Consider the following 144,179-nt stretch of genomic DNA (forward strand, 5'->3'; position numbering starts at 1 on the left):
CGTCGACCTGGGACCGGACCGCAGCGACGCACGGATGCACGCCAAGACCGTAGGATCCTACGCAGTGCCGTAGGGGACCGCACCGCCACTTCCCAGCAAATTAGGGACACTGTTGCTCCTGGGGTATCGGCGAGGACCATTCGCAACCGTCTCCATGAAGCTGGGCTACAGTCCCGCACACCGTTAGGCCGTCTTCCGCTCACGCCCCAACATCGTGCAGCCCGTCTCCAGTGGTGTCGCGACAGGCGTGAATGGAGGGACGAATGGAGACGTGTCGTCTTCAGCGATGAGTGTCGCTTCTGCCTTGGTGCCAATGATGGTCGTATGCGTGTTTGGCGCCGTGCAGGTGAGCGCCACAATCAGGACTGCATACGACCGAGGCACACAGGGCCAACACCCGGCATCATGCTGTGGGGAGCGATCTCCTACACTGGCCGTACACCACTGGTGATCGTCGAGGGGACACTGAATAGTGCACGGTACATCCAAACCGTCATCGAACCCATCGTTCTACCATTCCTAGACCGGCAAGGGAACTTGCTGTTCCAACAGGACAATGCACGTCCGCATGTATCCCGTGCCACCCAACGTGCTCTAGAAGGTGTAAGTCAACTAACCTGGCCGGAAAGATCTCCGGATCTGTCCCCCATTGAGCATGTTTGGGACTGGATGAAGCGTCGTCTCACGCGGTCTGCACGTCCAGCACGAACGCTGGTCCAACCGAGGCGCCAGGTGGAAATGGCATGGCAAGCCGTTCCACAGGACTACATCCAGCATCTCTACGATCGTCTCCATGGGAGAATAGCAGCCTGCATTGCTGCGAAAGGTGGATATACACTGTACTAGTGCCGACATTGTGCATGCTCTGTTGCCTGTGTCTATGTGCCTGTGGTTCTGTCAGTGTGATCATGTGATGTATCTGACCCCAGGAATGTGTCAATAAAGTTTCCCCTTCCTGGGACAATGAATTCACGGTGTTCTTATTTCAATTTCCAGGAGTGTATAAAACCGCAGCCGGTCGCGGTGGTCTAGCGCTACTAGGCGCGCTGTCCGGAACAGCGCAACTGCTACGGTCGCAGGTTAGAATCCTGCCTCGAGCATGGATGTGTGTGATGTCCTTAGGTTAGTTACGTTTAAGTAGTTCTAAGTTATAGGGGACTGATGACCTCAGAAGTTAGGTCCCATAGTGCTCAGAGCCATTTGAACCATAAAACCACACGTAACAAGGCTTGAAGCCCCACTTCTTTCTCATTTCTGGTTGAACTAAGTTTTCCGATCATTACTCGATGAATATCAATGTGATTGTTCATATGCGATATTTTAAAAAAATAATAAAAAGTATCGTCTTACGTGGGTGCTCTTAATGAATAGTAATAATCATTCCTCAGCCCTAACGAGCGAGGTGGCGCAGTGGTTAGACACTGGACTCGCATTCGGGAAGACGACGGTTCAATCCCGCGTCCGGCCATCCTGATTTAGGTTCTCCGTGATTTCCCTAAATCGCTCCAGGCAAATGCCGGAATTGTACCTTTCAAAGGGCACGGCCGACTTCCTTCCTCGTCCTTCCCTAACCCGATGAGACCGATGACCTCGCTGTCTGGTCTTCTTCCCCAAATAACCCAACCAACCCAACCCTGAACCCTGATTTCGACGACTGAATTGCAGTATCACCTGAAATAGGTGAAATCAAATTTATGGCCGTTAGCTGTTCAGATATAATTAAAATAATGAGTCTTAAAATGTACATACATTTTCATGTACATAGTGTACTTCGCTTCTTACTTTTATCTGGTGTACCATGGACCTTGCCGTTGGTGGGGAGGCTTGCGTGCCTCAGAGATACAGATGGCCGTACCGAAGGTGCAACCACAACGGAGGGGTATCTGTTGAGAGGCCAGACAAACATGTGGTTCCTGAAAAGGGGCAGCAGCCTTTTCAGTCTGGATGATTTACTGATCTGGCCTTGCAACATTATCCAAAACGGCCTTGCTGTGCTGGTACTGCGAACGGCTGAAAGCAAGGGGAAACTACAGCCGTAATTTTTCCCGAGGACATGCAGCTTTACTGTATGATTAAATGAAGATGGCGTCCTCTTGGGTAAAATATTCCGAAGGTAAAATAGTCCCCCATTCGGGTCGCCGGGCGGGGACTACTCAAGAGGACGTCGTTATCAGGAGAAAGAAAACTAGCGTTCTACGAATCGGAGCGTGGAATGTCAGATCCCTTAATCGGGCAGATAGGTTAGACAATTTAAAAAGGGAAATGGATAGGTTAAAGTTATATATAGTGGGAATTAGTAAAGTTCGGTGGCAGGAGGACTTTTGGTCAGGTGATTAGAGGGTTGTAAATACAAAATCAAATAACGGTAATGCAGGAGTAGGTTTAATAATGAATAAAAAAATAGGAGTGCGGATTAGCTACTGCAAACAGCATAGTGAACTCATTATTGTGGCCAAGATAGACACAAAGCCCATGCCTACTACAGTAGTACCAGTTTATATGCCAACTAGCTCTGCAGATGATGAAAAAATTGATGAAATGTATAACGAGATAAAAGAAATTATTCAGGTAGTGAAGGGAGACGAAAATTTAATAGTCATGGGTGACTGGAATTCGTCAGTAGGAAAAGGGAGAGAAGGAAACATAGTAGGTGAATATGGATTGGGGGGAAGAAACGAAAGAGGAAGCCGCCTTGTAGAATTTTGCACAGAGCATAACTTAATCATAGCCAACACTTGGTTCAAGAATCATAAAAGAAGGTTGTATACCTGGAAGAATCCTGGAGATACTAAAAGGCATCAGATAGATTATATAATGGTAAGACAGAGATTTAGGAACCAGGTTTCAAATTGTAAGACATTTCCAGGGGCAGAAGTGGATTCTGACCACAATCTATTGGTTATGAACTGCAGATTGAAACTGAAGAAACTGCTAAAAGGTGGGAATTTAAGGATATGGGACCTGGATAAACTGAAAGAACCAGAGGTTGTAGAGAGTTTCAGAGGGAGCATAAGGGAACAATTGACAGAAATGCGGGAAAGAAATACAGTAGAAGAAGAATGGGTAGCTCTGAGGGATGAAGTAGTGAAGGCAGCAGACGATCAAGTAGGTAAAGAGACGAGGGCTAACAGAAATCCTTGGGTAACAGAAGAAATATTGAATTTAATTGATGAAAGGAGAAAATATAAAAATGCAGTAAATGAAGCAGGCAAAAAGGAATACAAACGTCTCAAAAATGAGATCGACAGGAAGTGCAAAATGACTAAGCAGGGATGGCTAGAGGACAAATGTAAGGATGTAGAGGCTTGTCTCACTAGGGGTAACATAGATACTGCCTACAGGAAAATTAAAGAGACCTTTGGAGAGAAGAGAACCACTTGTATGAATATCAAGAGCTCAGATGGCAACCCAGTTCTAAGCAAAGAAGGGAAGGCAGAAAGGTGGAAGGAGTATATAGAGGGTTTATACAAGGGCGATGTACTTAAGGACAATATTTTGGAAACGGAAGAGGATGTAGATGAAGACGAAATGGGAGATAAGATACTGCGTGAAGAGTTTGACAGAGCACTGAAAGACCTGAGTCGAAACAAGGCCCCGGGAGTAGACAACATTCCATTAGAACTACTGATGGCCTTGGGAGAGCCAGTCATGACAAAACTCTACCATCTGGTGAGCAAGATGTATGAGACAGGCGAAATACCCACAGACTTCAAGAAGAATATAATAATTCCAATCCCAAAGAAAGCAGGCGTTGCAGATGTGAGAATTACCGAACTATCAGTTTAATAAGTCACAGCTGCAAAATACTAACGCGAATTCTTTACAGACGAATGGAAAAACTGGTAGAAGCGGACCTCGGGGAAGATCAGTTTGGATTCCGTAGAAATGTTGGGACACGTGACGCAATACTAACCTTACGACTTATCTTAGAAGAAAGATAAAGAAAAGGCAAACCTACGTTTCTAGCATTTGTAGACTTAGACAAAGCTTTTGACAATGTTAACTGGAATTCTCTCAATAACAACGTGGTTAGCAGCCAAATCCAACTAACTGCCTCGTTTTCATGACACAATTTAGAACCTGCATCTTTTGCTCCGAAGTCCGATCGTCAAAGTTTAATTAATAACAGTTAGTGGCATTAATTTATTAGCGACAGATACGAAGACCATATAGGAACGATCCTATTGGTCCCTCTCAGTTTTCTGTAGGTGACTGTATCTTAAGATCAGTTCAATGCTGCATTTATCTCCGAACTGTGTCAGAATGAACTGATGGGAAGTCCTCAGACGTGTGTCATTTTTATTGAGCACCTTGAACACAGCTCCATGATGACTTCTGTTTAACACTGATTGAACAGATGGCACTTCACGCCTCGATGCATCACTCCCGTCATGTGCGTGAAGGACGTCTTATACGCTAGTTGGTAGAAGCCTCTATGTCAATTTTTAGTGAGTGTAAATGGCCATGTGATGCCAGTTACTGTAAGCAAAGAAGTAAGATATTGTTGCATAGTCCTAATCAAGTGTAAATTCCCTGTAGACGCTAACAGCTGTGTTTGCCTGAAATTAGTAACCACTGACCGAGAGTAAGCTCTGTTAACGCCTCTGCATTGATATCAAGTGTCTTCAACACGCATATTGTCATAGTTGATGCAGCGCAGTAAATGGAAAGGTACATTTGTCATACTCAGCCTGGTTGTACTGCACAATATTAACTGCGTTGTGTGCGTTTCTCTGTTGGGCAGTCTCATGTCTTTAATAAAATAAAATAAAAAATACATTGTGATAATTTAAATAGAACTGGAAGAGCAATAAAAAGATTAATATTTGAGCGATAAGCTTTTCGAGTTCGAGTCTCGGTCGGGCACGCAATCTGCCAGGAAGTTTCATCTCCGTAACGCTATCACGGTTACCAAATAACCCTGTGACGAAACGCGCCGCTCTTCTTTGGATCTTCTCTATCTCCTCCGTCAACCCGATGAACCAGAGCTATTAGATGTTTTGAGTCCTATGAAGAGCTTATGCCTAAAGAAGATTGGTGTCGCGCGAACTTTCAAAAATTGCAATGTAGGAATGACATCGTGTTAGTAAAAATGCTTTGGGCAAAGTGCACTGATCAGATACGAAACTACTTGAAAACGAATATCATTTTAACCTTGCAGCACAGTTTGTCACTGCCAGATTATTAACTTTTATTTATTTCCTGATATATCAACGTCTCGGCTATAGTGTTTTTCTCGTGTTTATGACATACCATGTACACACGTCTCGCGTTAATTTGTTGTGATTCATTTCTGATTGCTTACATTGTTACGACTCTCTTTGTAAATCCGTGCTTCATAGCGTACCAATCAGTAATACCAGCCTTCGACGTTTAAGTGCGACAATTTTTCACAGAGATCTGATAAACGACGCAGCTATTATTGGCAGCTAAGTACGGTCCTGCGATACACACTTGCGGTGATTAATGGCGGTACTGCCCTACCAAAGCCCCGCTTTTCACACGCAGTAACAGGCGCGCTGCATCGCAGGTATCGGCCCATGTTGATGACAGGGAAGAATGGCACGTGTATATCAGTCCGGTGTTTATAGATCACGGGCAAGTGACGTCTGATGCGAGGCCAAAGCTGACATCTGAATGGCAGGCTGCAGCTTTAGGTGTCTGCAGTCTCCATAAGGAAGAAAGCTCTAGAAACCTTCTGGTTAAATTTATCTGTAAATGGCTTTCTGCGTGGTGCAAATGTCTTTTATTTCTTTTCCATTCACTTTTTTGGACGTTGAATACAGTATCTTAATCTCCAACTTTTGCTATCCAACTAATTTTCACTGAGCGAGGTGGCGCAGTGGTTAGACACTGGACTCGCATTCGGGAGGACGACGGTTCAATCCCGCGTCCGGCCATCCTGATTTAGGTTTTCCGTGATTTCCCTAAATCGCTCCAGGCAAATGCCGGGATGGTTCCTTTCAAAGGGCACGGCCGACTTCCTTCCCCATCCTTCCCTAATCCGATGAGACCGATGACCTCGCTGTCTGGTCTCCTTCCCCAAACCAACCAACCAACTAATTTTCAGACATCTCCTACCTGATAAAATATTGGATTGTCTAACATTTAATCTCAGCGGTTTTATAGTTCCCTCTTGCGAAAGTCTATCACTTAGCGGGGTTGCAGTACTTTCACATGGTACGGAAAAGCGTCATTTACTTAAGTGGATTAGTTCTAGTTCCACAAATGATTTGTACAATTACTTGGAACTATGTTGAACGAGTCATTTCGCATTCATATTAATATTCATTTGTAAGTTTGCTAAATGCTATTTCCTAGTTCTTTCTCTCTCTTTCTCTTTCTGTCTCCGTCTCTCACTCTCTCTTTTTCTCCTACCCACCACCTTTTACAGATTACAAAAGCAGAATTTCTTCTACGGAGTAAATGGAACTGTCAAGAGGAAGCCGTTTCAGTATATTTTCAAATTTAACTTAGCAGTGTGTCAGACATTTTCTATTAGTGGGTAAGTGATCAAAACTTTTAGTTTCAGCAATGTGCTCTTCTCTTTGTGCTAAAGAGAATCTTAATATGGAGCCATGAATGTCATTTTTCATTTTAGTAATGTGATTATGTACATCATAGTTCTTTTTGAGCTGCAATGGATTATTTATAACAAAGTTCGCGAGGGAGTAAATATAGTGTGAAGCAGCAGTCAAATTACTACCACCTTAACCTAAGTTTTCAGTGATGAATAGTTTCTTCTGAAAAATGGCTTACCTCAGTAAATTATTTCATACGACTCTAATAAGTAAAAGTATGCAAAAAAAAAATCATTCTGACAAGCTTCTCTCGAAGATTTTCAATGATTCGAAGTGCAAATGTGGTTGAACTACGTTGTTTTAAAAGGCTCAAAATGTTTATCCAGTTTAAATTGTCATCAACACGATAACTTAAAATTTTTGAAGTTTGCGACCTAGTTATTATTTCCTTACCAAGTGTTACACTTATCACTGGTGTAGTACCTCTATATGTGCACAACTGTACTGAGACTAATACCATCCGCAGAAAGCAACTCAGTAATTTCGCCTGTAGCTGTATGCCCGTTCTGACTGATTACAAAATTAGTGACATCCGCAAAAAGAACTAATGTTGCTTGTTGTATATTAGACGAAATGTCATTTACATATATGAAAAACAGTAATGGTCCTGAGACAGGGCCTTCTAGAAACCCCTAACTGCTTTGCCCCAGTCCGAAGAATCTGTTGCGTATTGTATTCATCTCTAGATCTCCCTCTACTTTTACCTCCCATGCTTCCCGCCAAAACTAAATTGGTGATTCCCTGATGTCTCAGAGTGCGTCCTATCAACCGGTCCCTTCTTCTTGTCAGGTTGTGCCACAAATTTTTTGTCTTCACAGTCATGTTCAGTACTTTGTCATTAGTTACGTGATCTACCCATATAATCTTCAGCACTCTTCTGCAGAAGCACATTTCTGAAGCTTTTATTCTTTTATATCTGGCTTGTTTGTATATCATGTTTCACTTCCATACATGGCTGTACTCCAGGCCTTCGGAAAAGAATTTTTAATACTTAAATCTATATCTGATGTTAACAAATTGCTCTTCTTCAGAAATGCTTTTGTTGCCATTGCCAGTTTACATTTTACACTAAAGCGCCAGGGAAACTGGCATAGGCTCGCGTATTCAAATATAAAGATATGTGAACAGACAGAACACGGCGCTGCGGTCGGCAACGCCTACATACTCGTGAGACATCAAGTGTCTGGCGCAGTTGTTAGATCGTCTACTGCTGCTACAATGGCAGGCTGTCGAGATATGAGTTTGAGCGTGCTGCTATAGTCGGTCCACGAGTGATGCGAAACAGCATCTCCGAGGTAGCGATAAAGTGGGGATTTTCCCTTACGACCATTTCACGAGTGTACCGTGAAAACTCAGGATCCGGTAAAACATCGAATCTCCGACATCGCTGCGGCCGGAAAAAACTTCTGCAAGAACGCGACGAACGACAACTGAATAGAATCGTTCAACGTGACGGAAGTGCAACCCTTGCACAAATTGCTGCAGATTTCGATGCTGGGCCATCAACAGGTGTAAGCGTGCGAACCATTCAGCGAATCATGATCGACTGGGATACCGAAGCTGAAGGTCCACTGGTGTACCCTTGATGACTGCATGACACCAAGCTTTACGCCTCACCTGGGCGCGTCAACGCCGATATAGGACTAATGGTGACTGGAAGCATGTTGCCTGGTTGGACGAGTCTCGTTCCAAATTGTATCGAACGGATGGACGTGTACGGGTATGGAGATAATCTTATTAATTCATGGACCGGGCAATCCAGCAGTGTCTGGTGGAGGCTCTCTAATGGTGTGGAGCGTGTGATTTTGAGTGGTATGGGATCCCTGATACGTCTAGATACGACTCTGACAGGTGACACTTACGTAAACATCCTGTCTGATCACATGCATCCATTCGCGCCCATTGGGATATTCCAGCAGGAGAATGAGATACCCCACACGTCCAGAAGTGCTACAGAGTGGCTTCACGAACATCTTTTGAGTTTAAACACTCTCGCTGGCCAGCAAACTCCGCAGACGTGAACATTATTGAGCATATCTGGGGTGCCTTGCAACGTGTTGTTCAGAAGGGATCGCACTCCCCCATTCGCGCCCATTGGGATATTCCTGGAGGAGAATGAGATACCCCACACGTCCAGAAGTGCTACAGAGTGGCTTCACGAACATCTTTTGAGTTTAAACACTCTCGCTGGCCAGCAAACTCCGCAGACGTGAACATTATTGAGCATATCTGGGGTGCCTTGCAACGTGTTGTTCAGAAGGGATCGCACTCCCCCATTCGCGCCCATTGGGATATTCCTGGAGGAGAATGAGATACCCCACACGTCCAGAAGTGCTACAGAGTGGCTTCACGAACATCTTTTGAGTTTAAACACTCTCGCTGGCCAGCAAAATCCGCAGACGTGAACATTATTGAGCATTTCTGGGGTGCCTTGCAACGTGTTGTTCAGAAGGGATCGCCCTCCCCCATTCGCGCCCATTGGGATATTCCTGGAGGAGAATGAGATACCCCACACGTCCAGAAGTGCTACAGAGTGGCTTCACGAACATCTTTTGAGTTTAAACACTCTCGCTGGACAGCAAAATCCGCAGACGTGAACATTATTGAGCATATCTGGGGTGCCTTGCAACGTGTTGTTCAGAAGGGATCGCCCTCCCCCATTAGCGCCCATTGGGATATTCCTGGAGGAGAATGAGATACCCCACACGTCCAGAAGTGCTACAGAGTGGCTTCACGAACATCTTTTGAGTTTAAACACTCTCGCTGGCCAGCAAAATCCGCAGACGTGAACATTATTGAGCATATCTGGGGTGCCTTGCAACGTGTGGTTCAGAAGGGATCGCCCTCCCCCATTTGCGCCCATTGGGATATTCCAGGAGGAGAATGAGATACCCCACACGTCCATAAGTGCTACAGAGTGGCTTCACGAACATCTTTTGAGTTTAAACACCCTCGCTGTCCAGCAAAATCCGCAGACGTGAACATTATTGAGCATATCTGGGGTGCCTTGCAACGTGTTGTTCAGAAGGCATCGCCCTCCCCCATTAGCGCCCATTGGGATATTCCTGGAGGAGAATGAGATACCCCACACGTCCAGAAGTGCTACAGAGTGGCTTCACGAACATCTTTTGAGTTTAAACACCCTCGCTGGACAGCAAAATCCGCAGACGTGAACATTATTGAGCATATCTGGGGTGCCTTGCAACGTGTTGTTCAGAAGGGATCGCCCTCCCCCATTCGCGCCCATTGGGATATTCCTGGAGGAGAATGAGATACCCCACACGTCCAGAAGTGCTACAGAGTGGCTTCACGAACATCTTTTGAGTTTAAACACTCTCGCTGGGCAGCAAAATCCGCAGACGTGAACATTATTGAGCATATCTGGGGTGCCTTGCAACGTGTTGTTCAGAAGGGATCGCCCTCCCCCATTAGCGCCCATTGGGATATTCCTGGAGGAGAATGAGATACCCCACACGTCCAGAAGTGCTACAGAGTGGCTTCACGAACATCTTTTGAGTTTAAACACTCTCGCTGGGCAGCAAAATCCGCAGACGTGAACATTATTGAGCATATCTGGGGTGCCTTGCAACGTGTTGTTCAGAAGGGATCGCCCTCCCCCATTCGCGCCCATTGGGATATTCCTGGAGGAGAATGAGATACCCCACACGTCCAGAAGTGCTACAGAGTGGCTTCACGAACATCTTTTGAGTTTAAACACTCTCGCTGGGCAGCAAAATCCGCAGACGTGAACATTATTGAGCATATCTGGGGTGCCTTGCAACGTGTTGTTCAGAAGGGATCGCCCTCCCCCATTCGCGCCCATTGGGATATTCCTGGAGGAGAATGAGATACCCCACACGTCCAGAAGTGCTACAGAGTGGCTTCACGAACATCTTTTGAGTTTAAACACTCTCGCTGGGCAGCAAAATCCGCAGACGTGAACATTATTGAGCATATCTGGGGTGCCTTGCAACGTGTTGTTCAGAAGGGATCGCCCTCCCCCATTCGCGCCCATTGGGATATTCCTGGAGGAGAATGAGATACCCCACACGTCCAGAAGTGCTACAGAGTGGCTTCACGAACATCTTTTGAGTTTAAACACCCTCGCTGTCCAGCAAAATCCGCAGACGTGAACATTATTGAGCATATCTGGGGTGCCTTGCAACGTGTTGTTCAGAAGGGATCGCCCTCCCCCATTAGCGCCCATTGGGATATTCCTGGAGGAGAATGAGATACCCCACACGTCCAGAAGTGCTACAGAGTGGCTTCACGAACATCTTTTGAGTTTAAACACCCTCGCTGTCCAGCAAAATCCGCAGACGTGAACATTATTGAGCATATCTGGGGTGCCTTGCAACGTGTTGTTCAGAAGGGATCGCCCTCCCCCATTAGCGCCCATTGGGATATTCCTGGAGGAGAATGAGATACCCCACACGTCCAGAAGTGCTACAGAGTGGCTTCACGAACATCTTTTGAGTTTAAACACTCTCGCTGGCCAGCAAAATCCGCAGACGTGAACATTATTGAACATATCTGGGGTGCCTTGCAACGTGTTGTTCAGAAGGGATCGCCCTCCCCCATTCGCGCCCATTGGGATATTCCTGGAGGAGAATGAGATACCCCACACGTCCAGAAGTGCTACAGAGTGGCTTCATGAACATCTTTTGAGTTTAAACACTCTCGCTGGGCAGCAAAATCCGCAGACGTGAACATTATTGAGCATATCTGGGGTGCCTTGCAACGTGTTGTTCAGAAGGGATCGCCCTCCCCCATTCGCGCCCATTGGGATATTCCTGGAGGAGAATGAGATACCCCACACGTCCAGAAGTGCTACAGAGTGGCTTCACGAACATCTTTTGAGTTTAAACACTCTCGCTGGGCAGCAAAATCCGCAGACGTGAACATTATTGAGCATATCTGGGGTGCCTTGCAACGTGTTGTTCAGAAGGGATCGCCCTCCCCCATTAGCGCCCATTGGGATATTCCTGGAGGAGAATGAGATACCCCACATGTCCAGAAGTGCTACAGAGTGGCTTCACGAACATCTTTTGAGTTTAAACACCCTCGCTGTCCAGCAAAATCCGCAGACGTGAACATTATTGAGCATATCTGGGGTGCCTTGCAACGTGTTGTTCAGAAGGGATCGCCCTCCCCCATTAGCGCCCATTGGGATATTCCTGGAGGAGAATGAGATACCCCACACGTCCAGAAGTGCTACAGAGTGGCTTCACGAACATCTTTTGAGTTTAAACACCCTCGCTGGACAGCAAAATCCGCAGACGTGAACATTATTGAGCATATCTGGGGTGCCTTGCAACGTGTTGTTCAGAAGGGATCGCCCTCCCCCATTCGCGCCCATTGGGATATTCCTGGAGGAGAATGAGATACCCCACACGTCCAGAAGTGCTACAGAGTGGCTTCACGAACATCTTTTGAGTTTAAACACTCTCGCTGGGCAGCAAAATCCGCAGACGTGAACATTATTGAGCATATCTGGGGTGCCTTGCAACGTGTTGTTCAGAAGGGATCGCCCTCCCCCATTAGCGCCCATTGGGATATTCCTGGAGGAGAATGAGATACCCCACACGTCCAGAACTGCTACAGAGTGGCTTCACGAACATCTTTTGAGTTTAAACACTCTCGCTGGGCAGCAAAATCCGCAGACGTGAACATTATTGAGCATATCTGGGGTGCCTTGCAACGTGTTGTTCAGAAGGGATCGCCCTCCCCCATTCGCGCCCATTGGGATATTCCTGGAGGAGAATGAGATACCCCACACGTCCAGAAGTGCTACAGAGTGGCTTCACGAACATCTTTTGAGTTTAAACACCCTCGCTGGACAGCAAAATCCGCAGACGTGAACATTATTGAGCATATCTGGGGTGCCTTGCAACGTGTTGTTCAGAAGGGATCGCCCTCCCCCATTCGCGCCCATTGGGATATTCCTGGAGGAGAATGAGATACCCCACACGTCCAGAAGTGCTACAGAGTGGCTTCACGAACATCTTTTGAGTTTAAACACTCTCGCTGGGCAGCAAAATCCGCAGACGTGAACATTATTGAGCATATCTGGGGTGCCTTGCAACGTGTTGTTCAGAAGGGATCGCCCTCCCCCATTAGCGCCCATTGGGATATTCCTGGAGGAGAATGAGATACCCCACACGTCCAAAACTGCTACAGAGTGGCTTCACGAACATCTTTTGAGTTTAAACACTCTCGCTGGGCAGCAAAATCCGCAGACGTGAACATTATTGAGCATATCTGGGGTGCCTTGCAACGTGTTGTTCAGAAGGGATCGCCCTCCCCCATTCGCGCCCATTGGGATATTCCTGGAGGAGAATGAGATACCCCACACGTCCAGAAGTGCTACAGAGTGGCTTCACGAACATCTTTTGAGTTTAAACACTCTCGCTGGGCAGCAAAATCCGCAGACGTGAACATTATTGAGCATATCTGGGGTGCCTTGCAACGTGTTGTTCAGAAGGGATCGCCCTCCCCCATTCGCGCCCATTGGGATATTCCTGGAGGAGAATGAGATACCCCACACGTCCAGAAGTGCTACAGAGTGGCTTCACGAACATCTTTTGAGTTTAAACACTCTCGCTGGGCAGCAAAATCCGCAGACGTGAACATTATTGAGCATATCTGGGGTGCCTTGCAACGTGTTGTTCTGAAGGGATCGCCCTCCCCCATTCGCGCCCATTGGGATATTCCTGGAGGAGAATGAGATACCCCACACGTCCAGAAGTGCTACAGAGTGGCTTCACGAACATCTTTTGAGTTTAAACACCCTCGCTGTCCAGCAAAATCCGCAGACGTGAACATTATTGAGCATATCTGGGGTGCCTTGCAACGTGTTGTTCAGAAGGGATCGCCCTCCCCCATTAGCGCCCATTGGGATATTCCTGGAGGAGAATGAGATACCCCACACGTCCAGAAGTGCTACAGAGTGGCTTCACGAACATCTTTTGAGTTTAAACACCCTCGCTGTCCAGCAAAATCCGCAGACGTGAACATTATTGAGCATATCTGGGGTGCCTTGCAACGTGTTGTTCAGAAGGGATCGCCCTCCCCCATTAGCGCCCATTGGGATATTCCTGGAGGAGAATGAGATACCCCACACGTCCAGAAGTGCTACAGAGTGGCTTCACGAACATCTTTTGAGTTTAAACACTCTCGCTGGCCAGCAAAATCCGCAGACGTGAACATTATTGAACATATCTGGGGTGCCTTGCAACGTGTTGTTCAGAAGGGATCGCCCTCCCCCATTCGCGCCCATTGGGATATTCCTGGAGGAGAATGAGATACCCCACACGTCCAGAAGTGCTACAGAGTGGCTTCATGAACATCTTTTGAGTTTAAACACTCTCGCTGGGCAGCAAAATCCGCAGACGTGAACATTATTGAGCATATCTGGGGTGCCTTGCAACGTGTTGTTCAGAAGGGATCGCCCTCCCCCATTCGCGCCCATTGGGATATTCCTGGAGGAGAATGAGATACCCCACACGTCCAGAAGTGCTACAGAGTGGCTTCACGAACATCTTTTGAGTTTAAACACTCTCGCTGGGCAGCAAAATCCGCAGACGTGAACATTATTGAGCATATCTGGGGTGCCTTGCAACGTGTTGTTCAGAAGGGATCGCCCTCCCCCATTAGCGCCCATTGGGATATTCCTGGAGGAGAATGAGATACCCCACATGTCCAGAAGTGCTACAGAGTGGCTTCACGAACATCTTTTGAGTTTAAACACCCTCGCTGTCCAGCAAAATCCGCAGACGTGAACATTATTGAGCATATCTGGGGTGCCTTGCAACGTGTTGTTCAGAAGGGATCGCCCTCCCCCATTAGCGCCCATTGGGATATTCCTGGAGGAGAATGAGATACCCCACACGTCCAGAAGTGCTACAGAGTGGCTTCACGAACATCTTTTGAGTTTAAACACTCTCGCTGGGCAGCAAAATCCGCAGACGTGAACATTATTGAGCATATCTGGGGTGCCTTGCAACGTGTTGTTCAGAAGGGATCGCCCTCCCCCATTCGCGCCCATTGGGATATTCCTGGAGGAGAATGAGATACCCCACACGTCCAGAAGTGCTACAGAGTGGCTTCACGAACATCTTTTGAGTTTAAACACTCTCGCTGGCCAGCAAAATCCGCAGACGTGAACATTATTGAGCATATCTGGGGTGCCTTGCAACGTGTTGTTCAGAAGGTATCGCCCTTCACTCCACCCCCCCCCCCCCGTCGTTCTCTTACACATTTATGGTCACCCTGCAGGATTCATGGTGTCAGTTCCCTCCAGAACTACTTCTGATTAATCGAGTTTGTGCCACGTTGTGTTGCGGCACTTCTGCATGCTCGCGTGGGCCCTACACTATATTAGGCAGGCGTACTAGTTTCCTTGGCTCTTCAGTGTATAGCGTATCTACAGTACTTTGGCCATCATCAGCCATTGCGCTGCACAAATCTCATATAGTACATTAAGTGCCTCGTATCCTAATACGAGTCCCTGAGCATCACCTGATTTAATTCTACTACATTTCATTAAAGTAGTTTTGTTTGTTTCTTGATAATATATCCTGCTTTGAAGACACTGTCTACTCCGTTCAACTGCTATTCGTAATCCTTTGCTGTCTCTGATAGCATTGCGACATCATCGGTGAGCATTGAAATTTCTATTATTTCTCCCTGAACTTTAACCCCTATTCCAATTTTTTTGGTTCCATTTCTACTTGTTCATTGTACATACTGAATAACATCGGGGGTAGGCTACAAACCTGCCGCACTTGCCTTTCAACCAATGCCTGCCTTTGATGGACCTCCACTCGTATAATGCCGTCTGGTTTCTGTATGAGTTGAAAATTACCTTTCACTCCCTTTATTTTTACCCTTCTACTTTCAGAGTTTAAAAGAGAGTAAGGTAAGTCGTGGGGTCAGTATTGCTTTGCGTGTTCCTACATTTCATCGAAATCCAAACTTATCTTCCCCGAGGTAGGCTTTTACCAGTATTTTCCTTCTTCTGTAAGGAATTCGTGATACTATTTTTCAATCGTAACTCATTAAACTGATAATTTGGTGATTTTCACACCTGTCAGGAGCTGCTGTATTTGGAATTACTACATTCCTCTCGGAGTCTGAGGGTGTTTCGGCTGATTTATACATCTTGCCCATCATATGCAAGAGTTTTGTCATTGCTGGCTCTTCCAAAGCTATCACTAGTTCTGAATGGTGATGGTCTACACATGGTGCCTTGTTTCGACTTAGATCTTTCAGAGCCTAACCAAATTCATCTTGCAGTATCGTAACTCCCGTCTCATTTTCATCTACATTTACATCCCTTTCTGTAATATTGCTTTCGAATTCATTTCACTTGTAGAGAAACTCTATATACTCCTTCCACCTTTCACATTTACCTTCTTCGCGTAGAACTGGTCCACCATCTCAGCTCTTGGTAGTCATACGGCTGCTTCTCTTTTTCCAAAGAACTCCTTAATTTTCCTGTAGGCCTTACTCATCTCTTGACTTACTTGACATAGTTCTTGTCGTTCTCTCTGGAACACAGGACCGTGACGAAATTCCTCCACGTGGTACGATTTCTAGCAAGTGAAATATGCTTCTAAATACTTACATTTGTCCTATAGCCATTCTTACTTAGCAATTTTGTTCTTCCTGTCAAAATAATTTTCTAAACGTTTGTATTCCATTTCGCCTGCTTCATTTGCTGCGTTTTTCAATTTTCCCTTTTCATCAGCTAAATTCAATGTTTTTTTGTGTTATCCAAGGACTTCTATTAGACCTTTCCTTTTTACCTATTTGATCCTCTGCTGCCTTCACTGTTTTATCTCTTAATGCTACCCATTCGTCTTCTACTATATTCCTTTCCACTGTTTTAATTAATCCCGTTACCTAATTCTCCATCTGAAACTCTCAACAACCTCTGGTTCTTTGAACTTATACAGGTCCCACCTCCTTAATTTCCTACCTTTTTCCAATTTTTTTCAGTTTTAATCTAGAGTTCATAACCATTATATCGTGGTCACAGTCCACCTCTACACCTGGTAATGTCTTACAGTTGAAAGTCTGATATCTAAAGCTCTCTCTAACCATTATCAATCTGAAGTCTTCCGGTGCCTCCGCCTCTCTTTCACGTAAACGTCCTTATTTTATGTCTTCACACAAGTGTTGCAATGATTACTATATGCCCTCGGCAGAAGTCGACTAGGCGCCATCCTTTTTCATTACTTTCCCCGACTCCATATTCACCTAATATTTTTCCTTCTCGTTCTTTTTCTACTATCTAATTGCAGTCCGTCATAACAATTAAATTTTCTCCACCTTTAACTACCTGAATAATTGATTTTATCTCATCATATATTTCGTCAATCTCTTCTTCATCTACGGAGGTGTTTGACATCTAAACTTGTGCTGCTGCTGTAGGCGTGGGCTTTGTGTCTATCTTGGCTACCTTAACGCATTCACTATTCTGTTCATAGTAGCTTCTCTGCACTCCTATTTTCTTATTTATTTTTAAACCCAATCCTGCATACTCCTATCCTACTTTGTATTTATAAATCCATATTCAACTGTTCCTCCAGCCACCGAATTTCTCTAATTCTCACTATATATAACTTCAACCATTTTCCTTTTAAAATTTTTTAACCTATCTGACCCATTAAAAGATCTGACATTCCACGCTCCGATCCATAGAACGCTAGTATTGTTTATCCTGATGACTACAACCTCCTGAGTAGTCAACGCCCGGAAGTCCGAATGGATCACTATTTCACCTCAGGAATATTTTACCCAAGACGACGCCATCGTCATTTAACCATACAGTAGAGCTGCATGTCTTCGGAAAAAAATATGGTTGTAGTTTCCCTTTGCTCTCTGCCGTTCGCAGCACGGGCAGCGCAAAGCCGTTTTGTTTGATGTTCTAACACCAGATCAGTCAATCTTTGAGACTGTTGCCCCTGCAGCTAATGAAAAGGCTGCTGCCCCTCTTCATGAACCATACGTTTGTCTGGCCTCTCAACAGATATCCTTCCGTTGCGGTTGCACCTACGGTACTGTTATCTGTATCACAGAGCCACGCTAGCCAACCCACCGACGACAAGATCCATATTTCATGAGGGGGGGGGGGTACCTGTACCAAAATAAAGAAATACATTACTAACATTACAGGCATAAACAGTCACGAATCTGTTGAATCGTGTAAATTTGAAATGGAATGTCACGCATTCTCTTAAATGTACTCACAACATCAGCTTAAGCGAAATACAAAATGGTCATCGAGAAACGATAAAACCATGAATAATGAACTTAAAATGAAAATATACCACAATACAGTGATGTGATGCAGTGATGTGACACATTACGAAAACCACGTATAATGAAGATGTAAATGGTTCACGTTTGTAAAGGTTTGCCTATTATCATATCTTAATGTAAACTGTCTCGTCAGTCTATATGACCTGGCAAAGGAAGTTCACTTATTCACATTAAAACTTTAATCGACGTTGGTGCTTTGAACAGAGTCATACGACACAGAAGCGGCTCACTAGGTGATCACGTTCTCCTGGTACACCCTAAGATGAGCATAAAGGTCTACATACATCGATAGTGACAAGAATCTTACCATTATTAAGCTGGAAGTGTCTTGTATGGTAACTACATGTGGCAGTCATAACATTTGCTCTACATATTGCATCTAACAGCATTTTGCGAATTTGAAAGTCCCATTAGCAGTGGCCGAAAACATTGACTTAATTTCAGGGGATGTCGGTCAGACACTCATACAACTGAATTTCATGTAAGTTGCTTATTCTGTATAACTCTTTGATTTTTCCCATTAGTTGTTAGCCTCTACATTTTCTATTATATTTAGAAATGATTGTTAAAAACAGCTCCTCTCTGCGAATTACTATCAATAAGCCTTTTATTAACATCAGTAGTGATGTTTTCCTGTTCTGTGACCCCCTGTCCAGTCTCTCGTTTTACTTCATCCCTTACAGACTTACGACTGTTGTCGGGATTAGTCATCTCAGACATAATGTGCATGTTTCTTGTTTTCTCAATAACCGTCACAGCCTCGGTTAAATCTTTAATCATAGCAACCATAAGTGAAAGGTTTTTCAGCAGTCCACCACAAGTTCTTGTAACATGCTCACCTACCCTCACAGTAGCAATTACTTAAAATGTTCTGATTTACTTTTTGTATAAATGCCAACACCTCTATTCTCATTTATGTTTTAGTTCCTGACTTTCTCTGTAGCACCAGGGTATTTAATCTCTGATGTTTTAAGACATGTCCTATGATCATGTTACTTCTTCTGTTTAGTGTTCCCCCGCGTTAATTTCGTCGGAGATGTTGCGGAGAGCATCTACATTTCTTATCTTGTCAATCTATTTAGTATTCAGTATCCTTCTAATCGTTCTATAACATGTCATCTCATATGCTTAAATTCTTTCTGTTCGTTTCTTCCATATCCATACAGTTATTCTGTGATTCAGGCGTAATTTACTACTCAAATTAAGACTTATGATTCATACTAATAGCCCTTCTTTTGGAGAGTAATGCCCTGTTTGTCTGTAACCATCTCTTTCTGTGTCATGCTTGATCCATCCGTCATGGTTTCCTTTGATCCCAAGACAGTTACATTCCTTATTATTGCAAATTCGTTCAGTAGCTTAAAAGAAGCCTAAACATACTGTACCTTTCAGTGACAAAAAATCTTGGGCAAATACCCTACAATTACAGATATATCAATTAGTGACAACAGTGTAATAGTAGCGAGACTGAATAATGTAATATCCTTATATACCTGCAATAAACAAATTATATTTATTACACGCGACAGTATCTATTCGTCCATACTAATTATGTTAGTGTCAACTATATTTGGCTGAAATTGAAGTCAATAGTTTTGAAAGCAATTACGAGCTGTCATAGCAATTAATAAGAGAAGAAAGAGATAATGATGGTACACTAAAAATGTCTGGACACGACTGCAGAAGTTACTACAAAAGCATTTCATATTTAAAAGAAAGTAAAATCTCGAATATTAGTGGCGGTTTACATATGCTCGAAACATAATGCGGACATGAGTTCTAGATACCAATAATAATTTTCAGAACAATACTGTCCGATAGAAAATTGAATTGAGTTTCTGGTTGTGTCTGAAGTTTACCAGTGTCATGACACAGTCGTACATTAACAACTTTTAGGCACTAAATATTCCACGGAACAAAAACAGCTAATTAACAGAGTATGTGTTCCAACATTACGAAACACTTCTAAGAAATCGATCTAAAGACGGAAAATTAGCATGTATCAGAGATTATAGTTTTTTCACTCCTTATCCGCCGACGCTAATGAGTTTTATCGAAATGGACTGCAAGCTGATTCCATATCTGGCCGCGCGGTTGGAGACGCCATGTCACGAATCGGGCGGCCACTCCCGCCGGAGTTTCGAGTCCTCCCTCGGGCACGGGTGTGTGTGTAAGTTAGTTTAAGTTAGATTAAGTAGTGCAGAAGTCTAGGGACCAATGATATCCGCAGTTTGGTCCCATAGGAATTCACACACATTTGAACATTTCTTTTTATTCCATGTCTCTCCATGTCTCTTGACACCGTTCCTCACAAGCGGCGTGTAATGATACGAGAGAGTGTTACAAAGTAATTGGCCCAAATCTTTTATGAGAAAACTCTTAAATCATTTTAAATAAAACAAAAGTTATTAACATTCTACGTATTTAGTCTCCGTGTGTACATATCTGCAGCCCATGTGCCGCTAGAAGGCTCCGAATTGTATATGGTGGAGTGTAACGTAACTATGTCAGTGCGTGAGAAACAGCATCCTATAAACGAATTTCGAATTCGAACAGTTCGTCCATACATGGTACACCCTCAACTTCAGCATGACAATGCGAAACCACAGAGCGCTCCGACATAAGCAACAATCCGACGCCTTTGGTTAACTATCGATCATTCTCCATATAGTCCCGACCTGGCAACATCCAATTTTCATGTGTTTCGAAAACTTAAAGATCTCCTTCGAGGACTTCACTTCGATAGTGGTGAAGCGGTACTACCAGAGGTGTGGTTGTGGCTCCGTCAACAAAATCAAACATATTACAGTGATGGTATCAGCAATTTGGTTTCTCGTTAGGAGAAACGTGTTGGACGCATTGGTGACTATGTTGAGAAATGAATAAATAGACACGAAGAATCTGGATTTATAATCTCAATATCGTTCGTTTTATACAATGAGGATTAAGAATTTTCACATATAAAATTCGGAGTCTTTTTTTCTTCTCCCGCCCTCGTACATGGTTCCACTGGATCTGATGAACTGGATTTGTGATTTCCTGTCGGAAAGGACAAAGTAGTAGTAACTGACGTGAAGTCATCTCCTGATACGGAAAATATATCTGAGGATTCCTAGGGAAGTTTTGTAGTGCCTTTGAAATTGTTAAAGTGCGTAAGTAAATTAGAAGAAGCAGATCAAAATTAATTAAAAATAGTTTGGACCAGTTATCTATATGGAACGACAAAGGTGTTAGGACTGCTACGTGAGTAGTAAAGAAGCTCCGTTAAATATCGGTTACACGATACATTAAAAAGTTTAAACGTTTTCGGTCTGTTAAATATGTAGGGACAGTGATCACAAACTACTTAAATTGGAACCGCCGAGCCAAGTAGACTCACATTCGGGATGTCGACGGTTGCAATACCCTGTTGGTCACCAGATTTAAGTTTTCTGTAATTTCCCTAAATCACTGCAGGCAAATGGCAGGATGGTTCCTCTGAAACGATTTCCTTCCCTAACATTCCTTGAACCGCGCATGTGCTCCCTCTCTAATGACCTCGTTGCCGACGGGACGTTGAACTCTAATAGTCCTCCATCTATTTCCTTTAAACTTGTGTAATAACGAAGAAAATTTTGCGGTAAGGCCAACTAACTGCTGTGTTTAACTGAAATAACACTTAGAGGATGCAAAAAAAATCTACTTAAGGGACTGCCTACAGTCCCCTTCTGGACTGCAGTTGTGCACTACGGGCACTTTACCACATTAGATATTTTGCTGGTGCATGAGTATGGAGCGGTTCTTTTTCTTCTTTTTTCTTTTTTTTTTTTTGCACGTTGGTCTTCCGGTTGCTTTGGATTTATTTATCAAAGTTAGTTTTTTAATTGTACTAAACAGTTGCTATTTGAGTTTAAATATTGTTACTTCAACTTTTGGAGATTGTGAATGTGGCTGTGAACGCTAGAAAATGGAGGGTCAAGTGGAGAAATCTAAACATTTCCGACATGCTCTTCTGTCTGAGTTCAATAAAAGGGTGGCAGCATCGGAGGCAGCCAGAAACATTTGCGTCGTGTTTGGGGGTAATGCAGTTGGACAGAGCACAGCAAACCACGAGATTTCTACAGTGGCGGAATCGAAAAGTTACTCCGGCATTGGAAGACAGTGGCAAATGGAGACGGGGACTTTGTTACTGGTGACTAAAGTCACTGTTATGTGTCTCTGTTGTGTTCATTAAACTTATGGGAAAACGATGCGAACCAACCCAATAGTTTAAAGAAGGCAGCTCGTTCCGTATTATCACGAGGAAGACACTTTCACAGATATTGTAGGCGATTAACAGTGGCAGTAATGAAAACATAGCTGTTATTCGTTGTTTTCACGAAATTAGAGTCCCTTTGCTGTCTGAATGCTATGGTTTTTAATATCATCTGTCAATGATAACCGGAGAGAACTTTATCTTCGGGATTCGTCTAGAAAGCCTGCGACCATGTATCATACGTCCAGACAAAAGTGTCCTGCTTGTAGACAGTGTCTTTTCAAACCCGAATAATTCGTTATTGTGAGTGTTTAGAGTATTTTCCTCTTATAATTATTTTGTCCTTGACCTCTTCATAATCATTTAAGGATACTGGCAGTAAATAGGCCGCTGATTCCTTTTTCTTCAATGTGTGAAATTTATTTTCAACAGCACATTTCTACCAAAGTCTGTTCGGGAAACACCGGTACGAATAGATTCACTAGATTCGTAATTCAGCTTAATAGCATTTCATTATTTTAACATATTTCCATGATATTTACTTGAACATTGTTCTAATCAATTAAAGTATTTTACAGGAAACAAAAAAAAGTCTGCGGGTTGTAAACCTACGATGGTTTAGTACGTCTTTTGGTTTAGGCCTTTGCAGAGATTCAGATATAGGAAGGATGGATAGCATAAAACACAATCATACATGATGTTTTAGTACTAGCTTTTTCATTTTACATTATCATAACTCTTGTAAATGTAATTTTAATTTCACTCTATGTTCATCTGCGTACTTAGTATGCAAATCAGACCATCCGTTTTCCTTTCATTGAGTAAAATTTGTTCACACTCCTCAAGCGTTACACAGAGGGAATGGGCAATTTAGCTCTGGTACAGATAAATTCTTTCTCACTCTCAGCCAGGGTCTGCGGCCCTAAACGAGAAAACTTTATACGTTCTTGTTAATTCTAAACAAGAGGTAAAGTGTAATTAGGACAAAGAATTACTGTTTCCCATTACGAAGCCCAGGTACAGGGAGGGAACAGTCTCATTTCACGGGTGGCGAGTTAGCCGGCAAGATTTGCTTCTTCATCAGCACATTTGTCTCACTCTCTCCTTGAAAGGCAACAGAAGAGCATGCCATGAGGTTTCCTGAGGCGTGTAAGAAACTAGCAGTTTCGATCGTTCACGTTAGCAAACATATATCAGCACTGTTAAGCAGATTCGAAGCACGGATACGAAAAAAAAATCTAGAAAAGATACTCCTAATATTTTAAGAGTAGAAGAGTCATCAGTAAACTTTCTAGCGCTAGCTAGACTGCAGTCAACATTTATTGCATCTACATGTGATACATCGAAAAAGGAGTGATAGAAATAAATTAAAGATTCAAGAGTGGGATTGTAAGTCATTGTAAAAGGATATCAGTGATCAGATTCGCTGATGACATTTCTGTCCCAATTCAAAGTTACGAAGCACAGCAGGAAGTGCTGAATGAAATGAACAGTCTGTTCTGCAAAAACTATCGTTTCAGATAAAAGAAAATAATAATGGAAACAGAGAACAGAGATTATATTAGGGACAACCGTAACAACAACATTCTGGAGCACAAAGCAGAGAAGTGAAGCAAATTATGCTACTCTCAAATCAAATACCGTACAACGAATGAAGCAAGAAAGGCATGAAATCAGACTAGCACATGAAAGGAGATAATACGCGGCCAAAAGAAGTCTCCCACCACCATAAATTGGCATTACATTGAGTTATAAATTTCTGAGAGTAAAATGTCTCGAGCGCATTCTACGGCGTAAACAATGGACTGTGGAAAAATTGGAAAAGAAGAGAATCAAAGCTTTAGATGTGGAGCTATAGAAGTACGTTGAAATTTATATGGCTTGGTAAGACAAGGAATGAAGCTCTCGCAGAATCGTCAGAGAGAGGAATAGATGGAGAACTTCAAGATGAAGAAGGTTCAGGTTGACAGGACATGTGTTAAAACATCAGGGAAATGGTACACGAAAATGATATATGGGATACAAATGTGTGGGAGTAAGGATATAGGAATTTTTCCCATTAGCAATTAAAGACAGTGGGTTAGGTACTGCTGTGAGACGAACAGTTTGACACAGTATAAAGACTCGTGAAGGGCCGAATCAGACCAATCGGAAGATTGAGGACAAGAAAAAAAATGCTTCTAGAGTAATATTCTTTGTCCTTCATTCGTTATTTCGCACCGAAATGCAACAGTCTGCAATGTAAGTGTAGACATTGATGAAAATGAGTGAATACAATAAAGAACAGCCTTGAAAGAGTCGTATAACAACATTAGAAGCTTGTTACGTAAATGAACGACATTTCAAACAGCTATGATACTCCGTTACATCAGTTTTCATGAGAAATCATTATACTACTGAGGAAAACAAACTACTGGGGCGCCACTGGACTCGATTCTAGGTTCAGTACTTTCCTTTCATCACTTAATGAACCTATCGTCACGTGTTGACAATTTAAAATCGAATCTCTTTGCTGACAAGCGGGCATTATAAGCTAGGCCACGAGAAAACCACCAAAATAGTGAAAAGTAACTGGAATTTTCAGCAATCATTTCTTAACCAAGAAGAGCCACTACACAACAGCAGTTACACGTAATGGAATAAATCAGTATCTGAAATGAGTTTTCAGAACATTGATAGCATTTTGAACACCATGTATTATGTAACTATTTACGTAAGCACATTAATTATCAATTAAATGTTATACAGGTAACTTTCCTTGGAAAATTGTGTTCTTGGATGTAAACCATATTGATAATACAAACTGACAGAACAAAGATTGTGTATACTGAGTTTTACATGAATTCCTATTGTACAGACAACTGTTTTGCTACATGGACATAGCACAGACAGATAGAAACTGTTGTTAGTCGCTTCTAAAGTTCACCATTGGTTGCTTCGAAATTTGAAAGTAAGACTCGAAACAAAAATTATCTAGACCGCAGATTCGGGATTCTTCTGTTGCATAAAGTGGTAAGTTACGCAGACAGTAAATTATTCGTGAGTAGCTCTTCTGATTTCCACACTATGAAAACTTGAAGTGCCGTGGCCTATGGGGATCAGTTGTCCTCTTTCCTCGATTGATAGCTTCTGCACCATTTCTCTCGGTACCGGTTGAGAACAGGAAATGCATTACTTGAATTTAACATTGAAACTGTTACGTTCGTTCCGTTGCACACGATCTGCCGTATGACGTTCACAAGCCAGTTATAAGTAAGTGAGTAACATTGGGTCTCACCTTTTTACTGTTATTGGGAGACGGCGAAGGTACGATGAGGGCTATAACGCCTTTAATTGACATCGGCTAATACCTCTTAATCCATTTTTCAAGCTGTAAACCTTCCTGAATAAGTGGGTGGATCGATAATTTTGTTTTAAGAGTTCCTCTGTCCGCGGGGTCCAGAGATTCCAATCCAACCTGCGTGAGCTGGGCCACCCCTGCTGCAGTTTGAAAGCAGGAGGGCTACATGACAACACAGGACGTGTCGGAGACGTCCGGCGTTGCTTTCAGCCACGCAGCTGTCCCTTGGCTCGGCAAGGTAGGTAACGGCTCTAGATACCCACTTCCCCCACCCCCCTTCCAACGAAAACGTGCCCGCGAAATCTGCGGACCCATTGGAACGTTTCTGGTGTTCGCCTTGTATGACATGGCATTGTTGTTCAGATTACTATTGTAGTTTGCAGCTTGGCTCCGAGTCCTTATTTCATCATGTAATGTTTCCAATCAGTTTCCTCCTTAGTGCTACAGCTCAGTAGATATTTTCGTTATTATATTTTTCGCGGGTAGAAGGCAGCTTAGTGAGACAGTCTTCCCCTTTGAGAAAATGCGTCCATGTGAACTTAATCATTAATTAAGTTAGTGTTTCATGTTTACCTTATTTCTAAATTCAAAAGCGTGTTTTACAGGAAATTTTTTATCAAAATTTGATTGATTTTAATGTGTACACTCGTATCTTAGTCTCGATCCTTTGTTGGTGAGTACACTGTGTGGCGCAGTAGTCGACCAAAGCTCATCCTGAACTGCTTAAATGAAAGTGTCATTGATTTCGACGACTGTCTTTAGTCATTTCGCGGCCGCCTTTCTGATTTCTACCGAAGAAAACGAATTTTCGTTCTGTGCTCCTCATAAGCAGTGCTATCCTTCATATTGTGTTACATGAAATTATGAGTCTAACGATTGCTGCCATTCTCCCTCATTTAACATTTATAGAATTTAATGTATTCTTTCATCAGTTCAGTATTTGACGAATGACATGCCTGTACTCGCCCTACTTTCACCCTAATAATTTGATTGTAGTAATTGAACATCTACAGGGTGTTTCAAAAATGATCGGTATATTTGAAACGGCAATAAAAACTAAACGAGCAGCGATAGAAATACACCGTTTGTTGCAATATGCTTGGGACAACAGTACATTTTCAGACAGACAAACTTTCGACATTACAGTAGTTACAATTTTCAAAAACAGATGGCGCTGCGGTCGGGGAAACTCTATAGTACGATATTTTCCACATATCCACCATGCGTAGCAATAATATGCTATAGTCTCTGAATGAAATTACCCGAAACCTTTGACAACGTGTCTGGCGGAATGGCTTCACATGCAGATGAGATGTACTGCTTCAGCTGTTCAATTGTTTCTGGATTCTGGCGGTACACCTGGTCTTTGAAGTGTCCCCACAGGAAGAAGTCACAGGGGTTCATGTCTGGCGAACAGGGAGGGAGACCCACGCCGCCTCCTGTATGTTTCGGATAGCCCAAAGCAATCACACGATCATCGAAATATTCATTCAGGAAATTAAAGACGTCGGCCGTGCGATGTGGCTGGGCACCATCTTGCATAAACCACGAGGTATTCGCAGTGTCGTCTAAGGCAGTTTGTACCGCCACAAATTCACGAAGAATGTCCAGATAGCGTTATGCAGTAATCGTTTCGGATCTGAAAAATGGGCCAATGATTCCTTTGGAAGAAAGGCGGCCCAGACCAGTACTTTTTGAGGATGCAGGGACGATGGGACTGCAACATGGGGCTTTTCGGTTCCCCATATGCGCCAGTGCTGTTTGTTGACGAAGCCGTCCAGGTAAAAATAAGCTTCGTCAGTAAACCAAATGCTGCCCACATGCATATCGCCGTCATCAATCCTGTGCACTATATCGTTAGCGAATGTCTCTCGTGCAGTGTATATCCACCTTTCGCAGCAATGCAGGCTGCTATTCTCCCATGGAGACGATCGTAGAGATGCTGGATGTAGTCCTGTGGAACGGCTTGCCATGCCATTTCCACCTGGCGCCTCAGTTGGACCAGAGTTCGTGCTGGACGTGCAGACTGCGTGAGAAGACGCTTCATCCAGTCCCAAACATGCTCAATGGGGGACAGATCCGGAGATCTTGCTGGCCAGGGTAGTTGACTTACACCTTCTAGAGCACGTTGGGTGGCACGGGATACATGCGGACGTGCATTGTCCTGTTGGAACAGCAAGTTCCATTGCCGGTCTAGGAATGGTAGAACGATGGGTTCGATGACGGTTTGGATGTACCGTGCACTATTCAGTGTCCCGTCGACGATCACCAGTGGTGTACGGCCAGTGTAGGAGATCGGTCCCCACACCATGATGCCGGGTGTTGGCCCTGTGTGCCTCGGTCGTATGCAGTCCCAATTGTGGCGCTCACCTGCACGGTGCCAAACACGCATACGACCATCATTGGCACCAAGGCAGAAGCGACTCTCATCGCTGAAGACAACACGTCTCCATTCGTCCCTCCATTCACGCCTGTCGCGACACCACTGGAGGCGGGCTGCACGATGTTGGGGCGTGAGCGGAAGACGGCCTAACGGTGTGCGGGACCGTAGCCCAGCTTCATGGAGACGGTTGCGAATGGTCCTCGCCGATACCCCAGGAGCAACAGTGTCCCTAATTTGCTGGGAAGTGGCGGTGCGGTCCCCTACGGCACTGCGTAGGATCCTACGGTCTTGGCGTGCATCCGTGCGTCGCTGCGGTCCGGTCCCAGGTCGACGGGCACGTGCACCTTCCGCCGACCACTGGCGACAACATCGATGTACTGTGGAGACCTCACGCCCCTCGTGTTGAGCAATTCGGCGGTACGTCCACCCGGCCTCCCGCATGCCCAATATACGCCCTCGCTCAAAGTCCGTCAACTGCACATACGGTTCACGTCCACGCTGTCGCGGCATGCTACCAGTGTTAAAGACTGCGATGGAGCTCCGTATGCCACGGCAAACTGGCTGACACTGACGGCGGCGGTGCACAAATGCTGCGCAGCTAGCGCCATTCGACGGCCAACACCGCGGTTCTTGGTGTGTCCGCTGTGCCGTGCGTGTGATCATTGCTTGTACAGCCCTCTCGCAGTGTCCGGAGCAAGTATGGTGGGTCTGACACACCGGTGTCAATGTGTTCTTTTTTCTATTTCCAGGAGTGTATATCTTTCAGATCACTTGCAGCGCCATCTGTTGTTGAAAATTGTAACTACTGTAATTTCGAAAGTTTGTCCGCCTGAAAATGTACTGTTGTCCCAAGCATATTGCAACAAACGGTGTATTTCTATCGCTGCTCGTTTAGGTTTTATTGCCGTTTCAAATGTACCGGTCATCTTTGAAACACCCTGTATGTCTCTATAGTGGTTTCTATTTCTGAGTCGTTTACCGCTGTCTCGTATCAGTCTCCCTACCCACTGTGCACATAAGAATAACTGAGTTTGCCATAGCATCCCATTGTTGTCGAAACTGACTGATCAGTTCTGTTCAGGAGACAAGGAAGTTATAACAATTGCCACTTGTCCATATTTATTTGGCTGAAAACGTTCCTTTTGACATTTTATTGTAAAAATCGATGGCCATAGTTTGTGTTCCAATATAATAAATTTCATTTATCGTTATTATTGAGCAACTGCCGTTTGCTAATGGACAACATACATCCAAACTTGATGCCTCCCCAGAAACTACCACGACGTAACCAAATGCAAGGAAGGAACATGAAATAATTATTGAGAAGTATATTAAAAACCTCAATAAACAATTTAGTATTCTTGAGATTGTGTCGAAATGAAAGATTCCGTTGCAACTATGGTAGTAATATCAGTACCAAAATAAAAATAAGTTTTAAGGCTTTTGCATATCCGCTTGACGCATGCAAGCCCACAGAAAGACAGAGGGCTAGATAATTTTTTAAATGAAACTATGACTGGTTTTAACGACTGCGTTTAAACATTTCAAAAGCCGTGTTTTTATCATTACACTGACCTACATAATTTTCCCTGACAAATACGACTCAAACTTATTCTATTCGTTTATGACCCACAATATACAAACGCAACGCAGTCCGAATGCAGATAGTTAACACAAAAGAATGGTCCCACAGAATGACAGTTTCGGTTTCAAAATACCCCAGAAAGATTCCAGGATGCCGTGAAATTTGAACGGTATATTATTGACGCAGGGGGAAACGTCATGGAAAGAAAGTAACAAAAATTTTACCAGTAGATGACACGTAAATGGTATCAGCTGCAAATGAAAGATAAATAGGAATTCGACGACTATCGTTTCAGTTCCACATTCCACCATACGTACTGTTCCATGTACGAGACTGTGCAAGTTCGACAGCAACAGATGTGGCACTATTGGTTACATAAACCCAACCACCATGGCAAGGTCGTACCAAATCGTACGGGAAAGGCCGGTTTAGATTGTCCTGAGGACAAAAACCACATAGAAGGAAAATGCAATAAGTTTTTAATTTTCCTGGGACCAAAAACCCCATAAAAAGCGAAATGACTTTGTTTTTTATTGTCCTGAGGCCAACAACAGCAATAAGAACAAAATGACATCGGTTTATAATTGTAATGAGACAGGCACAAGACAAATTCAGTACGTTGACCACAGTTTTCTCCCGTGAACCTAAATAGAGAAACGGCATGTTCCGCAACAGATTGGAGTGACTCGGGAAGCATGTTCAGAATGCGTCGTACAATCCATGCCCTCTGTTAAGTACGTTTGTAATTGGAGCACTTAACACAACGTGTTTCAGGTAACCCAAGTGCCACAAGTCAACCGGGTTAAGATTAGGTGATCTGGGTGGCAAGGTGTAATAAAACGACAGTTGATAATTCTAGAGTTTCCAAAATTCCACAGCAGTAGCCGCTTCACTCGCTATAAAAATGATCCTAACCACACATCCACGCTGTTGAAGGGTTGGAATGACAGTGGTGAGCAAAACACAGTCATGACGTATACCAGAGACGGTACAGGTACCACGACCCGCAGGACTCAATCCTCACCATTCAGTCACCTTTGCACGGGTACCAGTCGACGTGCGTGCTGATTTTCCGTTGCCCATATTATGCCATTCTGCACAATGTCCTGGGAAATGGAAATGAGTTTCGTCAGACCACAGAATGTTCCGTGACCACTAATTGGCCACCTCCCATGAGAGCAAGAAATTCCAATGGAAACGCTCGTATTGCTTACAGGTCAGCAGGAAGCAGCTTCTGAACATGAGTATTTTGTATGGATAGCAGTGCAGCATGTTTCGTAGGATTTTATGCACGTGCTCGCGTGCAGTTCTCCGTGGATTGCATGTTTACACACCAACACTTGACCATTCCGGCAATGCTGTGGCCACATCTTCGACCGACGTCGGGTCAACTCCTTTCCTCCCTCTGCCATACTGCACTTAAAAAAACCTGTTTTTCCAGTTTTGAAATCTTTTCCCCAAACCTTTACTGGACTTCAGACCAATGCCTTTATTCGTACCCGTGAATGTCCGGAACTTCTGCTGGACTAGTGTTGCACAATCACCGTTCTCGCAAATGACCTTTCCAGCAGCAAGCGATCCTTCATGGAGTCAGCCTTGCTGCGTGACTCTGACGCAAGTTGGGCAACGGCCTTGTGCTGCACTTCTGTTTGTATTTGTATGCATATTCTGAGGTATATACCGCCATCTCTTGGTCAAATTTTCTTAGTTACCTTATTTTATATTTTTCTTCCTTTACACTTGCATCAGTAATTATCTACGCAAATTTACGTTGTTCTAGCAGTGGTTCTTTTTCTGCAGCATTCTGAAGCAACAACTTTAGTTAAGGACACCCTGTACATTTACTATTGATCCCATTGAGATAGTATTGTATCTTTGACCAGTCATGTTGAGCACCCCTATTTACTCCACCTAAACTCTTCTATTTACTGAATTATGTAATTGAATGCAAATGCACGTAATCATGTAGAAATAGAAAATATTGCAAACCAGTTAATTCTGTTCTAAATGGCAACCACGTGTTGCAATAACAATCTGAATGTAGAACTTTAGCTGCATTTTTACTTTCATAACTATCGAGCATTACGACGGCGCGAATCAACAGTGACTGGAACGGTAGTTCATGTTTTACAAGTGCTTTGTTTTTCTAACATATTTGTACCTCTCTTACTGGACAAATAATGAATCCCATTTCGGTATGTTGCTTCCGATGAGGATTTGCAAAATCTTAGCAATACGTATGCCTCACATTTCGTGCAGAAAAGGTCCTTGTTTCATTGGCTTCCCCACTATACCGCCGGCCGATGTGGCCGAGCGGTTCTAGGCGCTTCAGTTTGGAACCCCACGACCACTACGGTCGCAGGTTCGAATCCTGCCTCGGGCATGGATATGTCTGATATCCTTAGGTTAGTTCGGGTTAAGTAGTTCTAAGTTCTAGGGGACTGATGACCTCAGATGTTAAGTCCCATAGTGCTCAGAGCCATTTGAAGCATTTGAACTATTTGTTCTAGCCTATGATAATGCTGTGTCTATAAAGGTTCAAATACTTGCAAATATTTAAAGCGCAACTAACAAAGCGACAAAGCGATGTACCAACTTGTGGATATCGTTAATCTGATTTCGAAATTTTTATTGATTCTTGCAACATATATTCCCTTGAAAGTGTACAGAGCCATGTTCTTTTCTCAAAATTCATTTCGCTTCTCATTGAAGTAGCCTATAACTAACTAATAGCTTTTTGGCGTCTCATCGTTGTGTCTTCGAGTGGGTTGATCATGTACTTTCACGGCTGACTGAGTGTTAACCGTACCGCTACGGCGATTTTAAATTTAGTTATCAGATCGCGACTGGTTTACTTCTATACGAAAATCCCCAAGTAACAAGCAGTTCAACAAGACACGGAGCAGTCTGAAAGCTCTTAAAACATGCACATCGTAGACTATGTATTATGTAAAGGCCGCATCGCATATTCATCGACAGTGTTCGCAAAAAATTGCTTAAAAGGTGGCAGAAATATACCTTTGTCATAATTTAAAATAGTTAATCCGCAGACAAAACGTCAAATGTACATGTTGGAATACAGGTGAAACGTTTCACTTCATTGACTGTGTTAGGTATAAGGGCAGCTGCTGTTTTACATAAGTAATGACGCCCGATAAAGCATTAAAGGTACATTCTGGAACACAAGTACAACGTTTCACTGCGTTGAACGTCGTTTCTATGTGCGCAGCTCCTGTCTTACATTAGCAATGACGAAGTGCTGTTCTCCTTTTTTGTAGTCGCGGTTATTGTATCCTCAGCCACGACCACTTTGTGTAGATAATATTTCCTCTACTGTTAGCGCGTGTATAAACGATGCCAATTTTTGTATGTACTAGATTTTCTAGATTCTCTTACATTCGACACAACTGTTCTAATGTGCTTTTTCTAGATGCAGGTTTTGGAAACTCTGCTATACTTGACTGTCAACTCTAGATCATCGGCTTAAAGGCATCTTTTACGAATTTATGGCAGTGTATTTAGTATTTTTAATTTCTACTTTTAAGATGGGCTTGTGTGTATATGTATTTATTGAGCTAGTTTCTAACAACTGGGACCGACGACAAATCAGCTTGGTCCCTTCCCCCCTTTTAAACCAACCAACAAATCTAACAACCACTACTTTGATGGACTGAGAGTAAATCGAAAACATAGTGAGAAGCAGCAGAGATCATAATAGCTGAAAACTTAACCTCAGAATTTGAGATCACGAAATAAACGAAGTTAAGGAATTATGCTACCTAGGCAGCAAAATAAGCGAGAACGGACGGAGCCGGGACGACATAAAAGGCACACTAGCACAGGCGAAAGCGTCATTGCTGGCCAAGAAGAGTCGCTGGTATCAAACAGAGGCCTCAATTTTACTGAGACACTAGTGCGAAAGTACGTTTAGAGCACGGCAATTTATGGTGGTGATACATGGACTGCGGAAAAAGCGAAAGAGAAGGGAATCGAAGCATTTGAGATGTGGTGCTACATAAGGACGTTTGAAATTAGTGAACAGATTAGTTGTTGAAGAATGAGGAGTTTCTCCGCAATACTGTCGAGGAAAGCATTATAGAAAATGCTGACAAGAAGATGAGAGGGGTTGATGGGCCGACCGTTAAGACATCAGAGAGTAATTTCCGCGGTAGTAAAGGGAGCTTTAGAGGGTAATAACCTTCAGCCGTGCGTGGCTCACGATTTTTACCTGTCCTTCCTGCAATTCTGAAACGGCGAGAATATTTTTTTTTTAAATTTTATGTTAATGTCTTCTGGCGCCACTATCCTTGCTCACCTTCCTTGTCCGTGACTGGCAGCACCAGCGTTACCGATAGTAGGTTCGTGTTACTATCTGTGGAGCGACCGCTAGTATTTTCGGGTTCTGCTCTGACAGGAACGATGCGGTGTGTCGGTGGAGTGAGTCTGTGCAGTGAGTCGGCAGAGTCACTAGGAAGGCAGATAGTCGCATGTTAGTCAGTCGGCTCCGAGTCTCAGTCCCCTTCGGGTTGTGGACTGACTCGGGTTCGTCGTTACATCTACATCTACATCTACATCCATACTCCGCAAGCCACCTGACGGTGTGTGGCGGAGGGTACCTTGAGTACCTCTATCGGTTCTCCCTTCTCTTCGAGTCTCATATTGTTCGTGGAAAGAAGGATTGTCAGTATGCCTCTGTGTGGCCTCTAATCTCTCTGATTTTATCCTCATGGTCTCTTCGCGAGATATACATAGGAGGGAGAAATATATTGCTTCACCCCTCGGTGAAGGTACGTTCTCGAAACATCAACAAAAGCCCCTACTGAGCTACTGAGCATCTGTCGTGCAGAGTCTTCCACTGGAGTTTACCTATCATCTCCGTAACGCTTTCGCGATTACTAAATGATCCTGTAACGAAGCGCGCTGCTATCCGTTGGATCTTCTCTATCTCTTGTATCAACCCTATCTGCTACGGATCCCACACTGCTGAGCAGTATTCAAGCAGTGGGCGAACAAGCGTACTTTAACCTACTTCCTTTATTTTCAGATTGCATTTCCTTAGGATTCTTCCAATGAATCTCAGTCTGGCATCTGCTTTACCAACGATCAACTTTATATGATCATTCCATTTTAAATCACTCCTAGCCGGCCGGGGTGGCCGTGCGGTTCTAGTCGCTACAGTCTGGAACCGAGAGACCACTACGGTATCAGGTTCGAATCCTGCCACGGGCATGGATGTGTGTGATGTCCTTATGTTACTTAGGTTTAATTAGTTCTAAGTTCTAGGGGACTGATGACCTGAGTAGTTAAGTCCCATAGTGCTCAGAGCCATTTGAACCACTTTTGAACAATTTTCCATTGTTACAACCTCTCGGTATAACACAGCATCATCCGCAAAAAGCCTCAGTGAACTTCCGATGTCATCCACAAGGTCATATATGTATATTGTGAATAGCAACGGTACTATGACACTGCCCTGCGGCACACCTGAAATCTTACTTCGGAATACTTCTCTCCATTGAGAATGACATGCTGCGTTCTGTTATCTAGGAAGTCTTCAATCCAATCACACAATTAGTCTGATGGTCCATATACTCTTACTTTGTTCATTAAACGACTGTGGGGAACTGTATCGAACGCCTTGCGGAAGTCAAGAAACACTGCATCTACCTGTGAACCCGTGTCTATGGCCCTCTGAGTCTCGTGGACGAATAGCGCGAGCTGGGTTTCACACGATCGTCTTTTTCGAAACCCATGCTGATTCCTACAGAGTAGATTTCTACACTCCTGGAAATTGAAATAAGAACACCGTGAATTCATTGTCCCAGGAAGGGGAAATTTTATTGACACATTCCTGGGGTCAGATACATCACATGATCACACTGACAGAACCACAGGCACATAGACACAGGCAACAGAGCATGCACAATGTCGGCACTATTTCAGTGTATATCCACCTTTCGCAGCAATGCAGGCTGCTATTCTCCCATGGAGACGATCGTAGAGATGCTGGATGTAGTCCTGTGGAACGGCTTGCCATGCCATTTCCACCTGGCGCCTCAGTTGGACCAGCGTTCGTGCTGGACGTGCAGACCGCGTGAGACGACGCTTCATCCAGTCCCAAACATGCTCAATGGGGGACAGATCCGGAGATCTTGCTGGCCAGGGTAGTTGACTTACACCTTCTAGAGCACGTTGGGTGGCACGGGATACATGAGGACGTGCATTGTCCTGTTGGAACAGCAAATTCCCTTGCCGGTCTAGGAATGGTAGAACGGTGGGTTCGATGACGGTTTGGATGTACCGTGCACTATTCAGTGTCCCCTCGACGATCACCAGTGGTGTACGGCCAGTGTAGGAGATCGCTCCCCACACCATGATGCCGGGTGTTGGCCCTGTGTGCCTCGGTCGTATGCAGTCCTGATTCTAGCGCTCACCTGCACGGCGCCAAACACGCATACGACCATCATTGGCACCAAGGCAGAAGCGACTCTCATCGCTGGAGACGACACGTCTCCATTCGTCCCTCCATTCACGCCTGTCGCGACACCACTGGAGGCGGGCTGCACGATGTTGGGGCGTGAGCGGAAGACGGCCTAACGGTGTGCGGGACCGTAGCCCAGCTTCATGGAGACGGTTGCGAATGGTCCTCGCCGATACCCCAGGAGCAACCTTGTCCCTAATTTGCTGGGAAGTGGCGGTGCGGTCCCCTACGGCACTGCGTAGGGACCTACGGTCTTGGCGTGCATCCGTGCGTCGCTGCGGTCCGGTCCCAGGTCGACGGGCACGTGCACCTTCCGCCGACCACTGGCGACAACATCGATGTACTGTGGAGACCTCACGCCCCACGTGTTGAGCCATTCGGCGGTACGTCCACCCGGCCTCTCGCATGCCCACTATACGCCCTCGCTCAAAGTCCGTCAACTGCACATACGGTTCACGTCCACGCTGTCGCGGCATGCTACCAGTGTTAAAGACTGCGATGGAGCTCCGTATGCCACGGCAAACTGGCTGACACTGACGGCGGCGGTGCACAAATGCTGCGCAGCTAACGCCATTCGACGGCCAACACCGCGGTTCCTGGTGTGTCCGCTGTGCCGTGCGTGTGATCATTGCTTGTACAGCCCTCTCGCAGTGTCCGGAGCAAGTATGGTGGGTCTGACACACCGGTGTCAATGTGTTCTTTTTTCCATTTCCAGGAGTGTAGTTTCTAGAAAAGTCTTTATACTCGAATATAATACGTGTTCCAAAATTCTACAACTGATAGACGTTTGACATATAGATCAAAACTTATACACATCTGTTCGACGTCTCTTCTTGAAAACGGGGATGACCTGTGATGTTTTCCAATCCTTTGGAACGCTACGCTCTTCTAGAGACGTACTCTGCTGTTGGACGAGTTGGCACGCAGTAACAAGAAGGTCCGCGCGTTGCAAGTACGCGCCGGGACCGTGGTCGGCGCAGACGGAAGGCCGTTGGTCGGTCGGTCGGTTGGTCGTCTGCTGAGCACTGTCACCAGCACCAGTCGGGGAACAGTTGGCAGCCAGCGACGGTCGGGTCCGTCTTGTGTTAGTATTCGCCGGGACCGCTGATGGCGAAAGTGGGCTGCCGTTGGTGGTTTGCTCGGCCGGTCGTCTCTCTCGATGACGTCTTGGATCCTCAGGACGAACACCATTTTCCGAGTCGGGATGTGGTTGGACCTTGTTGGTTCGTTGGAACTGAGCAGCGACGTAGTCTCCACAGCGCAAAGCCAGGCCGGGGTGTTTGGGGGTGGGCACGCGCTGTTGCATTTGGAGGCGCTAGATATGTGAGCGACTTTTCGCTTTCATCCGAAGCGCTTTCATCCCCACAGTCGTTTAATGAACAAAGTAAGAGCATGTGGACTATCAGACCAATTGTGTGATTGGATTGAGGAGTTCCTAGATAACAGAACGCAGCATGTCATTCTCAATGGAGAGAAGTCTTCCGAAGTAAAAGTGGTTTCAGGTGTGCCACAGGGGAGTGTCATGGGACCGTTGCTGTTCACAATATACATAAATGACCTGTTGGATGACACTCAAGTTGAGTAATTAGTTGCCTGTTCTTAAAACTCGACTGTTACGATTTCTTCGTTTTCATGGATTGTTCTTTCCTCAGCCGTTGAGGCGTGTGATAACAAGTGGTGTGTGTTGTTGCCTAGAACCTCGCAGCCTTCTTCCGTAGTGATTTGACAGCTGTGACTTGTGTTTTCTGTACGCTTTTAAACTGTTCTTTAGTGGTGTTTGATGCCTTGATCTTGGTGAGGCCGTGTCCGAAGTTATAGGTGTCTTAGTTTACTCGTCATTGGTCGATATTTTCTATTATTTATGCAGTTGGATCTGACGGTTGAAAATCAGTCAGATTGTCGGTCGGTCGTGAATCGTCCCTAGGCTGTGCTGCCTTCTCTTATCTGACCTTAAGCCTTGGTTGCCTGTCCCACTTCACTACACCATTAAGGAACCTTCTCAAGCCCATCCTGGAGTATTTTCTGACCACCACATGTTACAGTTTTAATTTGTTTTTTCCCTTTTTTAATTTTCTAAGTACTGTGCGTGGCCTTCTCTAGTGTATTAATGCTGTTTCAATTGATTGAAATTAGACCTTCAGTCGAGCCGTATTTAAAATTCTTGTTTGCTCTATATTTAGGCCTTCATCCGCATTTGTCTTAAACCTTGTGGCTTTCAGCCGTACTGTGTAAATTCCTTTCTGTACCGTTTCTCTTTAATTACCTTGAATTCTTAAAAAAAAAAAAATGGTTCAAATGGCTCTGGGCACTATGGGACTTAACATCTATGCTCATCAGTCCCCTAGAACTTAGAACTACTTAAACCTAACTAACCTAAGGACAGCACACAACACCCAGCCATCACGAGGCAGAGAAAATCCCTGACCCCGCCGGGAATCGAACCCGGGAACCCGTGCGTGGGAAGCGAGAACGCTACCGCGCGACCACGAGATGCGGGCCTTGAATTCTTAAAATGGAATTCACCCGTACTGTGTAAATTCTTATTTTATGGTTTGTCTTTAATTATTTTGGATAATTGCTTGGGTCTTCAGCTGTGAAGACCCGCGAACAGTACAAACCGTTAATTCGCCGGGAAAGCCTAAGTTCACACACAAGACATTTCAAGTTTACTTAAAATTGTTTTCTGTTGTACTGTGTAAATGCTTGTCTTTAAAGATGACCTTTTATTATGTTGAAATATTATTGGGTTTTCAGCCGAGGAATTAATTTAAATTTTCCTTAATATGGCTTTTAGCCGAAATTTGTAAATGCTTGGCTTTTAAAGAATTTCCTTTGTTCATCTGGAATATTTTTTGGGCCTTCAGCGTAGAAGATATATTAATTTTACTTAAGGCCTTCAGCCGTTTGTGTAAATTCTTTTGCCTTAAAAGGAATTATTGAAGGATATTTTAATTTTACTTAAGTCCTTCAGCCGTTTCTCTAAATCATTGCGTTTTAAAAGTAATTATTTAAACTTTACTATTGAGAAGGTACTTGGGCTATCAGCCGTGAATTGATCGTTGTTGTTTTAAACAGAAACCTGTGCACTGGATTTCGAGGAATAAAGTAGTGTTCTCTTGTGTAACTAACAGTAACTGATCTTGGCCCCTTTCCACAACCTGATCCGGTCTGTCCTGCAAAACAGGATTTCAAACCTGTAAAGGAAGACAGATATTGGAATAAGTCCATCAAATAATTGTGGGTGTAGGTTGCAGTGGCTGCCCTAGAGCACTGTCCGAATCTGAAATATCCGGAGTGACTCTGGATCATACACTCACATATAAGAAAGACTGCCTATACATGGCTTCCCGCGCCCGGGTTCCCGGGTCCGATTCCCGGCGGGGTCAGGGATTTTCTGTGCCTCGTGATGACTGGGTGTTGTGTGATGTCCTTCGGTTAGTTAGGTTTAAGTAGATCTAAGTGCCATGCGACTGATGACCATAGCTGTTAAGTCCCATAGTGCTCAGAGCCATTTGAACCCAAGCTTATACATGAAACGGAAAGTGTCTGTCAGAAACATAGTGCGAAAGTGACAGATACCACGTGGAGAGCTCACCCACACAGTGCGAGAACTAGTGTGCCAGCACTGTGCTAATCCAGTGCTGGATACGCATGCTCAGCATGTCTTTATATGGCGTCAGTCAGCCCATCCTCTGCTCAAATCAAGAAAGAGCATCTTGGCAACTACTGAAGCTCTTACAGGAATACCACAACATGCAAGGACCTGAGAGTGACGGGAGGGATGTCAACATTTGAAGAAATGGGTGATCCCAAAGGAAGAGCGCCCTCCTGGTCGTTCAGAAAAGTGGACAGTATCAGTATGGAAGGACCACGAGGTGCAATACCGACCTGCAGAGTTGAGGCCATCCTGTGAATTTACATTTTTTCAAATGTGGTTGGTTGGTTGATTTGGGAGGACGGTGGTGGAGAGGGACGTGGGGGGGGGGGGGTGGAGACCACACAGCGAGGTCATCAGTCCCATCGGATTAGGGACGGGTGGGAAAGGATGTCAGCCGTGGCCTTTGAAAGGAACCATCCCGGCATTTACCTGAAGCGATTCAAGGAAATAAGGGGAGCCTAAATCATTACGGCCAGACGCGGGTTTGAACCGTCGCCATCAAAACTGGTGCAGTGGAGACTAATGGCCATCTACGACTGTGTTCTTCAACCACACGGATAATGAGAGCCCTGATGGGGGCAACACCGAATGCATTCGATGTGGCCATTTTCTGGTCAACCAACATGAATGAACATCAGAAAGTAACGCAAAATAATTTTACTAGCAAGCAGTTCAATAAAAAACTCCTCCCGAATGGGTCATGAAGGCCCAATGGTACCTACCGACCACCGTGTCATCCTCAGCCAATAGGCGTCATTGGATGCGGATATGGAGGGGCATGTAGTCAGCACACCGCTCTCCTGGCCGTATGTCAGTTTCCGAGACCGGAACCACTACTTCTCAGTCAAGTAGCTCCTCAGATTGCGTCACAAAGGTTGGGTGCATCCCACTTGCCAACAGCCCCCGGCAGACTGGATGGTCACCCGTCCAAGTGCTAGCCCAGCCCGACAGCGCTTAACTTCGGTGATCTGACGGGAACTGGTGTTACCACTGCTACAAGGCCGTTGGCTAGAAGTTCCATAGGGTACAAAACAAAATGAATCAAAAACGAACTTACATCTTTTACCTGATTTCCTAGAAAGTCACCTACATTCACAACATAGTTTTTGTGGGTACTGATGCGTAGTATCTGTAAGTGGTTGTTCTTTGGAGGGCGACAATGCCCAGGGGCGCAAAAGGTCGCAAGCAGGCAGTTGTTGATAGGCTGTGGAAGGTGTAAGCTGCGTGAGCCAAAGGCGGTTGCGTAGCGAAGGATTTACCTCTCTATTTAGTAGTAGTGGCACACAGTTTGAATAATAATGTGTGTGATAAAGGAAATAAATTAAATTTTACCCCTTCCTACTGCGTCTCCATCAGTTAGTACCACACCATTGCATTAAACAATGAACGAAGTCTCGATATACACGGTCAACTACAATAAGAGGATTGTAACATAATAATCATGAATTAACCCAAATAATCTCCAAGACATAAGGGAGCTTATAAGTTCTCTCATTATGGTACCAGTATCATAAAGCCCTGTTTGTATAATTCCGTTTAGCTGAAGTATAGTCATCTGCTGACTGCTGATTTCACTTCCGCATCTGTTGCAAAGCGTAGGCTGGCCAGGAATTTCTTCATAGAACCAAATAAAAGAAACTCCGATGGTGCAAAGTCCTGCCTAGATTGTGGATGCTGGATCACCTCCCACCCAAATTTGACGTTTTTCTCACGAGCAGGAGCAGTCACGATGGGATGTGTATTGTTATGAAGAAGTCTGGCAACGTCAGCATTAATGTGCTGACGTTTGTCACATAGGGCACGAAGCAACTTAACCAAAGTTTTAATTAGGCTCCAGAATTCAAGGTGGCATGTTCAGCAAAGTTCACCAATAACACACCCTGCATATTCCACAACACTGTCGCAAGCACTTTGCTAGCAGACTTAGTCACTATGAGTTATTTTTGTACTGGGGAACCAGCCTGTTTCCACTACATAGAGGCCTGCTCGGTTTCGAGCATGTAGTGGTACGCCCACGACTCATCATAAGTGACGATTTTTTTCAGAAAGTTCTGCACCGTAGCGCGTTAAGTGATCCAAGCTTGTGACCATTCAGTAGCCTTTGTAATTGCCTGTCAGGCTCTTAAATACCCAGTGAATACTAACCTTACGAAATTTCAACGTGTTGTGAACGATATTGTACGCAGCACCATAGGAAATGTTCAAATGGTTCAAATGGCTCTGAGCACTATGGGACTTAACTTCTGAGATCATCAGTCCCCTAGAACTTAGAAGTACTTAAACCTAACTAACCTAAGGACACCACACACATCCATGCCCGTGGCAGGATTCGAACCTGCGACCGTAGCGGTCGCGCGGCTCCAGACTGTAGCGCCTATAACCGCACGGCTACTCCGTCTGGCCCACTTAGAAGAATGCACACTACCTGGTGACCCTTTTACAGTCCATACAGTACTCCATATACCTGCCACGGATGTCCCAGTGAATTTCCGTCCGTGTATGCCCTTTGGCCCACAAATATCGAGCTACACTGCGCTGCCCTTCACACGTAGACAGCAGTGATATGCCGGCCATGTTTGTTTCGTACTTCAGGCTTTTCTCGCTAGAGCTTCACATGAAAACAAAATACAATCTGTAGCGCAAACTGCAAGCTATATCTTCATGAAATTTCATTCCGGCAATGATATCAGAGGAGAAAGAAATTGTTGTGCGTTACTTTTCGATCCTCCCTCACATACGCTGATGTCAACTATACAGGGTGAGTCACCTAACATTACCTCTGGATATATTTCGGAAACCACATCAAATACTGACGAATCGATTCCACAGACCGAACGGGAGGAGAGGGGCTAGAGTAAATGGTTAATACAAACCATAAAAAACTGCACGGAAGTAAGATTTTTAACACAAACCTACGTTTTTTTAAATGGAACCCAGTTAGTTTTGTTAGCACATCTGAACATATAAACAAATACGTAATCAGTGCCGTTTGTTGCATTGTAAAATGTTAATTACATCCGGAGATATTGTAACCTAAAGTTGACGCTTGAGTACCACTCCTCCGCTGTTCGATCGTGTGTATCGGAGAGCACCGCATTACGTCGGGATCCAAAGGGAACGGTGATGGACCTTAGGTACAGAAGAGACTGGAACAGCACATTACGTCCACATGCTAACACCTTTTTATTGGTCTTTTTCACTGACGCACATGTACATTACCATGAGGGGTGAGGTACACGTTCGACGAGCGTTTCATAGGACGTGGCGGACGCATAAATTGGTCAGCCCGTTCTCTTGATCTCACACCTCTGGACTTCTTTCTGTGGGGTACGTTAAAGGAGAATGTGTACCGTGATGTGCCTACAACCTCAAAGGATATGAAACAACGTATTGTGGCAGCCTGCGGCGACATTACACCAGATGTACTGCGGCGTGTACGACATTCATTAGGCCAGAGATTGCAGTTGTGTGCAGCAAATGATGGCCACCACATTGAACATCTATTGGCCTGACATATCGGGACACACTCTATTCCACTCCTTAATTGAAAACGGAAACCACGTGTGTACGTGTACCTCACCCCTCATGGTAATGTGCATGGGCGTCAGTGAAAAAGACCAATAAAAAGGTGTTAGCATGTGGACGTAATGTGCTGTTCCAGTCTCTTCTGTACCTAAGGTCCATCACCGTTCCCTTTGGATCCCCACGTAATGCGGTGCTCTCCGATACACACGATCGAACAGCGGAGGAGTGGTACTCAAGCGTCAACTATAGGTTACAATATCTCCGGATGTAATTAACATTTTACAATGCAACAGACGGCACTGATTACGTATTTGTTTATATGTTCAGATGTGCTAACAAAACTAACTGGGTTCCATTTAAAAAAAACGTAGGTTTGTGTTAAAAAACATACTTCCGTGCATTTTTTTATGGTTTGTATTAACCAATTACACTAGTCCCTCTCCTCCCGTTCGGTCTGTGGAATCGATTCGTCAGTATTTGATGTGGTTTACGAAATATATCCAGCGGTAACGTTAGGTGACTCACCCTGTATATTTCCTTTGTCAATTATATACTTTCTCCTTGTGACGCAACAGTAAATAAATGAACTACTATGGACGTCTCATTTAGTGAATCTACAACCTCGCTCTGTTTGAGAACATCATACATATCTAAAGAGCAATATTCTGCTGGAAACATGCGATCCGCTCACGGCAGCGTTTTCACGTGAGCGCGTCGCCGAGAGTAGATATGCTGACTGCCGACTGCTGACTTCAGACTGCCGCTTTACTGCTGACCCCCTGCAGGTTACGACGTTTGACGCAGCGCCCTCGCGCATATTTACCGCCGTAAGCAATATCTGCAGCCAATGGCCGCCACAGCCCAGGGGACGGTGGCTCGACTCCTGCTAATGACATCGTGCGCGGCGTGCTTGGCACGTAATTCCTGTGCGGCAAAGCGGTTATGTTCACATAAAAGATACGCAAATACTGCCCATCCTTGTGTCTCAGTACCGTCATTCTGCACTTATCTTTGCCTTTACAGCTGAAGAATTCCTTTGCTGCTACACCGACTAAACAGCGCTATCTTGTCGAAAGTAGACATCTGAGAATAGTGCATATCGCATGATTAAAAGGTTCATTATCTTAACAGTGACAAGCGAGAAAAATGGCTTAAAAGTTTGTTTAAATCAAACTATCACATCACAATCGAGTACATAACAAGTCGTATGGCATCAAAAAAAGTTTGTGTAATGCCTGCCATTCTCTACCATTGTAAATAATTATATCAAGTTTAACACACATTGCTTGTAATTATACACTCCTGGAAATGGAAAAAGAACACATTGACACCGGTGTGTCAGACCCACCATACTTGCTCCGGACACTGCGAGAGGGCTGTACAAGCAATGATCACACGCACGGCACAGCGGACACACCAGGACCCGCGGTGTTGGCCGTCGAATGGCGCTAGCTGCGCAGCATTTGTGCACCGCCGCCGTCAGTGTCAGCGAGTTTGCCGTGGCATACGGAGCTCCATCGCAGTCTTTAACACTGGTAGCATGCCGCGACATCGTGGACGTGAACCGTATGTGCAGTTGACGGACTTTGAGCGAGGGCGTATAGTGGGCATGCGGGAGGCCGGGTGGACGTACCGCCGAATTGCTCAACACGTGGGGCGTGAGGACTCCACAGTACATCGATGTTGTCGCCAGTGGTCGGCGGAAGGTGCACGTGCCCGTCGACCTGGGACCGGACCGCAGCGACGCAGGGATGCACGCCAAGACCGTAGGATCCTACGCAGTGCCGTAGGGCACCGCACCGCCACTTCCCAGCAAATTAGGGACACTGTTGCTCCTGGGGTATCGGCGAGGACCATTCGCAACCGTCTCCATGAAGCTGGGCTACGGTCCCGCACACCGTTAGGCCGTCTTCCGCTCACGCCCCAACATCGTGCAGCCCGCCTCCAGTGGTGTCGCGACAGGCGTGAATGGAGGGACGAATGGAGACGTGTCGTCTTCAGCGATGAGAGTCGCTTCTGCCTTGGTGCCAATGATGGTCGTATGCGTGTTTGGCGCCGTGCAGGTGAGCGCCACAATCAGGACTGCATACGACCGAGGCACACAGGGCCAACACCCGGCATCATGGTGTGGGGAGCGATCTCCTACACTGGCCGTACACCACTGGTGATCGTCGAGGGGACACTGAATAGTGCACGGTACATCCAAACCGTCATCGAACCCATCATTCTACCATTCCTAGACCGGCAAGGGAACTTGCTGTTCCAACAGGACAATGCACGTCCGCATGTATCCCGTGCCACCCAACGTGCTCTAGAAGGTGTAAGTCAACTACCCTGGCCAGCAAGATCTCCGGATCTGTCCCCCATTGAGTATGTTTGGGACTGGATGAAGCGTCGTCTCACGCGGTCTGCACGTCCAGCACGAACGCTGGTCCAACTGAGGCGCCAGGTGGAAATGGCATGGCAAGCCGTTCCACAGGACTACATCCAGCATCTCTACGATCGTCTCCATGGGAGAATAGCAGCCTGCATTGCTGCGAAAGGTGGATATACACTGTACTAGTGCCGACATTGTGCATGCTCTGTTGCCTGTGTCTATGTGCCTGTGGTTCTGTCAGTGTGATCATGTGATGTATCTGACCCCAGGAATGTGTCAATAAAGTTTCCCCTTCCTGGGACAATGAATTCACGGTGTTCTTATTTCAATTTCCAGGAGTGTATTAAGAACATACGAAAAAAAACACTAGTTTGCTTGATTTAGCTCTTTCTCACTTTCAAAGACGATAAATCTTTTGTGCCTTTGTGGTGTCACCGCCAGACACCACACTTGCTAGGTGGTAGCCTTTTAAATCGGCCGCGATCCGCTAGTATACGTCGGACCCGCGTGTCGCCACTATCAGTGATTGCAGACCGAGCGCCACCACACGGCAGGTCTAGAGACACTTCCTAGCACTCGCCCCAGTTGTACAGCCGACGTTCATAGGAATGGTTCACTGACAATCACGCTCTCATTTGCCGAGACGATAGTTAGCATAGCCTTCAGCTACGTCATTTGCTACGACCTAACAAGGTGTCGTATTCAATTAATATTGAAATTATAAAACATGTACCGTCAAGAGCGCTGTACACCAAATATGGATTAAAGTTAAGTATTCCAAGAACTACGTTCTTTTCTTTATAGGATAATTACTTTACCTTGTTCTAGACCTCACGCCAATCTGCGTGAGCTTAACGCGTGTATTTCGGCCTCCTCTAGCAACACGGTGTTGGCACTTCTGCCAATACTTCAGCCTTATTGTCGTTTTGTGAGTTCATAATTAACCGTTCGTGGTATATTTTACTGTACTTTGCAACTGTATTTTATAATTATTCTCTTAATGTCTATGACAGTAATACTATCAAAGGACGATGAAGTTTGGTGTGAGCTCTGTCATATGTTTCCTTGTCATTGTACATTGTTGTGGGTTAAGTTTTGTTCTTTTTAATTTGCAATTGCTTCGATCAATTGATTACTCTTTAATATCAGTTTAGTACTTAATATCTTCTCATTGCTTTCAACTATTATGAGTGCACAGTCGACTATCGCAGACAACAGATGCAAAGTACTAAGTTTTCACGTTTACTTCACCGGTGGAGGAGCTCTTTTTGGACATCTGGTGTCTCCTCACCATACTTCCACCAGGCGAACACCAGAATATTATGATCATTGCGTTTGGATTTGATGTTCTTTACATAGGACATATAAACCACTTATGTCTTGACATTAGCACGACTTGGTGAGGATTTGCTGTAAAGCTGTTACCAGTGTGAGTTGCTTATTCTATTCTTTAAGATACTGTACGTTTAGCCTAATTTCCTGTTTTCTGTAACTGAAGGTAATCTGATGATCTTCAACGAACGAAACCGGTTATGACACAATAAGTATGTAATTATACAGGTGAAGTGGTTTTCATTAGTCATTAACAAACCATCGGGTTTATTGCCAACTCATCTTACAAATTTTCTTCCTTCCCTGCTGAGGCCTGGTTTTCTACTCCTTACTAGTTTTCTGCAGAGATGTATATTTCTGTGTGCCGAATACGTCTTCTATTTGTGTTACGCATTTAAAAGCTAACAAAACCCTTCTCGTGCAATGTGTGACTGCTGTTCAATTCTATGAAAATTGCTTAAACGCACTCCATTCTATTTTTATGGCCGCACAGAATTCGCAAAAGGTGGACCACTTTCACATCACTGAATATGTTTTAATAGATATTGAACGGTAGATGTGAATCATTGAACAATTGAAATGGGAGACGATGTAAGTGCTACATTGGTGAAATCTTCACAGTGTGATTCCGTTTCGGGCAGCATGTAATACTAATACCGCCCAACAGATCATGTGTGGCTATAACATAATGAGATGGTTGACCTGTTATTTTCACAAAAATACTCTTGGAGTTATACATTAAAGTGATGGGAAGAGAAAACCCTATGACCGACAGTAGTTATTGAGCTGGCTTTCTTGTACGCTGCCACTATAGGGCGTTGCCACAGGGATAAATCGGTTTACGCAAATTACGGCAAAAGTAAAGCAACAAAAATAAGCTACAATCTACAGTAAATTGTCAAACAAAAATATACATTACGATAGTGGAGTATGAGGATGATAATGGCGCTGTTGTTGAATGATCATATGCACTTTTCTTTTAGCGATCTCTGGTGTTATAATGAACCCAATGAACGACGCCTAACATACCTAGCAGAATTATGAGTTGAGCTCTCCTAGGCGGCGACGGTCCTAACGTTGTCTTTGGGCATTGTGTTTGCTGTGTTATCCGCGTGGATGATGAATGTCCGCTTGGGAACGATCGTCTGACGTTAGTCGGAAACATAATCTAGTCCATGTCCGCCCTCTATGGCGTTTGACTATAACTACGTAGCGCCTTTTTGCTGCCACTCGGTGCTTCCTCTGTGTGTGGTTATGTCAGGCATCTTCTAGCAGACACGTAATCGAATGGTGACCTACTCTAAGTTGCACTGAATGAAATATTGCCTTAGTCAAGTGATTACTTCCACATGTGCGATTCTGATTTGCAACGACGGAAATTAAAGTCATTGTCCAAATCAGTATCACTGAAGTGGTACTCACGCACTAGTCCGACACCTTTACTCAGAAACGTAAAACCAGAACAAAGAAAATTAATAAAACGCCACTCTCTGACATTACATACAGTTCCCACAATTGTATAGCATCAACGTTACTGAAAAATAAATACAAAGGTACAAAGACCTACAGTCAGTGCGACACACGTAAACAAACTAGAGGGTGTTTCAAAAATGACCGGTATATTTCAAACGGTAATAAAAACTAATCGAGCAGCGATAGAAATACACCATTTCTTGCAATATGCTTGGGACAACAGTACATTTTCAGGCGGACAAATTTTCGAAATTACAGTAGTTACAATTTTCAACAACAGATGGCGCTGCGAGTGATGTGAAAGATATAGAAGACAACGCAGTCTGTGGGTGCGCCATTCTGTACGTCGTCTTTCTGCTGTAAGCGTGTGCTGTTCACAACGTGCAAGTGTGCTGTAGACAACATGGTTTATTCCTTAGAACAGAGGATTTTTCTGGTGTTGGAATTCCACCGCCTAGAACACAGTGTTGTTGCAACAAGACGAAGTTTTCAACGGAGGTTTAATGTAACCAAAGGACCGAAAAGCGATACAATAAAGGATCTGTTTGAAAAATTTCAACGGACTGGGAACGTGACGGATGAACGTGCTGGAAAGGTAGGGCGACCGCGTACGGCAACCACAGAGGGCAACGCGCAGCTAGTACAGCAGGTGATCCGACAGCGGCCTCGGGTTTCCGTTCGCCGTGTTGCAGCTGCGGTCCAAATGACGCCAACGTCCACGTATCGTCTCATGCGCCAGAGTTTACACCTCTATCCATACAAAATTCAAACGCGGCAACCCCTCAGCGCCGCTACCATTGCTGCACGAGAGACATTCGCTAACGATTTAGTGCACAGGATTGATGACGGCGATATGCATGTGGGCAGCATTTGGTTTACTGACGAAGCTTATTTTTACCTGGACGGCTTCGTCAATAAACAGAACTGGCGCATATGGGGAACCGAAAAGCCCCATGTTGCAGTCCCATCGTCCCTGCATCCTCAAAAAGTACTGGTGTGGGCCGCCATGTCTTCCAAAGGAATCATTGGCCCATTTTTCAGATCCGAAACGATTACTGCATCACGCTATCTGGACATTCTTCGTGAATTTGTGGCGGTACAAACTGCCTTAGACGACACTGCGAACACCTCGTGGTTTATGCAAGATGGTGCCCGGCCACATCGCACGGCCGACGTCTTTAATTTCCTGAATGAATATTTCGATGATCGTGTGATTGCTTTGGGCTATCCGAAACATACAGGAGGCGGCGTGGATTGGCCTCCCTATTCGCCAGACATGAACCCCTGTGACTTCTTTCTGTGGGGACACTTGAAAGACCAGGTGTACCGCCAGAATCCAGAAACAATATTACAGCTGAAGCAGTACATCTCATCTGCATGTGAAGCCATTCCGCCAGACACGTTGTCAAAGGTTTCGGGTAATTTCATTCAGAGACTACGCCATATTATTGCTACGCATGGTGGATATGTGGAAAATATCGTACTATAGAGTTTCCCAGACCGCAGCGCCATCTGTTGTTGAAAATTGTAACTACTGTAATTTCGAAAGTTTGTCCGCCTGAAAATGTACTGTTGTCCCAAGCATATTGCAACAAACGGTGTATTTCTATCGCTGCTCGTTTAGTTTTTATTACCGTTTCAAATATACTGGTCATTTTTGAAACACCCTGTATCTGCAAACACGTGTACACAAGCCGTCAAGAGATGAATGCACCAAATGCTGCATTCCTCTAGCAAATCAGAACCAGCTGAAAAATTCCCCTATCGGAGCAGGAAGAAGGCGAATACGCTGCTCTTTATTAAACTAGTACGACTGAAAAGTGGGGCACCAGCTGCGTCGTTCTACTTTCCTCAGCACTTTTAAAAATTTTCACTGAAATATTGGCAAGCGAACATATTCGCGCTCTTTTTAACATTCAACTTACCTCTCACTCATACAATCTGCCGTAACTGTAACACGCTCACACGCACTAATCCATCGGTGTAAGTCTCTCTTGCCCACCCATTCCCCATAACTGCTCATTGTCATTTTTTCCGTTTATAAACTACGTTTCCACGTCACACAGCATTTTACGTGCGTATTGTACGTGCACAACTTTGAAACTCTGTATCTGGGAAACGAATGAAGATGTCTAGAAAATTTTCAATTATTTTCGAGATCGGAATGTTAGGAATATACCGTAAAATGACAGCTTTTTGATTTGCATATTCGGCTTCGTATCCGCAACCTGTGTTTGTTCCGCTGCTGACGGCGAAAAATGAGGGAAACCGCTTTTTGTGGAGTGCCACCTGAACCTATCACGTATTTTCAACAAATACATCATTCATTCATTCACGGGTATACCCCTCAGTTTAATTAAATCGAGAGTTTATCACGGATGTACCTCTCATCAACAAATCTATTTGATTCTTACGTGTATATTTCACGTGTACTAATAGGGTGCAGTTAAACGTCTGGATGTGAGAAAGGGATAAACGTACTGAGAAAAATTTCAAAGTTTTCCGAGATTGGGATCTTAGAAATACATAATTAAAATTTCAGTCATTTTCTATGCAAAGCCAATCTGGAATCCTTGCCAGGTTTTGGGTTTGTGGTGATGGCGAAAATATAGTAAACAACAATGTTTTTCTGTGGTTTCCCGAAGAACCAGCCGTTAACTAGTGCAGCAATTCGTTAGAATACCGTCCATCTAGACAACATTAAAAATGGAAAAACATTGTACCTTAAAGAGAACTCACGTAGTACACAGCTTCGTCAACTGAAATCTTGATCCCATTTAAGAGTGGGATATCTCAGCATTGGCGGTAGCTCACCTCCAAGCAGAATTTGTAGATAATGGGGTGGCAGTCGTGCTCTCCGCTGGTATTTGTTGATTCTGCTTTGAACATAACAACAACGTCTAAATGCGCGAAAGTTCGATTCCTCCCTCGGGCATGGGTGTGTGTGTTTGTCCTTAGGATAATTTAGGTTAAGCAGTGTGTAAGCTTAGGGACTGATGACCTTAGCAGTTAAGTCCCATAAGATTTCAGACCCATTTGAACATTTTTCTGAATGCGCTATTTGTCTGTGCCAGCTAATGATAAGAGCCCTGATCTTTCAAAGCTGTTTTTGTGACCTAGATGTCGTGGAACTGCTGTTAGAACGCGCTTAGAGTTTGAAAAACAACGAACTGAAGTATCTGCGGAGTATCTTTGTTTACATGGTGTAACAAAAACCATGTTACAAGGCGTGAACATTGGCAGATGGGTACCATGTGGGCATATTTTCTTAATTAACGCATGTTAGAAAATTATTCGTTTGCACGCTAGTCTCTGAAATGTGGTGGACTTAGGCAATGAGGTACACACAAGCTAAGCACAGAGTAAAGGTACTCAATATGACCGCCACTAACGTCGACAAATTTTGTGGACCTCCTGAAGATCACTGGACCTGTGTGTATAGTGTTGTTGTTGTTGTTGTGATCTTCAGTCCTGAGACTGGTTTGATGCAGCTCTCCATGCTACTCTATCCTGTGCAAGCTTCTTCATCTCCCAGTACCTACTGCAACCTACATCGTTCTGAATCTGCTAAGTGTATTCATCTCTTGGTCTCCCCCTACGATTTTTACCCTCCACGATGCCCTCCAATACTAAATTGGTGATCCCTTGATGCCTCAGAACATGTCCTACCAACCGGTCCCTTCTTCTGGTCAAGTTGTGCCACAAACTCCTCTTCACCCCAATCCTATTCAGTAGCTCCTCATTAGTTATGTGATCTACCCATCTAATCTTCAGCATTCTTCTGTAGCACCACATTTCGAAAGCTTCTATTCTCTTCTTGTCCACACTATTTACCGTCCATGTTTCACTCCCATACATGGCTACACTCCATACAAATACTTTCAGAAATGACTTTCTGACACTTAAATCTATACTCGATTTTAACAAATTTCTCTTCTTCAGAAACGTTTTCCTTGCCATTGCCAGTCTACATTTTATATCCTCTCTACTTCGACCATCATCGGTTATTTTGCTCCCCAAATAGCAAAACTCCTTTATTACTTTAAGTGACTCATTTCCTAATCTAATACCCTCAACATCACCCGACTTAATTCGACTACATTCCATTATCCTCGTTTTGCTTTTGTTGATGTTCATCTTATATCCTCCCTTCAAGACACCATCCATTCAGTTCAACTGCTCTTCCAAGTCCTTTGCTGTCTCTGACAGAATTACAATGTCATCGGCGAACCTCAAAGTTTTTATTTCTTCTCCATGGATTTTAATACCTACTCCGAATTTTTCTTTTGTTTCCTTTACTGCTTGCTCAATATACAGATTGAATAACATCGGGGAGAGGCTACAACCCTGTCTTACTCCCTTCCCAACCGCTGCTTCCCTTTCATGTCCCTTGACTCTTATAACTGCCATCTGGTTTCTGTACAAATTGTAAATAGCTTTTCGCTCCCTGTATTTTACCCCCGCCACCTTTAGAATTTGAAAGAGAGTATTCCAGTCAACATTGTCAAAAGCTTTCTCTAAGTCTACAAATGCTACAAACGTAGGTTTGCCTTTCCTTAATCTTTCTTCTAAGGTAAGTGGTAAGGTCAGTATTGCCTCACGTGTTCCAGTATTTCTACGGAATCCAAACTGATCTTCCCCGAGGCCGGGTCCTACTAGTTTTTCCATTCGTCTGTAAAGAATTCGTGTTAGTATTTTGCAGCTGTGGCTTATTAAACTGATTGTCAGGTAATTTTCACATCTGTCAACACCTGCTTTCTATGGGATTGGAATTATTATATTCTTCTTGAAGTCTGAGGGTATTTCACCTGTTTCATACATCTTCCTCACCAGATGGTAGAGTTTTGTCAGGACTGGCTCTCCCAAGGCCGTCAGTAGTTCCAATGGAATGTTGTCTACTCCGGGGGCCTTGTTTCGACTCAGGTCTTTCAGTGCTCTGTCAAACTCTTCACGCAGTATCGTATCTCCCATTTCATCTTCATCTACATCCTCTTCCATTTCCATAATATTGTCCTCAAGTACATCGCCCTTATATAGACCCTCTATATACTCCTTCCACCTTTCTGCTTTCCCTTCTTTGCTTAGAACTGGGTTTCCATCTGAGCTCTTGATGTTCATACAAGTGGTTCCCTTATCTCCAAAGGTCTCTTCAATTTTCCTGTAGCCACTGTCTATCTTACCCCTAGTGAGAAAAGCCTCTACATCCTTACATTTGTCCTCTAGCCATCCCTGCTTGGCCATTTTGCACTTCCTATCGATCTCATTTTTGAGACGTTTGTATTCCTTTTAGCCTGCCACATTTACTGCATTTTTATATTTTCTCCTTTCATCAATTAAATTCAATATTTCTTCTGTTACCCAAGGATTTCTACTAGCCCTCGTCTTTTTACCTATTTGATCCTCTGCTGCCTTCACTACTTCATCCTTCAAAGCTGCCCATTCCTCTTCTACTGTATTTCTTTCCCCCATTCCTGTCAATTGTTCCCTTATGCTCTCCCTGAAACTCTGTACAACCTCTGGTTCTTTCAGTTTATCCAGTCCCATCTCCTTAAATTCCCACCTTTTGGCAGTTTCTTCAGTTTTAATCTACAGGTCATAACCAATAGATTGTGGTCGGAGTCCACATCTGCCCCTGGAAATGTCTTACAATTTAAAACCTGGTTCCTAAATCTCTGTCTTACCATTATATGATCTATCTGATACCTTTTAGTATCTCCAGGGTTCTTCCATGTATACAACCTTCTATCATGATTCTTAAACCAAGTGTTAGCTATGATTAAGTTGTGCTCTGTGCAAAATTCTACCAGGCGGCTTCCTCTTTCATTTCTTAGCCCCAATCCATATTCACCTACTACGTTTCCTTCTCTCCCTTTTCCTACACTCGAATTCCAGTCACCCATGACTATTAAATTTTCGTCTCCCTTCACTATCTGAATAATTTCTTTTATTTCATCATACATTTCTTCAATTTCTTCGTCATCTGCAGAGCTAGTTGGCATATAAACTTGTACTACTGTAGCAGGTGTGGGCTTCGTATCTATCTTGGCCACAATAATGCGTTCACTGTGCTGTTTGTAGTAGCTTACCCGCATTCCTATTTTCCTATTCATTATTAAACCTACTCCTGCATTACCCCTATTTGACTTTGTGTTGATAACCCTGTAGTCACCTGACCAGAAGTCTTGTTCCTCCTGCCAGCGAACTTCACTAATTCCCACTATATCTAACTTTAAGCTATCCATTTCCCTTTTTAAATTTTCTAACCTACCTGCCCGATTAAGGGATCTGACATTCCACGCTCCAATCCGTAGAACGCCCGGTTTTTTTTTCTCGTGATAACGACATCCTCTTGAGTAGTCCCCGCCCGGAGATCCGAATGGGGGACTATTTTACCTCCGGAATATATTACGCAAGAGGACGCCATCATCATTTAATCATACAGTAAAGCTGCATTCCCTCGGGAAAAATTACGGCCGTAGTTTCCCCTTGCTTTCAGCCGTTCGCAGTACCAGCACAGCAAGGCCGTTTTGGTTATTGTTACAAGGCCAGATCAGTCCATCATCCAGACTGTTGCCCTTGCAACTACTGAAAAGGCTGCTGCCCCTCTTCAGGAACCACACGTTTGTCTGGCCTCTCAACAGATACCCCTCCGTTGTCGTTGTACCTACGGTACGGCTATCTGTATCGCTGAGGCACGCAACCCTCCCCACCAACGGGAAGGTCCATGGTTCATGGGGGGGTGTATAGTGTATTGTGTATAAAATCGGGGACCTACATACGACAAAGAGGCTTCGTCCCGCCGCAGCCCTCGGTGGTTCACAACCCCACAACAGGCTACACAGCAGTCCACCCGCCCCACTGCCGCCCCACACCGAACCCGGGGTTCTTGTGCGTTTTCGGTGGGAAGTGTTTGAACAGCCACCATACAGCCCGGACTTGGCTCCCTCTGTTTTTCATCTGTGCTCATTTGAACCACTGGCTATGAAGACAACATTTTGGCACAGACAACGAGCTACAATCCGGCGTAGAAAATTGTCAGAAAAGGCGGAAGTTTGCCTTCTACGACGAGGGTATTGGAAGCTTGGTACAATGCTACGACAGATACCTAAATCGGCGGAGCGACTATGTAGAGGTGTAGCTGGAAGGTGAAGCTAACTTCTGTAAATAAAACAGTTTTGGTTTTCACTGTGATTTCGCGACAACTCGTTTCCTAATTTTCTAATAGCCCTCGCATTTTTGGAGTTAGCCGCAGCGTGAAGAAGCGTAATATATTTAACCTGTGAAACTTATGCTTGTACACGTGATTCACGGAACAATAAAACTATTACTACTACTACTATTAGAGTTTAGAGATGAGTAAATCAGAGTGCAGACCGGTCTACTAGCATCGTCTGATAATGAGTAATTTTGTAGTTTATGAAATGCAGCTTTCAGATTTTCTGATGAACACCTGCATGTGTGTGTCACGAACAGGAAAAGATGCCATATCGAGAACGTCAAAGCGCTTTTTATAAATAAACACTGAATAAAATGGTTTAATTCCAGGAACTCGGTCTGAGAAAAGACCGTACATCTGTAAGGCCAAGGCGCCTGTCAATTAGCTATGCTTGGTATCAGTTACAAACAACTTCCCCTTAAGAAGAATTCGTCATGTAAGCAAAAGAAAAGAGTATGGTGGATCATCTCAAATGTATACCTACTTGCAGCATTATTTCCTTTTAGGTTTACGAAGTGTTCCGGCAGTGTTTCAAACACTGACAAATAATTAGATGAAACCATGGAAATATCAAAATACTGATATTGTTACACCAAGTGCAGAATATCCAGGAATTCGACCTCGGCTTCGGAATATTTCTTCGCTGGAAACACGAGTTTCTTGAATGGCGACGACATCGATATTGTTGTCCAGCAAAAATTTTGACAGGTAGTCACACTTTGCCCTGCTAATGCTTTCGATATTCAGCTGAAGGAGTCTGATAGTTGGTCCAATGTTTCTTGTTAATGAGCTCTGAAAAGAACTGTTTCTGCTATTTAGTTGATATGTCATTGCCAGGAGATCCTATGGATAGTCTGGCTGCCTGTAATCACTGTTGCTCAATTAGCACCACCCAGGAGGCACGTGTAGGGTATTTTAAGGTTAAACCTACGGACGTAGGTTTTCCCTGAACTACGCAGATGTACTGCCCTTATGAGAGAATTCCAAAAGATCTCCAGGAATTCTAACTTTCCCGTGCATAGCGACCTGCCACTTTTAAATCGCAAGAGACTGATATCACGTCATCCAACTCTGTGCGATGCTGCTGACATGGTTGCTAAGAATTTCAAACCTCTTGAAGAATGGAAAGGTCGGTGGGAAGCAGTGACAGATGTGCACCTGCGTAACATCTTCTCAGGTGCTAAACTTCCAAGTGGATTCGACTTACCACGCAAGACCTGGTCTACACGCAGCAGAATCCGTACCGGCCATGGTCGATGCAGGGATGCTCTCTTTAAGTGGAAGAAGCTGCCTGATCCAGCCTGTGACTGCGGGGCTCCATACCAGACTGTTCACCACATTGTCAATGAATGCAGGATTCGAGCCTATCACGGCGCCAAAGAGGACTTCCTGCTAGCAACTCCAGATGCAGTGCGCTGGATTGAAGGACTGGATATTCAGTTGTAAAGACAAACTTAAGTTTCTTGTGTGTCAATATGTACATATGTATATGTAATCTCATGATATGTCTGTATTAGCCATACGCTAAATAAATAAATAACTGGTATTGTCTGCTGTTTCTTTTTGTGTGTTTCAAATTTCCTTTTCATTTTACGTCTTGACCGTAAGTAACTGTTCTGTTTTTTGAGCAGACAATAAACTGCCACTCAAGCTCATTCCTCTTCCCAAACCTTTTTTTTTGTGGTTAATGATTTTTAATGTTTTAATTTTGGGATAGCTATAGCGTTTCAACATTGCTCCCATTTCCAAGCTACAGCCATGATCTGATTCACTCAAGAAATACATAATTATGAGCTGCACATTTTAATTTTCCTCTTCTGAGAAAGTTGAGTTTTGGACACACAACACCTGTCAGCCAATCAGCCCATTTGAGACGGCTGTTGGCAGTCGGCTGTCGATTGAGTATCCACACTAAATTTCTCGTCTCTGTAAAGTTCGATCTAAAGCTTGACTTACCGAGATGTGAATACACTATGTGATCAAAAGTATCTGGACACCCCCAAAAACATATGTTTTTCCTATTAAGTGCATTTTGCTGCCACCTACTACCAGGTACTCAATATCAGCGATCTCAGTAGTCATTAGACATAGTGAGTGAGAGAGCAGAATAGGGAATTCCGTGGCACTCACGGACTTCGAACGTGGTCAGGTGATTGGGTGTCACTTGTGCCGTACGTCTGTATGCGAGATTTCCACACTCCTAAACATAACTAGGTCCACTGTTTCGCGTGTGATAGTCAAGTGCAAACGTGAAGTGACACGTAGAGCACAAAAGCGTACAGGCTGACCTCGTCTGTTGACTGACACAGACTGCCGACAGTGGAAGAGGGTCGTAATGTGTAATAGGCAGACATCTATCCAGAATATCACACAGGAATTCCCAACTGCATCAGGATCCACTGCACGTACTGTGACAGTTAGGCGGGAGGTGAGAAAACTTGGATTTCGTGATCGAGAGGCTGGTTATAACCGACATATCACGTTGGTAAAAGGTAAACGACGCCTCGCCTGGTGTAAGGAGCGTAAACATTGGACGATTGAACAATGGAAAAACGTTGTGTGGAGTGAGTGAAGAATCACGGCACGCAATACGACGACCCGATGGCGGGGTGTAGGTATGGCGAATGCCCGATGAAGGTCATCTGCCAGCGTGTGTAGTGCCAACAGTAAAATTCGTAGGCGGTGGTGGTATCGTGTGGTCGTGTTTATCATGGAGGGGGCTTGCACCACTTGTTGTTTTGGGTGGCACTATTACAGCACAGGCCTACACTGATGTTTTAAACACCCTCTTGTTTCCCACTGTTGAAGAGCAATTCGGGGATGGCGACTGCATCTTTCAACAAGATAGAGCAACTTTTCATAGTGCACGGCCTGTGGCGGAGTGGTTACACGACAGTAAGATTCATTTAATGTATATATGACAGTAGTATCAGTTCCCGAAAGAACACATACCGTGGATGACCATTCAGCTTTGCTAGAAATGATATGATAATTAAATAGACACACTAGCTGCAAACAGGCATTGATATACTTCACTGGGGACATGTTGAAAATGTGTGCCCCGACCGGGACTCGAACCAGGGATCTCCTGCTTACATGGCAGACGCTCGGTCGGGGCACACATTTTCAACATGTCCCCAGTGAAGTATATCAACTCCTGTGTGCAGCTAGGGTGTCTATTTAATTATCATTTCATTTCTAGCAAAGCTGCATGGTCATCCACGGTATGTGTTCTTTCGGGAACAGATACTACCGTCATATATAGTTAAAATATGGCTTCCCGGCCATTGGCCTTTTGTGTGAACGCACACGCTATGCCCGAACTCGTACGGGACTTGGTAGATTAATCTGCCACGAGTAATGAGTATGATGGGCAAATATCTATTAGGCACACTACGAATGTAGTGGTGTGGACATGTTGGGAATGTGGATCTCACGGGGAGCGTGCAAGGGATAAGTCCCTGCAGACGCACAATCGTCTGTGCCCTCGGTGGCTCAGATGGATAGAGCGTCTGCCATGTAAGCAGGAGATCCCGGGTTCGAGTCCCGGTCGGGGCACACCTTTTCAACATGTCCCGAACGAAGTATATCAATGCCATTTTGCAGCTAGGGTGTCTATTTAATTATCATTTTATTTCTAGCAAAGCTGCATGGTCATCCACGGTATGTGTTCTTTCGGGAACAGATACTACCGTCATATATAGTTAAAATATGGCTTCCCGGCCATTGGCCTTTTGTGTGAACGCACACGCTATGCCCGAACTCGTACGGGACTTGGTAGATTAATCTGCCACGAGTAATGAGTATGATGGGCAAATATCTATTAGGCGCACTACGAATGTAGTGTTGTGGACATGTTGGGAATGTGGATCTCACGGGGAGCGTGCAAGGGATAAGTCTCTGCAGACGCACTATCCTCTGTGCCCTCGGTGGCTCAGATGAATAGAGCATCTGCCATGTAAGCAGGAGATCCCGGGTTCGAGTCCCGGTCGGGGCACACATTTTCAACATGTCCCCAGTGAAGTATATCAACGCATGTTTGCAGCTAGTGTGTCTATTTAATTATCATTTCAATTCATTTAATGTACTGGCCTGCACAGAGCCTGAATCCTATGGAACACCCTTGGGATGCTTTGGAACGCCGACTTCGTGCCATGCCTCACCGACCGTCATCGCTACCTCTTCTCAGTGAGCGCTCCGTCAGGAATGGGCTGCCATTCCCCAAGAAACCTTCCAGCACATGGTTGAATGTATGCCTGCGAGAGTGGAAGCTGTCATCAAGGCTATGCGTGGGCCAACACAAAATTGAATTTGAGCATTACCGATGGAGGGCGTCATGAACTTGTAAGTCATTTTAATGGAGGTGTCAGGATCCTTTTGATCACATAGTGCATACAAGAAAAAAGGAAACATGACATTTGTCTAGCAAGAATGGTAAGAGTGATTCAAGCACTCAGCAAGAGGGATAAACACTAAAATGCCATAGGCTACATATTCTCTTGAGATAGTAAACGCCATAGAAATGGGTGCAGATCCCACAGTGTAATAAATTCATACCACATAGCGCTAACTAGGAGGTAGTTCCCTACAGTCTAAAAAAATTTCAGTTTTACGTGAAAATGGTTACGGGTACACTGAAATACCTATAGCTGCCACCTCATACGTCCTTCATGGTTTGGTTAGTAGCTGGTGAGCATATTTACATTGTTGTGCTTCCGTAAGTTTGCGTTTAGATGAAAGATAAGCGTCATTGCATAGTGTTTTGTTTTAAACTTGGGAAAACCGCTCCAGAAACGCACCACAATTATGAAAGAATGTTTTGGAGACAACGCCTTATTTCAAATAGGGAACGAACTGGCGAACTTCGATCGATGATTATACGAGGGCTGTTCAATAAAGAATGAACATAATTTTTTTTTGACAACGTACCTTCACTCATCTTCATAATTTCGTTGATCCTTCTCAAAGCATCTCCCTGTCTCCCTGTCTCCGTGTCCCAGTGTTTCTGCCAGTCTTTAAATACATGCGGGAAACCATTTTTTAAGAAGTCCTTCCAAATCGCCTCTGCAGCCTTAACCAGTGCTTCTGATGGTTGATGAGGCCTCCCACGAAGACGTTTCTTATGTTAGGGAATAGAATAACGTCACAAGGGGCTAAATCCGTATAGGGATGGGGAGGGAATCACTTCACGGTGATTTCTGCAAGATATTCAGCAACAACATTGGCAATACGTGGACGCTCATTATCGTGCTGCATCATCCAGCCCGCTTCACGGGAATGTTGTCATTTGATCCTGATATGGGCTTGCAAAAATGTGGGAATTTAAGGAGATGGGACCTGGATAAACTGAAAGAACCAGAGGTTGTACAGAGTTTCAGGCAGAGCATAAGGGAACAACTGACAGGAATGGGGGAAAGAAATACAGTAGAAGAAGAATGGGTAGCTTTGAGAGATGAAGTAGTGAAGGCAGGAGAGGACCTAGTAGGTAAAAAGACGAGGGCTAGCAGAAATCCTTGGGTAACAGAAGAAATACTGAATTTAATTGATGAAAGGAGAAAATATAAAAATACAGTAAATGAAGCAGGCAAGAAAGAATACAAACGTCTCAAAAACGAGATCGACAGGAAGTGCAAAATGGCTATGCATGGATGGCTAGAGGACAAATGTAAGGATGTAGAGGCTTGTCTCACTAGGGGTAAGATAGATACTGCCTACAGGAAAATTAAAGAGACCTTTGGAGGAAAGGGAGCCACTTGCATGAATATCACGAGCTCAGATGGAAACCCAGTTCTAACCAAAGAAGGGAAAGCAGAAAGGTGGAAGAAGTACATAGAGGGTCTACACAAGGGCGATGTACTTGAAGACAATATTATGGAAATGGAAGAGGATGTAGATGAAGATGAAATGGGAGATACGATACTACGTGAAGTGTTTGACAGAGCACTGAAACACCTGAGTCGAAACAAGACCCCGGGAGTAGACAACATTCCATTGGAACTACTGACGGCCTTGGGAGAGCCAGTCCTGACAAAACTCTACCATCTGGTGAGCAAGATGTACGAGACACGCGAAATACCCTGAGACTTCAAGAAGGATATAATAATTCCAATCCCAAAGAAAGCAGGTGTTGACAGATGTGAAAATTACAGAACTATCAGTTTCATAAGTCACGGCTGCAAACTACTAACGCGAATTCTTTACAGAAGAATGGAAAAACTAGTAGAAACCGACCTCGGGGAAGATCAGTTTGGATACCGTAGATATGTTGGAACACGTGAGGCAATACTTACCCTACGACTCATCTTAGAAGCTAGATTAAGGAAGGGCAAACCTACGTTTCTAGCATTTGTATACTTAGAGAAAGCTTTTGACAATGTTGACTGGAATACGCTGTTTCAAATTCGGAAGGTGGTAGGGGTAAAATACAGGGAGCGAAAGGCTATTTACAATTTGTACAGAAACCAGATGGCAGTTATAAGAGTCGAGGGGCACGAAAGGGAAGCAGTGGTTGGGAAGGGAGTGAGACACGGTTGTAGCCTATCCCCGATGTTATTCAATCTGTATTTTGAGCAAGCATTGAAGGAAACAAAAGAAAAATTCGGAGTTGGTATTAAAATCCATGGAGAAGAAATAAAAATTTTCAGGTTCGCCGATGACATGGGAATTCTGCAGAGACAACGAAGGACTTGGAAGAGCAGTTGCACGGAATGGACAGTGTCATGAAAGGAGGGTATAAGATGAACATCAACAAAAGCAAAGCAAGGGTAATGGAATTTGGTCGAATTAGGTCTGGTGATGCTGAGGCAATTAGATTAGGAAATGAGACACTTAAAGTAGTAAAGGAGTTTTTTATTTGGGGAGCAAAATAAATGATGATGGTCGAAGTAGAGAGGATATAAAATGTAGACTGGCAATGGCGAGGAAATCGATTCTGAAGAAGAGAAATTTGTTAGCATCGAATATTGATTTAAGTATCAGGAAGTCTTTTCTGAAAGTATTTGTATGGAGCGTAGCCATGTATGGAAGTGAAACATGGACAATAACTAGTTTGGACAAGAGGAGAATAGAAGCTTTCTAAATGTGGTGCTACAGAAGAATGCTGAATATTAGATGGGTAGATCATATAACTAATGAGGAGGTATTGAATAGGATTGGGGAGAGGAGAAGTTTGTGGCACAACTTAACTTAAAGAAGGGATCAGTTGGTAGGACATGTTCAGAGGCATCAAGGGATCACCAATTTAGTATTGGAGGACAGCGTGGAGGGTAAAAATCGTAGAGGGAGACCAAGAGATGAATACACTAAACAGATTCAGAAGGATGTAGGTTGCAGTGGGTACTGGGAGAAGAAGAAGCTTGCACAGGATAGAGTAGCATGGAGAGCTGCATCAAACCAGTCTCAGGACTGAAGACCACAACAACAACAACAACATGGACTTGCAATTTTTTCAGGACATCCCTGCAGTAGTGTCCAGTTGTGTGTGCAGTTACAGCATGCTGATAAACCATTCCATAAATATCAAAGAATGAGATGATCGTAACTTTCCCAGCAGAAGCAACCACTTTTGCTTTTCTAGGGGTTGGTGATGAACGAGATTCCCACACTGAGCTTTGCCGCTTGCTCTCAGGATCAAAACGATGTAGCCAAGTTCCATCAGCAGTGATTACGTTTGAATGAAACTCCGGATCATCCTCTAACATCAACTATAACTGCATGCAGAACTGCACGGGAATGCCCTTTTGTCCGGCAATCAACAGTCTTTGAATCCATCGCGCAAAAACACGTGTCACGTGTAAGTTTTCTGTCACCAACATGTGGGTAGCACCCGATGAAGTGTTCAGTATTCCAGAAAGTGATCTTAAGGTAATTCGTCGAATCTCTCTGATATTGACAGCGCAGTAGCTGGAGAACAGGGTCCACCTTCCTTTGAAATTGATTGTCTCCTCTTTAAACATTTTAAACCACTCTTCGATCTGTTCTGTATGGAAGAGCAGACTCTCCATAGGCTTGTTGTAACATTGTGTAGGCCTCAGCTGAAGATTTGTTGAGATGAAAGCAGAATTTCAAAGCCGCATATTGTTCCTCGCGTGTTACCTTCATTGCAGCTGTAGGCGAGACTGAAGACGTCTCAGCCTGCCTGCCTCTCACAGGCGGCAACCAGGAGTCAGAACAATGAAACTACTACGGCGTGTTTTCTGCACTTTGAGCTAACTGAACATCATATGATTAAATTTTAGCGCGAGAAATTATGACCTTAAAAACTTGATTATTCTTAATTGAACAGCCCTCGTAATTGTAAATGCAACCGTTCTGCACGGTCGTGAACTGACATCACACTAGGAAATCTACAGGAAGTGAAGGATCTCATTTTTTAATATGGTAGACGGACTATCATAGACTCTGATTACCTTACGATTACGTTGTCTCACATTAGAATGAATTCAGCTGGAAGATCCGAGTTTGAGACGAGTTGCGGTGAAGTTTGTGCCACCTCTGTTTCTAGACTGCATAGACTGGAAATTTGTACATAACATACGCAACTGCGTGAAGACGGTAGTAACTTTCCATCAAACGCTTCTTCTGCTGAGTAATGTGGAATTTATTAGCATACTTCCGAAGATACGCGGTAATCGTCTCAGTGTCCTTTCTCACCTCAACACAAAATATCTCTATGTGCCAGGTGTAACATGAAGTCATTGTTTCTCAAGTGTATGATATGTTCACTGATTTTGACGGGATTGTACATAAGGAGTCCATTCCCCCAGACAAATGGTTAATAAAGGGTTCTGTTGCTATGCTCTGAGACGTTTGAGGAAGCACGTGAGGAGTAAACATCCAAACAGGTGAAAACTACCGAGTACTTCAGCATGACACTACAGGACCACATGCAGGTTATGTCATTCAGGACTACATTAGCAGACAAAATGTAGGAAATCTCTTATGCAAAAAACTGACTTCACAGTCAAAGAAACCATTTTGACCAAAAAACCCTATTAATGTAAAAGAATGGCTTTAATTTGAGGAATAAATTTCCAAGATTATGCATTTGTAGCGCCGCGTTTTATGGAGGTGAATTGTGGACTGTGGGAAAGCCAGAGAAGAAGATGATGGATGTTTAAGATAACGTGCGTTGGTAAGGTAAGAATCAATAAAATATTAAATGTGTGGCAGTCAGTGACAAGAAGAAGGGACAATACGGTAAGACATCTGGGAATAGCTCTCGAGGGTAAAATCTGTAGGTGAAGACAGGGATGGAATATCTCCAACATATAACTAAAGACGATGGGTGCAAGTATTACTCGGAAATGGAGCGACTGACCCTGGAGAAGAATTTGTAGCGGGCCACCTCAATTCAATCAGGAAACTTACGAAAGTAAAATATACTGAAAGGAAGTTGTCAGTGATGCCTGTTCACAGTACTCATCAAACATGAGCGAGTCTTCTTCCGAAGTTAATAATTAGACTGCATGGGCGAAGATTTGATACACTGGGCGAGATTCAGGAAGAATCACAGAAGTTCATAAACACATGAAGGGGAAAGACTTCCAGGAGGCATTTCAAAACTGGGAGACACGTTGCTGTATGTGTTGTCACTACCTGTGGGAAAGAACGAGTGTGTTCTAGCAGTATCATAATGATGAACTTTCGGAATTTACAGATAGGAGGAGTGAAACACATGGAAACTTGTAGGCAACAGACTGTAACGTGTGCGTTGTGCTCGTAAATGGATGTAAGAATGTGGAAAAGTAGAAGTCACTACTGGCCATTAAAATTGTTACAGCAGGACGTGCTACATACGCGAAATTTAACCGACAGGAAGAAGATAGTGTGATATGCAAATGATTAGCTTTTCAGAGCATTCACACAAGGTTGGCGCCGGTGGCGACACCTACAATGTGCTGACTTGAGGAAAGTTTCCAACCGATTTCTCATACACAAACAGCAGTTTACCGGCATTGCCTGGTGAAACGTTGTTGTGATGCCTCGTGTAAGGAGGAGAAATGCGTACCATCACGTTTCCTACTTTAATAAAGGTCGGATTGTAGCCTATCGCGATTGCGGTTTATCGTATCGCAACATTGCTGTTCGCGTTGGTCGAGATCCAATGACTGTTAGCAGAATATGGAATCGGTGGGTTCAGGAGGGTAATACGGAACGCCACGCCGTGCTCGATCCGAACGGCCTCGTATCACTAGCAGTCGAGATGACAGGCATCTTTTCCGCATGGCTGTAACGGTTCGTGCAGCCACGTCTCGATCCCTGAGTCAACAGATGGTGACGTTTGCAAGACAACAACTACACTCCTGGAAATTGAAATAAGAACACCGTGAATTCATTGTCCCAGGAAGGGGAAACTTTATTGACACATTCCTAGGGTCAGATACATCACATGATCACACTGACAGAACCACAGGCACATAGACACAGGCAACAGAGCATGCACAATGTCGGCACTAGTACAGTGTATATCCACCTTTCGCAGCAATGCAGGCTGCTATTCTCCCATGGAGACGATCGTAGAGATGCTGGATGTAGTCCTGTTGAACGGCTTGCCATGCCATTTCCACCTGGCGCCTCAGTTGGACCAGCGTTCGTGCTGGACGTGCAGACCGCGTGAGACGACGCTTCATCCAGTCCCAAACATGCTCAATGGGGGACAGATCCGGAGATCTTGCTGGCCAGGGTAGTTGACTTACACCTTCTAGAGCACGTTGGGTGGCACGGGATACATGCGGACGTGCATTGTCCTGTTGGAACAGCAAGTTCCCTTGCCGGTCTAGGAATGGTAGAACGATGGGTTCGATGACGGTTTGAATGTACCGTGCACTATTCAGTGTCCCCTCGACGATCACCAGTGGTGTACGGCCAGTGTAGGAGATCGCTCCCCACACCATGATGCCGGGTGTTGGCCCTGTATGCCTCGGTCGTATGCAGTCCTGATTGTGGCGCTCACCTGCACGGCGCCAAACACGCATACGACCATCATTGGCACCAAGGCAGAAGCGACTCTCATCGCTGAAGACGACACGTCTCCATTCGTCCCTCCATTCACGCCTGTCGCGACACCACTGGAGGCGGGCTGCACGATGTTGGGGCGTGAGCGGAAGACGGCCTAACGGTGTGCGGGACCGTAGCCCAGCTTCATGGAGACGGTTGCGAATGGTCCTCGCCGATACCCCAGGAGCAACAGTGTCCCTAATTTGCTGGGAAATGGCGGTGCGGTCCCCTACGGCACTGCGTAGGATCCTACGGTCTTGGCGTGCATCCGTGCGTCGCTGCGGTCCGGTCCCAGGTCGACGGGCACGTGCACCTTCCGCCGACCACTGGCGACAACATCGATGTACTGTGGAGACCTCACGCCCCACGTGTTGAGCAATTCGGCGGTACGTCCACCCGGCCTCCCGCATGCCCACTATACGCCCTCGCTCAAAGTCCGTCAACTGCACATACGGTTCACGTCCACGCTGTCGCGGCGTGCAACCAGTGTTAAAGACTGCGATGGAGCTCCGTATGCCACGGCAAACTGGCTGACACTGACGGCGGCGGTGCACAAATGCTGCGCAGCTAGCGCCATTCGACGGCGATCACCGCGGTTCCTGGTGTGTCCGCTGTGCCGTGCGTGTGATCATTGCTTGTACAGCCCTCTCACAGTGTCCGGAGCAAGTATGGTGGGTCTGACACACCGGTGTCAATGTGTTCTTTTTTCCATTTCCAGGAGTGGAATTTCCCTTAAAATTTAGAATTGAAAAAAGTTGCAAAAGATTTTAGTACAATAACAAAAGGTTTTTACGAACTTTTTTATTGGAAACTGTTTCAGATATTATCCATTAACTTATAAAAAATTCAAATATTTCAAACAAACGTGTTCCGAAATTGGGTCATACCAACATAGAAAAACCTTTTTGGAAGTATAATGTAAAAAACCATAACGGCCATGTGCACTGTCTGTGGTATTCAAATGTACAATGAAAAATTCCTTCTGACATTTATGCTTCTTGCCAAAGCGGGGATTACAGCCGTAATGTAGTACATGAAATGTATTAGCAGTTGCGAATAAGTACAACCATTAGAAACCCTCGGACATGCATGAGTGTTTGAAGGAACTTTAAACTTTACTTCTGACCGACACAGGCACTGCGATATCACATTTATCTGTCGGCACGAGGTAAGCGACGTTCAATTGAAGGGGACAAACACCGGAATGGGCTGCATTTATAGCATAACCTTCACCCTCGTAGTGCAACTGATCTACAATAAATGAGAGATAGCTGAAAATTCTTACACACATTTATGGTCATTAGTCCAAACATTTCCCAAAATTCATTGAGATATTTATTACATTTTGATACTGACAACAATATTTATAATAATATAAAAACGGGAAACTCTTTCAGAGCGGAACCATTTTCTTTGGAACCAGTGACTGCACAGTTTGGAGAAAGAGTGAGAGTAAAGCCAACATTCACATAAGTTTTTTCTGCCTCCAGTTTCCTTCCCTGATGCTGACATGTGAAAAACACAAGTAATTTATTTCACTACAACAAAAATATTTAAAAATGTAGCTCAAATATTACCGACTTCATCATCATGTTGTAAATTTTTCAGGAAATAATAGGCAAGGGAGGTAGGGGCTGTCATTCTAAATATCTGTATCAATTTTTGTGAGTTTAACGTCAGTCATTTAGAAGAAAACGGTACCTGAATGATGAAGATTCAAGTTTTCGGTACATCGCAAAAGAAGATTTACAGATTTATTAACTTACAACTATGCTTGTTTAGAACATTCCAGCTGCATACTCCAGTTGTCCTCCTGTTTCCTTATCCTGTATACTCTTCCTTTTCATTCTTTTCTTTATCCTTGACTCCTTGGTAGCAGCTTCTGCAGCTTTCTCTGCTGCGGTTACCCACCACTTATCAATAGCAGTTAGAGCTGAAAACGTATTCCTTCCCGTCTGTTAATTTCTTCATAACATTGATCCTTGAAACTGAACCATTATTCAATGTTATTATTGCATCCATTAAACCAAACTTCAGCACTGTCAGCCCAACAAATATAGTTTTGGTTATTCTCCCCCCTATATAGGTGTTGAAGCTTTCATTTGCAGTCTGAGAGAGACCATGCATACATTTCCCAAGTAAATTTTTATTTGCCAGATTCCCATATATAGGCGTAATTGCCTCCATTACAGCGAGTGGTAAGGAATGCTTGTGTGTATATTGTATGCGTCTAGCATTGCTCAACCATTAATTGCACCACGAATATTCCCAAAAGCTCAAATCATGCTGTGGGGTTTCAACTGTTGACATTCTGTGAAACCATGTTGCCCAAACAACTCACCTCATGTTCTCCAAATCTCCTACATTTCTCCGTTTTGCTAGTCCGTAGCATTGAGTCGAAGAATCAATTTCACTTTTTGTAAGACGACCTGGACCACCAAAGTGTTTTCCGTCTTTTTCAACTGACGTCTCTACATAATTTTCTCCGCCGAGCTCCCATTTTTTTTTTTTCGGTACATGCCCAACACTTTCAACCTTTTCTGTCACAGTGTACCCATATGGTCTGTCATTAACAACAGTAACGTGTCCTTTACAGTCTCCATCCACAAGGTAGCCTACATACCTCACACCACCACTGACCGCTGATCTTCTAAAATTGTTTAGAACTCCTTTCGTTTCCACGTTTCCACTTGGGCCATCAAAGTTCTTCACACAAACATAGGTGCCAATAAATTTACATGAAAAACTCGGACAGTGCTTTGTTAGACATTCATAATCTAGTAACTTACCAGTTTCAATAAATGTGGTAGTTACAACCCCATTCATAGAAGTATGACCTCTCTTCTGCCAAGATCCATAAAATGCTGCTACAATGTCTGCATTCTCAGACAAGGCTACTGTTTCTTCTGCTGCTCTTTTCATTGAATGTTCACTAACACCACAAAAGCGTAATGTATTAATTTATTGTATCTGTCAAACCTCAGTGAAGGTGGAGACAAATCCATAACTGCACAAAAAGTTTGAGCAGCTCTCCTCCCCCTTCCAATACATCGCATTGCATAAACAAGCTGAATATTTACACTGTAATATCGACTGTGAGTTACTGCCGATGTCATAGTATCACTGCGCATCTTACACATGTTACAGGCAATCACTAACCGACTTGAAGGTCCCTTCCTTGCTGAAATGTCCTCAGAAACGTCAATACTATCTTCACAATTGTAGTACTTCCATTTCACAGCACTCTTCAAAAGTCTGGACAGCATATTAGGTTCATAATAAGATTTTCGTCGTTATTGCTGCTCACGATACTGCTAGGCTTCTTCTTATTACATTCAGAAAACGGAAGTTTACGTCTAGAAGCACTGCCTGTAGACACAGTTTCCGCGGGCGACTTTTGAAGCAACTGATGTGTATTATTCGGTTGTGTTTGTAACTGGTTGCCGTGACACTTTCGTTTCGCGCTAAATTTCTTCACTCTCGGCAATTGTAGCACAGGAAACACACACACACAGAAACAAAACACCACACAGTAACTACAAAAACCACATGTGTATGAAATTCCAAAATCATATATTATCAGAACTTTGTTTTCATTCGAATCATAGCCTTCTAGACATGTCTGGACTTTGGTTCTGGGAGTCGTGCATTCTAGAATATACCTGTGCTAACGATCAGTAACTAACGACAGAAAAAACGGAAGAACAAAATAATGCATCACGCATTCTGACGCACTTCAGACTGACAGATGGGCTTGGCCACTGTGCAACATTACGTTCAACCTAAGTTTTACAAAGAACAGAAAATGGTAATGCCCACAAATAACACATTTTTGAAATCAGAATGAAATTCTCTTTTCTATAAACCAGAAAATGTTTTTCAAATTTTTATTGATTTTAATCAGCATTTCCTCTGAAATGCCTCCTTTGTACGGGATATACATAAGTAAGTACGAGTTGAGGTTGTAGACACGGTGTTGACTGCATATGGAAGTTTCGGTATGGCGTGAAACGTGCACGGATTGCCTAATGATAAGAAGGCCGCTCGCGATAAGGGTTCGATTCCTGGGCAGCACAAATTTTCATTGTGAGCATCCCATTGCACAGTTGATGGTTGCCCAAATTCGCACCTGCGAATGCATTTCATATAAAACTCAAGGAGATAGGTTGAACCTATACTACACATTATTCAACCCTGATGCAGCCAAGTGTACCAAGTGAGAGTGTGTGACACGTGAAAACTGTTAAGAATTTACAGGCTGTAAGGACCTGTAACCAATGTAATGTAAGTGACTGGCAGGACCAAAGCTCTTACAAACACATCACTGAGCATTAGCGCTAACAGGCCAGGATATTCCGAACTTGGCATAAAATCGATGCACCTATTTTAGACAAATTTAGGGGACTCCTAGTTGTGTGGTAACCAAATACTTACCGAATATAGGAATACATTGAATCCACAGGTACACACGTAAGCTGCGACAAGTCCTCTTGGTCATGCATTCCTGTCTTTATCAAGCCTCTGTATTAGCTGGAATTTCAGGAATTTTCTCGTCGTGGTCATCTCGTGAGATGTATATGGGAGAAAATGGTATGTTGTCCCTCTCTTCCCGAAAATTGCTCACTCGGAATTTCAATAGTAAACCTCTTCGCGGGGCGCAACGAGTTTGTTGTGCATCTCTGTAACGATCTTTCGCCGAATAAACGAACCCACGACGAAACGTCCCTCTCTTCACTAGATCTTCTCTATCTCTCCTACAAGTACTACCTGGTAAGGATATCAGATCGATGAACATACTCAAGAATCTGTCGAACAAGACTTTTGTAAGCCACTTCCTTCGTCGATGAGTTGCATTACCTTGAGATTCTTTCTATGAATCTCAGTCTCACACCTGTGTTTCCGACTGCTTGTTTTATGCGGTCATTCCATTTGAGATCGCTCAAGATATATTACGATATATACTGTTTCCAGCAATTTTTCGTCAGTAGTGTGGTTGTAGTGTACTGGATTTCCTTTCCTCCACATGCGCAATGTGTTACATTGGCTTACATTCTGGGTCAACTGCCAGAGCCTGCACCTTTCATGAATTCTCTGCAGGTGGTTTGCACATCATTCTGTCTTCTGCCGTTGCTATTTTCTTACAGACTTCTGAATTGTCTGCAAACAATCATAAACAGCTTCCATCGCTTTCTAGTAGTTCATTTATATACAGTTTAAATAGAAACGGTCCCACCACGCTTCCTTCTGGTATTCCGTAAAGTACCATTACATCTCTCGATTTTGTTGAAAGCGACATGTTGAGGTCAATCTGCAAGGAATCCAGTCGAAAATCTGATACGATACACTGTAAACTTTATATATATAATATATAAATTGTAGGAACAACGGCCAAAGTGAAATTCATGGGCAAAGTATCAGAACCCTTCGAAATCAAATCTGGAGTCCGACAGGGGGACGGACTATCCCCAATCCTTTTCAATATTGTTCTAGAAAAGATAATCAGGGAATGGGAACCTCACGTAAAGGGTATCCAAATTGGTATCAAGAAAGAGAACCGAATTAAAGTGAAGTGCCTTGCTTTCGCTCACGATATTGCAATTATCACCAATAACAGAACAGAAGCGATTCACGCAGTGGAAGAACTACATGAAATTTTACAAAAAACCGGACTACAGATATCTTATGAAAAAACCCAATATATGGAAAAGCAGTCAGAAAATAAATCCCCTTTAATAACAAAATATGGTAAAATTGCACAAGTCTGCCATTTTAAATACCTCGGTGAAACTATAAAGTCCTCAGGATTAAACCGAATTGCCAGTGAACAAAGAATCACCAAGCTCCAGAAAGCCTACAAGCTAACATGGACGCATTACAACAAGAAGTGCATTTCGACAGACGCAAAATTAAGGCACTATACAACAGTGATTCTTCCAGAAGCAATCTATGCAGCTGAAACAATGGTGATTGATGGTCATTCTAAAATTAAGGAAATAGAAAAGCAGGAAAGAAAAATTCTCAGGAAGATTTACGGTCCAATCAACAAAAATGGCATTTGGATGAAGAGACCACAAACGAGCTCTATAGAAAGATCAACATAGTAACAGATGAAATCAGAAAGCGCCGAGCCTAATTTTATACACACATCTACAGGATGGAAGACTCCAGAACAGCAAAGAAATTATTCAATATTGTAACAAGGAGTAAATGTGGCACGGAATGGCTGAAAGAAGTCCAGAGGGATCTACAGCAGATCAACATAAAAAATCTCGAAGATCGCACCGAGTGCCGGCATAAAATCACAAGTGTGAAGTTTGGGGAAAGAACATGGCGTCAGCCTGGTAAAAAATGGACAGAGGAACGGAAGAAGGAGCATTCTGAGAGGATGAGGAGGTTTTGGGAAGCAAAGAAGAAAAATATCCGAAGATGAAATTATGAATTCAAGTTCAATGGCTCTCCTAAAGGGGAACAATCGTTATAATAATAATAATATAAATTGTAGGGTCTATTTTCGTTTTCCAAGAACGTCGTCATTGTCGGGCTTAAAACATTTTTCGGCCAACGGCCTTACCGCAATCATGACACTGTTCCCGTCAGATCACCAATGTTAAGCGCTGTCGGGCTGGGCTACCACTTGGATGGGTGACCATCCGGTCCGCCGAGCGCTGTTGGTAAGCGGGGTACACTCAGTCCTTGTGTGGAAAATTGCGGAGCTACTTGATAAGTAGCGGCTCCGGTCTCGTAAACTGACATACGGCCCGGAGAACGGTGTTCTGAACAAATACCCCTCCATATCCACATCCAATAACACCCAAGGGCTGAGGATGACACGGCAGCCGGTCGATAGCGCTGGGCCTTCCTGGGCTGTTCGGGTGGAGCTAGTTTAGTTTAAAAATATTTTTCATTATTCTGCAACAGATTTACGTCAACGATATGTGCATCTTTCGTACAACCCTTCTTGAAAACTGGAATGACCAGCGCTTTTTTTCAGTCGCTAGGTACTCTTCGTTGCTCCAGTGATCAACGACAAACAGCTGCTAGATCGAAAGCAATTTCTTTCATCTAATCTCTGTAGAATCTTACAGTTATCTCATCCGGTCCTGATGCCTTCCCACTACTGAGTGTATTTTCTTTTCTACTTCACGATCGGTGAAGTTAGTAACTGCCTTTTCGACGTTCGTACGAGGACTGAAAGGAGGGAAGGAGGTACGGTCTTCAGCGTTGCAATAATTTCGGAAGACCGAATGCAGCATTTCGGCCTACCCTCTGTTATTCTCCGTTTCGGTACATAGTTTTAAAGGAGTAGAGAGTTGCTCGCAGGAAGGTGCCAAGCAAATGTTTATCTGCCTCTTTCCTTTCTTTATTGTGGAAAAATACACACACGTCCATTCGTTATCATTGAAATAGAACAAGCACACAACGCTCCCTACATTTGGGATAAATTCTGTTTGCTGTAATCTGTACAAACGAAACATTATGTGTCGCTTAACTATTACAGTTTAAATGTTTGAACGAAAGAAAATTGTTCTTAAAAAAAGGAAAAACGAAAAAAAAACAGTTGCCAATAAATTAACCATTCATTTCTCACGGAGATGTTAGATTTCGTCCAACGATTTCCCAATGTAAGAGAACTGAAAACCAATTCATGCTCCAGCGCTGTCGCGATTACGTCCAGGAAACGTGCATGGAAATCTGTTGTTTCCATCACTCCATTTTCTTACAAGCGGCCCTCTGTAACACGCTACACACCTATGCGTCATGTCGTACACTGCACAGTAATGAAATACTAAACGGCACTATAGTTCAACGATACTCCTCGATCACTTTGACAATAGTTTAAGCAAAGTGCATACCGTATTAATCGTCATTTCGTCTAAATATAAACCTCTCCAATATAATTCCAATGTTCCATTATATGTAGCGTGCTGAAATAAGATCAACTCGTTTATTCCGCGACCTTTTAAACCTAAGTTTCACTGACAGGATAAAGTTGTATCAGATATTTCCTCTGCGCCTTGAAGTCCAATTGTCGGCCACGAAAGCTGTGAATGTTGGTATTCCTTTCTATTGCTCATAACATCGCAAAAATGTCTGCCTAATAACACATTTGTCCATACCGTCAATGTGAAACATATTGTGTGTACTTTGCTTCTAGGTATAAGAATCATATATCGCTGAGCATCGTTCTGTCCAGGTAAAATTTAGAAATCATGTGACGTACTCAGCTCTCAGTACGGTAATCTATTCGTCTTCAGAGTACCAGCAACTGTATTGACATTTAAGTCAATTTTCATTTATTTTTCAATCTCAGTTACACGCTTTTACATGACACCTTCAGGTGACTCTGGATCATCCGCAGATCTAATTAGTGGCTTCAGCAACACATCCTGAGTACAGTACTCTGATATGAGTTTCTGTTTAGATAAGACGGGTTGCTGATGCGACTACTTAGACCTGAAAATGATCCTGAGTTATCGAAACATGTAATGTAATGAAGAATGTACAACTAAGACCGAAAGAAGAAAGAGATTTTTTCTTAATTTCTCATTCGGATCGTCAAATTCCATTAAATCACTGGGAAGAATTTTCCGCCGTTAGTTTCCACGCTTTGCACTGCTGGGTAACTACAACCACTACTTTGAACTACATTTTGACTGTACCTAGTCCTGTGACAGATGTTACCGAGACGTCGGCGTTGGCACCTGTTGGGTAATGTGAGACGATCGTTCAATAAATATGTACCACAACTTTTTCTCTCGGAACATATTTATTCTTACCTGTGTTTGGAAAGAGCCAAAGCTCCAACTGGTAATAGGAAACAATGAAGCTTAAATTGTTACAGGTAACAAAAGCTGACTAAAGCCAGAAAAAACTACAGCTGAAATTTTCCAAGGAACCAAACGGTGTTCAGGAAGGATATATGAGTTACAGTCAGTTGCTGTGTGTTTGATGCTACTAGAAATAGTTTATCTTGTTCAGAAATTGAAGCAGGTAGTTCCTGTGAGTTAGTATGTGTGTGGTTGTTCTTGACAACCGGGATAATTTATTGATTGGTTCCTTTTAATCTTCCCCCTCCCCGACTCAGTTGCTTTATTCCTCAACATTTCAAGGAGAATTCAATATCATCTCCAATATGTACCCACTCATACAGTGGTCTCTATAGTCTATCCTCGCTTGGAGAAAATATATGTTCAGAGCTGTTGGTAGTTATAAATATCGTCAGCAATTTCACTAAATGCTTTCCCCGAAAATTATTTTCATCATTTAGTTCAAGAGCTCTCTCGAACATACCTGACTTCGTGGCAAAAAATAAACGTGAGCAAACAGTGAGCACCATCACGGATACAGCGATTAGTGACCACAAGGTCGTTGTAGTCAGAGTAATCAGCGCAACATCCAAATCAACCAAACTATATCTTCTTAGGAAAGCAGAAGATGATTCGGTTCACTCCTTACTAAGAGACTGTCTCCACTCCTATCCAACTATGTAGGTGTAGACTATATGTCACTTAAATCCAAAGAGATATTTACACCGTTAAATAAATAAAAGATGGTACTGTTTCCCATGGTATACGAAACAGTTCAGAACACTGCTGCAGGAGGAACGCAGATAGCATGCCACATTAGAAAAAGTCTCGAAATCTGTAAGGCAGGCGACGTTTTGCTATAGATTGGAACTTAGCGCTTCAATGCGAGTTGCTTTTAATAACTTCCAGAACGAAACCCTGTCTCGAATCCGAATAAAATATTCGAAGACACTCTGGTCATATGTAAAGTACATCAGCGGCAAGCCACGATCAATACTTTCACAGCAGAATACTATAGGTGATATTACCGGTGACGGCAACACTAATGCGGAGTTGTTAAACACAGTTTCCCGAAATTTCTTCATCAAAGAAGGCGAAGTAGATATCCCACAATTGGAGCAAGAACTGCTACCAGAATGAGTAACTAGAAGTAGATGTCATCAGTCTAAGAAGGCAGTATTGAGGTCAAGATTGTACACTAATCAGATTCTTTTCTAAGCATGCTTGTAGAGTAGCCCCATACTTATCAGTCATATACAACCATTCGCTAGACCAGAGATCCGTACCTCGAGACTGGGAAGTTGCAGAGTTCACACCAATCCTAAAGAAAGGCAATAGGAGTAAACCAATGAATTACAGACTTACGAGGGCAGTTCAATAAGTAATGCAACACATTTTTTTTTCTGAAACAGGGGTTGTTTTATTCAGCATTGAAATACACCAGGTTATTCCCCAATCTTTTAGCTACACAACACTATTTTTCAACGTAATCTCCATTCAATGCTACGGCCTTACGGCACCTTGAAATGAGGGCCTGTATGCCTGCACGGTACCATTCCACTGGTCGATGTCGGAGCCAACGTCGTACTGCATCAATAACTTCTTCATCATCCGCGTAGTGCCTCCCACGGATTGCGTCCTTCATTGGGCCAAACATATGGAAATCCGACGATGCGAGATCGGGGCTGTAGGTTGCATGAGGAAGAACAGTCCACTGAAGTTTTGTGAGCTCCTCTCGGGTGCGTTGTGTGAGGTCTTGCGTTGCCATGAAGAAGGAGAAGTTCGTTCTGATTTTTGTGCCTACGAACACGCTGAAGTCGTTTCTTCAATTTCTGAATAGTAGCACAATACACTTCAGAGTTGATAGTTTGACCATGGGGAAGGACATCGAACAGAATAACCCCTTCAGCGTCCCAGAAGACTGTAACCATGACTTTACCGGCTGAGGGTATGGCTTTAAACTTTTTCTTGGTAGGGGAGTGGGTGTGGCGCCACTCCATTGATTGCCGTTTTGTTTCAGGTTCGAAGTGATGAACCCATGTTTCATCGCCTGTAACAATCTTTGACAAGAAATTGTCACCCTCAGCCACATGACGAGCAAGCAATTCCGCACAGATGGTGACAGCACTACCAACAGAGATGTCAAGTTGAGCACTGAGTTGTTTGATGGTGATCCGTCGATCATCTCGAACGAGTGTGTTCGCACGCTCCGCCATTGCAGGAGTCACAGCTGTGCACGGCCGGCCCGCACGCGGGAGATCAGACAGTCTTGCTTGACCTTGCGGCGATGATGACACACGCTTTGCCCAACGACTCACCGTGCTTTTGTCCACTGCCAGATCACCGTAGACATTCTGCAAGCGCCTATGAATATCTGAGATGCCCTGGTTTTCCGCGAAAAGAAACTCGATCACTGCCCGTTGTTTGCAACGCACATCCGTTACAGACGCCACTTTAACAGCTCCGTACAGCGCTGCCACCTGTCGGAAGTCAATGAAACTATACGAGACGAAGCGGGAATGTTTGAAAATATTCCACAAGAAATTTCCGGTTTTTTCAACCAAAATTGGCCGAGAAAAGAAAGTGTTGCATTACTTATTGAACTGCCCTCGTATATAACTGACTGAGATTTTGGAACATGTATTGTGTTCGAACATTATGAATTACCTCGAAGGAAATACCGTTCTTGTGCCACACACCTAGCTGCTTACTTCGCGCGAAGTAGTGGATACTATTTATACGAGATAAATCGGATTGATATTTCTAGACTTCCTGAATGCTTTTGACACTGTTCCTAAGCAGAGACTTGTAACCAGACTTCTTGCCTATGGACCACCATCTCATCGACTGGATTCGTGATTTCATGTCAGAAAGGTCACAGTAAGTAGTAATCGACGGAAAATCATCTAGTAAAACAGAAGAGATTACTGTGGCTCCCCAAGGAAGTGTTACAGCCCAGCTGATGTTCTGATTTGCTAGAAAATCTGAGCAGCTCGCTTAGATCGGTTGCAGGAAATGTAATCACTTGCTTTCTACTTAAGGTATCAGAGGATCAAAACAATTTCCAAAATGACGTAGGCGCGATGTTCGTTTGCCGCGAAAATCGGCGATTATCTCTGAGTATGAACGCATCCACACGAGTGCGAAATCACACAAATGTAAAGGTGGTCAGTTAACTAATTACCTAGGAATTAAACTTACGAAAAGCGTCATTTGGAATGATGACATAGATAATTTTGTGGGGATAGCGAAGCAAAGATAATGTTTTATCGGCAGGACACTTACAAGATGGAACAGATTTGCTAAGGACACTTCGTACATTATGCTTGTCCGTCGTATGCTAGAGTGCTGCTGTGCAGTGTGGTGTGGTACCATTACCAGAGAGGACTGACACCTGACATGGAAAAATCCTAAGAAGGGCAGCTCGTTTTGTATTATTGCGAAATAGGAGAGATGCGGTTACGGCTATGACAAGTAAGTTACTTTGGGAATCATTAAAAGAAATGCATGCTTTGTTATGGCTAGATCTTTTTGTGGTATTTTAGTCAGCAGCTGTAACCCCTGAATGTGAAAATATTTTGCTGTCGCCAAGCTATGCAAAGAGAAATGAAATAAGGGAAATCAGAGCTCGTACAGAATAACTGAAGTGTTCATTTTTCCCACGCGCTGTTAGAGAGTGGAACGGCATAGAAATAGTCTGCAGCTGGTTCGACGAACCCTCTGCCAGGCACTAGAATGTGAATTGCAGATAACTGGTGCAGATGTAGATGTGGGTGAGCTACGTTGTTCAGTCAAATACGTTGAAATATTCCCCAGTTCTGAGACTTGTCTGTGGGTGGGCATTGTCATGCAGGAGAAAGGCATCTTTTGAATCTGTGTCAAGCCGATTAACTTGGAAATGGTACTTGAGTTTGTTCAGAATCTTCTTATATGCTCGGAATTTATTGATATCCTATTTGACAACATACCCACGAGAAAAATACATTAACTATCACAAAAGACTTCATCACATCTTCGCATCGAGTTCTTTTTCTTTTTGATGATTGCGGAATGTGTCACTCCAAGCAGTTTTGACTCCGGCTGAAAGTGATGCACGCCTGTTTGCTTCAGCTGTAACGATCCGTGCAGGAAAGATCTCCCCATTAGCCTCAATCTGCTCCAGCAGTTCCGATGCAATGACTTTTCTTCGAACCTTGTGCTCTTTTTGAGCATTCGTGGAACTCATCCTGAGAAAACGTTCGAGTATCCAAGAGTCTCGATCACTGCACACGCGCTACAATGCTCACTGATAGTTGTAGATTCAAATGCAGAGTTGTAATGTGCCGGTCTGCCTAAATAATAGCACCCACGCTGCTCACTATGAGCCGGGGCGCTCGTTACTGGCGCGCCAGTCTCTTGGATGTCCATGATCGATCCTTCGATGTTACTTATCTTTGCTTGCCTTGTTGTTTTCCGCATTCGCGGGGCGAGTGGCAGTTGACGTTTGCTCGGGCTACCTGCGGAGACGCCGCGAGTTACGAGGTGGGAAGCAACCACGTATATGTGGAGTTGGTTGTACGCGGTCTGCCGGTTCAGCACGGAGGATATGTGTTGGCTGCCTGCCCGTCTGCTCTCCTGATTTTGCTCGCCGTGCCTTGCGACCGCCCAGCTTGGGTTGCTGCCTGGTGTATCCTACACGAGCCATACCGGACGTCCAGCAGAAGTTAAGCAGCCTTGCGTTTCTTTTGAAGAAAAGGAGAAGTTGTATAAGACTTCTTGTAACCAATTTTGGTGGCCTCCTAAGTGTGGCCTTAGGGTTTACACTGCCTTTAGGCAGAGCTAATTCTTTTAAATTTAAGTAGTTGGGGTTCCCTGTCCTTTATAATCTTTAATGGAATTTATTTGAATTTTCTCTTTAGGGTTTCTTCTTTATTGGTTAAATGTTTACTTGTTTAGCGGGAAGTGACTCCTGGTTAAAACTCGGAGAAGCTGTTTGATGTTACAGCCACCTCCGGCATTCGTCTTTTCAATTAAGTGTTGTCATCCCTTCGAGCTACCTGGTGTCACTCCTCGTTAATTAATGCTGGTTTATGTGTACTTAATTTTGAATTGGCCGTTTGAATTAATATTTAGGACCGCAGTATAGCACTAATGCAACCTCATTGTATACCAACTTGTGCCCCAGTCTAGTACCTTAACTTTCAGTGACACGAGTTAGTTCCACTACCGGTTTTACTGATGGGCTCCCTTCAAAATCTTGTCTTGTATAATTTTGCCCCATGTGTGTCTGGGAACACAGAGATGAGCTTTTGTGTGACTTCAGTGCTAGTCAGTTAATGGTATCTTCATTTTGGCTTGGCTTCCACTGAAGAGTTTGAGTGGAGCGTAGTGTGTTTGTTTTGTTATTCATTAAATTAATGTAAGTTTGTTTATTTAATGGGGAGCAAGACATTTAAAGACTGTTGGTATTAACAACTCTAGTTGCTGGGTGTTGCTAATTCGTTCCAAATGGCCTACTACTTATTCAATGGCAAGGCTGTTGATTAGTTGGTTACTGTGAGTACAAATTCACGCTATTTATTTGTTGCCTAAATTGTTAAAGTGTCTGTGTCGTCATTCAATCACTAGCTACCTGTTTGAGCTAAATTGATCCTACATTGCCTCCTTAGTTTGTTGCCTGCAGAAACCCTTAAGAGAACTAAGTTTGGTCACTGCTTATGTTAACCTTTACTGGGAGCAATATTTCATGTACTCAAATTTTGTCTCAAAATGTGTATTTCTCTGATGTAATAAACAAGTGATAAATGAAAAAAGCAAAGGGGCCTGGTCCTTCCTATTGTGTCTGGTTTGTAACGCGTTTCACACTACTTTTGGAACAAAGTCTATATTACAGGACACATCGAATGTGGACGATCATGCAGCTCTGTTTCTGTTCTTCCTGGCAGCTGAACTCTCGTCAACCATCGCTGAACAGTACTCCAGTCAAATGCGTCATTACCATGAGCAGAAACGTGTATCAAAATTCACCGCGATTTCTTTTTCGACAACTAAGTATTCTATTACAGCACGTTGATTGTAACGAGAGTCTTGCGCAGAAACCATCTTCATAGACCTGTCATTATTCGTTCGAAACTTCGGACGCGTGCATAAGAAACATGAAAATTAAAACAAATTTTCCTTCATATATCAACGACTGAAAAAAATGATGCGGTATTTATTCAATGAGCCACCTATCTATTAAATAATAAAACTATTTTTGTTTGTGTAAGTGTCTTCATTTTGCGAGGATAAGATATTTTCTTGCCGCCCTTGCTCCAAGGACGGCTTGTTGACGTGGTTCCCTATCACTTAGAGCCTACTGTACGTCACATTACTGCTCTAAATGTGTGTGATCACCACCGGCGGGTTGTTCCGTTTCTTGTGACGAGCGTAAACGACGCTTCTGCAAATGACGTACCGCCGGCGAACATCTGACTGCCGACAGGAAACGGCGTGGAAAATGGCGTCCCGCGCCGCGGAGTAATGGCCGTGTGGGGCGACGAGACGACGCTCCCTGCTCGGCGCTGATGAGAACAAAACACGAGAGCAGGCCGGCGGAAGACGTGACTGCTGGGAACCCTTCCACTTTTCTAATCCCCTCCCCTCCCCCTCTCCCCCCCCCTCCCCCAGCCGCTCCCTTGTCGCTGCAACCGCGGGCCCTCGCAGAGACGGCTAATTACCGTAGGAGGCCGCGGCCCACAAGAAGCGCCCAGATGAAAGCCCCGGCTTATTCCAGTCACTGGAGGAGGACCTGCGCCCTGCTGTCGCCCCTCTGCTGCTGACAAAGTGTCCCACAGAAGGGACCGGTAGGCGGGAGCTGCCACGTCCTTCCCTACCCTTTCTCTACACCTTCGCACAACTTACGTCACTCATATCATACAGAACGCAAACTGTCCTAAGTTATTACCAATTATGTCGTCCGTCTTAGCTTTGAAGTACAGTAGAGCGTCGATTACCCGAACGTCGGTGAACCGAACGACCGCTGAACCGAACTGTGTACTCGCTCGCACCTGTTACTCTCCCACCCTACCGTCCATCATCCCCCTTACTCCCACAGTAGTCGCCGCACTGGGCCACCGCTGGCGGAACATTGCTTCTAATGGGGCCTTCACATGGCGCTGCAGACCGGCTAAGCCGCCAGTAGCCGTGTTTCAACGATCAGCACACTTCTGTCGGCTTGGCACTGGCAGTAGAAGTAGCGGCAGTATCAAAACTGCGCCAGCTTCGAGTTGAGGCTTGCCGCTCCATGCAGTTTGAAGGATTGCGCGCTCCCAAGAAGAGCTTCTGACGTTGCAAACAGTCACCTTCTGTTCTCTGTTACGACCACTTGCGAGCTAGTGATGGGGAGCTCGTGAATGAGTCGTTCAAATGAACGCTTCACTTCAGTGAAGTGTGAACTAACCACTCAATTTCAATGAACTGGTACTTCAAACTCTTCACAGTCAGCACACTCCACACTCTTTTCTAGTTCACTCACTCTCTTCCCCTCTCCCTCTCCCACTACATCGGCGCTACGTCACTCACTTCACTTCAGTCCTCCCTCTGTTGGCTGTCGACGAATCGCGCGGGGTTTGTGGGGAACGATAGGTTTACGAGAGGTTGGGGAGGTGAGGGGAGAGGGGAAGGCAGCGTCAGCTGCTACGTGCAGTGCTGACATTACTCGTGACTATTTGTGCAGTTCAGCTATACTTCGCGTCTACGGGTAGCCTACCGTTGGCAGCGCTTGCAGACAAATGAATATTAAAGATATAAACGAAGGGGCTGGCTGTGTGAGCACGCACAGCCAACATCAAAATAAAAGGTTTGTTAATAACACTGAAAGAGGGATTTTACCTGAAATCGTAACAATGACTACAGGTGACAGTTTACGTTTTAAATCTGGAAGGTTATTATTCTCAACAAAAATAAAATCTACAGGAAAACTTCTGAATAATTACTTAACGTAGGTATATAGACTGTGACAGTGGTAAACATACTCATTCTATTTTGGATTAAATTTTACAAGCAACATAAAATTGGACTGCATTTCGTTGGTAGCCCTATTTTTCAGTTCATGAATACAACGAATAATATTTCATTTGGCAGATTAAGACTTTTTTGGACGCTTCATGAGAAAATTTCGAGCAAGATTAAATGTAATACCTTCCTTATGTGTGACAGGCTTCTCTGTTTATCTTTCCTTTGTCCCCTTCGACCATGCTCTATTTAAGTTAACTCAGACGCTGTAAGAGCGTAAAACGTTGCGTGCACGTTACTGCATAGTTCGGCCATCTGTTGGTAAAATTATGAAGTATTACGAAGCTTCATTGTAGGAGCGAGGCGAAGCGAGCGTAGCAGCGGCTGAGCGGCGAACTGGGCAACTTCGACAGGCTTCCGTACTTCACGAATGAACTACTTCATTTGAACGCTTCACGGCAAAGAGTGAAATGAATGAAGTAGTTCACTGGAATGAACGAGTTCGACCCATCTCAATTGCGAGCTGCTGCGTGAAGAAGTGAACTTGACGATACAAAATCCTTAAACGTAAACGTGTTGTCCTTTCTAACAGGGGCAAGTACGAGATTATTAAAAGGTTAAAAGAAGGTGAACCTGCAACCACTTTATCCAATGAGTACAAGGTGGGGAAGTCGACAATTAGGGATATAAAAAAACCAAAGCGGAGCATAGAAAATTTTATAGCTATACTTGATTCTACTGATGGATCAACAAGCCGTAAAACTATGAAGCTCGCCACTAACACAAATCATCTATGATGCTGTTTACAAGTGGCACAAAAGAGATCGGAAGGAGAATTTAGGTTCCATGCTGTGTGAGAAGGCAATGCAGTTCAACGAAAAATTTGGAGCGCCTTCGAACTTTAAAGGGAGCACGGGTTGGTTAAAACGCTTCAAGTCAAGACACGGCATTCGTGAGCTTACAATACATGGAGAAAAACTGTCGGCTGATTCTTCAGGAGCTGATTCTTTCAAAGTCAAACTTCAAATGGTTCAAATGGCTCTGAGCACTATAAGACTTAACATCTATGGTCATCAGTCCCCTAGAACTTAGAACTACTTAAACCTAACTAACCTAAGGACAGCACACAACACCCAGCCATCACGAGGCAGAGAAAATCCCTGACCCCGCCGGGAATCGAACCCGGGAACCCGGGCGTGGGAAGCGAGAACGCTACCGCACGACCACGAGATGCGGGCTCACAAAGTCAAACTAAGGGACGTATTAAGGGAAGACGATTATGCTCTCGAAAACGTTTACAATGCTGACGAAACTAGACTTAACTGGAAAGCTTTACCGAGAAAAACTCTTGTTTCACGTCATGAATTAGCAGCACCTGGTCCTAAAACAAGCAAGGACCGTATTACAGCTTTGGCTTGTGCTAATGCTACTGGAAGTCACCGACTGCCTGCGTTCGTCATTGGTAAAAGTAAAAAACAGCGTTGTTTCAAGCATATTAATATGCCAGCCTTGCCTGTTGTGTACACCTCACAAAAGAGTGCCTGGATGGATAGTACGGTTTTTATGAAGTGGTTTCTGGACGTTCTCGTGCCCTCTGTAAAAGCTCAGCAGCTAAGGAATGAGAAGAGGAAGAAAACACTACTTCTCCATGACAATACACCAACTCATCCGTCACGTGATATTTTAAACAAAAAAGACGAGTTCAAAAAAGGTAATATTTCTTCCACCTAACGTAACCTCCTTATTACAGCCCATTGATGAAGGCGTTATTGAGACTTTCAAACGATGTTACAGGAAAGGATTGTTGCGTACGTTATTGTTAGAAGGAGAAGAGGATGGAGAAGAAAGTCTCTTAAGAAATCATAAGAATATTGACTTGAAAGGCGCGTCCTACATGTTCAGCGCAGCATGGAATAGTGTAAAGGAAGAGAATTTGAAGAAGGTCTGGAATAAAATTTTGGACACAGAAGAAAATTCACAAGGTATCCAGAATGAGATTTTCACTCTGCAGCGGAGTGTGCGCTGATATGAAACTTCCTGGCAGATTAAAACTGTGTGCCCGACCGAGACTCGAACTCGGGACCTTTGCCTTTCGCGGGCAAGTGCTCTACCAACTGAGCTACCGAAGCACGACTCACGCCCGGTACTCACAGCTTTACTTCTGCCAGTACCTCGTCTCCTACCTTCCAAACTTTACAGAAGCTCTCCTGCGAACCTTGCAGAACTAGCACTCCTGAAAGAAAGGATATTGCGGAGACATGGCTTGGCCACAGCCTGGGGGATGTTTCCAGAATGAGATTTTCACTCTGCAGCGGAGTGTGCGCTGATATGAAACTTCCTGGCAGATTAAAACTGTGTGCCCGACCGAGACTCGAACTCGGGACCTTTGCCTTTCGCGGGCAAGTGCTCTACCAACTGAGCTACCGAAGCACGACTCACGCCCGGTACTCACAGCTTTACTTCTGCCAGTACCTCGTCTCCTACCTTCCATATCAGCGCACACTCCGCTGCAGAGTGAAAATCTCATTCTGGAAACATCCCCCAGGCTGTGGCCAAGCCATGTCTCCGCAATATCCTTTCTTTCAGGAGTGCTAGTTCTGCAAGGTTCGCAGGAGAGCTTCTGTAAAGTTTGGAAGGTAGGAGACGAGGTACTGGCAGAAGTAAAGCTGTGAGTACCGGGCGTGAGTCGTGCTTCGGTAGCTCAGTTGGTAGAGCACTTGCCCGCGAAAGGCAAAGGTCCCGAGTTCGAGTCTCGGTCGGGCACACAGTTTTAATCTGCCAGGAAGTTTCACAAGGTATGATTGAAAATGGCGAACAGAATTACATGTCCGAAATTCTCGGTATGCTAAAAGAAATAGATTGCAACGAATGTGATGAAGAAGACGTTCATGAATGGATGAATATCGATTATACAGATCCAGGACACCAAATCATGCCAACAAATGGTTCAAATGGCTCTGAGCACAATGGGACTTAACATCTATGGTAATCAGTCCCCTAGAACTTAGAACTACTTAAACCTAAATAACCTAAGGACATCACACAACACCCAGTCATCACGAGGCAGAGAAAATCTCTGACCCCGCCGGGAATCGAACCCGGGCGCGGGAAGCGAGAACGCTACCGCACGACCACGAGCTGCGGACCATGCAGGACAGCGAGATTGTAAACGTCGTCACTGATAGAGATGACGCCGCCAACATTTCATGAATCAGTGCTCCACAGAGTGAAGATGAAAATATCCAAACAGCCTCTGAGGCGTTCACTTGTTTAGATACTGCCTTGCGGTGGTTTGAAGCCCAAGATGAAAGTGACCGGTTTCCGATATCTGTAATGAGAAAAGTACGTGACTTAGCTGCTCGTAAGTGCGCATGTAATGCGTATATATTTTTGTTTAATAAACTGTGCCACATATTATAGATTCCTACTGACGTTGCCTTTGTATGTTACTTTGTAATGGCAGTTATAAGAGTCGAGGGGCATGAAAGGGAAGCAGTGGTTGGGAAAGGAGTGAGAGAGGGTTGTAGCCTCTCCCCGATGTTATTCAATCTGTATATCGAGCAAGCAGTAAAGGAAACAAAAGAAAAATTTGGAGTAGGTATTAAAATTCATGGAGAAGATGTAAAAACTTTGAGGTTCGCCGATGACATTGTAATTCTATCAGAGACAGCAAAGGACTTGGAAGAGCAGTTGAACGGAATGGACAGTGTCTTGAAAGGAGGATATAAGATGAACATCAACAGAAGCAAGACGAGTATAATGGAATGTAGTCAAATTAAATCGGGTGATGCTGAGGGGATTAGATTAGGAAATGAGACACTTAAAGTAGTAAAGGAGTTTTGCTATTTAGGGAGTAAAATAACTGATGATGGTCGAAGTAGAGAGGATATAAAATGTAGACTGGCAATGGCAAGGAAATCGTTTCTGAAGAAGAGAAATTTGTTAACATCGAGTATAGATTTAAGTGTCAGGAAGTCGTTTCTGAAAGTATTTGTATGGAGTGTAGCCATGTATGGAAGTGAAACATGGACGATAACCAGTTTGGGCAGGAAGAGAATAGAAGCTTTCGAAATGTGGTGCTACAGAAGAATGCTGATGATTATATGGGTGGATCACATAACTAATGAGGAGGTATTGAATAGGATTGGGGAGAAGAGAAGTTTGTGGCACAACTTGACAAGAAGAAGGGATCGGTTAGTAGGACGTGTTTTGAGACATCAAGGGATCACAAATTTAGCATTGGAGGGCAGCGTGGAGGGTAAAAATCGTAGAGGGAGACCAAGAGATGAATACACTAAGCATATTCAGAAGGATGTAGGTTGCAGTAGGTACTGGGAGATGAAGAAGCCTGCACAGGATAGAGTAACATGGAGAGCTGCATGAAACCAGTCTCAGGACTGAAGACCACAACAACAATAACAACTATAAGAGATGCCTGTTTTTATGAATAAATTTACTGTACAGTACTTCTTTCTGACAAATAAACATGTACAGATCGATTATCCGAACAAACCAGTTTTCCTAACACCCATGTCCGTCAATTACTTCGGATAATCGACGCTCTACTGTAGTTGGTATTTACACAGGCGGCAATGAGTATAGGGTGTGGCAAGTGTAAGTCCCAATATTTATATAGGTGACAGAGGACAATGTACTGACACCCTCACAATTATCGGACTGAACACCGACCACCGACCAGCTATCGATATAAACCTGTCCAGTTGATAGCAGCGTCACCTGGCGAGGAATGACTGGTAGTCACACACATGCACGGTACATGTAGTATCAGTGAGCCTGCTACCCAACAGTAGACTGGGGAGGGTGCGCGATCTGTCTTAGTTTGACCGAGGGCAGATCGTTATGGCTGGCAGGCCCGGCACGAGCATTTCGGAAACTGCATGAGTTGTCGGGTGCTCCATGACTGCTGTGGTGAGTGTCTTGAAAACGTGGCGCAACCATAGTGAAACCAAATCCACACGTCATGGGTTTTGGCGGCCACTTCGCTTTACAGATGTCGGACGTCGTAAGCTGGGCAGATTGGTAAAACAAGACAGGTGGCGAACTGCGGCGGAACTAGGATCAGACTTTAATGCTGGGCACACAGTGAACCGAAGACTCCTAACTATGGCCCTATTCAGCCTACAGTCCATGCATGGGACAAATTTAACACCACCACATTGACAAGTACGACTGAAATGGGCACTTGACTATACGCAGTGGACTTTGGCGCAGTGGCAGAGTGTTGCATGATCTGATTAAGCCTGAGAAATTCTTATCATGCCGATGGGACGATGCGAATCCTTTGTCTTGCAGGGGAACAGTTCCTTGACGTACTTCAGGATGGAGACAACCTGGCAGCGGCTCCGCTATGCTCTGGGAACATTCACATGGACATCCATGGGTCCAGTGGAGCTCGTGCAACGCACCATAGTGTTTCAAATGGATCTAAGCACTATGGGACTGAGGCCTTCAGTCCCCTAGGCTTGGAACTACTTAAACCTGACTACCCTAAGGACAGCACACACATCCATGCCTGAGGCAGGATTCGAACTTGCAACCGTAGCAGCAGTGTGGTTCCGGAATGAAGTGCCTAGAACCGCTCGGCCACCTCCGTGATGGCCAAGGATATCGTATACTGTTTGCAGACCTTCATGACGATCAGTTATCCTGATGCCAGTGGAATTTTTCAACAGGATAATGCACCTCATCATAAGGCGAGGAGTGTGTGTAACAACAACTGTAAATATAATAATTTTTTCTTCTGATTTTCGATAAATTAGTGTAAGCAATATTTTGATTTCATTTCCTTTTCTTTTCATGTCATTATGTTAAAGAAACAGTAAGCAACTTTCGATGTGAATATTAATATTTATGTCATATTTCAAGCAATGCTATTACAGAATTGAAGTGTAACCCATGTTGAATCTATTGTAATATGTTTAAAATTGAAATTGTGCGCCTGGTCCATACGCAGGCAATGTACACTCCTGGAAATGGAAAAAAGAACACATTGACACCGGTGTGTCAGACCCACCATACTTGCTCCGGACACTGCGAGAGGGCTGTACAAGCAATGATCACACGCACGGCACAGCGGACACACCAGGACCCGCGGTGTTGGCCGTCGAATGGCGCTAGCTGCGCAGCATTTGTGCACCGCCGCCGTCAGTGTCAGCCAGTTTGCCGTGGCATACGGAGCTCCATCGCAGTCTTTAACACTGGTAGCATGCCGCGACAGCGTGGACGTGAACCGTATGTGCAGTTGACGGACTTTGAGCGAGGGCGTATAGTGGGCATGCGGGAGGCCGGGTGGACGAACCGCCGAATTGCTCAACACGTGGGGCGTGAGGTCTCCACAGTACATCGATGTTGTCGCCAGTGGTCGGCGGAAGGTGCACGTGTCCGTCGACCTGGGACCGGACCGCAGCGACGCACGGATGCACGCCAAGACCGTAGGATCCTACGCAGTGCCGTAGGGGACCGCACCGCCACTTCCCAGCAAATTAGGGACACTGTTGCTCCTGGGGTATCGGCGAGGACCATTCGCAACCGTCTCCATGAAGCTGGGCTACGGTCCCGCACACCGTTAGGCCGTCTTCCGCTCACGCCCCAACATCGTGCAGCCCGCCTCCAGTGGTGTCGCGACAGGCGTGAATGGAGGGACGAATGGAGACGTGTCGTCTTCAGCGATGAGAGTCGCTTCTGCCTTGGTGCCAATGATGGTCGTGTACGTGTTTGGCGCCGTGCAGGTGAGCGCCACAATCAGGACTGCATACGACCGAGGCACACAGGGCCAACACCCGGCATCATGGTGTGGGGAGCGATCTCCTACACTGGCCGTGCACCACTGGTGATCGTCGAGGGGACACTGAATAGTGCACGGTACATCCAAACCGTCATCGAACCCATCGTTCTACCATTCCTAGACCGGCAAGGGAACTTGCTGTTCCAACAGGACAATGCACGTCCGCATGTATCCCGTGCCACCCAACGTGCTCTAGAAGGTGTAAGTCAGCTACCCTGGCCAGCAAGATCTCCGGATCTGTCCCCCATTGAGCATGTTTGGGACTGGATGAAGCGTCGTCTCACGCGGTCTGCACGTCCAGCACGAACGCTGGTCCAACTGAGGCGCCAGGTGGAAATGGCATGGCAAGCCGTTCCACAGGACTACATCCAGCATCTCTACGAACGTCTCCGTGGGAGAATAGCAGCCTGCATTGCTGCGAAAGGTGGATATACACTGTACTAGTGCCGACATTGTGCATGCTCTGTTGCCTGTGTCTATGTGCCTGTGGTTCTGTCAGTGTGATCATGTGATGTATCTGACCCCAGGAATGTGTCAATAAAGTTTCCCCTTCCTGGGACAATGAATTCACGGTGTTCTTATTTCAATTTCCAGGAGTGTATTAGGATATGTGGAATGTAAAACCTTTGGTGAATACCCTGTCTGTAGGGTAGTGGTAAAAGGTGGATGGCAGGCGAGCGCGGGAAAATGCACACGGGCGCGGCACGGCATGACGGGCTCGGCAGTGATAGTCGGAATTGGGCATCGGTCTGAGAAACACGCTCTGGATCGAGGAGGCTCTCCTGGGAAACGTTATTTCATTGAGCCTCGGATGTGCCGTTTCCGACGACTATACAGCATGGCTATGTTCTTTAGGCACTAAATTGAAAAGGATTGCGACGCTAAGAAGAAGCAAAGTGCCGATACATCAAGAGCCATAGCTGTGATTGTATGTGTGCTGTGCGCCTCGCCATCTCGCCGCCCGCCAACCGCCGCATCGACACGAACAGGTTGAATTTTTAGAATTGTATTCGTGTGGACCAGTGTTAATTTTGTTCCTGACTGTTCAATAACAACTTCACTTTTACCAGAATTGTCCTATCATTTAATTATCCTCATCACTAATCTAGACAGGGTCCTTTCTACATGTTGTGCAACCCGAGTGTCCCGAAATGAAGATTTAAAGTTTATGTTAATAAGAATTACCTGCAGACCTATCTATGTTAGGATGATGTTTAAAGTACTTTGTTGTTAATGAAAATATAAGCAAAGAACAAAGATCTGACAAAGTTGGAAGATAATTTTGAAAGTGGTTTAGTAATGAAGCTTAATTAATTTGAGACAAAAATAATGGTAGTTAAATGAGCAGGAAGTTAGCTAAAAAGAGTAGTAACTCATATAGTGGAAACCTTGAGTGCTTAATGCTTTCAATAGTTCATAGTTTCAATACGATGATCATAACAGTTTCAGGATCCCCCCCCCCCCCTCTCTTTTCTATTCTTTTAAATTCTGAAGTGTGCTGAACTGATTTGACCAGCAAAGTTAAAGTCAGTATAAAACCTAAATTTATCAGTGTTTTACACTTCTTAAAATTGATATTGTATGTGTGTTTCAAAAGTGCTATTTCTAGGGTAACCTATGCCCGATTTCAATCGGATCAATAGACAAAACGCAGTTTGTAGTAATCATTATAGTGTAATGCTGTGTATTTATAGCTTGTCCAAATTAGTACAGAAAGGGAAAATATTAGTTCAGTAGATTTTTCTGGTTCTAAAATTTACCATAAAATGCATTATTACTATGTGTTGTTATGCTTGTACGTACATCCACTTGTACAAAGAAAAAACTCACTTAATGCCTAATTAGGCTGGCGACCGTATTATTAACAAATGGTAGCATCTGCTGTGTATGTTTCTTGCCTGTCCTAACGTGTAGTTGCACTTTTTACTTGCTTGACGTACCATTGTTGTTACTGAGTGGGTGTAAGCCTGATTTTGCCTCCATTCAGGTACACGCGGTCAACATATTTACGAAAATCCTTTCTTATAAGGTGAAGCCCGTCAACTTACCATAGTACAGGCTTTAAAGAGTTAACGTACGCCCGAGCGTAGACGTTACATGTGGTTGATTGGTTCGAAGAATACAGCGGTAAGTAACAGTTGATGTTTTGCCCCCCCTCTCCCACTCCCCCCCCCCCCCCCAGTTCACCAAATCTGATCCTGATCGATCTGTGATGTGATCGTACGTCGCGTCCGAACTCATCGCACGGCTCCCCGTAATTTACGGCAAGGAGGTGACTTGTCTGTGCAGACGTGGCGCCATCTCCCTACAGCGACAGACGAAGGCCGCACTGCTTCCGTGCCACCATGTGTTGCAGCTTCTACCCGTGCTAAAGGTGCAAATAGCGTGTGTTAAGAAGAAGGTAACAATATTCTGGCTGGTCAGTGTACATCAGTATTTACGCCGTTTGCAGGCTGATAATAAATGTAGGTGTTCCAAGTCATATGTTTTTAAGTTAAGAATACATTGAAAGCCTCTATGAGGGTGAAGATTTGTCTGACGTGATAGAAGAAGAATCAGGAGTCGATTTAGAAGAGATACGAGATCCAGTATTAGAATCGGAATTTAAAAGAGATTTGGAGGACTTACGGTCAAATAAGGCAGAAGGGATAGATAACTTTCCATCAGAATTTCTAAAATCATTGGGGGAAGTCGCAACAAAACGACTATTCACGTTGGTGTGTAGAATATATCAGTCTGGCCACATACCATCTGACTTTCGGAAAAGCATCATCCACACAATTCCGAAGACGGCAAGAGCTGACAAGTACGAGATTTATCGCACAATCAGCTTAACAGCTCATGCATCGAAGGTGCTTAAGAGAATAATATACAGAAGAATGGAAAAGAAAATTAAGAATGCGCTAGGTGACGATCAGTTTGGCTTTAGGAAAAGTAAAGGGACGAGAGAGGCAATTCTGACGGTATGGCTAATAATGGAAGCAAGGCTAAAGAAAAATCAAGACACGTTCATAGGATTTGTCGACCTGGAAAAAGCGTTCGACAATATAAAATGGTGCTAGCTGTTCGAGATTCTGAAAAAAGTAGGGGTAAGTTATAGGGAGAGACGGGTCATATACAATATGTGCAATAACCAAGAGGGAATAATAAGAGTGGACGATCAAGAACGAAGTGCTCGTATTAAGAAGGGTGTAAGGCAAGGTTGTAGCCATTCGCCCCTACTCTTCAATCTGTACATCGAGGAAGCAATGATGGAAATAAAAGAAAGGTTCAGGAGTGGAATTAAAATACAAGGTGAAAGGATATCACTGATACGATTCGCTGATGACATTGCTATCCTGAGTGAAAGTGAAGAAGAATTAAATGATCTGCTGAACGGAATGAACAGTCTAATGAGTACACAGTATGGTTTGAGAGTAAATCGGGGAAACACTAAGGTAATGAGAAGTAGTAGAAATGAGAGCAGCGAGAAACTTAACATCAGGATTGATGGTCACGAAGTCAATGAAATTAAGAAATTCTGCTACCTAGGCAGTAAAATAACCAATGACGGACGGAGCAAGGAGGACATCAAAAGCAGACTCGCTATGGCAAAAAAGGCATTTCTGGCCAAGAGAAGTCTACTAATATCAAATACCGGCCTTAATTTCAGGAAGAAATTTCCGAGTTTGTACGTCTGGAGCACAGCATTGTATGGTAGTGAAACATGGACTGTGGGAAAACCGGAACAGAAGAGAATCTAAACATTTGAGATGTGATGCTATAGACGAATGTCGAGAATTAGGTGGACTGATAAGGTAAGGAATGAGGAGGTTCTATGGAGAATCGGAGAGGAAAGGAATTTGTGGAAAACACTGATAAGGAGAAGGGACAGGATGATAGGACATCTGCTAAGACACGAGGGAATGACTTCCATGGTACTAGAGGGAGCTGTAGAGGGCAAAAACTGTAGAGGAAGGCAGAGATTGGAATAAGTCAAGCAAATAACTGAGGACGTAGGTTGCAAGTGCTACTCTGAGATGAAGAGGGTAACACAGGAAAGGAACTCGTGGCGAGCCGAATCAAACCAGTCAGTAGACTGATGACAAAAAAAAAAAAGTTGCTGCAAGTCCCTTGCCAAGAGCTAGGCATTAATGTTTATCTTTCCCTGGGCAGCAGGTCAGGTGTTGCAATGTTGATGCGCGGACGCAAAACTGAAATGTGTAGTGGACTTAGTGGCGCTGCTATGACTGTGCAGAAAACGTCATGTCGTAACATTGTGTCGTTTTTGTGCGAAGACTGCTCTACGGAGAGGAAAAACAACCCACACACAGATGCCTGTCCATATTGAGATATCACATATAAATATATCGGCATTTATGGCAATTACACTCCGTATACTGTGTTAGGTTAACCCAATGACAACTTTGTTTTGTATATAGCCTGTTATAATAAGGTAGTTCTACTGGAGGTAGTAAAGGTGGAACAGAAAGGCAACATCTGATAATAATTAATGTGTCCGAGAACCAGTACCGGTATAAATGTTTATACGAGGGGCGTTCAGAAAGTAAGCTCCGATCGGTCGCGAAATGGAAACGACTATGAAAATCCGATAAAGCTTTGCACAGATGTGTTGGGTAGTGTCTCTAGTATAACCCCAGTTAGCATCACGTCGCTCTTCTCATTTCTGAGCTCGCAGTGAGTGCGTAAAGATGTCTAGAAAATAGTGTCTGCCGCCAAGTACGAGGGCCTGGTGAGAAATTTCGCCTGAAGATATTCAGCTAACATTACATAACTGTCGTGCTGTTTCTTCTTCAAGACAATTCTCAGCCGCATTCTGCAGGGGCGATGAAGATGCTCCTGCATCGTTTTCAAATGGAAATGTGAGATTACCCACAATACAGTCCGCAATTGCCTCCCCCTGAGTTTCATCTCTGGTCACATGAACCGCTGTCTTTGAAGACAACATTTTGACACAGACAACGAGGTGTAGGCCAGCATGGAGAATTGGCGGAAAGCACTGGCGGCTGCCTTCTATGATGAGGCTATTGAAAAGTTGGTACTACGCTATGACAAAAGTCTAAGTCAGAACTGCGACTACGTAGAGAAGTAGCTGAAAGGTATAGCTAATTGTTACAAGTAAAACATTTCTGATGTTCACTGTGGTTTCAATTTGGCAATCAATCGGAGCTTACTTGCTGAACAGGTCTCGTATATGGACCAATCCGTCTTCTCAGTGACACCAAACTTCTGGGTAGCATATATCATGGGTAGTGATGGATGTTATCACTATGACTTAACGCAACCTTCAGCCCTTTCTAGTCAAGTTGTGCCACAAATTCCTCTTCTCCCCAATTCTATTCAATAGCTGCTCACTAGTTATGTGATCTATCCATATTCTGAGGCATCAATGGTTCACCAATTTAGTATTAGAGGGCAGCGTGGAGGGTAAAAGTCGTAGAGGGATACCAAGAGATGAATACACTAAACGGATTCAGAAGGATGTAGGTTGCAGTAGGAACTGGCAAATGAACAAGCTTGCAGAGGATAGAGTAGCATGTAGAGCTGCATCAAATGAGTCTCTGGACTGAAGACCACAACGACAGCCGGCCGGACTGGCTGTGCGGTTCTGGGCGCTGCAGTCTGGAACAGAGCGACCGCTACGGTCGCAGGTTCGAATCCAGCCTCGGGCATGGCTGCGTGTGATGTCCTTAGGTTAGTTAGGTTTAATTAGTTCTAAGTTCTAGGCGACTGATGACCTCAGAAGTTAAGTCGCATAGCGCTCAGAGTCATTTGAACCATTTGAACCACAACAACAACAGCCTCCGTATCAACAGGATGTGCCATTTTGATTTGCCCGTCTCTCGCGGCGTATCGCGAAACTGTGGCCTGAAGATTTTAATGTGTATCAAGACTACACATAATATACCTGTGGACAAACAATTAGTGTCGTAATTATCCTTTTTGCAGATGACAATAAGAACTCCACGGTTACCCGTCGTAAGCAAGGGAAGGTTCGAATGCTGTGCGGCTGCGGTCTAAGGATGCAACGAGAGCAGCGTTCGGGCCACAAAGTGCCGCGCCGTGACCCCAGCACCGTAGGAACGCCAGCCAGCGCTGCCGCAAATCCCTCTTAGGTCCGCAGCTGTTCGCAGCGGAAAGCATCGGATTTGCCCCTGGAAAATCGAAGGCGCAGCCGAAAGCTGAGCGGCGCCAACTCGGGGCCACGTTCGCTGCCGGGGCCACACTCCCCCCACTCCTCCCCCCCCCCCACCAGCCCACCCACGCACTTCGCTTCTACCTCCTGTACCCTGCCATTCGGCGCTGCACAACCATTAGTGGCCCCTCCCCGGGACGCCGACACTGAGGAAACGCTGTTGCGAACCGGCTGCCAGCTTTTATTTCGATTTACATGCCGAATGCCTCTTTTTCCAACTACTATGGACTCCGACAAAGCGGCTTCACCTTCCGTTACTTAACCCCGTGAATTCCTGGAGATCGGAAAGTGGTCTGAGTTCGCACACCTAAGTGTCTATGATGACGGTTTGCCAGAAAGGCTGACCCTCGTTATGTGTGACGGTAGCCAGGTCAATATTGCGGTATCAAATGAAGTGACTTCAACATATCTCATTGATCATGTAAGGGATTTGAATGAAACAGACAAAATTATTAAATATCTAAATTAATTTCTTTCGAGTGTGTATGAACAGTGCACACAGGTACCGTATGTAACGCATCAGTCTCGTTTCAAAATGGAGGGCATTAACACAATAAGTAAAATTTAGAGAGAGACTGGAGTCAAATGGTGGTTGTGAGCTCCTTTCGCAACTTGAGAGAAGAGTGACGGCGTCATTACATCCTTGTAGCTGTACTGTAGCCTTCTCATTACGGAACCACAAACCTTTATAAAATTGTTCAATTACAGATGTTTATGTGATTAATGTATTTGCCAGACAGTAGGTACTGAGATCATGGATGCCCCATTGTTTGATTCGTATCTGACTGTTGGAAATATATTGTGTGTGACTGCAGTGCCAGGTACCAATGGTTTTGTTCAGTTTGTCCTCTGTGTAAGTGATAATATTACATACTGGAGTATGTTCCTAAAAAAATAAGGCCGTGACACTCCACCATCAAGCTAGAGCGACTCCAAAGACGGAATTTTATTTGCCTAGCCTGTCTATCAGTTCAGTAAGTCAATTCAAAATTAAATACTTGAATTTGAAGATGTAACCACCTTCTCGATTATACTATACTTACATAATCAATACACCTAGACATGTGAGATTCACAAGCTGCGACATGGTCGCCAGTTGAACAATGACCCGAATATAGAATACATTTCCTTTACTTAAAGTCTATGGTCACAAATTTTATGTCATCAGGCTACGGGTATCGGTCTATAATCATCATCTTCAGATTTGAAACTTCCTGACAGATTAAAAGTGTGTGCCGGCCCGAGACTCGAACTCTGGACCTTTGCCTTTCGCGGGCAAGTGCTCTACCAACTGAGCTACCCAATCACGACTCACGCCCCGTCCCCACAGCTTTACTTCTGCCAGTATCTCGCCTCCTACATTCCAAACTTTACAGAAGCTCTCCTGCGAACCCTGCAGAACTAGCACTCCTGAAAGAAAGGATATAGCGGAGACATAGCTGTGGCCTGTATGAACATAAACTCCATGGATTATCCAAGCGGAGTAGATGAGTGCAGTACGTGATGGGAAGCACTTGTGACGGTAAAACGTGGAGGTATTCGCAAACTCGGGGCAAGTAAAAATAGGATCAAATTAGTTACGGTTGGTGTTATCGTCAAAGCCATGTTCACTAGGTAAATTTAGAGCCCAACACCGATACTTCTCAGAGAAAGAAGTGAAGGATAGATCACGCTGACGAACAGTACTTGATCTCCCAAATCTCACAAACCTTAACCATTTCGCAAAGGGAATTGCAAGAGTGCATCATACCTGCACAATGCACTATCCAGTCACATTCATCTGATCACCTGCCAAAAGCCTGAATAACCCCTTTTGCAGCGCAGATCACTGAAAGGCGTGCAGGAAGAGGGTCATGAGGTTCTGAAATGTACCGATATGGATGTGGTGCCATATCGACTCCTTTGCCATAGATGCGTTAAGTTTCTCAGTTGAGGATACGTCCCACGGAGATCCCGGTCTAGCACGTCTCACATGTTCTGAATGGGTTTCATATCGGGGGAAATCTGGTGGTGTGGGGAGTACAGAAAAAAACATCGTGGTGCTCTTAGAGACACGCACGTACGTACACTACCAACTGTGTAAAAGGTTGCACCGTCCTGCTGGTAGATCCCGTCTTTCCGAGGAACTGGCACGGTTTTAGGAAACAGCGGTCATGTGAGGCCGGCCGCAGTGGCCGAGCGGTTCTAGGCGCTTCAGACTGGAACCGCGCGACCGCTACGGTTGCAGGTTCGAATCCTGCCTCGGGCATGGATGTGTGTGATGTCCTTAGGTTAGTTAGGTTTAAGCAGTTCTAAGTTCTGGGGAACTGATGACCTCAGATTTTAAGTCCCATAGTGCTCAGAGCCATTTGGACCATTTGGTCATGCGAGACACAGCTGGCCCTCTTTGTGCATGATACACAACAGGCTCTAGATAATGGCTCCCTGGTCGATGCCATATTTGTCGACTTTCGAAAAGCGTTCGACTCAGTTCCGCATTGTCACTTGCTCCAAAAAGTGCGCGTTTACGGTCTATGCGATGACATATGCGGTTTGATAGAAAGTTTTCTAACAGACAGAGAGCAGTATGTCGTCCTGAATTGGGTGTCTTGAACAGAAACAAGAGTAACTTCAGGTGTGCCCCAGGGCAGCGTAATAGGTCCGCTCGTTTCTACGAGTTACATAAGCGATCTGAAGGTATTGACAGCGGCATTAGACTGTTTGCCGATAATGTTGTAGTCCCCAGGAAAGTAGTATCACACGAAAGTTGTGAACAAATCAATGAGGATTTGCATAAACTAAATTGTGGTGTAATGACTGGCAGTTATCTGTCCACGTTCTGCTATGGAGAGGTTCTCTGGACAGTGGATAAAGGACGGTGAAACCACGAGTTGGTGACAAGGTGTTGCTCGTCCACATCTTGTCAAAGAACGTGGAGGTCGGTGGGCTTTCGCCGGACTTGTGGTGGTAATCGAAAGCACCTTGATAGCTGCTAACGAGACGAACAATACTGCTGACTACATGCATCCCTTCACACATCTACACCAATACTCCACAAGCCAACCGTCTGACAGTGTGTGGCGGAGGCTACTTCTGGTACCACTAACTGATCCTGTCTCCCCTCTTCCATTCGGGAACAGTGCATCGAAAGAATTCATTTATTTTATTTTTCGAGTCCCGGGCATAAAATAGTCACAAAAACTAATACGTATTGATTCACATGAGAAATTTGCAAAATTAAATATGTACAGTAGTATTTATGACACAGATTCAATTATATATATACAAGCAAGCAGCAAGAAGATTATATTGTTCGACGGGCCCAGTATTCGGCGGTTATCATAGCAGCTTCGCTGGCTGCAGCAAGATCACAGATAGTGCATGCGGCCGGTAGGTTCCTGCAGACTAGCAGCTGCTGTTCCTCCTGTACGTCACCACACTGACAAGTTTCCTCCTCATTACTGAAGCCCCAGTTCCTGACGTTGGCTTTGCACCTTGACACCCCAACTCGCAGTCTGTTCCAGCTCTTCCAGGTCACGTATGACGGGTGTGAACTTTCGGCTGTTTCCTCCTTGACCATTATGGGATTGTCTTCAGCTAGGGAGTCTCGCCAAAGCTCCTCTGTGCGAGTTCTGGGAGATGAACGAATTGCCATAGTATTCTGTATGAAGGTTCTTCTTGACCTCAGTCTTGGCTGTTGAGGCTCACGTCCGAACAAAGGATGTCTAGGGTAGATTTCTTGTTTTTTCTTCTCCACTTCAGTTGCAGCTTGCCTTCGAATGCTTGGCGGTGCAATACCCATAATTTGGTATGGGTTATTGACAGGAGTAGGTCGTAAGCAGCCTGTAACAAATCGCCCTGTCTCGTTCTGGGCTGTATCTACACGTTTAGCATGCGCAGCGTTTTGCGAGACCGGTGCTGCGTATTCTGCGGCGGAGAAACATAGTGCCTAGGCAGATGTTCTAAGCATTTTGGCTGGGCACCCTAGGTGGTTCCTGTAAGTTAGCGGGCGATGTTGTTCCGCGCTTTTACTTTGAGGCTCGTTTCTTCACAGTCGGCTTTAGATGTGAGGGAACGGTCCATCTTCACCTGAAGGTATTTACGACTTTCGCAATGGAGTAGTTGTTCTCCTCTCCAGATGATGTTCAGTTTCCTTTTGGCTTCCCTACGTCTAAGATGGAATGCACAGACTTGGGTCTGCCCAGGGTTCGGTTTCAGTTGGTTTTCATCGTAATACGCGGCCAAATTTTACAATCGAATGAATGATTTTCGGTAATCCTCTGTCTTAGCCGTAATTCCTCGAATTTTCTCATCGTGGTCATTTCTTGAGATACATGTTGGAGGAAGTAATATGGTAGATATTTCAGTAGTTTACTTCTTCCCTCCTCCACTTATGTACAACGCCTCTCTTTTAACGTCAGTCACCGGAGACTGTAGAGCATCCCTGTAATGTTCTAGCGGTGACTAAACGACCGCATGAAGAAAACGCGCCGCCCGTCATTGGATTTTCCTTGTCTCTTCTATCAGTCTCCGCTGGTCAGAGTCCCAGACTGATGAACAATACTAAAGAATCAGTCGAACAAGCGCCTTGTAAATCATTTGTTTCGTGCATGAGTTACATTTCATCAAGAGCCCTTTCAATGAATCTCAGTCTGGCATCTGCTATTCTTTCTGTTTGTTTTACGTGGTCGTTACACCTAAAACCGCTCTAGAAAGTTATTCCTAAACATTTTACGTGTTGTTGTTGTGGTCTTCAGACCTGAGACTGGTTTCATGCAGCTCTCCATGCTAATCTATCCTGTGCAAGCTCCTTCACCTCCTAGTACCTACTGCAACCTACATCCTTCAGAATCTGCTTAGTGTATTCATCTCTTGGTCTCCCTCTACGATTTTTACCCTCCACACTGCCCTCCAGTGCCAAATATGTGATTCCTTGATGCCTCAGGACATGTCCTACCAACCGATTCCTTCATCTAGTCCAGTTAGTTACGTGATCTACCCACCTAATCTTCAACATTCTTCTGTAGCACCACGTTTCAAAAGCTTCTATTCTCTTCTTGGCCAAACTATTTATTGTCGACGTTTCACTTCCATACATCGCTACACTCCATACAAATACTTTCAGAAACGACTTCCTGAGACTTAAATCAATACTGGATGTTAAAAAAATTTCTCTTCTTCAGAAACGCTTTCCTTGCCATTGCCAGTCTACATTTTATATCCTCTCTACTTCGACCATCATCAGTTATTTGGCTCCCCAAATAGCAAAACTCTTTTACTACTTAAGTGTCTCATTCCCTAATCTAATTCCCTCAGCATCACCTGACTTAATTCGACTACATTCCTTTACGCTCGTTTTGCTTTTGTTGATGTTCATCTTATATCATCCTTTCAAGACACTGTCCATTCCGTTCAACAGCTCTTCCAAGTCCTTTGCTGTCTCTGAGAGAATTACAATGTCATCGGCGAACCTCAAAGTTTTTATCTCTTCTCCATTGATTTTAATGCCTACTCCGAATTTTTCTTTTGTTTCCTTTACTGCTTGCTTAATATACAGATTGAATAACATCGGGGAGAGGCTACAACCCTATCTCCTCCCTTCCCAACCACTGCTTTCCTTTCATGCCTCTCGACTCTTCTAACTGCCATCTGGTTTCTGTACAAATTGTAAATAGCCATTCGCTTACTGTATTTTACGCCTGTCACCTTTAGAATTTGAAAGAGAGTATTCCAGTCAACATTGTAAAAAGCTTTCTCTGAGTCCACAAATGCTAGAAACGTAGGTTTGCCTTTCCTTAATATTCCTTCTAAGATAAGTCGTAGGGTCAGTATTGCCTCACGTGTTCCAACATTTCTACGGAATCCAAACAGATCTTCCCCGAGGTCGGCTTCTACTAGTTTTTCCATTCGTCTGTAAATAATTCGCGTTAGTATTTTGCAGCCGTGACATATTAAACTGATAGTTAGGTAATTTTCACATCTGTCAACACCTGCTTTCTTTGGGATAGGAATTATTATATTCTTCTTGAAGTATTTCGCCTGTCTCATACATCTTGCTCACCAGATGGTAGAGTTTTGTCAGGTCAGGCTCTCCCAAGGCTGTCAGTAGTTCTAATGGAATGTTGTCTACTCCAGGGGCCTTGTTTCGACTCAGCTCTTTCAGTGCTCTGTGGAACTCTTCACGCAGTATCATGTCTCCCATATCATCTTCATCTACTTCCTCTTCCATTTCCATAATATTGTCCTCAAGAACATCACCATTGTATAGACCCTCCATATACTCCTTCCACCTTTCTGCCTTCCCCTCTTTGCTTAGAACTGGGTTTCCATCTGAGTTCTTGATATTCATACAAGTGGCTCTCTTTTCTACAAAGGTCTCTTTAATTTTCCTGTAGGCTGTATCTATCTTACCCCTAGTGAGATAAGCCTGTACATCCTTACATTCGTTCTTTAGCCGTGCCTGCTTAGCCATTTTGCACTTCCTGTCGATCTCATTTTTGAGACGTTTGTATTCCTTTATGCCCGCTTCATTTACTGCATTTTCATATTTTCTCCTTTCATCAATTAAATTCAGTATTTCTTCTGTATTTCTATCACCCATTCCTGTCAATTGTTCCCTTATGCTCTCCCTGAAACTCTGTACAGCCTCTGGTTTAGTCAGTTTATCCAGGTCCCATCTCATTAAATTCCCACCTTTTTGCAATTTCTTGAGTTTTAATCTACAGTTCATAACCAATAGATTGTGGTCAGAGTCCACATCTGCCGCTGGAAGTGTCCGACAATTGAAAACATGGTTCCTAAATCTCTGTCTTACCCTTGTATAATCTATCCGATACCTTTTAGTATCTCCAGGATACTTCCATTTATACAACCTTCTTTTATGATTCTTGAACCAAGTGTTACCTTTGATTAAGTTATGCTCTGTGCAAAAGTCTAACAGATGGCTTCCTCTTTCATTTCGTAGCCCCAATCCATATTCACCTACTATGTTTCCTTCTCTCCCTTTTCCTACTGTCGAATTTCAGTCACCCATGAGTATTAAATTTTAGCCTCCCTTCACTACCTGAATAATTTCTTTTATCTCATCATACATTTCTTCAATTTCTTCGTCATCTGCAGAGCTTGTTGGGATATAAACTTGTACTACTGTAGTAGGCATGGGTTTCGTGTCTATCTTGGCCACAATAATGCGTTCATTATGTTGTTTGTGGTAGCTTACCCACTCTCCTATTTTCCAATTCTTTATTAAACCCACTCCTGCATTACCCCTATTTGATTTTGTATTTATAACCCTGTATTCACCTGACCAGAAGTCTTGTTCAAAATGGTTCAAATGGCTCTGAGCACTATGGGACTTAACATCTATGGTCATCAGTCCCATAGAAGTTAGAACTACTTAAACATAACTAACCTAACGACATCACACACATCCATGCCCGAGGCAGGATTCGAACCTGCGACCGTAGCAGTCGCGCGGCTGCGGACTGAGCGCCTAGGAAGTCTTGTTCCTCCTGCCACCGAACTTCACTAATTCCCACTATATCTAACTTTAACCTATCCATTTCCCTTTTTAAATTTTCTAACCTACCTGCCCGATTAAGGGATCTGACATTGCACGCTCCGAACCGTAGAACGCCAGTTTTCTTTCTCCTGATAACGACGTCCTCCTGAGTAGTCCCCGCCCGGAGATCCGAATGGGGGACTATTTTACCTCCGGAATATTTTACCCAAGAGGACGCCATCATCATTCAACCATACAGTAAATCTGCATACCCTCGGGAAAAATGACGGCTGTAGTTTCCCCTTGCTTTCAGCCGTTCGCAGTACCAGCACATCAAGGCCGTTTTGGTTAGTGTTACAAGGCCAGATCAGTCAATCATCCAGACTGTCGCCCCTGCAACTACTGAAAAGGCTGCTGCCCCTCTCCAGGAGCCACACGTTTGTCTGGCTTCTCAACAGATACCCTTCCGTCCTGGTTGCACCTACGGTACAGCTATCTGTATCGTTAAGGCACGCAATCCTCCCCACCAACGGCAAGGTCCACGGTTCATGGACATTTTACGTAATGTACCGTTTTGAATAGTTTGTCATTAATGGTTTAGTTGAATTCCTTTTCCTATTTATGTGTAATATGGTACATTAACTTATGTTCAGAGCCAACTGCCAGAGCGTGCACGATTCATCAACCCTTTGTCGGTCATTTTGCAAATCCATGCTGTCTTCTGGCGTTGCAACCTTCTTATAGACAGCTGCGACGCATTCCACTAGATCTTGTATACAGGGTGAGGCAGCTGCTAAGACTGATGTCATTTTATGCAACCTGCAATGTTATTTCTTGCCTTCATAAAACTCGCGAGAGATTTTCATATCCTCTCGCTAGATATGCGCAAAGCCTTATGCATAGAAAAAAAAGTTACGCTTGTTTGTGTGGCAATCTCTGTTTAAACACATTTTTTTGTGAAACCAAAGACCGCTTGATTTTCATATCTTCATTCCAACCGAAACTAGTAATTGGAATAAAGGTCTGAAAATCAAGTGATCTTGGCTTTGATAAAAATACCTCCAAAAAATTAACAGGTCTTTTTGTAGAAAATTTAATGTGGTTCATCTTTGTACTGGGATACGTTTTCGCTAGAGGTGGTAGTTTTCGAATTATTCAAGAAAAACGTACAAAACTGTTCTTTAATCTCATCCCCACTCATAAACTCAGCTCTCACCTGTCAGGCTGTCTAAAATTTTGTTAATGGCATTCGCTCCTACCACTGTACAAAAATTTGCTAGTGCATCAATTATTTCCCAAACTCGTCGTGTTACGGTCTTCACCGGCTGACCTTTTTACGCCACTAGCTTAATCGAGCATTTACAAATTGTAAAACTGACGTCTGTGTTAATCTTACCCAACAATTTTATGAATCGTAACAGCTTAAAGTAAACAATTACATCGTTCGGACTACGAAACTACTGCGCTTGTAAGGATTAAGTTTGGATGGAATTGCCAAAGTAAATAGTTTAATGGTAATGTTTACAAAAGTCGTTTTTTTTCATTAACCTCACGGGTGCGTTTGATTTAATAAAGTTAAAGAAATATCCAAGTATCTTGATGACGAAGTAGCACAACAAATAGAAACCAAAGAAGGTTGAATTTCGAAAATAGTTATCGTTGTCGGAAATTTTTGTACAGTAGTAGGACGGAGTACCACGAACGACTTCCTAGGAATGCTGACTACTGATGGGTGAGTCGCACTGAAAGTGCGTTTGAAGGTCAATTTCGAATGTTTTTCACGAAAACTCTGGTCTCCACCAAATAAATATCTGAGTACAAAATTTAACTACATTGCATTTCCTACAAATTAGTCCTGTTCATTTTTTCTATAGCGTAACGAGTGAAGGAACAGGAAAATTTCGCGAGTGGTGAATAAAGGCCACATTTAATATTGCAGGTTGCGTTAAACGACATCTGCGGGAGCAGCTGAATCGACGCGTATACGTCAGAAACATTAACGGTCCTATCACACTTCCTTTGGGTACTCCAGACATTAACTTTACATCTGTTTGTTTGGTCCGCTAAGAGTGACGTGTTGGGACACGTATGCAAGCAAAATTTGAATTATATTGATACATTCAGCTGCTGAAGGGCGTTGATATATATCAACGGGGACAGGTGAAACTGTGTGCACCGACCGGGACTCGAACCCGGCAGACGCTCTGTCTATCTGAGCCACCGAGGGCACAGAGGATAGTGCAACAGCAGGAACTATCTCGCGCACGCCACCCGTGAGACCCACATTCTCACCTTGTATGTCCACGCTCTATATTCGTAGTGTCCCAACCCAACACACGCATTACTCGTGGATGACATTCTTACCAAGTCCCGTAAGAGTTCGTGGAATATGTGTGCATCCGCACAGGAGAAGGTCTTGGCCGGTATTGCCAGAACTATATACTTATATGGATATGGTGTCTGTTCTTTAGGACATGTCCGAAATAACAGACACCATGTCCATACACGTATGCAAACAAGTTTTCACGTCTTCCCAGACAGTGGTGATAGCTTACAACAAAACAACTGTCAGTGTCATGACGCCAGTCGTTCCACAATGATTTGAAGAGCTCACATTGAACTCTCGCTTATACACTCCTGGAAATTGAAATAAGAACACCGTGAATTCATTGTCCCAGGAAGGGGAAACTTTATTGACACATTCCTGGGGTCAGATACATCACATGATCACACTGACAGAACCACAGGCACATAGACACAGGCAACAGAGCATGCACAATGTCGGCACTAGTACAGTGTATATCCACCTTTCGCAGCAATGCAGGCTGCTATTCTCCCATGGAGACGATCGTAGAGATGCTGGATGTAGTCCTGTGGAACGGCTTGCCATGCCATTTCCACCTGGCGCCTCAGTTGGACCAGCGTTCGTGCTGGACGTGCAGACCGCGTGAGACGACGCTTCATCCAGTCCCAAACATGCTCAATGGGGGACAGATCCGGAGGTCTTGCTGGCCAGGGTAGTTGACTTACACCTTCTAGAGCACGTTGGGTGGCACGGGATACATGCGGACGTGCATTGTCCTGTTGGAACAGCAAGTTCCCTTGCCGGTCTAGGAATGGTAGAACGATGGGTTCGATGACGGTTTGGATCTACCGTGCACTATTCAGTGTCCCCTCGACGATCACCAGTGGTATGCGGCCAGTGTAGGAGATCGCTCCCCACACCATGATGCCGGGTGTTGGCCCTGTGTGCCTCGGTCGTATGCAGTCCTGACTGTGGCGCTCACCTGCACGGCGCCAAACACGTATACGACCATCATTGGCACCAAGGCAGAAGCGACTCTCATCGCTGAAGACGACACGTCTCCATTCGTACCTCCATTCACGCCTGTCGCGACACCACTGGAGGCGGGCTGCACGATGTTGGGGCGTGAGCGGAAGACGGCCTAACGGTGTGCGGGACCGTAGCCCAGCTTCATGGAGACGGTTGCGAATGGTCCTCGCCGATACCCCAGGAGCAACAGTGTCCCTAATTTGCTGGGAAGTGGCGGTGCGGTCCCCTACGGCACTGCGTAGGATCCTACGGTCTTGGCGTGCATCCGTGCGTCGCTGCGGTCCGGTCCCAGGTCGACGGGCACGTGCACCTTCCGCCGACCACTGGCGACAACATCGATGTACTGTGGAGACCTCACGCCCCACGTGTTGAGCAATTCGGCGGTACGTCCACCCGGCCTCCCGCATGCCCACTATACGCCCTCGCTCAAAGTCCGTCAACTGCACATACGGTTCACGTCCACGCTGTCGCGGCATGCTACCAGTGTTAAAGACTGCGATGGAGCTCCGTATGCCACGGCAAACTGGTTGACACTGACGGCGGCGGTGCACAAATGCTGCGCAGCTAGCGCCATTCGACGGCCAACACCGCGGTTCCTGGTGTGTCCGCTGTGCCGTGCGTGTGATCATTGCTTGTACAGCCCTCTCGCAGTGTCCGGAGCAAGTATGGTGGGTCTGACACACCGGTGTCAATGTGTTCTTTTTTCCATTTCCAGGAGTGTAATATTCGCCTGATCTACATTGGATGGGACACATATGACTATCAGGCGACGATTCAGCACGCACGTACTCCCAGCCCCCATATTACCTGAATTACTAGTAATGTGCATAAGTATCTGGTTCCGCATATCTCTGGAGACCTACCGAATACTACTGACACCATGTTGTGTAAGATCGGTACTGTATTGCGTTCCAAAGTGGGACCATCATGCAACTAAGCAGGTGGCCACACTATTTTCCTCCACACGATATTTTTTCTCTTTGCAAGTAGTCTGCATAGTTGGATTACTCATGCAAACTACTACACGTAGGAGGAAGAGCGTTGATGCAAGTAGCATGTGGATGTATGAGCAGATACACTATGTGATCAAAAGTATCCGGATACCTGGCTGACCGAGCGAGTTGGCGCAGTGGTTAGACATTGGTCTCGCATTCTGGAGGACGACGGTTCAATTCCGCGTCCGGCCATCCTGATTTAGGTTTTCCGTGATTTCCCTAAATCGCTCCAGGCAAATGCCGGGATGGTTCCTTTGAAAGGGCACGATCGACGTCCTTCCTCGTACTTTCCTAACCCGATGAGACCGATGACCTCACTGTCTGGTCTCCTTCCCCCAAAACAACCCAACCCATACCTGGCTGAAAATGACTTACAACTTCGTGACCCCCTCATCGGTAATGCTGGAATTCAGTAGGATGTTCTCCCACCCTTGGCCTTGATGACAGCTTCAACCCTCGCAGGCACACGTTCAATCAGGCGCTGGAAGGTTTCTTGGTGAACTGCAGCCTATTCTTCAACGAGTGCTGCACTGGGGAGAGGTGTCGATGTCAGTCGGTAAGGACTGGCACGAAGTCGGAGCTCCAAAACATCCAAAATATTTTCTATAGGATTCAGATCAGGACTCTGTGCAGACCAGTCCATTACAGGGTTGTTACGGTCGTGAAACCACTCCCCCACAGGTCGTGAATAATGAACAGGTGCTAGATCTAGTTGATAGATGCAATCGCCATCCCCGAACTGCTCTTCAACAGTGGGAAGCACGAAGGTACTTAAAACTTCAATATAGGCTTGTGCTGTGATAGTGACACACAAAACAACATGGGGTGCAATCCCCCTCCATGAAAACCAAGACCACACCATAACACTATCGCCTCCGAATTTTACTTTTGGTACTACATACGCTAGCAGATGACGCTCACCGGGCATTCGCCATACCGATAACCCTGACAACGGATCACCACATTTGGTACCGTGATTCGTCCCTCTACACAACGTTTTTCCACTGTTCAATCGTCCAATTTTTACGTTCCTTCCAAGGGAGGCACCGTTTGTCATTTCCCGGGGTAAAGTGTCGCTTATGAGCAGCCGATCGACCAAGAAATCCAAGTTTTCTCACCTCGTGCCTGTCTGTGACAGTACTTGCAGTGGATCCTGCAAGTAACTCCCAGTCACCTGACCACGTTCGAAGTCAGTGAGTTCCACGAAGCAGCCCATTCTGCTCTCTCACGATGTGTAATGAGTACCGAGGTCGCTGATATGGAGTACCTGGCAGTAGGTGACAGCACAATGCTCCTAATATTAAAAGCAGCCGTCCGCGATGGTCTCGCGGTTCTAGGCGCGCAGTCCGGAACCGTGCGACTGCTACGGTCGCAGGTTCGAATCCTGCCTCGGGCATGGATGTGTGTGATGTCCTTAGGTTAGTTAGGTTTAAGTAGTTCTAAGTTCTAGGGGACTGATGACCACAGCAGTTGAGTCCCATAGTGCTCAGAGCCATTTGAACCATTTATTAAAAACATATGTCTTCGGGGGTGGCCGGATACTTTTGATCATATAATGTATGAGGGGATACGAGGAGAAATGACATGTAAGTGACTTAGCAGTTCAATAAAATAAGATGGAACTCGGTCGCCTAAACGAGCAGATACCATTTTTTTTTTTTTTTTGGTCATCAGTCTACTGACTGGTTTGATGCGGCCCGCCACGAATTCCTTTCCTGTGCTAACCTCTTCATCTCAGAGTAGCACTTGCAACCTACGTCCTCAATTATTTGCTTGACGTAATCCAATCTCTGTCTTCCTCTACAGTTTTTGCCCTCTACAGCTCCCTCTAGTACCATGGAAGTCGTTCCCTCATGTCTTAGCAGATGTCCTATCATCCTGTCCCTTCTCCTTATCAGTGTTTTCCACATATTCCTTTCCCCTCCGATTCTGCATAGAACCTCCTCATTCCTTACCTTATCAGTCCACCAAATTTTCAACATTCGTCTATAGCACCATATCTCAAATGCTTCTATTCTCTTCTGTTCCGGTTTTCCCACAGTCCATGTTTCACTACCATACAGTGCTGTACTCCAGACGTACATCCTCAGATATTTCTTCCTCAAATTAAGGCCGGTATTTGATATTAGTAGACTTCTCTTGGTCAGAAATGCCTTTTTTGCCATAGCGAGTCTGCTTTTGATGACCTCCTTGCTCCGTCCGTCACTGGTTATTTTAGTGCCTAGGTAGCAGAATTCCTTAACTTCGTTGGCTTCGTGACCATGAATCCTGATGTTAAGTTTCTCGCTGTTCTCATTTCTACTACTTCTCATTACCTTCGTCTTTCTCCGATTTACTCTCAAACCATACCGGGTACTCATTAGACAGTTCATTCCGTTCAGCAGATCATTTAATTCTTCTTCTCTTTCACTCAGGATAGCAATGTCATCAGCGAATCGTATCATTGATATCCTTTTACCTTGTATTTTAATTCCGCTCCTGAACCTTTCTTTTATTTCCATCATTGCTTCCTCGATGTACAGATTGAAGGGTAGGGGCGAAAGGCTACAGCCTTGTCTTACACCCTTCTTAATTCGAGCACTTCGTTCATGATCGTCCACTCTTATTATTCCCTCTTGGTTGTTGTACATATTGTATATGACCCGTCTCTCCCTATAGATTATCCCTACTTTTTTCAGAATCTCGAACAGCTTGCACCATTTTATATTGTCGAACGGTTTTTCCAGGTCGACAAATCCTATGAAAGTGTCTTGATTTTTCTTTAGCCTTGCATCCATTATTAGCCGTAACGTCAGAATTGCCTCTCTCGTCCCTTTAGTTTTCCTAAAGCCAAACTGATCGTCACCTAGCGCATTCTCAATTTTCTTTTCCATTCTTCTGTATATTGTTCTTGTAAGCATCTTCGGTGCATGAGCTGTTAAGCTGATTGTCCGATAATTCTCGCATTGTCAGCTCTTGCCGTCTTTGGAATTGTGTGGATGATGCCGGACTCATATATTCTACACACCAACGTGATTAGTCGTTTTTTTGCCAGTTCCCCCAATGATTTTAGAAATTCTGATGGAATCTATCCCTTCTGCCTTATTTGACCGTAAGTCCTCCAAAGCTCTTTTCAATTCCGATTCAAATACTGGATCCCCTATCTCTTCTAAACCGACTCCTGTCTCTTCTTCTATCACATCAGACAAATCTTCACCCTCATAGAGGCTTTCAATGTATTCTTTCCACGTATCTGCTCTCTCCTCTGCATTTAACAGTGGAATTCCCGTAGCACTCTTAATGTTACCACCGTTGGTTTTAATGTCATCAAAGGTTATTTTGACTTTCCTGTATGCTGAGTCTGTCCTTCCGACAATCATATCTTTTTCGATGTCTTCACATTTTTCCTGCAGCCATTTCGTCTTAGCTTCCCTGCACTTCCTATTTATTTCATTCCTCAGCGACTTGTATTTCTGTTTTCCTGATTTTCCCAGAACATGTTTGTACTTCCTCCTTTCATCATTCAACTGAAGTATTTCTTCTGTTACCCATGGTTTCTTCGCAGATACCTTCTTTGTACCTATGTTTTCCTTCCCAACTTCTGTGATGGCCCTTTTTAGAGATGTCCATTCCTCTTCAACTGTACTGCCTACTGCGCTATTCCTTATTGCCGTATCTATAGCGTTAGAGAACTTCAAAAGTATCTCGTCATTCCTTAGTACTTCCGTATCCCACTTCTTTGCGTATTGATGCTTCCTATCTAATGTCTTGAATTTCAGCCTACTGTTCATCACTACTATATTGTGATCTGAGTCTACATCTGCTCCTGGGCACGCCTTACAATCCAGTATCTGATTTCGGAATCTCTGTCTGACCCTGATGTAATCTAATTGAAATCTCCCCGTATCTCCAGGCCTTTTCCAAGTATACCTCCTCCTCTTGTGATTCTTGAACAGGGTATTCGCTATTACTAGCTGAAACTTGTTACAGAACTCAATTAGTCTTTCTCCTCTTTCATTCCTTGCCCCACGCCCATATTCTCCTGTAACATTTTCTTCTATTCCTTCCCCTACAACTGCATTCCAGTCGCCCATGACTATTAGATTTTCGTCCCCCTTTACATACTGCATTACCCTTTCAATATCCGCATACACTTTCTCTATCTGTTCATCTTCAGCTTGCGACGTAGGCGTGTATACCTGAACTATCGTTGTAGGTGTTGGTCTGCTGTCGATTCTGATTAGAACAACCCGGTCACTGAACTGTTCACAGTAGCACACCCTCTGCCCTACATTCCTATTCATAACGAATCCTACACCTGTTATACCATTTTCTGCTGCTGTTGATATTACCCGACACTCATCTGACCAGAAATCCTTGTCTTCCTTCCACTTCACTTCACTGACCCCTACTACATCTAGATTGAGCCTTTGCATTTCCCTTTTCAAATTTTCTAGTTTCCCTACCACGTTCAAACTTCTGACATTCCACGCCCCGACTCGTAGAACGTTATCCTTTCGTTGATTATTCAATCTTTTTCTCATGGTAACCTCCCCCTTGGCAGTCCCCTCCCGGAGATCCGAATGGGGACTATTCCGGAATCTTTCGCCAATGGAGAGATCATCATGACACTTCTCCAATCACAGGCCACATGTCCTGTGGACACACGTTACGTGTCTTTAATGCAGTGGTTTCCATTGCCTTCTGCATCCTCATGTCGTTGATCATTGGTGATTCTTCCGCCTTTAGGGGCAATTTCCCACCCCTAGGACAAGAGAGTGCCCTGAACCTCTACCCGCTCCTCAGCCCTCTTTGACAAGGCCGTTGGCAGAATGAGGCTGACTTTGAAACGTCCCCTTTGAACAATTTTACGAGACTGTGCTTAAACTGACACACAATATTTTTAGCGCAACGCAATCTGACTTTCAAAAATCCATACAAAAGAATGGCACTGATTAACAATAACCTATACGTCTCACAAATCAGTTACCTCACAAAAATCTTGGTTACTCAAGCTACTGCAATACAGCGAGCGCCACTACTGCCAGCTAAATAAAAGATTCAAAGTACTGAAGGCACTAACTACTAATAGGCATAGTTAGCAAATGAAAGATTTTAATAGAGAACAAACAATGTATTTACCTCAATAGTCATAATATATATAGCAGTTCATGACAAATTACAAAACTCCGCCATCTCTCTCCCCACATCCACCACTGCTGGCGGCTCACCTCCAACTGCGCAACGCTACACGCTGTTCACAGCCAGCTGCCTAACACTACAATGACGAGAATTACAACAATGCAAAGCAGCCACAGGCTGCACACAACACAGCCAGTGATTTTGGTACAGAGGTGGCGTTACCAATAAAAAAACCTAAACAGCCTACTTACATAGCCCCCATGCTCCCCACAAAAAATTTTACAAATTGGTTTGGGCAGTGCCCAATACAGATTTGAAAAAATTTTTTCATAACTACAATAACAAAGAAATCAAATGCACACACTTATTGATACAATGTTGGTCAAAAGCTAAAATTTTCTCACAGTCCATAAAGACAGTCCTGATCATTCATCACATTGCAGTATTTTTCTCAAAGTCTGAGCAGTAAAAGAATATGCACACGGAAGTAGTGGATTTCCATGCAGTCTTGAAGAAGTAGCGTTGTCCTTCCAACGGAAAGGCAGTGCTGGCTCTCGACATGCAGACAGGTAATGGGCCACAACAGAGCAAACCCACCGGAGTCAATCGAAGTTTTGAAGAATATCGTTTGGTAGGTCATCACAGAGCAGACCCACTGCAGTCCTGGTAGAGATTACAGTATTGGTGGGCCACCAGAGGTGCAGACCCACTGCAGTCCTTGTAGAAATAATGGTAATGGTGGGCCATCAAAGATGCAGACCCACTGTAGTCCTTATAGAGACGGCCAGCAGCCATCTGTTGCGACTGTGCAGGTGCACAATCACCATCGAAGAGTCTTACGGAAAATATAGCAAGTCCCTAACCACCACTTGTGCACTCACAAAGTTTTTGGAATTGTCCTTAGAACCAGCAATGCTGTTATCCAGTCCCTTGTTGAATTATTAACATACGTGCAAACACTAACAGTCCCTACTTCTCACATATTGACCATATACTATGACCAACAGAAACGTGTGCAGTGAAATGGAACTTACAAGTTACTTACTTTGATGAACTGCTGTCAATTACAGTTTTATAACATGAGAGTACAATTACAAAGGTACAAAATACATCATTAAAGAACATAACAATACAGATAACATTTGTAGTACAGGCTTTACAACAGAATAGAAACAAACATATACATCAATGTTACAGGAATTATGAGATAAGTAGATACATAAAAGTTCAGAATAACTTTCGAAACATCAACTTCACACATGAGCATTAAAACAAAACAGAATAAATAATATCGAAGCATATTTACAAGTTAAATAACATATTATTAATACCAATTATATTTGAGGATAACAGTATTCCTCATCATAGTGAATAGTACTAGAAAAAAAATTCTATGAAACTACACAGAGACAGGAAGAAAACAAATACACAAGGGTACACAAACACATAGAGGGATAACACAAAAGGAAAGGACAGGGTTTGTTTTCAGTGTAACTTTTGGTACTGCAGTATTTTGCCAACATAACCTTTTTTGTTCTTGGAGATCTCCCTTCGTTCATCATTATTCCCAAAAAGTCCTATCTGTACCTCTTTTCTGTATTCTAACCATATTTCTTTCAAAATAAATATGGCTCATTGTACAATAATCATTTTGGCCCAAATCTTTTTCATATACCTTGTTAATGCATTGCTTCCAATTCATCATAGTTAGTTTCTTATATAGTCTACCCCCTCTTAAGCTAACTTAAATCTACTGAGCTCAGATATATATACCAACGGACGAGGCAATGCAGCATCACATAAAACAATTAATATAAACAGCAATGAAAAAAAACGCAGATTTGCGAAGCAAGCAGCATTAAGAAGTTAGCAAAGCAATTGTAATATTACAACTAATCTAAGGCAATGTGCAGCAAACAATAAAAATAAATCATTAGTAAAACTGGCTTAACAGAATAATACAAAGTCAAATTCAATAACACTATGCCTGGCAAACAGCAGCAACTTGTACCTAAACATGACATAGCTGAAGCAGAAAAAATATTACAGTAAAAATGGCCATGTTTAAAACTTACGTCACATCTTAACACTAGAGTGATGCATCACAAAAACTCACTCGACGAAAAAAAATTACCAAGTAGTTGAAAAGAAAATTATGTATGCAGTTCCTGTTATTAGTCCCTTCTTATTATTCTTTCCATTCCAAGAGCTCCTTTTTCGAAGAATGTGGGTCATAAAATAATTATTTAATAGATCTGTTGACAGAAAGTGTTCACATTAGCAAATGATTTTTTTTATATAAAACCCATGCTGCAACACAGCTGGAAACTAGATATCAAATGAAATAAGCAACTATGAAAGGCAAAGCATAAAAATATCATTCAATAGTCATGTGACACTTCATAAGTTAGTAGAAATTCTCACAACTCTCGTAGAAAGACGCTTGTCGTAATCAGGTGTGCAGATCTAAAAATATTTCTCGTCATTTCATTAGGCATTTCAGTAAATATCATAAATTACGAGCTCCACAGTATGCTTTCAACAAGGAAATGTCAATAGCGAGGATAATGGCCTCCTTTTTTTTTCTACCTGTGCTTCCGGAAAGGCACACCCTAATGGCTTGTTCTCCAGGTGTCTGACACAGCTGTGTGCCCACGACGCACGTGCAGGTGGTCACTTAACTTTCTTACGGAAATATTTACGACAGCAGTTTCCGCTACAGTGACAGTCTCATATAAAAATTTCACAGGTCTAGAATTTACGTTGCAAATGTGTAGAAACAAAATCCTATGAATATAACATTGTCCAAGAAATTTTCGCCGTCATTGTGATACATTCACGCATTTACACACATTTCATAACTCTTAAAGTACGATTCTTGGTTTCCAACATCCTTTTTCACAAGTCAAGAGTCCCTAACTTCTATCCATTATTCATATACATATAAACACGTAATCACATTCCTTATATAGCATCAGCTTATTGATCATAAACATACCTCAACAGCATAATACACATCGTCGTCGTAAAAATAACATCTCAGTCAATTCTCAAAATCGTCGTAGCTTCCTCCAATAATTTCAAAACCTAAAAAAATTCTCTGCTCATTTCAATAGTGTCATCTACCTCAAACGTACTTTAAAAATTATGATCCCATACCAAATATATCATTCAAAGCTCTCATAATATCACAATGGGTCCGCAAAAATATGAACAGTTCACAAAGTACAAACAAAATACAATTTCATAAGTGTGAAGTTACCCAACTGTGCAATTGCGTAAACATGTGTCACTGATGTAGTAAAAAAAAATGTTGATCTCTGTCAAATAATCAGATAGCTGTGTAATTATGTGTTAGAGAAATATGGTACCGATGTGTAAAGTTGTGTAAGCAAATACCATATTAGCTAGGGCTCCTTGTGCGTGCCAAACACATGGTGCACAAAGTAAGAGTGTACCCCCCTGAGGATAAATGTAATTATACCCTCAGGTGTTACAAATTACAGCAATGGAAGGAAATGTATCACGGAAAACTTTCTTTGTAATTCAAAAAACTTTAAAAATAAATGTTTTAAGTATAAAATTAACCACTCAAATGCGTGTCCTGTAGCGCTAAATGCGCGTCTTGCTGTAAGATAATTCTGTGGAACTGTCGTAGTTATCGTCCTCTGTAAGCCAAGTTCTGCTAAATCAATGTACTTACCTCATGATACACAAAAGTGAAATGCTTTGTGTATAGATATCTTAGTTATTACGCTTATTGCCGTGATTAGGAAAGTACTGTACTGTAACGTATTGTTGTGCTACGAAAAAGGCTGTCTCATTGTTGCTATACCACAAAAGTTACTAATAAAACATGTTTTAATTTCTTGAATAATGCCGAAAAACTGTGCAGATATAAAACAGATACACCGCAAAAGCAACATTGTAAATTGTCACTCATTAGTAGCGTCGTGATATAGTCGTGTAGCTGTCAAATAAACTAACCACTGTGTCATCTGGCATCTCACAGAAAGTACTTTAAACCCAGAATGTATTTTCAAGTAAACCAAAATGTTGCATTAGAATCTCAATAGCAGTACCAGTATGTGTCCTAAGTATGTAAGCCTGATAGTCGTTATGTAATCGTGCAACTAACAAACAAGAATGTACAAATACAACACTGTGTCGTCTGTTCACTATAACAATGCATTCTTAATTTCTGTTTAAATAAGTTCTCTTGATTCTTGACTGGATATTTAACTTCAAAACATTGTTGCATGTTAACAGTTTCTTAAGTCTGACAAAGCTTACTAGCAATGTAAAGTGAAAAGTTATATGGCAAAGACAAAGTTAAGAAGCAGATTATCTTTCAATAAACGGTTTTACATGTGAAATGTGGTGTAAACCTTTACTGCCGGCCGAAGTGGCCGTGCGGTTAAAGGCGCTGCAGTCTGGAACCGCAAGACCGCTACGGTCGCAGGTTCGAATCCTGCCTCGGGCGTGGATGTTTGTGATGTCCTTAGGTTAGTTAGGTTTAACTAGTTCTAAGTTCTAGGGGACTAATGACCTCAGCAGTTGAGTCCCATAGTGCTCAGAGCCATTTGAACCATTTTAAACCTTTACTCTTCATAGTACTCAGAGTTTGAACAATGCAATTACCATGCGGTATACGTCGTTAAAGAATACTGGAAATTTTTAAGGTTATCGTCTATGTTATTTATCTCGTAGCCAGCCGGCGCAGGTGTGTGCCTGCGGTGCGGGTCATTGTCTGTTTCTTTGTTGGCGCGCGTCGTTATTGGGATTAGGAGACCGAACTTCTACAAATTCGCCTTGCCGAGAGGGCCCAGCTCTGTTATAATCCCGCCAGTTCTGATGAAATTCAGGTCTGTCGTTACGAATATATCGTCTGTCGTCATGTCGGTAGGTTCCGTAGTTTCTTCCTTGTGCGTCACGTGGTGGAGAATTTCTCCCTGAATCGTAACTGTGCGTCGAACTGTTGCGCCTGAAGTTATTCTGCCTCCCTTGATAATAATTCTTTTGGTACCCATATTGTCTGTTTCTATGATTGTCTCTGTCATATTCATTACTACGGAAATGCGATCTTTCTCTGTAACTATTATTCTGCCAACGGTTGTCATAAGGGTGGTGTCTGTTTTGGTCACGATTTACGTTATAAGAATAGCCTTGTCGTGTATTATTTCTGTCATCGCGGAATTGTGACAGCTATGACCTGTAATTGTTGTGTTCCTGTTCTCGCGTTCCGCGATTGTCAGTGTCAATTTCTAATTCTTGTAAGAGTCCCTGAAATGCTTCAATGTCGTCTTTGCAACGTACTGCCAAAATAATATGTCGTAAATGTTCAGGCAGTTTGATTAAGCAAATGCGGATGAGTTCTGAGGGGCTGTATGGGTTTGACAGGTACTGATTCTTGTGCAACATGTCTTCAAAATATTTCTCAAGACTGGAGAATTCAGATTGTTCGAAATGTGTCATCATTATGATGCTATGTTTTACTCGGTCTTGTGTGGCTTGAGACCAATATGCTGAGAGGAAGGCATGGTAAAACTCTCCTTCACTGTGACAATCGTGAATGACCGATCGCATTCTTACAGCTGGTTCATTCTCTAAGTAGCCACACATAAATTCTAATCTGTGTTCTAATGACCAGTTGGGAGGAAAACAATGAGAGAATTGATGGAGCCACGCTTGTGGATGAATGTCGTTGGCAGAATTCTTAAACGTTTTGAATTTACGTGTAGTAATGAACAGCTTATAGTCAAAATCACCATGTCGGCGAGTCGCATATCGGTCATTGTTAGGTCGTGTCGGCCGTTCCATCTAAAAATTCGGTGCACATTGCCAGTTTCTTTCGTAACTTCCGAAATGCCCTGTATTATTATTTTGCGTCTTTTCCGTATTTCTAAGTCCCTCTTCCCGTGTTGGGGCGCGAGTGTCCTCTGAAATACGTAATTCTTGTATTACCTGTGTCAGCTGATCTTGTACTTCGCGGATTTCTCTTTGGGGTTGCGTATTAATTTGATTCAGATTTTGTTTCAGTTTCCTAATTTGTTCGCTCTCTTCTGTGTCATTAAAGACTACCGGTTTTGTGTCATTCAGATTATCATCTACCTTCGTAGATAAGTTAGTGAACTGATCCGAAAGTTCGGCTAGTTTCTCCGATAGTGAACACATTTCCTCAGTGTGTTTTTCTGAACCAAGTTTCAGAGTGTCCATTTGTGTTGAAATCGAATCTACTGTGTCCTTCAAGTTTTCCTGAGTTTTAGCAAGTTGCGTAACCGAATCGGTAGATGCAACTGAGTCAAATTTAGCTTGCAAGGTCTCATGATTTTCATGAACAGTAGTTTGCAGTTCTTTTATGGCTGCTTCGTGATTCTGTAGTGCTTTTTCATGACGCGAAAAAATAGATTGGAAATGCTCACAAATTTGTGTTTTTACGTCATTACAGACTTTTTGACATTTCGATTCAATGTGATGTAACTCATTAGTTAAAACCTCACGTGTTTGTTCAAGTGTGGTGTCTAACTTTTGAAGATTTTGTTCCATTGCGTCTAACTGTTGCTGTGTTTGTCTCTGGTGTTGTTCCATTGTGTCTAACGTTTTAAGATTTTGTTCCACTGTGTCTAACTTTTGAAGATTTTGTTCCATTATGTCTAACTTTTGAAGATTTTGTTCCATTATGTCTAACTTTTGAAGCTTTTGTCCCATTTGTTGCATTAATTGTAATAACAGTGCACTAGTGTCTGAAACATGTTCCTCAGTGCTATTCGGCAGTGAAGTTGCACCGGCAACATTCACATTTTGACAAGCAGAAAATGTGTCTTGACTCAATTGAGAAAACGGTGAGGACCCAAAACCTGAGTCTACAATATTTGCGAGATTGTTTCCTGTCATTTCAGATTCCTGAGGCGAGCTGTTGCCGACCGATCGATCGATAATGCTTCCCTGTTCTCTAATTGTTTCACTGTCTACACCATTGTTTGCCGCCCGCTCCATTTCCCTATGCACAATTACCAAATTACTACTTTGAACATTAGTTAATTCATTACTCTGCGGCGCTAACACACTGCTTTCGTCTTCACTGTCATTTCTCAATTTACTTTGGAGCCTAGTATTACGTTTTTCACACGCCATTATTGTCACAATATTTCACGATAACACAGAAAAGCACAATTTGAAGAGCAAAAATAAGAGAACACATTAACATAACACTGAAAATAATATCTAGTTAATTGCAGCTGCGAAATACTTGGTGCAAATCTACATGCGTGCCACACCTGTTTTACTGTACAACAATGAAAGACTGCAACTACAAAGGAGATTTTCTCTACAATTACGCGCTAGCAATAAGCAAAATCTACACTAATTACACAAACTACAGGAAAAAAATCAGAAGATTCCAGTGAGGTATCCTAGGCTATGGGTCGACATATGAAACGTCCCCTTTGAACAATATTACGAGACTGTGCTTAAACTGACACACAATGTTTTTAGCGCAACGCAATCTGACTTTCAAAAATCCATACAAAAGAATGGCCCTGACTAACATTAACCTATACGTCTCACATATCACTTACCTCACAAAAATCTTGGTTACTCAAGCTACAGCAATACAGCGAGCGCCACTACTGCCAGCTAAATAAAAGATTCAAAGTACTGAAGGCACTAACTACTAATAGGCATAGTTAGCAAGTGAAAGATTTTAATAGAGAACAAACAATGTATTTACCTCAATAGTCATAATATATATAGCAGTTCATGACAAATTACAAAACTCCGCCATCTCTCTCCCCACATCCACCACTGCTGGCGGCTCACCTCCAACTGCGCAACGCTACGCGCTGTTCACAGCCAGCTGCCTAACACTACAATGACGAGTATTACAACAATGCAAAGCAGCCACAGACTGCACACAGCACAGCCAGTGATTTTCATACAGAGGTGTCCTTACCAATAAAAAAACCTAAACAGCCTACTTAGAACTTCTTATGCCGGAAGTCTTCGGCCGCCAATGCTGATTATTTATCAAAATTTAGGCAGTGGCGGGGATCATACACTGGCGAAATATAAAATACAACACCCTCAAGAACAAGAGATCTTTATTGTTAATTCTGAACACAAGTATTTCAGCATTGCCACTGTATAAGATAACAAATTCGCACCATTTATCCCAAGCATTCTGCACCTTTTGTTGCATTCGGGCAAGAATTCTCGTAGGCTGTGTAGCACGTGTAATGTCCCACTACACACTGGAGACACATCTGGTGACATCGCGGGATATTGCAGTTGCTGTAGACCACGAAGAGCACTTACGTCTCAGCGCCTTATGTACACTGCGCTGTCCTGCTGCAAAAGCATATTATATTCTTGTTGAACAAATGGCAGTAGCACGGAGAAAACAGTGTGGGCTACGTAGCGGTCACTTTGCGTTACACAACCACGAAAGCCACTGCGAGTTGACGTTGATCGCCCCCCACACCATGAAGTATGGGTTATAAGCTGTTTGTTCTGGGCAAAAGCACTTCGCAGTATGACACTTCCCAAGTCTACGGTCGCAGGTTCGAATCCTGCCTCGGGCATGGATTTGTGTGATGTCCTTAGGTTAGTTAGCTTTAAGTAGTTCTAAGTTCTAGGCTAGAGGGCTGCAACGCTCAATGTTTGACCGGTCACGGCTCGCCTGTTGACGGGGGGACCGAGCCGCTCGTGTCCGGCCCCACACGCCTCGGCTCGGCCACGTACTCGCCCCATGTCTGTTGTCCGGATTCCGGACACGCGGATAACCGAGCATGACCGGTCACCGCTCACGTCTCACCTCGCCTCGCCGCGGCTCGCTGCGCTGTACTGTACAAATCCAACGCCTCTCTCTCTCTTTCTCTTTCTCTTTCTCTCTCTCTCTCTCTCTCTCTCTCTCGCACACACACACACACAAAATGTATTTATCTCTGTCTCTGTCTCTCTCTCTCTTTTAATACAAAAGTAACGTTTCCAAGAACGGGTACGTAACACAGCTAAATTCATAGAGCACTTTCTTTTTTAATATTTACTCCCGCCTTCCTAACGTCCGGTCATCCTGATTTAGGTTTTCCGTGATTTCCTCAAATCGCTCCAGGCAAATGCCGGGATGGTTCCTTTCAAAGGGCACGGCCGACTTCCTTCCCCGTCCGTCCCTAATCCGATGAGACCGATGACCTCACTGTCTGGTCTCCTTCCCCAAAACAACCAACCAACCTAACGTCCGGGAATTTTGTTGTAAATAAAACATTGATCACAAGAGGCCAATCTGTGTTAATGTAATGTGCTGTAAGCGTCATATAGTGCATCTGATTATGCGAATCAGTCCACATATCAACTCTCGCAGCAAATATTTTATTAACAACTTCCGGTGTGCCCGAGCGGTTCTATGCGCTATAGTCTGGAACCGTGCGACCGTTACGGTCACAGGTTCGAATCCTGCCCCGGACATGGATGTGTGTGATCTCCTTCGGTTAGTTAGGTGTAAGTAGTTGTAAGTTCTAGGGCACTGATGACTTGAGAAGTTAAGTCCCGTAGTGCTCAGAGCCATTTGAACCATTTAATAACTTCCGCAATAACAGAAGGCATTATGTTGTTTCGTATTGCATCAGCTTGTTCTTTGACATGTCTGCTTATAGTAGAGGGATGTGGCATGACATCGGCCACGTTAACTTCTCCATAATGGGCACATAGATGTATTAATTCTTGGCCTAGTTCTCTGAAACCACCAGAAACAGCATTAAAAGGTCTCATATCTTTAGCACACATTGCAACACACTTTGCTGTAATACTATTTTTTATTATTGCCGGTATTCCTGAAGGAGCTGTATCTTTGTGAGGTTTCTTGCAACTGTGTTTCTTTAAATGAGTGGTTCCCGATTGGAAGCACGATAATGTGGAGCAGTTTATGCACGATACGTACCCAGTAGACGCACTGTTTTCGTCTACAACCAACAAAAATATGCTCCAACTTGGGTTTTTAGACCTTCCCGTCTCTTCAATGTTTAAACATTATTTTCAATCTTACGTCTTACTGGACTGGCTTCCTCGCACTGCATGATTACAGAGAGAGAGAGACACACCACAAATGAGAAGCCCGTACTGGCTGCGGTCTCACACGGATAATGACACGTGTAATGTGTCTGAAGTTACGCGCTACGTGTTCGGTCACGGCTTCTATGCTCGGTCACTAGAACTAGTGCGGGCAGCCTATCCAGTTAGGGTGTGCTCGCCCCATCTCGTATTTTGTGCTCGCTTACTCGGTGATGCAGGACTCTATTCTAGGCGACTGATGACCTCAGAAGTTAAGTGGCATAGTGCTCAGAGCCATTTGAAGCATTTTGAACCCAAGTCTACACTGTACATGTTTACGTTCATCATTCGCGTACCGGCAGAAGATACTCTCATCACTGAAGAGAAAAGAGCGCCATTCCACTATTCAGTTTACTGTTTCATGACACCAGAATGGACGTTCTTGGCGGTGTCGTAGCGTCAGTGGTAACGGGGACCAGATACACATGATTCTAGTCCTGATGTTACTAGAGGGTTCCTAACGGTTCATCATGACAGAACAGGCTAGAAACGTCCACCCGTCTGTCCTCCGAGACGGATCTTGGTTGATACAAAGTACTATGGAACTATACGAAAACATAAACAACATTACAGCTAAATTTAACAAAAGACGCCTAAAGTTGTACAGACATCTATGAAGGATGGATGAACGCAGACCTACTAAACATTTGTTAACATCTTTAATGTAAGTAAATTAAACATCAGTTACTTGAAAGAAACAGAAGAAGACCAGAAGCTATTAAAGATATAAGAAGAAAACAATAAGGAATTAAATAAATTCGGAAACAAGAAGGACAAAACACAAAAAAATCATAGAAGAAATGGACAGAAAAAAGGAAGAGGGAGCCAGTGAAGGGTTCTGGGAACTAAATGAAATAGGAACTGTATGAGACGCTGTGATAGGGTACATGTCTTAGGCAAAACGTGGTGGAGGCCGAAGTTTAATTAACCGGAAAATCAAAACAACGTTGTCAGTGGGAAAAGGTAAGATGATATTTTTTGGAACTCCCACGATATCATCATCACCAGATATCATTTAAAGTGTTCTTCTTTGACTACGCAATGTTACTGGACACATTAAGTATATCTTTTTTCCTAGCCGCAGCTTGTGGTCTAGTGTCTAGCGCTGCTACCTCTGGATCACGGGGTCCCGGGTTCGATTCCCGGCCGGATTTTCTCTGCCCGCGAACTGGGCGTTTGTGTTGTCATCATTCCATTATCACTCGTGAACGTGGCTGACAGTGCAGATTGGGAATTCGTACGGACGCAGGTGACCGCGCAGTTTAACGCCACACAAACCGAATACGATAGTCACCATCATCTCTTCGTTCCTCAAACGTTAAGATCAACTGTTATTTCTTCTTTTATAAGAGCCCTCTCTGTTGTTAAATATAAGCCAAAGTTTGAGGAATATGAAACTTTCGTTATCAGTATACAAAATATGTTGTTGTTGGGGTCTTCAGTCCTGAGACTGGTTTGATGCAGCTCTCCATGCTATTCTATCCTGTGCAAGCTTCTTCATCTCCCAGTACCTACTGCAACCTACATCCTTCTGAATCTGCTTAGTGTATTCATCTCTTGGTCTCCCTCTACGACTTTTACCCTCCACGCTGCCCTCCAATGCTTAATTTGTGATCCCTTGATGCCTCAAAACATGTCCTACCAACCGATCCCTTCTTCTAGTCAAGTTGTGCCACAAACTTCTCTTCACCCCAATCCTATTCAATACTTCCTCATTAGTTACGTGATCTACCAACTTTATCTTCAGCATTCTTCTGTAGCACCACATTTGGAAAGCTTCTATTGTTTTCTTGTCCAAACTATTTATCGTCCATGTTTCACTTCCATACATGGCTACACTCCATACAAATACTTTCAGAAACGACTTCCTGACACTTAAATCTATACTCGATGTTAACAAATTTCTCTTCTTCAGAAACGATTTCCTTGCCATTGCCAGTCTACATTTTATATCCTCTCTACTTCGACCATCATCAGTTATTTTACTCCCCAAATAGCAAAACTCCTTTACTACTTTAAGTGTCTCATTTCCTAATCTAATCCCCTCAGCATCACCCGATTTAATTTGACTACATTCCATTATCCTCGTTTTGCTTTTGTTGATGTTCATCTTATATCCTCCTTTCAAGACACTGTCCATTCCGTTCAACTGCTCTTCCAAGTCCTTTTCAGTCTCTGACAGAATTACAATGTGATCGGCGAACCTCAAAGTTTTTACTTCTTCTCCATGAATTTTAATACCTACTCCGAATTTCTCCTTTGTTTCCTTTACTACTTGCTCAATATACAGATTGAATAACATCGTGCAGAGGCTACAACCCTGTCTCACTCCTTTCCCAACCACTGCTTCCCTTTCATGCCCCTCGACTCTTATAACTGCCATCTGGTTTCTGTACAAATTGTAAATAGCCTTTCGCTCCCTGTATTTTACCCCTGCCACCTTTAGAATTTGAAAGAGAGTATTCCAGTCAACATTGTAAAAAGCTTTCTCTGAGTCCACAAATGCTAGAAACGTAGGTTTGCCTTTCCTTAATCTTTCTTCTAAGATAATTCGTAAGGTTAGTATTGCCTCACGTGTTCCAACATTTCTACGGAATCCAAACTGATCTTCCCCGAGGTCCGCTTCTACCAGTTTTTCCATTCGTCTGTAAAGAATTCGCGTTAGTATTTTGCAGCTGTGACTTATTAAACTGATAGTTCGGTATTTTTCACGTCTGTCAACACCTGCTTTATTTGGTATTGGAATTATGGTGCCCAAACTTGTTATATATTTTGGAAAACTACAAATTACATTTACTCTCATATTACCTGGGGCTACATACACTATTTCTTTCTGATTACACGTAATTTTTTTTAAAAGACAAGAACACGCGAGCAACACAGTACTGCTATGCTGTGCTTGGAAAGCAAAAATACTGCTTCTTCACGTATCACGTCACCAGTTTGACTTAAAGGAAGTTCTTCACCATTTAGCTCATTGGTGTTAACGTTGCCGATTATCACGAATTGCACTGCTGTTATTTTTTATTGCTGTTTCTGTGTTAAAGTGGGGGCGGTAAACGTTTCATCGCCTTGTATGTATGAGTGTTGCGGGCTGTTTTGGGGGAGGAGACCAGACAGCGAGGTCATCGGTCTCATCGGATTAGGGTGTATCGAGAGGTTGTAACAATCGAAAATTTTACTGAAATACAGGAGGATCTGCAGCGAATTGACGCATGGTGCATGGAATGGCAATTGAATCTCAATGTAGACAAGTGTAATGTGCTGCGAATACACAGAAAGATAGATTCCTTATCATTTAGCTACAAAATAGCAGGTCAGCAACTGGAAGCAGTTAATTCCATAAATTATCTGGGAGTACGCATTAGGAGTGATTTAAAATTGAATGATCATATAAAGTTGATCGTCGGTTAAGCAGATGCCAGACTGAGATTCATTGGAAGAATCCTAAGGAAATGCAATTCGAAAACAAAGGAAGTAGGTTACAATACGCTTGTTCGCCCACTGCTTGAATACTGCTCAGCAGTGTGGGATCCGTAACACATAGGGTTGATAGAAGAGATAGAGAAGATCCAACGGAGAGCAGCGCGCTTCGTTACAGGATCTTTTAGTAATCGTGAAAGCGTTACGGAGATAATAGATAAATTCCAGTGGAAGACTCTGTAGGAGAGACGCTCGTAGCTCGGTACGGGATTTTGTTGAAGTTTCGAGAACATACCTTCACCGAGGAGTCAAGCAGTATATTGCTCCCTCCTACGTATATCTCGCGAAGAGACCATGAGTATAACATCAGAGAGATTAGAGCCCACACAGAAGCATACCGACAATCCTTCTTTCCACGAACAATACGAGACTGGAATAGAAGGGAGAACCGATAGAGGTACTCAGGGTACCCTCCGCCACACACCGTCAGGTGGCTTGGGGAGTATGGATGTAGATGTAGATGTACATGTAGAGGGACGGGGAAGGCAGCTGGCCATGCCCTTTCAGAGCATTCATCTCGGCATTTGCCTGGAGGGATTTAGGGAAATCAAGGGAAACCTAAATCAGGATGGCTGGGCACGGGATTGAACCGTCGTCCTCCCGAATGCGATTCCAGTACGCTAGCCACTGCGCTATCTCGCTCAGTGTATGAGTGTATGTATGAGTACGTATACATGGGTATGCGGTCTGGGGACCGGCAAGAAAGTCAGCATTTCTAAAATTTTAGAAAAGTGTGGCTATTAAAATACAGTGTGGTCCACTGATCGCGACCGGGCCAGATATCTCACGAAATACGCGTCAAACGAAACAACTACAAAAAACGAAACTTGTCTAGCTTGAAGGGGGAAACCAGATGGCGCTATGGTTGGCCCGCTAAATGGCGATGCAATACTTCAAACGGATATCAACTGCGTTTTTTTAAATAGGAACCCCGATTTTTTGTTACATATTCGTGTGGTACGTAAAGAAATACGAATGATTTAGTTGGACCACTTTTTTCGCTTTGTGATAGATGGCGCTGTAATAGTCACAGGCGTATGGCTTACAGTTTTAGACGATACAGAACGTAGGTACGTTTGAACGTTTTATTTCGGTTGCTCCAATGTGATACATGTACCTTTGTGAACTTATCATTTCTGAGAACGCATGCTGTTACAGCGTGATTACCTGTAAATACCACATTAATGCAATAAATGCTCAAAATTATGTCCATCAACCTCAATGCATTTGGCAATACGTGTAACAACATTTCTGTCAACAACGAGTAGTTCGCCTTCCGTATTTTTCGCACATGCATTGACAATGCGCTGACGCATGTTGTCAGGCGTTGTCGGTGGATCACGGTAGCCAATATCCTTTAACTTTCCCCACAGAAAGAAATTCGGGAACGTCAGATCCGGTGAACGTGCGGGCCCATGGTATGGTGCTGCGACGACCAATCCATCTGTCATGAAATATGCTATTCAATACCGCTTCCACATCACACGAGCTATGTGCCGGACATCAATCATGCTGGAAGTACATCGCCATTCTGTCATGCAGTGAAACATCTTGTAGTAACATCGGTACAACATTACGTAGGAAATCAGTATACATTGCATCATTTAGATTGCCATCGATAAAATGGGTGTCAATTATCCATCCTCCCATAATGCCGCACCATAAATTAACCCGCCAAGGACGCTCATGTTCCTCTTGTCGCAGCCATCGTGGATTTTCCGTTCCCCAATAGGGCATATTATGCCCGTTTACGTTACGGCTGTTGCTGAATGACGCTTCGTGGCTAAATAGTACGCGTACAAAAAAATCTGTCATCGTCCCGTAATTTCTCTTGTGCCCAGTGGCAGAACTGTACACGACGTTCTAAGTCGTCGCCATGCAATTCCTGGTGCATAGAAATATGGTACGTGTGCAATCGATGTTGATGTACCATTCTCAACACTGCCTTTTTTGAGATTCCCGATTCTCGCGCAGTTTGTCTGCTACTGATGTGCGGATTAGCCGCGGCAGCAGCTAAGACACCTACTTGGGCATCATCATTTGTTGCTGGTCGTGGTTGACGTTTCACATGTGGCTGAGCACTTCCTGTTTCCTTAAATAACGTAACTCTCCGGCAAACGGTCCGGACACTTGGATGATGTCGTCCAGGATACCTAGCAGCATACATAGCACACGCCCGTTGGGCATTTTGATCACAATAGCCATACATAAACACGATATCGACCGTTTCCGCAATTGGTAAACGGTCTATTTTAACACGGGTAATGTATCACGAAGCAAATACCGTCCGCACTGGCGGAATGTTACGTGATACCACGTACTTATACGTCTGTCACTATTACAGGGCCTGCTATCACAAAGCGAAAAAAGTGGTCCAACTAAAACATTCATATGTCTTTACGTACTACACGAGTACGTAATAAAAATTGGGGTTCCTATTTAAAGAAACACAGTTAATATCCGTTTGTCCTATGGCAGCGCCATCTAGCAGGCCAACCATAGCGCCATATCGTTTCCCCCTTCAAGCTAGACGAGTTTCGTTCTTTGTAGTTTTTTTTTTTTTTTTTTTTTTGGTGTGAAGCTTATTTCCTGAGATATTTGGTCCGATCACTATCAATGGTCCACCCTGTATAGTTGTTCTGGTGAGATTCTGCTACGTATCTCAGTTTGTCTTTCATTCGGTCAATGAAAAGATAAGTAAGTCATTTTTAGGTTTATATAGTCATTCACCCATTCGTTATTTAGCATACACACGTATAGTGTGCTGTTGTTCAGTAATTAAAAGAATATGTCATTTGTAGTTATTCATTCTTCTGCTCTCCGTTTTTAGATTGCTCCTTGACTATCGGCACATTGCAATTGCATTTTAGGATCTTACACCAGATGAAACGGCTGTTCATGAACTTTGCGGAACTAAGTTTTCCCTTTAATTACGTCACGTTTTTGAACAGGGAGACCTAGAATAGATATTTCAACCTTTTCATTTTCAGATAATTGGCAGCATGTGTCTTACCGAACCATCAAACTATAGATACATCTTCCCTAAACAGCTCCACTAGTTTGAAATAATAACTACTTGCTGTCAAATCGCTCATTATTCCATCCATAGACCAATAATAGAATACGAGCTGGTTTGTGAAAAATATCCCCAGAATAAAATTTTGATATTGGTTTTCGACGTAGGAAAAAAATAATTCTAGCCGAGAATTTTCACTGCCGAAAATTATGTCGCCAGTTTCAGTAAGAAACTCGTTAAATTTCGGTTACACGATAAATCAGTCTAATGTAAAAGCCGTAAATTCAACTAAATACCTAGGTATTACAATTACGAACAACTTAAACTGGAAAGAACACATAGAAAATGTTGTGGGGAAGGCTAACCAAAGGCTGCGTTTTATTGGCAGGACACTTAGAAAATGTAACAGAGCTACTAAGGAGACTGCCTACACTAGGCTTGTCCGCCCTCTTTTAGAATACTGCTGCACTGTGTGAGATCCTTACGAGACAGGACTGACGGAGTACATCGAAAAAGTTCAAAGAAGGGCAGCACGTTTTGTATTATCGCGAAATATGGGAGTGTGTCACAGAAATGATACAGGATTTGGGATGGACATCATTAAAAGGCATGTGTCTTTCGTTGCGACGGAATTTGCGACGGAATCTTCTCACGAAATTCCAATCATCAACTTTCTCCTCCGAAAGCGAAAATATTTTGTTGACACCGACCTACATAGGGAAGAACGATCGCCAAGATAAAATAAGGAAATCAGCGCTCATACGGAAAGATAAAGTTGTTTATCCTTTCCGCGCGCTATAAGAGGTTGGAATAACAGAGAATTGTGAAGGTGGTTCGATGAACCCTCTGCCAGGAACTTAAATGTGATTTGCAGAGTTCCATGTAGATGTAGTTCTTCAGTGATCACTACAAAGTGTTAATAATTAGGAAAATTCCAGTTTCTATTCACAGGCAATAATGAGTTATCTACCGCACTGTTTGATTACCGCCCGCATCTCGTGGTCGTGCGGTAGCGTTCTCGCTTCCCACGCTCGGGTTCCCGGGTTCGATTCCCGGCGGGGTCAGGGATTTTCTCTGCCTCGTGATGGCTGGGTGTTGTGTGATGTCTTTAGGTTAGTTAGGTTTAAGTAGTTCTAAGTTCTAGGGGACTGATGACAATAGATGTTTAGTCCCATAGTGCTCAGAGCCATTTGAACTATTTTGTTTGATTACCCCGGAGGAAAACTTCACACAGAAGAACCGTTCCCGGTCAGGAGATAGTTGTTGAATCAACTGATATTCTCAATGCGATCGCCCCTTTTACAGCATCTAAAATAGCATTATAACTTCATCGCTCAGAGGCCCTCCGAAGAATTTTAGTAATTAATTTTTAAGAAAGCAAAGAGCGTGGCATTTCGCGGGCATCTTTTTAACGTTGGGAGTAGCTACAAGTATAGGAGCTGCAGCTACAGCGCGAGACGAGAATAATGAAAGACGCAGATTAATTAAAACTTTCATTTGTTTCTGTGGCTGCGCTGAACCTCTGCTGAGGAGGAGCTGTCTGGACGACGCTCTGTCTGGAGAGGTGTGGGGGTGGGGGTGGGGGGAGACAGGAGTTGGAGGGACGGGCAGCAATTTAAGTCCACGCCGGCCGGGCGAAAGCTGCAGCTACCGTCGGCGTGTGGGCGTTGGCAGCGGATATGTGACTGACGTGCCCACTTTCGGCGAGAGTTTTTTTGTGGTTAGCATTAGAGGCACTCACGTAACACAAACCTTATTCCTCCTTCCGTCAGTTACTTAAGTGTCATATCTTATGTTATTATTCGATTTCACGGTAATAAATTTAAGTTTTATTTAATTAATTGTTCAGAAACAGTCTTAATCGCATTTATTATTGTTTTACAGCCAACCGGTTTCAACCGGACAGAAGGGTCTTCTTCTGGACGTTGACACTGTGAAATTATAGATATCCGTCAGAAAGATTCCATTATACAACAGCTAAAATTACGTAAATTTAATATATGTTGCCCACTGTTCGACTGCTGGTGGTGTCATTCCTGTCTACATACCTATGAGTTAGTAACAGAAATACATAATATTACCATACCGATAACACGTGAGGCAATACTGACCCTAAGACTTATCTTAGAAGAAAGACTAAGGAAAGGCAAACCTACGTTTCTAGCATTTGTAGACTTAGAGAAAGCTTTTGACAGTGTTGACTGGAATACTCTCTTTCAAATTATAAAGGTGGCAGGAGTAAAATACAGGGACCGAAAGGCTATTCACAATTTTTACAGACAGCAGATGGCAGTTATAAGAATCGAGGGGTATGAAAGGGAAGGAGTGGTTGGGAAGGGAGTGATACATGGTTGTAGCCTATCCCCGATGTTATTCAATCTGTATACTGAGGAAGCGATAAAGAAAATAAAAAAAAAGTTTGGAGTAGGTAGTAAAATCCATGGAGAAGATATAAAAACTTTGAGGTTCGCCGATGACATTGTAATTCTGTCAGAGATAGCAAAGGACTTGGAAGAGCAGTGAACGGAACGGACAGTGTCTTGAAAGGAGGGTATAAGATGAACATCAACAAAAGAAAAACGAGGATAATGGAATGTAGTCGAATTAAATCGGGTGATGCTGAGGGAATTAGATTAGGAAATGAGACACTTAAAGTAGTAAAGGAGTTTTGCTATTTGGGGAGCAAAATAACTGATGATGGTCGAAGTAGAGAGGATATAAAATGTAGACTGGCAATGGCAAGTAAAGCGTTTCTGAAGGAGAAAAATTTGTTAACATCGAGTATAGATTTAAATGTCAGGAAGTCGTTTCTGAAAGTATTTGTATGGAGTGTAGCCATTTATGGAAGTGAAATGTGGACGATAAATAGTTTAGACAAGAAGAGAATAGAAACTTTCGAAATGTGGTGCTACAGAAGAACGCTGAAGATTAGATTGGTAGATCACATAACTAATGAGAAGGTATTGAATAGAATTGGGGATAAGAGGAGCTTGTGGCACAACTTGACTAGAAGAAGGGATCGGTTGGTAGGACATGTTCTGAGACATCGAGGGATCACCAATTTAATATCGGAGGGCAGCGTGGAGGGTAAAAATGGTAGAGGGAGACCAAGAGATGAATACCCTAAGCAGATTCAGAAGGATGTAGGTTGCAGTAGGTACTGGGAGATGAAGAAGCTTGCACAGGATTGAGTAGAATGGAGATCTGCATCAAACCAGTCTCAGGACTGAAGATCACAACAACAACAACCATACCGATTATAGCCAGATTTACCACATTAGATATTAAAAACTTGTATACCAATGTTCCGGTGGCAGAAATAATCGAAATTATTAGAGAATACCTTATACGCCATAAGGTCCTTAATTACGATGAAATAACCGAATTAATGAATCTTCTTGAGACAACCTTAAGTTTTAACTATTTTTCATTTAATGATCAGACATATTAGCAGAAAGACGGCCTAGCTACGGGCAATTCACTGGCAGGAACGATAGCCGACATTTTAATCAATAATAAAGTAGTTATGTTTCTGAAAGATAATCCGTGCATACGCCAGAAAATTATATACTATAAGCGATATGTTGATGACATTCTAATATTATTTGATGGTACAATAGAGGAGATAAATAATTTTACGGAAATGTTGAACAGCATACACCGAAAATTTACTTTTACGGTTGAACATGAACAACATAAATCCATAAATTATTTAGACCTAACTATTTTTAACGATGATGCACACCACAACTTTGCCATCTATCGGAAACTACCACTACAGGTAACATTATTCCTGCATAGTCATGCCACCCAAATAGGTATAAAAAAGCTTTCTTCTTCAGAAAGATACATAGGTTGAATAGAATATCACTAATACTGGAACAGAGGCAGAAGGACATTAACATATTAAAGCAAATTGCGATATCTAATGGATATAACGCAAAGATAGTAAAGACGGTACAACAGAAAATACACGTCAGACAGGCGAAAATACCCGAAAAGAGAACTTTTGCGAAAATGCTGTATATGGGGACTATATCCGATAAGATAAATAAACTGTTCAAGAATTCGGATGTTACGATTGCTTTGTCTACAAATACCATAGCTAATGGTCTTAGTCATAGTATAGGAGATTTTAAAAACCAGATGCTTGCTAATTCAGGCATTTATAAATTGACTTGTAAAGATTGTAGCAAAACTTACATCGGGCAAACAGGGAGAAGTTTTAATACCAGATTTAAAGGACATACTAATGGAACAGCACGTAATAAATCACTCTTCGGACAGCATTTAAATATGGAAAAACACCCAGAAATCAATACAAGGGAAAGTCTGAAGATACTGCATGTAACCCAAAAAGGACCTATGATGGATATTCTAGAGAGCCTGGAAATTTTTGTACATAATAAACGGAATCTGGCAGTGATGATGAATGACCAAATAGTGTCATGATAAAAAAAATTTCGAGCTATTCGAAAATATTATTTGTACACAATGATGCTACTTTTCCTTTTATTATTTTATTATTTTAATTCCTTTAGTAGGTACTACAAACGTGTCGTAAACTTTTATCCTATCTTTAGATTTTTTAGGTTATCCTTGAGTGTCGATATCTCCATAACCTCAAATAAGTGTTAACTTCTCTGTGGATGAAGAGCTATGACATACCGCTACCACAGCAACTGACGCCGTGGCCAGGGCAAAGATTACACCATACGAACACACCAGCTGCTACCATGACGACGGCGTCCTCCCTACACAGACCTGTGGGTGCCTGACGTACGCTTTATAATCCATGGCAACGACGTCCTCACCACAAGGAGTAGAGGGCGTTGTAGTCGTTCCATATTAGCCGTTTTAATAAATTGACCCAATGTTTTCTACATAAATGGACGAATAGAGATATTATAATACAACATAACACCAGTTTTTGTGTGTCACAAATTGTTTTACTTTACATTATGGCACATAATGTAATATACTTTAACGAATTTTACCTGTCGACTACGGAACATTCGTTGTTCTTTTATAATTAACACTATAATTGTAGCTCTTTTTAAATGGAATGGTTCCGTTTTCTGATATTTACTGTCACTTAAATTTATGTTAAACCAAAGTGACTAGTAATTACATATAATAAACTGTATTAAATGCCGTTGATCGCCGCTGGGGGCTATTTAAGCCCATACGAAGGGTTAGTCTCGCATAGTTTCGTGCGCTTATGTAGACAGGAGTGACACCACCAGCAGCCCACCAATGGGTAACATATTTTAACTTTACGTAATTTTAGCTGTTGTATAATGGAATCTTCCTGACGGATATCTATAATTTCACAGCGTAAATGCCCAGAAGATGACACCTACTTCGGATTGGAACCGGTTGGCGGTATAATTATAACAAATGCGATTAAGACTGTTTTTAAATAATTGATTAATTATACTAATCGCTGCTTCATCTCCACAACCATGTTGTCCAAAAATCTAAGTTTTGTATGTCTGTTTAACAATGCTGTTGGAAGATCCATTCTTTAGCATTGCCCCAGTGCTTGTGATCCACAATAGGTCGGGTTAAAGGAAGACATCGAAGCAGTTGAGTGCCATCCTGCTAGATTTGTTACCGGCACGTTCGATCATCAAGCAAGTAAAGAACGTTCTCTGTGAACTCTGTCTCTCTGGAGGAAAGAAAATTAAAAGACCGCCAACGGAAAACAGAATGTGTTTCCGTAACTTGGGTGATACGTACCTGTGGAGAGAGAGCTGAGGTGAACTTAATTGTTTTCCTGAACTTCTCAGTAAGATAAATTCGAAGATTCAGTTCACTAAGGAGAAGGAACACGGTATATTACATTTACCTGATGTGGTAGTCTTCGAGAAAGAGATGGTCCATACGGAATACCGCAAACACATGGAAACGGTCCGGTACCTACAAAGGGTTTCAAATCACCACGCACAACATCAGCGAGATGTTATGAAGAAATTTTTGCGAATCGAGCAATGAACGTCTGTTGAACGAAGTTGCTCGAAGCGGAATTGTAATCTTTCACCAATGTATTGCTGAAGAATGAATATTCGCCCGCTTAGATAAAAGCACGCGGAAACGGAGTTCTGTTTCGGTTAGTAGCGAGCTGGGCCGTGCGTTTGGCAACCGGTGAAGAAATCCTCTGTAGCCGGGAACGAAATTCCGGGTTTCAACGAGCCATTCATCCAACCACGGCGTAAATCAGTGGCTCCTATAGAATGTAACGGTAAGTGTGTCATGACATTAATGTATAGGTTTTCTCTCCTAAGAAAAGTCAGGAGCATTTTTTCGCGTTGGCAGATATTTGAAATTAATTTCCTCACTTTGTAGTAGGAGTCTGCTTAAGCGAATACTGCTCATGATACCTTTCATGCGAAGCGCGGTGTCGACGTAAAGTGTCGGTTTGTTTCCCGTTGGAAATAAAATAATTTTTAAAGCGGAGTCATACGTGCCCATTCGATACAGCGGTTCCAAATTAGTTTACCGAGTTAGTTTTTTGATATGTACAAACAGGGTTAGTAAAAACAGGAAAAATAACCATTATTCCACTCTATTAAATGGGCATGTCAGATTCTGGTTTAAAATGTATTTTGTTTGTAAATGGGAAAGAAAGTGACTCTTTCCATGCACACTATACATCACACGAAAGATGTGATGAGCAGTATTTGTTTCGGATGATTTCATATGGCAGATAGCAAAAAGTAATTTTCAAATATGTGTCAAAACACCAGAGAAAGTGTTTCCGATAACTATTAGGAGAAACTCCCTCTACAGTGCAGGACTCCACTAGGATTATGCCTGTACGTTACTAAATGAGCCATTTTTATACACTGAATATCCCCTCTCGACATCCAAATCATTCCTCTACGATTCAAATGTGTGGTAATGATGCAGGTTGGAGGAAACGGAAGGGAAGGTTGGCCTGACATATGCGTGATAGCTGTGGGTCTTGTATAAAATTAATAAACATGAAAGTACTGTTGGGGACAGCTCGCTGCTGGAATGAAAAAGAAATTCAGGAGCGAGATGATTAATTGCGTCCGTGGTTTTGGGGCAGCATCTTTGATTAGTAATCAAAACGTTTTCGGTCCCGGGTTCGAATCCCGCCGCTACTTCAATTTTGATTAATTATCAGCATTGTTGGCCGAAGACTTACGGCATAAGATGTCACCTTCACTCCGCCAACAGCCTTATGAAAGAGGGCGGAGGATAGAGAGAGTTTCAATGCACTCTCTTGTCTTGGTAGTGAGAAAAAGCCCCTGAAGGCGGAAGAATCAATAAAGCTCAACGGCATGAGGATGCAGAAGCTAATGGAAACCACTGCATTAAAGACGCGTAACATGTATCCACTGGACATGTGGCCTGTAATTGAAGAAGTGTCATGATGATCTCCCCTTTAGCAAAAGATTCCGGAATAGTCCCCCATTCGGATCTCCGGGAGGGGACTGCCACGAGAAAAAGAGTGAACAATAAACGAAATAATAACATTCTACGAGTCGTGGCGTGGAATGTCAGAAGTTTGAACTAGAAAATCTGAAAAGGGAAATGCAAAGGCTCAATCTACACTCCTGGAAATGGAAAAAAGAACACATTGACACCGGTGTGTCAGACCCACCATACTTGCTCCGGACACTGCGAGAGGGCTGTACAAGCAATGATCACACGCACGGCACAGCGGACACACCAGGAACCGTGGTGTTGGCCGTCGAATGGCGCTAGCTGCGCAGCATTTGTGCACCGCCGCCGTCAGTGTCAGCCAGTTTGCCGTGGCATACGGAGCTCCATCGCAGTCTTTAACACTGGTAGCATGCCGCGACAGCGTGGACGTGAACCGTATGTGCAGTTGACGGACTTTGAGCGAGGGCGTATAGTGGGCATGCGGGAGGCCGGGTGGACGTACCGCCGAATTGCTCAACACGTGGGGCGTGAGGTCTCCACAGTACATCGATGTTGTCGCCAGTGGTCGGCGGAAGGTGCACGTGCCCGTCGACCTGGGACCGGACCGCAGCGACGCACGGATGCACGCCAAGACCGTAGGATCCTACGCAGTGCCGTAGGGGACCGCACCGCCACTTCCCAGCAAATTAGGGACACTGTTGCTCCTGGGGTATCAGCGAGGACCATTCGCAACCGTCTCCATGAAGCTGGGCTACGGTCCCGCACACCGTTAGGCCGTCTTCCGCTCACGCCCCAACATCGTGCAGCCCGCCTCCAGTGGTGTCGCGACAGGCGTGAATGGAGGGACGAATGGAGACGTGTCGTCTTCAGCGATGAGAGTCGCTTCTGCCTTGGTGCCAATGATGGTCGTATGCGTGTTTGGCGCCGTGCAGATGAGCGCCACAATCAGGACTGCATACGACCGAGGCACACGGGACCAACACCCGGCATCATGGTGTGGGGAGCGATCTCCTACACTGGCCGTACACCACTGGTGATCGTCGAGGGGACACTGAATAGTGCACGGTACATCCAAACCGTCATCGAACCCATCGTTCTACCATTCCTAGACCGGCAAGGGAACTTGCTGTTCCAACAGGACAATGCACGTCCGCATGTATCCCGTGCCACCCAACGTGCTCTAGAAGGTGTAAGTCAACTACCCTGGCCACCAAGATCTCCGGATCTGTCCCCCATTGAGCATGTTTGGGACTGGATGAAGCGTCGTCTCACGCGGTCTGCACGTCCAGCACGAACGCTGGTCCAACTGAGGCGCCAGGTGGAAATGGCATGGCAAGCCGTTCCACAGGACTACATCCAGCATCTCTACGATCGTCTCCATGGGAGAATAGCAGCATGCATTGCTGCGAAAGGTGGATATACACTGTACTAGTGCCGACATTGTGCATGCTCTGTTGCCTGTGTCTATGTGCCTGTGGTTCTGTCAGTGTGATCATGTGATGTATCTGACCCCAGGAATGTGTCAATAAAGTTTCCCCTTCCTGGGACAATGAATTCACGGTGTTCTTATTTCAATTTCCAGGAGTGTAGATACAGTAAGGGACAGTGAAGACAAGGGTTTCAGGTCTGAGGACTAAAGGGTAATATCAACAGCAGCAGAAAGTGGTATAACGGGAGTATGATTCGTTATGAACAGGAAGGTAGGGCAGAGAGTGTGTTACTGTGAACAGTTCAGTGACAGGGTTATTGTTATCAGAATAGACAGCAAACCAACACCGACCACGATAGTCCAGGTACACATGCCAACGTCGCCAGCTACAGATGAAAATGTGTGACGTTATTGAAAGGGTAATACACTATGTAAAGGGAGAAGAAAATCTAATATTCATGGGGAACTGGAATGCAGTTGTAGGCGAAGGAGTAGAAGGAAAAGTTACAGGAGAATATGGGCTTGGGATAAGAAATGAGAGACGAGAAATATTAATTGAGTTCTGTAAGAAACGTCAGCTAGTAATAGCGAATACTCTGTTCAGGAATCGCGAGAGGAGGAGGTATACTTGGAAAAGGCAGGGAGATACGGGCAGATTTTAGATTACGTCATGGCCAGACGGAGATTCCGAAATCAGATACTGGATTGTAAGGCGTACCCAGGAGCAGATATAGACTCAGATCACAATATCGTAGTGATGGATAGTAGGCTAAAGCTTAAGATATTATTCAGGAAGAATTAATCCGCCAAGAAGTGGGATGCGAAAGTACTAAAGAGTGACGACATACGTTTCAAGTTTTCTAAGGTTATAAATACACCAATAAGGCATAGCTCAGAAGAAAGTACAGTTGAAGAGGAATGGATGACTCTAAAAAGGACGATAACAGAAGAAGGTAAGCAAAACATAGGTACGAAGAAGGTAACTGCGAAGAAACCATGGGTAACACAAGAAATACTAAAATTGATCGATGAAAGGAGGAAGTAAAAAATGTTCCGGGAAACTCAAGAATACAGAAACAAATCGATGAGAAATGAAATAAACGGGATGTGCAGGGAAGCTAAGACGAAATGGCTGCATACAAAATGTGAAGAAATGGAAAAAAAAAATTATTGTTGGTCGGACTGACTCAGCATACAGGAAAGTGGAAACAACCTGCGTGACTTTAAAGGCAAGTGTGATAACATTAAGAGTGTAACGGGAATTCCACTGTTAAATGCAGAGGAGAGAGATGATAGGTGGAAAGAATACATTGAAGGTCTATACGAGAGGGAAGATTTCTCTGATGTGATTGAAGAAGAAACAGGAGTCGATTTACAAGAGGTAGGGGACCCGGTATTAGAAGCAGAATTTAAAAGAGTTTTGGAGGACTTCAGATGAAATACGGAGAAAGGGATAGATAACATTCTATCAGAATGTATAAAATCGTTGGAGGAAGTGGCAACAAAACCACTATTAACGTTGGTGTGCAGAATGTATGAGTTTGGCGACACACCATCTGACTTTCCGAAAAACATTATCCACACTATTCCGAAGACGGCAATAGCTGACAAGTGCGAGAATTATCGCACAATCAACTTAACAGCTCATGCATCCAAGTTTCCGACAAGAATAATATACAGAAGAATGGAAAAGAAAATTGATAATGCGCTAGGTGACGATCAGTTTGGCTTTAGGGAAGGTAAAGGCACGAGAGAGGCAATTCTGACGTCGCTGTTAATAATAGAAAGCAAGACTAAAGGAAGACTGGGAAAAAGTGTTCATCAGTGTAAAGTGTCGATGTTCGAAATTCTGGAAAAATAGGGGTAAGCTATAGGGAGAGACGGGTCATGTACAATATGTACAGCAGCCAAGAGGGAATAATAAGAGTGGACGGCCAAGAGCATAGTGCTCGTATTAAAAAGGGTGTAAGACAAGGATACAGTTTTTCACCCCTACTGTTCAATCTGTACTTCGAGGAAGGATTGATGGAAATAAAGGAAAGGCTTAGGAGTGGAATTAAAATTCAAGGCGATAGGATATCAGTGATAAGATTCGCTGATGACATTGCTATCCTGAGTGAAAGTGAAGATGAATTACATGATCTTCTGAATGGAATGAACAGTCTAATGAGTACAGAGTATGGATTGACAGTAAATCGACGAAAGACGAAGGTAATGAGTAGTAGAAGAAATGAGAACAGCGAGAAAACAACAGGATCGATTTTCACGAAGTAAATCAAGTTAAGGAATTCTGTTACCAAGGCAGTAAAATAACGAGTGACAGGCGGAGCAAGGAGGATATCAAAAGCAGACTAGCAATGGCAATAAGGGCATTTCTGACCAAGGTAAGTCTACTTACATCAAATATCGGTCTTAATTTGAGGAAGAAATTTCTGAGAATGTACGTCTGGAGTACAGCATTGTATGGTACTGAAACGTGGACTGTGGGGAAAGCGGAACAGAAGGGAATAGAAGCATTTGAGATGTGGTGCTACAGACGAATGTTGAAAATTAGGTTGACTGATAAGGTAAGGAATGAGGATGTTCGGCGCAGAATCGGCGAGGAAAGGAATATGTGGAAAACACTGATAAGGAGAATGGGATAGGATGATAGGACATCTGTTAAGGCATAAGGGAATTACTTCCATGATTCTAGAGGGAGCTGCAGAAGGCAAAAACCGCAGAGGAAGACAGAGATAGGAATACATCCAGGAAATAATAGAGGACGTACGCTGAAAGTGCTACTCTGATATGAAGAGGTTATCACAGGAGAGTAATTCGTGTCGGGACGCACCAAACCAGTATGAAGACAGATACCCAAAAAAAGTCATTTGTTGAAAAAATGGGTGAATGTAAATTATTGGTGGGCAAAAACAAGAAAACAAACGCTCTCTAAAAAGAAATGAGTGCAAATACATGATTTCAAAGGAAGAATTAAGTCGCTGGGGCGAATGATGAGGGCAGTGGTAAGATGATGTTATGGCCGGGGATGGACTGCTATGTACTAGAACGCATCAGCTACTGCCCTCTGCTGTCTCCTCCTCAAGTGTCACCGAATGAGCTGGTGATCAAAATGTCTCAGAAGAAGACTCAGTCACAGCCCTGTAGAAAACTTGTGCTCTCCGTTTCTGACCTCACAATTCCACCAAAACTGCATGGGAACCAATCTCTTGATTTTTCAAAGGATATCTCGTCTCAAAAAAGGCACACTCATTATAGAAAGTAGCATAATAATTTTCTGGAAGTTATGAGTTAAGACTAATGTTAACGCACCACTCCTATAATTTGCGAACGGCGACCAATCGTAGCTTACTTAGTCTCGCTTTCCCGCCTGTTTTCAACTCTGACTGTGTTTTCAATAGCGGCGCCAGCGAGGCGTAGGCAAACTATAAAGCTGGTCCTAACGCTGGAGTTCTGTTCTTTACACGCTACGAAGCCATCTCACCCTATCGAGGCGCTTGGAGTAGCACACTTTGACAGGCTGACGGCAGGATGCCCCAACCCTCAGTTGGCATCACGAGCCTGAGTGCGCCTTCTTCTACTCCTACCTCCAAGGAAAAATATTCCCTGGCAGGATCAGGTACTGAAACCATCTCCACCGCATAATAGTGAAACACACGAACCACTGAGCTACGATGAAAGACTGGAAGACAAATTTCTGTTTAGAGATATTCACAGAGTACAGACAAATGAGACAAAATCGATATTTAAGAGTACTGTTGTTCACATTAGCACGTTGTAGGAGAAAAGGAGACTGTATGAAAAGAACTGAGAACAGAAGCGATGAATACCAATATAAGAATTACACCCGCATGTACAAGTATAGTAGAAACTACACGTTCGAAAATTTCATTCTCAACCAGATCGAAGAATGAATTCCCAAAAAACATTAATGGTCGAATATTTACACTATGAAGTGAAAGAGAATAATTAAATTACGGGGGAAAAGGTATATTAGTAGTGTTTTGCGGCTTCGTAACACCTAAAGAGGTCGTTATTAAAAGTTAATTTCTAAACGACAACTGCCCTGAAACTTTTCAAACAATGGTAGAAAGATGGAGAAAACAAATCATAAGTGACGTGACTGACTGTTTCCAGGAAGTCTCTACACAGCATCCATCATGACGATTTTGATTTTTAATATGAAAAATATTATAATCACAATCAACTGTCGAATATGCCAAAAATTAAGTTAATATGCATTAAATGCTATAAATTTAGCCCCCCCCCTCCCCCAATGAATCATGGACCTTGCCGTTGGTGGGGAGGCATGCGTGTCTCAGCGATACAGATAGCAGTAACGTAGGTGCAACCATAACGGAGGGGTATCTGTTGAGACGCCAGACAAACGTGTTGTTCCTGAAGAGGGGCAGCAGCCTTCTCAGTAGTTGCAGGGGCAACAGTCTGGATGATTGACTGATCTGGCCTTTTAGCACTCACCAAAACGGCCTTGCTGTGCTGGTATTGCGAACGGCTGAAAGCAAGGGGAAACTACAGCCGTAATTTTTCCCGAGGGCATGCAGCTTTACTGTATGGTTAAATGATGATGGCGTCCTCTGGGTTCAAATACTCCGGAGGTAAAATAGTCCCCCATTCGGATCTCCGGGCGGGGACTGATCAAGAGGACGTTGTTATCAGGAGAAAGGAATCTGGCGTTCTACGGATCGGAGTGTGGAATGTCAGATCCCTTAATCGGGCAGGTAGGTTAGAAATTTTAGAAACGGAAATGGATAGGTTAAAGTTAGATATAGTGGGAATTAGTGAAGTTCGGTGGCAGGAGGAACAAGACTTCTGATCAGGTGGATACAGGGTTATAAATACAAAATCAAATAGGGGTGTCGGTTTAATAAGGAATAAGAAAACATGAGCGCTGGTAAGCTACTCGAACAGCATAGTAAACGCTTTATTGTAGCCAAGATAGACACAAAGTCCACACCTACCACAGTAGCACAAGTTTATATGCCAACTAGCTCCACTAATGACGAAGAGATTGATGAAATGTATGATGAGATAAAAGCAAATATTCAGATAGTGAAGGGAAACGAAAATTTAATACTCATGGGTGACTGGAATCCGATAGTAGGAAATGGAAGAGAAGGTAACGTAGTAGGTCAATATGGAATGGGGGTAAGGAATGAACGAGGAAACCGCCTGGTAGAATTTTGCTCAGAGCATAACTTAATCATAGCTAACACTTGGTTCAAGAACCGTGAAAAGAAGTTGTATACATGGAAGAGGCCTGGAGATACTGGAAGGTTTCAGATTGATTATATAATGGTAACATAGAGATTTAGGAACCACGTTTTACATTGTAACACATTTCCAGGGGAAGATGTGGACAAAGGGGAAGATGTGACCACAATCTATTAATTATAATCTGTAGATAAAAACTGAAGGAACTGCAAACAGGTGGGAACTTAAGGAGATGGGATCTGGATAAACTGACAGAACCAGAGGTTGTAGAGAGTT

General features: G+C 43.7%; 1 non-coding gene across 1 annotated transcript; it reads left to right on the forward strand.

Moving 5' to 3' along the window:
- Positions 1–58,996: 58,996 nt before the first annotated feature.
- Trnat-ugu (transfer RNA threonine (anticodon UGU)) lies at positions 58,997–59,071 on the forward strand. The gene has a single exon. It is a non-coding gene; the product is annotated as a tRNA-Thr (tRNA).
- The last annotated feature ends 85,108 nt before the right edge of the window (positions 59,072–144,179 follow it).

This window comes from Schistocerca nitens, chromosome 7 (genome assembly GCF_023898315.1).
Source record: "Schistocerca nitens isolate TAMUIC-IGC-003100 chromosome 7, iqSchNite1.1, whole genome shotgun sequence".
Lineage (NCBI taxonomy): Eukaryota > Metazoa > Arthropoda > Insecta > Orthoptera > Acrididae > Schistocerca > Schistocerca nitens.